The following is a 118347-nucleotide window of genomic DNA, read 5'->3' as shown; positions in this document are numbered from 1 at the left end:
TGGCTCCCAGCAGAGGAAGCTAACAACACATCGGAATCCAAAGCCAACCAATTAGAGAAACATTCGTGAAAATGTGCTTGCTTATTATTTATGAATTTTAATCAGCACACAGCACGTGTTGTGAGGTTTGGTGTGAAAATGACAAAAAACAGCATGTGTAAAAGGAAAACCCCAAGGATTTAAAGTTTAAGACAGGAGTTAATTTGATGGCAAATAAAGTTAATTTGACCAGCAAATTGGTGCTTACCCTCAGCACTTATGAGGCTGTTTACATGCCGTTTGTCACAGTAACTGCCTCCTCTTACACTCATTTGAAACTGTGCAACTATGAGTAGGTAGTCGTTGATGTTGATTTTATCTACCATTTGCAATCAAAGTCCCTCATCCGTTTTCTGTTGGGTTCCTTTGGACCCTCACACCCTCAGTGAGACTCGTAGGCTGTCTCCTCTCTTTTCCTGGTGCTGGAGGAGAAGAGATGAGAATGTTATCACTCAAACAGAAATGAAACAAGCAGTTGGTGCTTTTATGTGCTTACATACTGCTTTTTTCCCCATGAAGCTCAATGCAGGATGTTTGAATTGGTTTGGGAATATTTCTAGAGCCAGAACACTCACTCAGCAACTAAAGAGGCAAGAAGGGAGAAGCCAGATAAACAGATGCCTTGTGTAAATAAACAGCTTTCTTGAAGTCTTCCTAGGAATAAGCAATTTTTTAAGGAGTTGTCTCAAAGCAAAAAGATGGCGATCTTTACAAAAGAGATGTTACAATATTCATAGCCTTTCTGGCAGCTCTGTTGCATAGAAACTCTGCAGGTTCAGCCTCAGTTTCCCACACCTCAGAGGCTATAGCAGACAGAGAGGCAGGAGTGCTAGATGGACCCATGTCAACAATCTGCAGATCCAAAAGTCAGCCTTATTACAAGTTCATTAAAATACTCAAAGTACACTCAATGCTTAAAAGCCATGCCCCTGCTTGGCTGCTTCCGATGAGCTCACATTAGCTTCATTAAGTGATTTATCAGGTAAAAAATTGCTGTGAGCCAACTGTGATGTCTCATAAAAAGGAGCTGTGTGTCCCTTTTGTCCTCCCACCACTTGATTTCCCACCTTCTCATTTGGTAGTGGGAAGTGCGAGTGTTGTCTGGACTAAGAGGACAACGCTCTCCAACTTCCACTGACTGAATGTTGCGGACTGTGAAATGGCATTTAGCTTTGAATATTTTCCTGTTTGATCTTCAGGAAACAGAATGGTTACTAACATTCACATAGCTGCCACAAGATCTTATCAGAACAGCTGGGGAATAGTTAGTGGTTTGTCAAGATCCTGCCTGCCCTAAAAAAAGAAATCACTTGTTTGTGTAAAATATACCCATCTGCAACAATGAGCATGTGATTGTGTGACATATTTTTTATATGGCTTATTTACCTGACTACACAGTGTAAGCAATTTTGACATAAAATTTTATACAAGAAAGCTTGTAACATATTGCATTCAAACTGGACTTTTTGAACTTTGTGCGGGTGTTAGAGTTTTCTCAAACTACAAATCACCCAGAATGCTCTGTCCTGATGGTGAAAGATGGTGAGGGCAGCATCGTTATGTGGGAGAGCATTTCTACAGCAGTGACACTTAACTACCTACCTGAAAGGAAAGGTAGTTAAATGTTGGTGGGAGCATCAATTTTATGGAGATGTTCTGCATCTGAATGAGTTGAGTTCAGTAAGCAGTTTCTATTTACTGAAGCCACAATTTAGATAGGTTAATTAACCTAACAACCATGTTTTTGAACTCTGGGAGGAGGCCAGGCTACCCGGAGAGAACCCGCACAAGGACAGGGAGAACATGAAAACTCCATGTAGAAAGCCCCCAGGCCGGGATTCGAACCAACGACCAGGTTCGACCTTTCGAACCTGCGTGACTCATTAACTTTCCATTAAAAACACAATTAAAAGTCCTGTGTCATTTTCCAGCTATGTCTTTGCAGATCGGACAAGGTGACATCACTGTCCTCCAAAGCTCGTTTAGTATCCAGCCTCGCAGCATTGATCGTCTAGAATGTGAATCTTCACCCGGCCGGAAACATGCAATCATACTGTAGGTGTTAAAGCCTTAAGGTCGCAGGTGGATGATGCAGAGACTCCAATTCAATTGCCATGTAGAGGATGGGGGGTATAAAGGCTGTCAATGACATGAATATAATAATAATAAAAAAAAAAAACATGATGCACATCTATCCTTCTCTCCAGACACACTTGTTCATCCGCTTCCTGGACAGTAACTGAGCCCATGCTTCTTGCGCCTTTCGTTTCTTTCTTTCTTTTTTTTTTTTTTTTTTTTTTGGCGTGTGCCCTTATTAAGACGCATGACGCCCAATTCGGACCGTTAATAGTGCATATGCGCTGTGACACGCAGGGAAAAGCGCACCATGAGCCAAATACAGATGTTCTCTTCCTCTCACTCATATTTCTGCAGACAATCCCGGCTGCTGTTAATTAAGACGAATGTGCGCCGCGCCTCCGCAGATAACGAGCGGAGCGAAAGGATCTCTGCACACACAGGGAGAAGAAGACTGCGGGCCAAAGCTCTGACTGTACCCGCATTGCATCACGGACACGACACCCGGTACCCCGCTGTCTTTCTCCCACCTCAACAGGCGCAGATGAGGAGACTGTAGCATCTTATCGCATAGTTTTGAGGACTCATGCCGCCGCGCTCTCAGTCACAGCCAGCCAACAGATGTGCGCCGCTCCGGAGGCGCAAAGCCGGTGATTTTTACGCGCCTTTCTGATAACTTTGGCGCGGCAGTATTTATGGATTGCGCATCAGTGACAGGGCAGCCTCTGGGATCTGCTAATATTTCTCCCTCAGTGGAGTTTTGTGTCACCACCGGGGGCCACAAGCTGCCGGATCGCGTTATATTTTGTAAGTGAGCGCTGCAACCTGTAGCTGTGCGCCTCTTTTTATTCCAGTCAACATTCCGCTGAGGCGCAATGGAGGGACGCAGCTGACGCTTTTGAATCCCCAAACTCGAGGAGGAGACGGGAAAAAAAGAGCAAAAAGCAGCCCAGAGGAAACAGTGAGTACACAGCGTCCTGACAGGCTCTCGTATTTGGAAGTATAAAATCCATCCAAATGTCTCCTTAACTTTGTCCGCATCTGGCTCAAGGACAAATGATAATTAAAGGTCGGTTAATTCGTAATGTTCAGATTTTATTTAATGATTTCCCCCCCTCACAGTTTGTGCATCATGCAGACCACAGACTGACCTAAAATTGAGTAACTTGACATTAAAAATAGACAGACGGTGGTAGATGGGGTACATGGTGATGATGCGCAAAATGGATCAAAAGGTCTTTGTAACACAGCAAAACATAAGGATAAAATAACAAATTAATGCCATTTTCTTGTCTTAAATGACAAGACAAGAAAATGTCTTATCATTTTCACAAAGCATTCCCGTTTCCCAGCGTCATTTTATACACTGACTTTGTTTTCATAATATTTGATGATGTAAGTTCTCTTAAACATTTGTCTGGGGGCCCTGAAGATGGTTCTCTGTCTGCTTTAGTAGGAAGCTAGTAAAGTTTATTAACCTCAGCTTGGAGATGTGCCTGAGTTTTTGCCCAGTCTCATTCAGAAAGGGTGATGAATAATCCTTGTAGTGTATGTCCTTCCACTTGTTGCCCTGCCAAGAACCAGCTGCAGCTGAACAACTGTTTAATCTGTTAACCAACCAAATGTCTTCTTTCCTGGAGGAGTCCTTTATAAGATTATAGACTTTGAAGCTAAACAATACCCGTGTGAACAGATAGACTAATTAAGTACGTGAATCCATATTTCCCACTGACAGAACAGGGATAAAATGCCTTGTAAAAGTATTCATTCATTCAGATTTTCTTTACATTTGGTCAGCTATGAACATGTTAGCTCAAAAAATCTACATGAACCTATTTCTTGGTGTTTGTGCAGTCAAAACAAGAAGCTTAAATACACTGGCTAAAAAGACACATGGAACTTTTTTCTCACTGTCTGAAGTTAAATCAGACCAAACTTCTCTTGTTTTAGGTCAGTTAGAATTAGATTTATTTCTCTCTGCTAAATGCCACAATACTGAGAGCAATGACAGGTCACAGATTTACTTATAAATGTCTTCAAAATCAGAAGTTTTCAACCACATGTAGTTAATCAACACAAAATGCATTGGAGCAAAAACAACACATGGCTTTTGAACATTTTTACAAATAAAAGTATCGCAGGTGGACCTTGCTTTTGTATTCTGCCTTCTTTAGTGTGAAACTACTAAAATAAATCTGGTGCTACCAATTACTCTAGAGTCCACCTGTTAGTAAAGTCTCGGTGTAAATCCAGCTGTCTTGTGAAGGCCCCGGAGGTTTGTGAGGGAAAATTACGGAATCAACATCAGAATCAGGAAGGCAAAGGAGCACACCAGACAGGCGAGATATCAAGTTGTGGTGAAATTTAAAGTGGGATTAGTTCATAAACAATGTCCCCAAGAAGAACTGCTGACATCCACAGCTCAGAGGAAAGAGCCTGCCTGGAGGAAATCTATTAAACACGACTAAATGAGTGGCAAGAATAAGACTTTCCTTGTTGAAAGAAAGCCATAAAAAGTCAATTTTGCTGTTTACTATTATCTATGTGGGTGTAACATCAAATCTGTTTTGAAGTGAATTTAATAAAATAACTTCTAAACTGTACACAAAATTATTAATGTAAAAGAAATACAGCTTTAATGTACATTAATTACCCTAAGCATAACATGCATTTGTAGTTAAAGTTTGCATTGACTTGAGTTTTTAGGTATTTTGTAAGAAAATGTAAAAGGTGATGGATAATGTTTCTTCTCTTTTACAAATAAACACAATGTTGTGTTGATTGACCACATAAACTCCATATAAATACATTGAAGTTTTGTCTAACATGACAAAATGTAAAAAAAAAAATTTTTTAAATCAAGTGTTAGAAATACTTTGCTCCGTACTTTAACTCTGTCTGCCTTACTACAACATAAATGAAGCTGGTAAAACTCATTATTGTCACAGAACGTGGGCCCAAAATAATCACACAAAATAGGAATGAAATGGAGTTTCTGATAGCATACTCAGGTCTAAGAGGTTTCTCAGCTCCAGCTGTCCTCTGGTCCCTGGTCTGGCTCTCCCTACTTGTTGCTTTTCCAAAAGCTAATCAACTGCAGCCCATCCTGACAAACTGTTTAATCTCTTCACCACTAATATGCCTTTGGTCTTCAAGGAATATGATCTTTCATCCATTAAGATTCAACAGTGTAGTAAGGCTTCATTTGTGAGCTTCGAGGTTTCTGGAAGGGGCTTCTGCGGGAATGCATGCACCCGTTCATTCAAAAATAGCTTTTTTGGCAAGTAAGCTAAGTGGTTTTAAGATTACTTTTTTGAAGTGCCTGCAAGCAGAAAGTCTCTCAATATGAGGACTGAATGTCACTTTACTAAAGTATTGAATGCAAAGATTTATATATATATATATATATATATATATATATATATATATATATATATATATATATATATATATATATATATATATATATATATATATATATATATATATATATATATATATATATATCTTCATTTAAATTGTGTTTAATTGTTGTTAATGCTGCACAGTCTGCATATGATTCAGGAGAGCTCTGTTCAACAAATATACAATATATGCATGAATTAAGATCCTGAACACCAATATATACCACATTTTATCTGGGCTCTGTGCCTTTATTTATAGATAGTTTTATATGTTTTCATTGTTTATCTCTCTTCAGCTGATTTATGACACTTTTTAATCTGGAAACAACTCTACTTTGCAGTAATCATAACGTCACTTTTTCATAACATATTCATTGCGTTCCTCTGTCGGTAATATCTCAAATGAGCTCAAGAGTATTCAGCCTCTCTAAAGCTGCTTTTAAACAGACAGAACGAGTGTGGAGAGCCTTTCTGAGAATGAAGAGAACCCCTTTCTTCCATTTTTATTAATGGAAGAAAATATTCCGATTTTTACATCTCTTAAATTCAGCCAGTTTAATTTACTCCAACTTGATTGTACAAAATACTGAAACAACTTCTCCCAGTGATGATGGTGAAGTGCAGCAGAGACATTCAGACTTTTCTAGTGTCCTAAATTTAAGCAGTGTTATATGAGTCAACCACACCAAAACAATTTTTGTTAATAATGATAAATTTTCAATTGGTTTTGTTAATAAAAATCTGAAAACTGTGGTGTACATCTGAAGTCAGGCGCTTTAAATCTGGTATGCCTAAATAACATCTAAAGAAATCAATTTCTTTCAGTAGTCGCCAAACTAATGAATTGAGTCATCTTCAATCTCAGTATATTTAAAGCTCTTTGAAGACCTCAGAAATTGTATTAGTTATGTAAAATATTTTCAAGAAAAAGCAGTTTGAGAAATAGAAATACCGAGGTGTAATGCTAGTTGACACATTATTAGCTGTTGACACTCTATTGCAGCTCCTTGATTAGCAAAGCAGCTAATCATCCAGGGGCTGCACTCGTTTTCCTTGGCACTTAATGGCTGTACTACCAAAAGATGACAATAGCTTGTGGTTTTGACTGTGAGTATTAACGCATATTAAGGTGTATTTAGTATTTACACTACTGTAATAGGTAGGTATAAGTGGATATAGATTTGTATAGGGGATCCCATGTTGGTGGATTTTAGCTACTACAGCGATTAGTCATGCACTGCATTAATCTGGCTGTTAAGGTGGAGCAGCAAGAACAAAGGTGTTGTTAAAAGAAAGTTTAGGTCTAGTTAGCAATTTCCCACAAGCCATTTAGAGGACTCAGCAACCATGTGGAAAAAATAGGTACTCTGGTAAGACGGGGCCGAATAATCTCTTTGGCTGACAATTACAGAGGGAAATAATCTGTACTTGTACATCACTTTATCAAGTCCGAGGACTCCAAAGTGCTTTACGCTACAATCAGTCATTCACTCATCCATGCACACATTCACACACTGATAGGGGTACGCAATCGGTGTCACCGGGCCTTCAGAACGCTATCAGCAACCAAAGCGGGTGAAGTGTCTTGCCCACAATCAACATGGCAAAGATGGACAGAGCAGAGGTTCAAACCAGCAACCCACCAACCCTCCTGAGCCGCCGCTGCTCTTGCATTCACTTCACCAAACACGGCAGACAATAAACACCTTCTACCTCCATTACCTCACCATCACCAGTGGCGATGCCTGGAGACACACACGGCAAATGACATGCTGAAAGGCCACAAGATGGGATTCAAACCTCGGGCTTTCTTGTTTCAAGACAACAGAGCAACTAACTGTGCTACTGTTAAATCAAATTTAGTCATCTCATTCTCTGTAAAAATAAAAAACTAAAATATTAGTCTGTGTTAAGATTCAGGCATTTATGGGAGGCCCCCTGGTTTGACTACAAATGAAGATTTTCCAATAGATTTTGTAGAAGGGTATAAATAACTTTCATTCATCTTGATTCACATTTTTAATAAAATATAAATTATTTATATTAATTTATTTATATATATTTTTCAGAACTGGTTAAATTTTTATATTGTTTAACTATATTGCAAAATGTCTGTCTCATCTATACCAGAAACATACTTGGATGACAATAATTTTAGATATAAATCTGTGTATGAGTCATTTTCATCTTAAACACAGGCGTTGATATATGACTCCCAATTACAGGCTAGCCACAACCCTTATGAATTAATCATTCTCTTTGTTATCATTCATGGAGTGACTGAAGTAGGGAGCAAAATACAGCCGTGCTGCTCAGAAATGCCACTCTGGGGTGTACTGTAAAGTGTTTTAGCAGTGATGTATGTCACCTGGATGCTACCTCTGCATGCCCAGGTCCAGGAAGCATTAGTGTAAAAGTCCTCTAACAGCTGTTCCAGAGAGAGAGAGAGCAGGGGAGAAAAGTGGAGGAGGGAGGCGGTGTTTCGCAGTTAAACTGCAACGCAGCTGCGAGCCAGCAGCCGGCTGTGCCTCTCATCTGGCTCACACACTCACACGTCAAGGCAGCGGTCCTCTGCACCATGCAGGCGGGCCGGTGGTAGCAAACCTGTTACACACCGCTCACGCGATGGCAGCGAGTCACACTGAGTCCTCCCTCCTCTCCTCCGCTGAAGATTAATTAGAGGAAAACGGATTTTTTTTTTTTTTTTTTGCCTCTCAATGAGGATTTTGCAGCGATGGTGAAGGGCAAAGCAGAGGAGCGGACGCTCCAGTACCAGCAAACTTTGGTGAGTTTGGGATGATGTCATGGATGATGCAGTTGCGGATCGGACATGCTTGGCTTACATGGAGGATGGAGGCGCAGCTGCTGCCTGCTCTGCTCTGCCCTGCAGGAGGACGGGGACTGTGCTGCTGTGTGTAATCTCACCTCTAGGACATAAAATGTGGAATGCTTCTGGTGGGCTCGTAAAGCAGATGCAGGAGTCCTGTCTGCTCGCCCTCCGTTCATTCACCTTGATCCACAGGTGTTGCATCAGTCTGCGTCTGCCTGCACCAACATGATTAACTCTTATCAGTTTTCACCAAACCATGTCAGACACATTATTCAGCCTGCAGGAATGCATGTATTGCTCTCCACAATCACCTTATCTAAGCCCTAATGAGGAATTAATAAGATGTTAATATGCCTCCTCCTGTATCTTCCTCATGCGTCTCCTGTAGATCTCCTACTCCCCCCCTTCATCTTATCCTGCTGTCATCATCCTCAGTCCTTCCTGTTTGCTGGTTTGGCCCGATCCATGAACTAAAAGTGGAATGTTTCTGTCTATTAATTGCTTCATGCACTAGTTTCCCCATCCATGTCACTACAGGACTGACAGTGATACCCTGGAGCTCTTTATCTATATTCAGATAAAGGGACAGTCTGACAGACAGGCAGTGAGGCATAAAAACCTGTGGATTTGTGTCATCCCTCATTGATTTATGTGTCTGTGACAATCTATCAGTGCCATCTTCTGTGTATCTTTGTTATTTGTTTCTGCATGCACACATTTACACAGATGAATGCACAATTTTAAGACATTAGATCTATTCGTCGCTTTCTCACAGCCATGCCGGGCCGCTGATGAATGCGAAGATGTTATTCCCTTTTTGGCGGTGTGAAGATCGATGTCACGCTGTGTTTCTCAGTAGAAAGATCAATAGCAATGTAAAAAGACAGTCTGTGAAGATTGGAACGTGCTATCTGTACACCCCACCTCTGACTCTGACCATCTTACTCTGATCAGTTGATTTATCGTTAACTCTTTACGGTCCTGTTGCCAAAAATAGCCTGCCATGTGTGTGTGTGTATACATGTGTTTCTGTAGCTGAATGCTGGTGCAGTAACAGTGCTATTTATCACATTTCTTTCCTCAGGTGAAGCAAAGCATCTGGGCTTTTTTTCCCTCTGCAAACCCAATGAGATTTAGAGGCTGATAATCACCCACTGCAAAAGCCACTGAAAAAAAAGGAAAACATTTATAATCTGATGAGTGATGATTTTCTTGGAGGCTTAGCTGCAGCCCAAAAATTGGATTCTGATGTTGACAAAAGGATCTTTTTGTGTTTTATTGTATGCCCCCTGAAAGACTCAGCCGATTTTCAGTCTTTGTTGTTTGCTTGGAGTTCAGAAGAATGGTGCTGCAGGCCTGATGAGCAGGTGTCACAAAACCCCTTAGTGGAAAAAAAAGGAAAAAGAGAGAGAGATTTATCTGCTAAACCTTTCAACAAGGGAGTTACAGAAACACAATTTGTCTTTTTATAGCTTGTATGCTTTCTAATTATTTACTACATATGCAGCAATAATTCTTTTAGAGGCCGAGAACCAGCAATGGTGTAAACTTTGAAAACATTTGAAACAAAAATTTATTTTATCAGCGTTTTTATGTTGCCGGAGTTTGACAACTACTGCTGTGATCAGCGCAGACTCAAGGTTTGAGGGAAGCAGAGAATACAATACTGCTGTGGCGGCTTGCACTGCATGGTGTCCTCAAAATTAAGGTGTTAAAGTAACTGTGTCACTCTATGTTGTTTTTTTTTGTCCCCATAATAGTCTGAATTACTTAAACAAATATCTGTAAATACATTGTTTAGACATTGTTGTTCCTCTGACTTACTTATCGGTCTGGAAGTAATTTAGAGTGTACAACTCTTTAATAAGGTCTTTAAGGATTGGTCAAGTTTAACTAGTCAATGATATTTGACACAAATGACTCTAATTAGTTGTGCTTGCTAGAGAACCACAGACAGTTGTACATAAGTAGAAGACTTATCTGTTTGTATCTGTTATGGAGAGATACAAATCACAAAGATGATATTTGTAATGGCATAAAGTTATGATTGTAACATAACCATCAAATTAAAAGAACAACCTTTTGAAAATTCATATCTCAATTGAGCAGAAATCGAAAACTAAGTTTGCTTTAACTCTCTCTGATCGGTGATCGTTTGTGAGGAAAAACTGAAAGATCTGCTTTATTTTTATCCTTCTCATTAAATGCATTGAAACTAAGAACTCCCACTGTTTTCAGTATGTAAATATATCAGACAACAGCGTGACCTTAGATGCATATTTTGAGTTTGTTTTGGAAAAGAAATAAGACATAGTGTATTGGCAAGTGGTTTATGAGATCAGTCTCTTTCACGAGTCTTGTAATTCTTTTGTTTTCTGTTGGATTTAAAGCAAATTCTGCTAACAAAAAATAACAACTTTATTTCTCTTAGTTCTTAGAAAAAAAGTCTGAATTTGTCAAAATCAAAATTGTAAATTTGTGCAATCCAGAAGATGCCTCATTGGTAAATTTGTGTTATCAACTGTATGATTGCAATTCCTGCATAGCTGACCTTTGCAGATATCTTAATACATCTCAAGTTATAATTTACAAGAATTCAAAATCTTTCAGTTTTGATATTATTAAGAAACATTCAGATTAGGTTGATTTTTTTAAAACTATAAATCTGAATCTGATATTTTGACACCCATAGTGTGTGAGAGAAGTTAATTCCTCTTGGGAGGATCCTGTTGGCCTTTTGAGTCTCAAGCAGCTTTAGCTTAGCTTGCTTACATCTTGGACTGGCTCTGACTTTGAAAATAAATGACATATCATTTGCATAAATATCTTCTCTAAATGCAACACGTCTATGAGTTCTGGATAACTGACTGGAAAGCTATTCGTTGTCTCTCTTGATGTCTTTTATATAATATATATATATATATATATATTTTTTTTTTTTTTTTTTTTTTTTATTTATTTATTTTTTTTAAAGAAGGCTGAACCAGAAAAAAGTAACGAAAAGACTTCTTTGAGTTAAATAAGACTTTCTCTTTAGGCTGCATCTGCTGTGTTTAGTCAGGTCAAGGGCAGAGCATGCTGGGACATCAGTCAGTGGTTGTCTGCTTCATGTCTCCTGGGATGAAGGACTGGAAGTGGAAAATTAAAGAAGCAGCAGGTCAGATGCTGACAAGAAAGGAGACAAACGGATTGTGTTATGGCAGTTTTGTTTCCAACTGTTTGATTTTTTTATTTTATTTATTTTTTATCGTTTAGTTTTTCGTAGAAGCTTCTCTCAAAGATGTGGGTGGTCGGGATGTGTCATAGGATTCGCCCGAGTAGCTACATGTGTTTTCTCTTTTCAGGAGCGTGGGCAAGGTTGTCCACGGGCATTTGTGTGAGTAAACGTGCGTGCGTGTGTGTGCGTGTGTTGGAGTAGGAGTGTACGTTTTGCACCCCTACATATCCACCTGCCTACACACGCAACCTCGTACAGGATATCAGTGACATCAGGTCCATCCAGCAGCGGGAGGCGGGAGGATTTAGCTGCTGCGAGCATCAAAGTCATCATCCACCTGAGAGGGAGAAGCCACTCCCTCCTCAGCACAGGGCACTGCAGCACTGCAGAAATGTACAGCACATTCAGCACACGCTGCTGTCTTTGTAGACTCACATGTGAGAATGTTTTTCTCCGAGCAATCTGCTTCAGTTAAAAGTCATACAGGGCTTCTAAGATCAAGTTCCTCTTTTAAATCTATTTCAGTCTTATTTTGCGCATGTAGGGATGAAATTAAAAAAGATATACAACGTGAATGGACCTAAAGATTTGTATTGCTTTACGCTCAACACTTGCAGATGTATATCAGCATGCAGTGACTGTGTATACAGATATTAACACACTGCTTAAAGTGCATTATACTGAAACTAGACACAGATTGTCTCCGGAGTAGAGAGCCAGCCCTGTGTCCACAGAAAACTAGACTCAGCAGTGTGAGATCTGTTCCTTCTCTTTGGATTGTTTGAAATGTGTCACAGACCAGTTGGGTTGGTAAATATCAGCAGGCTGTTTGCAGTTTACTTTGGTCTCTTTTAAAGAATTTGGTCTCCTAAATTAACCAGCGTTGCTTTACTTGTCAGCTCCATAATTCAGGCAGGAAACGACTATTTTCCCCGGAAGGAAAGTTAAACATTGGAATAGGGTTTAAGTTGCACATCGTGTGTATGCATTTTTAGCGTCTCTGTTGCTGTCGCACAAAAATTGCTGTCTCTTCAGGGAGGTCTAGTTTCTCCCTGTCAGCACTCTGCACACTTCTTCCACACACACACACACACACACACCCGCACGTAAACACACACAAAGAGTTTGGCTCGAGCCCAGTCCAGACCTTGTCACTTCCCAATTGTGCTGTTACCTGCACACGCTGCTGAATGAGCTACTGCAGAGACTGCAGAACAAAAAAATCCTGAATTGACCTAAATTGGATCATTTCCATTCAATTCAGAACCTAAATGTTTTAATGTAGTGTTTCTTAGTCCTACAGGTCTACAGGGTCCACTGTTCTGCATGTTTGAGATGTGGCTCTGCTTCAGAATACCTAATTGGAGTGATCACACTCCTCAGCACGCCATCAAGTGCTGCAGAAGTCTGCTACATCAGATGTTTGGTAACAAGAAAAACCTTGAAACATGTAGGGTATTGGGTCTGAGAAACACTGTTTCCATCCATCTACACACCTATTTATTTTCTTTGTTTAGTTCCTGTGGAGACGCTGGGCGGGCTCTGGTGCTTATCTCTTGCAGTCAATAGGTGAAAGGTAGAGAGCACTTTGGACAGTTCACTAATACCTCATTTCCACTGAGCTGTACGGCATAGTTTGGTCCGGTTTGGTATGTTAGTTTGTGCACCATTTCTCTTCTTTTCAGTTGTAGGACAGTGGCACAGGTGAAGCTACTAGTGTCACAAAACGTAATCCATTGATTGGGAGACAGAAAAACCAATGTGTCACGGTTGTCATCATTTCATTGATGTTTGATACTTTGTCCAATTCCTTTCACATAATATACAAACTAATTTGGGTTGCATTTTCTTTGTACATGTGAATTAATTGGCTAGTTACTGATATCTGGTGTAAATTTCATGTCAAGTGCCCCATTAACAATATATTTACAAAGAAGAACACTGACTTTTAGAATACTTATTTTCTCTGCTTCATCACATTTTAACTCACATTGTTGCAAGAGAGGTGAAAAATCCAATCAGAAAAGGTGGACAAATATTTAAAATTGCTTAGAGGAACAGGTTAAGGTTGACAACATTTTGTAACCGGATGTGTCCAAGCAACATTTTATGTTATTTACTTATATTTACCTGACTTTAATTTATTTTTCTCCTCATATTTTAGAATTTTTTAAGCTGTCTGCACAAATCTGAGTTTCATTGTTTCTCTGAAAATAAGTTCTTAAGTCACTGTTGCAAGTCAAATAGCAAGTGAAGTATCTCAAGGTGAACGTGGCTCAGATTGTGCAGTTATAAGGATTGGCAGTTCAATGTCAGTGTGTCCTAGAGAAATGGACTGCTGACCTGATGTGCTTTTGATGGGCGGTGATAACATCCTGTGTGTGCAGAGCATAAATGAAATGCAGCGATGTGTGAAAATATTGAACAGTGTAACAGTGCAGCACTTGCACCTCAGATTTCAGTTGTTAAAACTGCACCACTTTTAGACTGATTGCATTTTAGATCTCTGAGTCCCAAACTGGCATGTCAATTTGTTTTACCAACCTGCTACTGCTTTGGCACTTTAAGCCTGATGCAAGCATAATCCCCGGGTTGATGTGGGTTAAAAATCTAGTTCTGTACTTAAGTATTTTTCGACACGGTGTCACTATCTCTGCTTGATGGTTCTCTCTTCCTCGCATTGGATCCCTCTCTCCTCTTCAGCCTCTGTGCCTCTCTAATGTTATTACCGTGTGCTGCTGACGCTTTTCTCTTGTCTTGGTTCCACACTCATGCACGTCTCTGCCTGAATACGTCGAGACTGTGCACGTTTATTTCACTGCATGTGTGAGAGAGACAGCTCTGACTCATGGGGACCCATTCTGAAAGTGGCCTCCATTACCTATATTAATTCAAATGTGGAAGGCAGGATGACTCACATTGTCACTTCCTCCTCTTAATTCAGTTTTCTGTCTTGTCCCTGGAGGCTATATGGTTCAGATTAAACAGTGTTTTTAGTAGTTTCTGTAACTCTACTAGCCTCATCAATGCATTCTCAGCATGAGTTTAAGTAATCAGACAACCATAATCATATCGGATCTGGAACATCCATCAGTCTACCTGCAGAGATGAGGCAGAAAAAAGAAGATTAAAATCATCTGATGAATATTTATTACTAAAATCAACAGGGATGAAAGCGTTGGATGTTTTCATATAGTAGATGTTTGTGTCAGTAATTGCCCTTTTTGAATACATTACTTTGTAGTGACTTGGAAATGGCTGAAAAACTGAAAACGTTCTGCTCAACCTGTACGAAGAGTCTTGCAAAATGATTTATTTTGAACTTTTTCAGAATTGTATTAAGTATTTGAAATGTGTCTTGCCTGGAGTTATGTAATATGGCAACACAAAGTAGGAATCATTGATACATGCAGTTCAGATCTTTAACAAATACAAATTTTAAATAAATATCTAGTTTATATATACCCTCCTGGATGGTATTTATATATTAAATTTCCATTCTGCAGCTCAAAAATTTCAATATTGGTCTCACCTGACAAGAGGCAGCCTCTTCCACATGTTCTACAGGATTTCTTTCTGTTCAAGTGGTTGCAAAAATCATTTGATTTTCTCATCTGAGCTGCAGATCTTTGTATTGCCTCCATAGATTGACTTATTTTGTGGCTCTCTGATTGATGCTCAATTTGTTGGATCCTGTCAATTTAAGTGGCAACGGTGAATCATACTCTTTCTATTCTTATATGAGATATTTATATATGCTTTAAATGTCTGTGCAACTTTACATCTGATCTATTCGCTGGTTTTTGTGATGCTTTGTGTTCACTAATGTTTTCTAACAAACCTCTGAGTCCTTCATAGAGCAGCTGGATTCATACTGAGAATAAACTGCTGAGCCTCTGTTTGCTAACCAGTTACTTCTAAAGGCAATTAATTGTACAGGATTTTATTTGGGGGTATCAGAGGAAAAGGGCTAAGTAGATATGTGTAAATTACACTTCAGATATTTATTTGTGAAATATTTTTTAAAAAACTAAAGCTCTCCTTTTCCTAATCAACTCTATATTTGTGTAGGTTTAGCAGAAACTATTCCCAATAAAACATACTGAACTATGTCATTGTAATGCGACAAAAGGAGTGTATTAGTTTTTTAAAATGTCAACTCGGGCAGAGTTCAAACAGTGTTTTCTTCACTTTATTTGTTTGGAATGGAAATAGATTTTTTGAAACAAAGAGAGCAATATATGACACTGAATACTGGAAACCTCAAAATAAAAGATAACATTGTAAAAAGCCAACAGAGCAAATAGCAAGGAGATTAAAGCAACCAGTTGAACACACTAATTAGTCCAAAAATATTACAAATCCATAGTCTCAGAAAGCAGATTGTCTGACTTAGCAAATGTGACACATTGTGAGATGTGGCAGTGGAGTGTGGGGCGGGTATTGCTTTCTTGGAGCTTGGTGGGCATGCAGTACAGTCTTCCTGTTAAAACCCAGCAGGCCATCCAGAACAGTGCTGCTGCACTGAGAGGCTTTCTGGAAATTTGTCCAGGAAAGATAAATCAAATAATAATGTGAAGATATTTCCTGCTCATGGAGAGATTTTTCCAGATATTACAGACAGGCCCGTTAAAAGTAATAAAAACTTAACAGTTAAAGGTTTAAATCCATTTAGGCCCTCTGTGGCCCATTTGATTTGTCTGAAATGTGGAATTGTATTCTTTGTTGGACAAGACGAGACTCTGAAACACCTTTTCTCCGAGCAAAGTCCATCTAAATCCTCCTTTGTTTATACAAATGAAAGTGCATTTAAAACTGACACTACTCTGTTTGAATGTACAGACTTTACATTTGAGAAATAAAGCAAGTAAAGCAATAAACACTAATTGAACAAAATGAAATCTAGTTGCATTCCTACTGACATGCCTTTTTACTCTTATGATCACAAAGGGTTACAGAAACAAATAAAATGGATTAAATATAAGTGAACCAAAACATTTAGCTAAACATGCCATAAGACCTTTAAAAGCCAGTGTTAATATTTGAAACATTATTGCTATCATGGAGAAAATACAGTAAAAATGACAAATTTACAATTGAAATTTCTATATGGTTTCTCGCAGAAAACTGTCAAGAGAATGTTTCTTTTTATGGATATTGGTTTAAATATGATCATTTCTGTTTTTCACATAACTTAAGTAGTTGACTTTGTTAAATTAAATTAAGTGTGCAGCACCAATGACCAAAAGGCAGCCAAATACAATCCATAAATAACCACAGTAGAGGGGCCATTTTCACGTCATGAAAACCACTCCGCAAAACTGTCAGACTATCTCCTAAATGAAACGACCCACATCTATCAGTGTCTGCAGATCACAAGCTGAAGGTTATCCTGCAATAGTCAGCCCCGCCCACTCCTCACTACTACCCAGGGCTGCCTACTGACCAGTTCTCTGTCTAACAGGTCCGGAAAATCTCTGAGACCTGGGTATTACCCTAAAAGTACTCTATAAGAGATAATCTATTTAAACTGGTGGCGAAAGTGATTCGTCTAGCTCTAACTACCTCCAATCCAGAAGTTATGACCCTTTACAGTTAAGAAACAATCAGCTGAGTAGCCCTCACAGCTGCATAATTCCAATAACCACTTCTGTTAACGGTAGCCCACTTTCTAAATCATAACTTGCACTTGGAACCGGCTAGATTATGTTTAGTGACTTAGATGTAAGTCCCAGGGTCATTATTTATTCTCACCAAAGGAAATTATGAAGTCTCCTATTTACTGGAATCATGTACATTAGTTTTACCTTAATTAAAAGAACTGAACGAAGATTAAATGACTCTATTAATTCCAATGTCCACCAACCTCTTTAGAATTTTATAGTACAAATTTATTAAGCAAGCTTAAGCAGGGATATGCGACATACAAATCAATAATCAATCGTAAATAATTCAAAAACAGTGTAATAAAATTTACATGTACAATCATACTACCCTGTCCTCTTTTCCCTGACTAAAGTCGCAAGTTCTGAAATGGTATTTCAATGAGCAGATTCAACTCATACCCAGACGATGGTGGATCTTTGGCAACAGGAATTTCATCCTTGGTTGAGGTCTTTGCCTTGTGTGGAAAAAACCCTCTTTAGAAAAGAAACAAAGCAGAACGGGTCCGAATCCTTTTGCAAAACCCCGTTCCTCATCCCTGAGGGAGCTTTGTCCTTCCTCCAAGTCTTGTTGCAGAGTTTGTAATTGCTGGGCTGAGACGAGACCGACGATCGAATGAAGAACCAGGGATGGGGCGATGGAACCCAGTCCTTTCTTGGCGGTGTGAAGTCCGAGCTCTCCCGTGGTTCTGAAGTGCGGTCCGTGGCTCAATCTGCTTCAGCAAGTTGTCTCTCCTTCTGCGCCGTCGGACTGGGAACAGCTGGTTCCTCTTCTCAGCCCCTTTTTATGCATCTCTCCACCATGTGTGTGTATGGGGAGGTTTGGCCTACGTGACTTTCTCCACATCTGCTGTATCTCATGAAAAAGTCCTCACATTGCCCAATCTATTTCTGCTAACCATGGTGGAAAGTCCCGTACTTCCCCTTTCTCCGTTGCTTCAGCCAAACTCAACACTCCAACCATCCTGTGCGCTCTGACCATCTGTTCAGAACTGCTTGCGACATTTCCTGTTTCAGGACTGTGCTGTATTCCTCTCTTTTTCTATAACCCACTATTATGTATTATAGCTCATTAAACACATTAAATCTGTTGTTAAACCTGTTTGAATTAATTTCAAATGATTACAACTTCACATCATCACAAGTTTGATCCTTAGTTAACAATCAATCACATCTCTTACTTATTATAATTCATCAACCATAATCTTTCCACAGTTAATTCATTACAGAAATCATTACAGATCACATTTCAGATAATACATTTCAGAAGGTTATTATGTGATTACTTGTATTCATTTTACTATTCCTTCATATTCAATTTAATTAGCTTTTAATCAAACTACAAGATTACTTATTTTCTCTCAGGCCTCTATGCACCTTTTCTGCATGCACCCGGAAAGATCTCACACCCTATGCCAGTTTTCTTGACACCCCCTCCATGAGATCGGACGGTGCTTCGCAGAAAACACAGAGTCCAAAGTCAAAAGAGATCAAGTCCATCATCACAAGTGATAGTGAGGATGTCCCGCTCATAGCAGGTAACCGGAGACAATGAAGGTGTCCAGGAATCCACAACCGCATACTCCGACAGATTGGATGGCGGAGAAAGCCAGCGTTCTGCGCCCAAGTCGTTGTCAAGTGTAGAGTCACCTGAGACGGAAAGGGTGGAACGTTCCAGCGGAGGCGGCAGAGGCGAAGGCAAGTCCATGCCGAAGTCTGGCAGCGTTGATGGATTGTTGCAGTAGCCGTCCAACTCTGCCAGCAGATCCTGGAAATCCATATCACTTGGTGGTGGAGATGAAGGGGAAAGGATGTCCTCAGTCTGGCATGCTTGGGGAGATGAACTGAGGTTCTCAGTTTGGGTACCTCTCTCGTTAGTCGCACTGCTGGCTTGGCATCCGACGTCGATAAACAAATCCGGAGACACGGGACGTGTAGGCGGAAGATAGTCGCCCACCGCCACAATTCGGCCATCCAACAGATGTAAAGTTGGGAGGCATTGCCGAGTAAGTTGGTGTTCCCACAACTTATGAATCACGGGCAGCCGTAGTCCCGTATACAAAGGAGATGTTGTGAAGTCGTCGTCGTCTAGGCCAAATGCAGAGGTCCACACGATTTTGTGCACCCGTTCCAGGGATCTAGATGTGGAATCCGCTATGTAGGGCAAATCCTCCAGCCCTGTGGCGCAGAGGATTGCCGTTACATCATTAAAATGGCTGCTCACGCATTTGTGACACCAGCGGGCGGACGATGCCACCCAAATGAATCCATAGGATTCTGCGGTGATCCCACATCCCACACAGCAGGTTGATGCCTGAGGAGAAACAGTAACCCAGGTAACTTCATGATCAGTGGTTATTGATTAACTACATGTACTTACAATGACGAAAATGCTAAAGCGAAAGCTGAGAGAGTAGGCTGGTTTTAAGCCCGTGTGCCGGCTTGTTTTGCGAGCCAAGGTGAATTAATCACAGGAGCCGAAATGTCATGATCTGGTGCTGGTTCACCTCGATCATAGACATGAGCTGAATCATGGAATATTGCCGCGTAGGTCATCAGCCAGACAACAATGGCGAGGTCCGAGGTCTCATGAAGCCAGTAGAGGACCACCAGGATCCCCCAAACCGTTGCCCAAAGAGCCAGAATTACCCACTTTTGCATCCAAATTCGCCGTCCTCGACCCTTGATAGCCAAGGCCTGGCGCGCTAAGTAGATGAGGATAGATACTGCGAAAAGCCCTTCTAGAATGGCTGTGAGAATCTTAAATGGGGCGGTTCGTGTAGCTTGTGCGCCCCCCAGGACCAATTCCAGTATCAGGGCTGCGGTATCGGTGATGAGCCACAAGCAGACCACAACGCCCCTGCGCCAATTGATGCGAGTACGGCCCATCAGGTAACAGGCGAAGAGGGACGAAGCCAACCCCCATCTGTGGAGAATGATTGGACGGAGGATAAGCTTGGCATATCCTTGTAGCGCGACGAAGATCCTCATAGGATGTGCCTTGGGCCAAGGACCGGTGTGGCAGAAGACTACCCAGGCCAGGGTAATCCCTAAGTGCTCAATGGTACTCACTTGAATCGGTGCAAAAAGTGAGTTGGGATTTGATGAGTTGGTCGAAGAGTTGTTTTCCATAATGTGAGATGATGGTCGCTCTGGATCAGGTCCTGTCGGCAGCTGCGATGAAGGTTGAATGGCTCACAGGCACACGGCAGCTCTCTCTTATGCAGAAGTAGGCTCCTCCTTAGGGGGGAGGGGCTGGTAGTTCCTCCTTTTGCAACGACAAAGTGCTTTCAGCCACGCCTCCAAGACGATTTTGCCGATGAGTATTGCTACGGCGACGCCCAGGAGTCCTAAGAGATATGGCCATAGCACGCTCAAAGCGTCTAGCAGCCACTGTTCAACAATGTTGAGGCCTTCTTCCACCACATGAGCAATTTCTTCCACCACCTCGGTAGCGACGGCCACCAAAGTTGCTCCCATAGTCTCATACCAGAAACAGTCATGTTTATTAGAGCCTTCTCCACATTGCTGCCAATGCTCCATAGTGGTGGAGCAGGTGAGATTGGAATACAACAGGTTGGGTCCTACCCAGTCAAACCCTGAGTCTATGTTCCCTTCACACAGACTTTTCCGAAAAGCATGTCCTTCGGCGATGGCTATAAGGGGATTTGGAATGAACGGAACGGGTAGTCCAAGAATGCTCTTGCGCTTCTGGAGATGATATCCTAGGATTGCATCGGTGCATGTCCGTCCACTTACTATGGCCCTCCGCCATGTGCCATTGATTTTCCGCCAAGTAACCTCAGAAGAGTGAGTGTCATACTCATCTGCATAATGTTCCTTGCAGTAGCTTTCCCAACCTCGGACGGTTTGGCAGGGTCTTCTGGCCAAACTGATTGTGCATTCGAGGACCCGTCTTGTTGTGTTTCTACAGGTCATGCGCCAAGGTCTCGGGTTGACATAACTGTCAGGTCTCCAAAAAACTCCAGGCCAAATCATGCGATCTTTTGAATAAGTCGTGGCGATGTACTGGTACTTGACCCAGTAGTTTGTTGATTCCGTGAGGCATGGTGTTACCCAAGCTTCAAACTCATCTTGTTGGAGTCCCCACCACTCGTAGTCCCAATTTCGAGTGTAATCCTCGTACCAGGCTCGCAAAGCCCATTTGGCAGTAGGTGCTTTTTCAGGGTCAGGGCAGTTGTACCTCCAGGTGGAGTGAATAGCGTTCCCAGTTTGCCAGAGGTCACAACGTGGCGATGAGTGGGTTTTCCTCCAACAGGTGTCATTAAGGCTCTCAAAAATTCTTTTGGCGACACATTTGTCAATTTTTGCAAAGTCGTTTTTAGGAGCTTTCAGAAGGTCATCAGGAGTTGGAAGGGGTTGTGTACGCAAATTGGCAATGTGTAGCTCCTCCAAACCAGTATGAGAGCGAACCGTTCCCTCCGGGAAGTCTCCCATAAAGAACGTCTGGTCTTTGGCTATGTATGTCCATGGGAATGAGTTGTTCAGCCAGGTTTCAACTTCTGTGCGGACTGTGCGTGTAGAGTGCCACAAATCGGCCCAGTATTCCTCTATGGCTGTAACTATGTAATTCTGTCCTGCACATTGCACAAACTTATTCCAGAGGCAAGGATTTAACCAACTGAAGTGGTGTCTATAACAGTGCTTTTGCTCATCTTCATACATAAACCGTCTAGGTCCTTGTCTGATCAGGAAAGCCGTCATGTTGGTCAAATTGGCTGATGTAGGCAGCATCGTTGTATTAACTGGAAGATTACCTCGGGAGGCATTTCGATAGGTCCAGTTGCCCGTTGGTGCTGTTGGGATGATGTCATCCTTTCTGCAGTTCAGGTGGATGTCTCCCCAAAACTCCCCTCGTGGAAGCCAGGCCCGACAGCCTGAGGACCTGTGTGGGGCTGGGTATACTACTTCGGTATCCCAGTACCCTTGACTTGGCATCAATAGCAGCGATCGACAAGCCATGTTGCAATGCCATTCTGGCATACCTCGGTCCGGGTGAATCCAGTTGCATCTGACGGTCCGTCGTTCTTTGTTGTGCAGAACCCGTATCCAGCAGAGCACTCCAGTCTCGAGGAAGTCATAGTTGTAGATCTCCCAGGTGCGATTCAGAAGGTAGTCCAGTGTGGAGTCGTTCAATTTGAAGGCTCGGCGTTCCACGTACTTTTTCCCGTTGTCTTTGGCGAACAGCCCGGTTCGGTTCTGGACAGATGTGTCGTTGTTCCATGGTACAAAAATAGCCGTAGTGCTTGTATTCCAACAATTGAAGTTAGCGTACTTAGAATGTCCATAGGTGACCCTTGTATGCGTAAGATACCACGGTCCAACTCCGATGAAGTAGAAGATAGTAGCAAGAACAGCAGCAGCAAACAGCAGGGCAAGAAGCGTTAGCAGCCCTTTCAGGCATAGGGTTTTTCTGGTTATCGTAGTCGTTTTCCGTAGCAAGGGTTCGTTAGAGATTTCCGAGTCGTCGTCGGTGTCAGTAGAGCTGTCTGATTCCGATGTAACATCCAGCAACTCCGGGTCTGTAGGTCGGCGCCTCATGCCGATAGCATCCATCCTGGCCAGATTAGTGCTTCTCTGGGATCCGCTGTATCAGGCGCTGTACAGATTTTTCTCAAAGAGTTGAGGTGGCCTTGGTTGGCAGGGTTCTTTCCAACCCGTCTGGTGGCCCTTCTCTGCTGCAGGGCTGTATATATGGGAGAGGGGTAGGGCAAGTCAGGCTCCAACCCCCTCCACACCCACTTCCAGTGGAACACCCTCCAGTAGTCCGGCCTAGGGAATGGGCCTGGGGCGGTTCCATTTTTCAGCGCCTGGTCTTGCCAGGATTCGTGTTTGTACCCTATTGGGGCAGGTACTGAGATATAGGTGTACAATGATTGTCCATGCAGAGTTAGTCGAGTGCGGTACCCCCAGGTTGACGGAGTAAAAATCCTCTGGTGTGGTGGATTGGGGTAGACCCTGTCTATTTCCAATTTTAATGGAAGCCTGGTGTTATTAAATATATAACATTCAGGATTTATTTCCCTCCTTACTATGGTTTTCGCCATACTTGGTGAAGTGGTCCAAATCATCATGTCATTAAGTGAAATTTCACAATACAGTCCTTGCAGTGGTTCAAGATAATGGGGACCCCACCTAATCCGTAGCTCGATCCCCTGTAACCTGAAATACACTGTATTAAAAGTCCATGGTAGAGATCTTGGGCACATAGGGGAGATTGATGCAACATTAACCGTGTTGTCGGATCCTCTTCCTTTCCAAGCGGGCGGTGCGGTAGGGATAAATAAATGTGGCTTCATGGCAGGGGGCGTCGTATATTCCTCACTTTCCCCCACCTCTTTTACGTTTTGGAAATTGGTGGGTCGGAGATATATGAGAAACTTGAGAAAATAGGCCTCGGTGAGCGGATTGGAAACAGTGAAATCTTCTCTTGGCATATCTAGTAGAATGGAGGTGGTAGGGAGTTTTAAAAACGGGCCTCTGTCTGATAGTCCCGATGAGACTCCAACCCCCACTTTGAACAATCTAGTCACAAAACACTGTCTCCCTTTTCGTTTTTTGGTTTTTTGCTGACCTGCAGACCCGACGACTCGTTTTCCTCCTTCCGGTGCGTCCATCAGTCTTGGTTTGTCTTTCTCCATGGAAATGCTGAGGCAAGCTTCTGCCAGGCGTGAGTTTTGGGTTTCTTCTTGGGAGGCTCCGGCTCCGTACTGGACACGGTGGCGTGAGTCTGCTCGTCTGGTACCACTTTGATGGCTGCTCCGACTGAGTAGATCCCTTTATAGGGGACGGTGATCATGCGTACTGACAGCTGGACATGACAGGAGGTGCTAGGATCAGAGGGCGTACTCGCCCTGTGAGCCACGCCTCCCGGGTGTTGCAAAACTCCATCCCGAAACTGGGATTCCGCTGTCACCCAGTACAGGCAAGACTTCTCCTTTGGTCTCACCGCATTGCTGCCCCATCCTTCCACCTCTGTGGTGTAGTAATACATATCCGAGCTGCGCACCCCATCTTCTCTTGGGACATCCGGCAGATCCACTATGGGTATCGTGCAGTCATTGATGACCTCCAAAATTAGATGTGCCCAGGTGGTTAGTTCCCAGGGGCCTGTCCACCCACCGTTAACGGCTTGCTCTCGGGCGTCATCTGGGAGTGCACTTAGCTCCTCAGCTGATGGTTGGTATGCATGAGGCCGATGTACCCGGAAGACCACAGGAGAGTGGTTGGCATTCAATGGTGGACATGACAGGGATGCTCTAGCAGCGTCATATGGCCAGGCGGCTTGAACAGAATCCCACAGGACATCATGGGGCCCTTCTTCCCTCTTCCACACCCATGGGTCCAATTCCTCCGGAGTGTTCGGAGGGGCGGAAGGTCCTGGTAATATTATCGGTATGGAGCTCCCATAGTTCGGCTGCACTTGCCCATAGGTTCTGTAATATCGCAGCGAGCTGTAAAACCTTGTCACTTGCCACCCTTCAGCTTCGCCTGTCAGTGTTACCTCTCCACTCTTCAGCTGTTCCTCGCACACAGGGCAGTGGTGTAGCTCATCTCCGTCCCACGTGCAATAACAAGTTCTTGGTTTTTCCTGGAGCCACCCCCATTGGGTTTCCAACTTAAGCCGGGGCAGGTAACCCACTCGGCAGTTCCCACAGACTGTGTTGTTCAATACCGTGACTGGGGAGACGCGAAGGTGTTGTAGCATCTCTGCGGTAGCCTCCTGGTGTCTTGGCTTCTCACGGCCCGGTCCTTCCCAGATAATGGGGAGATGGTGGTCAGCTAAACAGACCGGACAGCCGCTTTTAGCTTTCCTCCAAACCAGCATCTCTCTCTCCTCCGACAGGACTCCATTTTTGGCCCAATCCAATTTCTTCAGGGCTCGTCCTGCCCAAATCCCTGAAGGCGTTCTTCTAATTACAACCACCCCTTTCACGGTGGCCAGTCCGAGATAGGGTGGAATGGTACATGATTCACTGGCCATTTCACCGGCTTCTGTTTCACTTTAGTCAGGAACCGGCTTGAGCTGCTCAACTCCTTGGATCCCTTTTCTTTCCAGCAATACTGTGTTCCTATCCAGTACTTTTTTGACGATGTCAGTTGTCTCAAACTTGGGTTTTACTGCTGCATGTACAGGTTGCTCTCTTGCTTTGACCCACACGCGCTGTCCCTCTCGGAATGGCACTCTGGGCGTCAGCTTCTCCTTTTTGTCGCTGGAGCCCCGCCCCACTTCCTTCGTGGTGAACGGCCGTTGGTTGAGTTCCATCGCAGGGGCGGGTCTTTCGGCTCTGCTTCTGTCGTTCAGGGCCTGCCCTATTTCCACCGCTTGGGTGCTCCAACTGTTGGTGTTAGCATTTTTAGCTATCCAGCTTTTCACTAACCCTATGGCTCGTTCCACCACTCCGTTAGCTTGTGGGGTGTAGGGTGGCGAGTAAACTCGCATTACTCCATACTTCTGACACCACTGGTCAACCTGTGCATTACGGAAATGAGTCCCATTGTCCGTGCGCAGCTCTTTCGGGATTCCCAGGGCACTGCATACTTGTTCCAGCATGCCGACAACGCTATTGCCGTTTGCTTTCCTGGCTGCTTTTGTAGTTACAAACCCCGACATGGAATCCACCAGCACTAAGAGGTACTTCTCACCTCTCCTTCCTGTTATCCCCATGGGACCTGCAACATCCATGCAGACTGAGCCCCAGGGAACCGTGCTTTTGATGGACAACCCATCCATCCGCTGCCCTCGGCGACCTGCGTTGTATTGACCACACACTTCACAGTCCCTTAGCACGCGTTGGACTTGTTTCACTGGGATCCAAAGGTCTTGCTCCTCCAGTTCCTTACGGGTAGGTCGCACGCCTGCATGTCCAAGGGCCTCATGCACGCTCCGCACGACCTTGACCACGTATTCTTCTGGGACCTCCCGTCCTTTGGGAGTTCTGTCCCACTTCTCGGTACCGACAAAGACGATCTTCCTTTGTTGGACATAACAGTCCACTTCATCATTCCCACGCCAATGAGCTCCCTCATGCGTGTGTGCTCTTTGATGCTCGACATCTATTTCCAACTGCAGTTTTAGCTCAGCAATCTTTTTCCACAAGTCTTTGTGTGCCACTGGCTTGCCCTTTGCTGTCTCGAAACCATTTTCTTCCCAAATGGCCAAGTCCTCTCTAAGGGCCTGAGCACAGTAGTAACTGTCGGTTACTAACCTGGCACTTTTGATTTTCCTTTTCACCAGCTCCAGCAATCCTTCCAGTACTGCCGTCACTTCTCCGGCTTGAGCACTACCGGGGGCCTTTCCTTTCTGACGGCATTTCTCTTTGCCATCCTGCTTCAGAATAAATCCCCAGTATGCCGACTGGTCGGACCCCTTTCTGGATCCATCGGTGTAGATTGTCCATTCCGGTTGTCCTGGCTTCTCAGGTGTTTCTTGTGGTTTTTTCTTACTGGTAGGTTGTGCTGGCCCAATTTCAAGCTCCGGGTCCAGCAAGATGTCCTCCCATCTTCCCCACCGAGTATTGGTTGCTTTAGTACTTTCCACAGTTCCTTTCCTTAGGTACTTGTGAACTTGGCTTTGTGTGATGACTTTGACTGGTTGTCCTTGTGCTAAATCTTTCAGCACACCCCAATAGCGGGCTAACACCGCTAGCTCTTTCTCTTCCTGCGGGTATTTCTTTTCAACAGAAGTTAGGGTGTAACTCCACAGGGTAACCAAGCCTCCATTTTCGTTACTCACTTTGATCATGGCATCGTCATTCTCGCAGCTGATCTCTGCCACCAGTCTTTCTGACAAACTCCTTGGCTCCAATCTCACAGCTGCTTGAATGGCCCTTCTCAGTTCCTCTAGGTTTTGTTGATTTGCTGCTGTCCAAACCCAGGGTCTTTTTCCGTCTTTCTCGTCGTCCTCACTTTTCCTCAGGCAGTGGTACAAAGGTTTGGCATATTTCTGATAGTTGGGTACATGGTCTCTGACATAGTTGCACAGTCCCAATATTTTCTGCAAATCATTTTCTGACTGTGGTGGTTGAATGTTCGTCAGCTTTTCTCTGTACCCATCCGAGAGTCCCAAGTCCGACGTGACTTGGAAACCCAGATAATTCACTTGGAACTGTCCAAATTGACATTTCTTGAGGTTTAGCTTCAAACCTGCTTTGGTGAGATTTTCAACCACTTTTCGTAGCCTCTCTAGGTGTTCTTCTTCTGTGTCATCAGCAATAAAAACATCATCAATGTACACAGTAGCACCTACGTCCCCCAATACTTCCATCACTGCTGACTGGAACACATTTGGGGAGTTCTTGTACCCCTGGGGTAACCTTTGCCACACATAGCTCTTGCCTTTGTGGGTGAATGCAGTTTTACCTTGCGACTGTCTAGCGAGGCGTAGAGAGAAAAATCCATTGGCTAGGTCGATGCAGGACTTGAACTTTTTGACTCGAAGAGTTTTCAACGCTCCTTGTGGATTGATCAAACTGGCTCGGTTTGCTATTGTTCTCCGATTCAGGGCCTTGAAGTTGATGACTGGCCTCCAACCCCCTCCAGCCGATTCAGGTTTCTTCACCGCCTGGATGGGGCTGTTGGTGATCGGGTTGAGCTCCTCTCTGATGATCTCTAGGGCGCCTAGTTCCTTCACGATCTTGTCCATCTCCTCGACTGCTCCGGGGTTCAACGGATACTGCCGAACAGGTGGATGAACCCCACCTTCGATGTGATGAACAAACTTTGGGCCCAAATCTCCACAATCGTTCTTGAACCGTGCCACCTGTGCTGTAGCGATGATTTCACGTAGCTCCTCTTTCCCAGCCGGGGAGAAGTCACTCTCTTCAAGTTTCTGTTCTGTCACCGTTGGTATGTCGACCGGTTTGTACCAGTCTTGCTTCTCTGATCCTGTTTGTGTTGGGCCGACTTTCACCAATCTTGCTTTCAAGCTCGTCAGCCTTCGCTCCAGTCGGCGATGTGTGCCTTTCTTTTTACTGAGTTCGTCTAAGTCTTTTACTGTGAGGAGATTGTAGGGACCTTTCACCCACACTACTCCTTTCCAGGTCCCATATGGCATTTCTTCTATTTTTCCATTGGCAAACTGAACCTTCAGGTGTCCTGCTGTTTTTAGGTCTTTGCGGGTCATCGACACCTCCGCTCCGGTGTCCACTAGGTAGGGCACTCCTTCCACTTTAGCATAGATTTCGTCCCCTTCCCAGTAGGCATTTTCTAAAACAACCCGCGACCTGGACGTCATTACTTTGGTGACCCTCCGGCCCCGGCTTTACGGGACTCACGGAGGGCCGTCCTCTCTTCTGGGCTCAATTTCCTATACTCCTCATCTGTCAGGAACTGACCTTTCCCTGGCTGATTTGATGAAGCCGGAGGGTTGGTCGGTTTCCCTTGTGGTCCTGGTGGTTTCTGCTGGAACGGCCGGTTCCGGAAGTTGGATGGCGGTGCTCCTTGTTGAAACGGTCTGCTCTGGAAGTTGGATGGCGGTGCTCCTTGCTGGAACGGTCTACCCTGGAAGTTGGCTGGTTGTCTGATGTTAACCCTTCCAGGTGGCTTTGCCGGTTGGCTAGCCTCCTTCTTCCTTTTGTCCTCGTAGTACTGTTGTTCCAGGTCGAATCCCTGCACCGCTACATCCATCTGAGCGACCGTCGTGCTTCTCACTGGCAACTTCACGAACACGATCTCTCCTCTGCGTCCTTTTGTCACCTCACGCAGTACTTTCACATATCTCGCAGGGGAAACGGTCTGCTTAAGTGTGTGCCACAGCGGTTCCAACCGGCTTCCCTTGTCCAGTCGTCCTCTAGCTCTCTTCACCTGGGACTCTTCATCATCCATGTCCTCCAACACCAGCCTTTCATAGTTGCTCTGTGCTGAATCTGTTCCAACCATCGGGTCCGAGGTCACGCTGGTCAGCCACAACTTTTTGGCTCCCTCGTGGTTGGTGGTAGACAACACAGTTGGCCAAACATCTTTTAGATACTCCTCATTGTTTTCGTCTGCGTTTTTACTCCTAATTACCAGCCTTAGATTCTTCAACTCGGCGTAAGCATCCTGTCCCGTATTAGCGGCAGGTAGCTGAGCCAACGCCCCTGATGATCTCACCGGGATCTGTGGTCCTGGTTCCGAAGACGTCGCCTGAGGTTCCTCTTCATCAGCCGACACTTCGTCCAACTTCTGTCGAGCCTCCCTGGAGTATTTGAAGGCAGCTTTCTTCAGTCGTCGCAGCATCACATCATACATAATTCCAATGTATGCATTCCTGAAGTTGGTAGTCAGGGAATAGTGTGCTGTCAGAGTGGAGCAGGATGGTGTCATCAAGATGTTAGCCCATTCTCCGATTGTTGCTTCCACCTCGAGCTGCACCCGGTCTCCCAATCTGCTGGCCCATCCTGCCGGGATCTGGTACTCGGTTTGGCCGACCTCTGGTACATACGTACGCCGTCCGTCCTTAGCCTGCACGGGACCCCAGGTCACGTCTCTTGCCAGTCTCTCAGAAGATCCTTCGATGTCAAAGGTTTCTATTTCTTTCTTCTTACCCCGGTGCTGTCCTGTTCGGAGTGTCTTATGCTCGGTCGGTAGTTGCTTTGGGTCGGAGAAGACGCTGCCGTGATCGCTCTCCTCTTCTTCTTCTCCAGGATATTCGATCTCCGGTTGCTCCTCTTCGTCCTCCGAGTCGCTGATGTCCTCATACTGCTGTTGTCGAAGAGGTTCTCTCCTGGGGGAGTTCAGCGGTCGAATCTTGGCTGGTTTCATCGGTCCTTCTTCTTTCGGGACCGTCGGCTGCTCATTCTTGACTTTTCCCGCATTGGGTTTTTTCAGTTCACTGCGGCTCTCTTCAAACGAGAACTCCTTAACGTACTTTGCTGCAGAGAACCCTGGTTCAACAGGTGCCTCCTTTATCTTTATCCTGGGTGGCTGCACGGCCTTGGCTTTTCCTATCTGGGTGGTGTTTAAAACCTCACTTTGGGGAATTTTTAAGGGATATTTCTTGATTTCTTGCGATGGATGGCTAATGCGGCATTGCTCCTCCATCTCAGCTGCCAATTTCACCCCTTGCTCAGTGCGGAGTCGATGCAGACGGGGGTCAACCACCACCACCACTTCTTTGAATACAAAGAAATGACTGTTGGTCTTGGCTATATTCACCACTCCGTTCTCCGCTATTGATCTGGCGGTGTCCCTTGGCAGATCTGGCGATCTCAGTCCCTGTACACTCACTATCACTCTTCTCATGCATTCGTTGCTGGCCGCCGCTAAGCCCCGCTCGAGTCCATGCCACATCTTCTTCCGATATTCCTCCAAACTCTCTCCTTTTCGGTAGACGTTAATCGGGACTAGGATTACAGCACCATAAGGGAGACTATAGCCGTTCATCAAGACTACTTCTCCCCTTGTCTTTGGGCTACAGGTGGCTTCTAGCAATTTTGAATCCGCTTGGTAATATTGCCCTGCTTGGTCCTCAAGGCTGCGTCTGAACTTTCGATTGTGGATCTTGTATCTGTCATTGGTGAACACAATCAGTCCGTCACCCTCAAGATCCCATATTCTTCCAATAACCTGATAAATCCGGAGGCCGGTCTGCAGTCTAAAGTTGCTGGCCCCCGGTGGTATTTCGGCTAATTCTCGGGCCATCCTCCAGGTGTCCGATTTCTGAGTCTTCTTCTTAGGGCGACCGGGGTCCCGCTGCTCCTCGTCCGATTCCTCCCTGTCCTCGTCGGAACTGCTGGCCGCTGGGGTCTCCGTAGGTTGCAGTGGATGCTTCTTCTCCGTGCTGTGGACTCGGGGATGAAACCCGAGCTCCCGACCCCGTTCAGTGGACCAATCCCTGACCGCTTGCTCCCACTGCTCCTCGGTGAGACTGCCGACGAGCTGTCCCTCGGGGTCTTCCTCATTGGCCGGTGCAGGTGGGATGTCCTCGTTCCGCGATGGACCCGGTTGAGCAGGGATGCCTCCGTCGTCATCGTTGTTGCTGTCGTCGCCGCTGTCACCGCCATCGTTGTCGTTGCTGCCGGCCGTCAGGTCTATCAGATCCCTCGGAGGTTGCTTCTGCGGGCGAGTCGGTGTCGGGGCTCTGCTGGGCAGTCGGGACGGAGGCTCAGCCACCTCCGACCTTGCCTCTTCGAGGGCTTGTTCCTTTTCTTTGCCTTCTTTGTAGGTTGAAAGTCTCTGCATGGCCTCGGTGTAGTCTTTGTACTGGCTCACCCCCCTGGCGTTTGGGTCCACCAGGATTCCATCGATGCCCGCCGCCAAGGTAGCTGTTTTTACTACGCGGTCATACTTTTCGGAGGGGCTGTGGACAATTCGTAGCTCACCATCCACCCATCCTTCAAGGAGGTCAGCGAACCATTCCAGCCATCCTCTAACCTCCGGCTTCTTAGCCACTTTCACTGGGCATCTGACGACCCCCAGTCGGTGGCCGTGTCTAAGCTGGGTGCAGTAGTATATCCGTTTTTGCACTATGATTTCCATTGGGCTCCGAGCCACGTCCTTGCTCATGGTGAAGTGAGAATCAAAGAACATCTTTTTATTTATCTCAGTCCAGGATTCCAATCCATCACCAAGTAATATCAACATTACAGGAAATTGCGATAATGTAGATTTGGAAAGATGGGATTGATGATTCTTCCCATCCCGGCTGATGTTGCTTGCCTCTTGTTCCATTGCTGGCTTTTGTAGGGGCTCCAGTTCCCCTCTTTCTTCTTCTTCACTCATAGTTGTCTTTGTCTTTCGAGTCGCCTATCCCCCAAAGCCTCTCTTTGCGCTTTCGAGTAGGGATGGGTCCAGGCTGTGTTGGCTACTGGCTTCACTGTCTGGATCTGGTCATTCTATCCTCAGTAGAAGCTTCCCCTCACCTGTATGCTATACAGTTACTGCGAGGGTTGTGACTGATGGCCTTATCAGTCACCACTAACTCTTTTCCCCAAGAGCTAGTAACCCAAGTGAGCTATTCAGAGTCTCACATCTGTTTTCACTGACTTGGTTTCTTTGGGGCCCGCCTACTCAGTTGTGCGCCGCCCCACGTTGGGCGCCATGAAGGTTATCCTGCAATAGTCAGCCCCGCCCACTCCTCACTACTACCCAGGGCTGCCTACTGACCAGTTCTCTGTCTAACAGGTCCGGAAAATCTCTGAGACCTGGGTATTACCCTAAAAGTACTCTATAAGAGATAATCTATTTAAACTGGTGGCGAAAGTGATTCGTCTAGCTCTAACTACCTCCAATCCAGAAGTTATGACCCTTTACAGTTAAGAAACAATCAGCTGAGTAGCCCTCACAGCTGCATAATTCCAATAACCACTTCTGTTAACGGTAGCCCACTTTCTAAATCATAACTTGCACTTGGAACCGGCTAGATTATGTTTAGTGACTTAGATGTAAGTCCCAGGGTCATTATTTATTCTCACCAAAGGAAATTATGAAGTCTCCTATTTACTGGAATCATGTACATTAGTTTTACCTTAATTAAAAGAACTGAACGAAGATTAAATGACTCTATTAATTCCAATGTCCACCAACCTCTTTAGAATTTTATAGTACAAATTTATTAAGCAAGCTTAAGCAGGGATATGCGACATACAAATCAATAATCAATCGTAAATAATTCAAAAACAGTGTAATAAAATTTACATGTACAATCATACTACCCTGTCCTCTTTTCCCTGACTAAAGTCGCAAGTTCTGAAATGGTATTTCAATGAGCAGATTCAACTCATACCCAGACGATGGTGGATCTTTGGCAACAGGAATTTCATCCTTGGTTGAGGTCTTTGCCTTGTGTGGAAAAAACCCTCTTTAGAAAAGAAACAAAGCAGAACGGGTCCGAATCCTTTTGCAAAACCCCGTTCCTCATCCCTGAGGGAGCTTTGTCCTTCCTCCAAGTCTTGTTGCAGAGTTTGTAATTGCTGGGCTGAGACGAGACCGACGATCGAATGAAGAACCAGGGATGGGGCGATGGAACCCAGTCCTTTCTTGGCGGTGTGAAGTCCGAGCTCTCCCGTGGTTCTGAAGTGCGGTCCGTGGCTCAATCTGCTTCAGCAAGTTGTCTCTCCTTCTGCGCCGTCGGACTGGGAACAGCTGGTTCCTCTTCTCAGCCCCTTTTTATGCATCTCTCCACCATGTGTGTGTATGGGGAGGTTTGGCCTACGTGACTTTCTCCACATCTGCTGTATCTCATGAAAAAGTCCTCACATTGCCCAATCTATTTCTGCTAACCATGGTGGAAAGTCCCGTACTTCCCCTTTCTCCGTTGCTTCAGCCAAACTCAACACTCCAACCATCCTGTGCGCTCTGACCATCTGTTCAGAACTGCTTGCGACATTTCCTGTTTCAGGACTGTGCTGTATTCCTCTCTTTTTCTATAACCCACTATTATGTATTATAGCTCATTAAACACATTAAATCTGTTGTTAAACCTGTTTGAATTAATTTCAAATGATTACAACTTCACATCATCACAAGTTTGATCCTTAGTTAACAATCAATCACATCTCTTACTTATTATAATTCATCAACCATAATCTTTCCACAGTTAATTCATTACAGAAATCATTACAGATCACATTTCAGATAATACATTTCAGAAGGTTATTATGTGATTACTTGTATTCATTTTACTATTCCTTCATATTCAATTTAATTAGCTTTTAATCAAACTACAAGATTACTTATTTTCTCTCAGGCCTCTATGCACCTTTTCTGCATGCACCCGGAAAGATCTCACACCCTATGCCAGTTTTCTTGACAGTAGTGATTTGCAGATGTATCATGCATTGATTGGTGACTAAACCTTGGAAAAAGCAAAAGGATTTTATTTTCATGTGGATTTTCTTTTCTTTTGGCTCTTGAGCAAACTATATTTTCAGTGATCTACATGCTACAATACAGACACAGAAGCAAGCATCAGCAAACTGCCCCTAGAAGTACAGCCAGGGCTTGTGTCTTACATGGGCCTGTGTGAAAGCAGTCACAGGCCATCTGCAGCACGGCCCCAGCAGGTGGGACTCTGTCTGTGGGTTAAATGAGTTATCTGAAAACAACTCCTGCAGCTACAGCTGTCAGTTTGTCTGACAACACAACACGTACCATACATGCAACTCTAATTTATGGAAACATTTATTTATTGCCTTAAAGAGTGAGAACACAGGCACAAAGACACACTGTAAGGAACAAAGAAACTGTCAAAACAAACTGGTAAAGGGTTTGGTCTGGAAACAGGTAAATTGCTTTAGTTTAACCAGCAAAAAGCACCAGTTGTGGCAGACAAGGCACGGTAACCAAGGAGAGCCCAGACCTTTAGCCTTTTACTACAGTATCATGTTTTTTTCTAGTCAACTTCATTTTATTTCTTATCACTTTGCTTGGAAAAAGGATAATTTCTTTTACATTTTGTCAGCTCAAACTCTTTTGTGATAGACCAAAGCAAAAAAAAATTGCATTTGAAACAGAAGAAAAAATATTAATGTTTTTAAATACCGTAAAGTGTGAAATGTAATTGTATTCAGTCCCTTCGACTCTGATATGGCTAAATAAAGCTAATGGAGCTTAATGGACATTAATTAGTCAATGATCTGATCTGAAAACAGGTAGCACACCTGAAATTTAACCGATACATGGCCATCCATCAGACAGATAGATCAGGTGAGAAAAACATTAATTAGAGAAGAAGCCAAGAGTCACATGGTAACACCAGAAGAGCTACAGAGACCCACAGCTCAGATGGGAGAAAATGTTCAGATGTCAACTATTAGTTATGCAATTTATTAATCTGGCATATTAGCAAGAATAAAATCAATGTACTAAGAAAACTTCACTTAAAGGTCACCCAAAAGAAACTTAGCCTGAAAACAAGGTCCTTACAGGTCCCTCCCTCTTCCTCTCTGCTGCACTATAGCCCTCCGTCCAGGTCTCCTCCCCCACAGAGGAGCCTGCTGAGAACTCAAGAAATTATCAATTATCTTGTAACGGTTGTTTCCCCGCTATTAGAAGAGCTTCAGCACGCCGACAATCTTGAGGGTGAACAATGAACTGAACGGAGGACACGTGTGAGCTGATCTTTACAGTGAAATCTCAATAAAATGCATTGAGGCATGTGGTATGTGACAAAATGTGAAAATGTATAGACATAAGTTCTTAATTTTCCAAACACCCAAATATTAAATATTTTTGGAATGCTTATGTGAGAAAAATTTGAAGGTTTGAAAAATTCTCAAAAGAAGTTTAAAAAGTACAAAAGTATTTGTCTTGTTTCCAATTTACATTGTAAGGCATCATTAAACAATCTGAAATTCATTTTGGAGAATTTAGCCAAAGGTGCAAACTTGTACTGGTAACAATAGTTGATATATTAACATGAACAAGGAAATATCTTGAGAATACTAAATAACCCGAGTCTATTTTCTAGACTGGTTCATCACACAATTGAAATATTGACTTTTGTTCAGAGAAGTCAGTATCCAAAATGACTTTTGGCAAAGACATGATGCAACGTGCGACAGACCAAAGACGAAAAGAGACCTGACTGTTCAGCAACAGGTTTTTAGATCCACACTCTTTGATGAAAACCCGACCCTTTGGTTGATTTACACTGCTTTGACAGCAGACGAAGGGCGGAAAAGCTACAAAGAGATATTAAGTCGATAACTTTTTCAAGGTCGCCTATACATTATTCAGCAGGACATGGCAAACAACTTTCTGCTGTAGATGATGAAAGTATGACAGGAAAACAAGAGCTAGTCCAAAATATTGGAGATTGTGTCCTAAATTGATGGGTTTGATGTTTTGATGATTAATTCAATATTGCTGAAAACAATCAAGAAATATATTGGACTTGTACAGTATGCAGTGAGAACTGTAAAAGTAAACGCAGTACAAGAATCATCAAGTGAAACAGTAAAACGCGTTTGGTTTCTGTGTTTTGAGTCAGACCTGTGTGGTGTATCAGATGTTATTGTTGTTGCTTTGCAAAAAGAAGTTCCCAGGTTTGAATTGTTTTTCCACCTGGAGTTTGCATGTTCTCCCTGTACATCTCTGGGTTCTCTCTGCAGCTTCTACCACAGACTGACAACATGACTGTTAGGTTAAATGGTCTCTTTAGATTTCCCTTGGGAGCAATTGCGCATGTGCACGGTTGTTTGTTCTGTCTCTTAAGTGACTCTGATTGACTGGCAACCTGTCCGGTGTGAGCCCCAACTCTTTGATCCTGTGATATGAACTGTTTGTCTCCTATCTGACTGTTGTGTGATACGAGACCCATGAGAGTATGAAGATCTAAAAGTGGATTCTTCCTATAGCAATCTGTAAATCATTATATTTCTTCTGCTTCATTCACACAATTTGTGACTTTTGCACAGTGAGACTGAAAAATGTATCCTGTGTCAGCTTTTAAAGCATGCCGTTGTAAACATACCCATCACTGTAACCTGTGTTTAATTGGTACCTACGGCATCATTCCAGGGACCAATTACACACATTCAAGCAGAGCGTGTGGCCTATTATAATTCATTTAGATTGACGTTTCTGCCTTCTAAATGTGAATCCAATATCAACTCTCATTTAACCCTGCTTTTGTTGCCTCTCCTGCAGAGAGAGCTATGCAGCTCTGTAGCCGCTCAGTGTCTGAAGACACTTTGACATACAGTAAGTGAGGAGGCGAGAAGTGAGCAGCTAACCTTTCAGCTGGCAGAAGACTGGTGTTCCTCCCGAGCCAAAGGCAACTGTTGATTCTTTGATAAACCAAAAACAGTCACTCTCTCATCTGGTTATTTTAGATGTATGCTGTATGACTTTCAGAACGACTAAAGGGCACACAGGCTGACCTTTAGAGGCTGACTTGGCTCTCCATTATAAGAGAGCTAATAGAATATTGGCTCTGGATTCTGTGTTGGATGATTGATGACTGAGAAAGTAAAACTGGAAAGTTGTTGTTTTGGCTCCACGCTCAACAAAACACTCACGGTGAGCATGACTGTTTCTTTGTTAAGAAAACCTTTAGTGTATTTTATCAAGGCAAGTGCCTGGAAACTAGGATACTGTAACTCATTGCAGATATATTACTGGCTCTCCATAATGTGTCTTGATTCAGATTAAAACCCTGGGTAACAATTACCAGAGTCAAAATTTCAAAGAATACATTCTTTCCTTAAACAGCACAATTTTCAGGCAATCTTTTAAAGCTGTCTTGATCAACTGTTCTTAAAAGTCTTTCTTGGGCTTTAGCTGCTCTTTCACACACTTTCAGAAAATCATCAGGTTTTCTTTAAAGCAGTTCTGTTTACTTGTTCAACCATTTAACCAATGAAACATTCAGCCATACAGTGCACAAAAAAATGTCACAATATATTTTTGTGCACTGTCCATTAGTTCCAATGGGCAGAGGAACTAACAAGTTCATGTCATCGTCTGGGAGGAGGTTACTGGTTTCTCAGTCACAAGCTGGTTGCAAACCTGAGGCCAGCAGGTGTCAGTCAGTTATGGTGGATCTGAAATTTGGTTTGATGACGTCAATATGAGAAGCTACAGACTGATAGGAGGAACCAAAGAGCTCTGTAAAGGTAAAGGCAAATCTTCTGAAGTTGGGATATAATTAATTTAATTTCACATAATTACCTCGGTAGAAGCCATTTGTTTGTTAAAATCTTATGAAATATATTTGTTCTATTTGATGTTTGTTGTGAATGACGTAAACTCACAAACGAACGAGGTAATTAGTCCAACGTTTAGAAACTACAGCGGCTGTAATGCGCCACAGCAAAGGTAAACAAAGGTAAAATAAGCCACTCATACCTTTTTACTCTCTCTCTCTTTGTAGTTTAAGCACACCTGTTACTTAAACAGGTGTGCCTGCGCCCCGCAAGCCGAGCAAAGATTACGTTAAAAACATAACATTCAGTCCGTTACGATATTAAGTTTCCAGGTTTGATATTTATTTCTCGATTATTAATCAGCGCTTCCCTGAACACAGCGATGGTTGATTGACTAGCTGTACTTGGTGCTAACGTGGCTAACACGAGTAACAGTTTAGTCCAAAGCCTTTTCTGCTAAAATAAAATCTTTAGTGTATGTCAGATACAGACACATTGGATATTGGTCTGTTTAGCTAACTTAAGACTGTGTAGCAGACAGGCTTCAAGGTGCATAAGTTGTATCAGTTCTGCCATTATGCTGTACTTAGCTAACAGGAAGCTAAGCGTGTTTGTGAGACGGCCACGCACGTGACCACGTAGAATGGGCATCAGCCAATGACAATATCGTAAGGTCCACGAGTCGCTGTTTGCGCATTTTGGGCTTGGAAATAAGCAGACATAAACCCCCAGATGTCGTAAACGACATCCAGGTCGTTTACGACAGACTCGCCTTGTCCATTTCCCGGATGACCCGTCCCGCTACGTGCGCTGACACCAAACACAGGGCCGTAAGGCACAACCTGGACACTGGCGGGGTCTAAAATCCTAGAGTTTTCCAGACAATAGGGGAACACAAAAACACGCACAAATTACTAAAGTTTCTTTTGTACTGTTGTAACCAGTAAACAATCTCCCTTTCAGTTCAACCTTATAAGTGGAGACACATAATTTTCACAAGTGGTGGAGCGTTGTTGGCAGCTGGTGAACGTATTAAAAAACAGTTACTTTTAATGCAACTTATTTACATTCCGAATCAAGTAATTAGTAATCTAACTAAATTACTTTTTCAAGGAGTAATCAGTAATCCGATTAAAGTTACTTTTTCAAACACTGCCATCACTGATAATAGGTCACTGAATAAGAAAGCAACCAGATAGGCATTGTTTCTCATCTCTTATTTTTACATCTTGATTTTCAAGATCCTTTAGTCTACTTCAGGTCATCAGAAGTGTTTTGTTTACATGACTTCTTTATTCTAGACATCTGTCAATAAGTAATCCTGGTTGTAACATTGTCATATTGTCCATCCAATCACAAACACTTTCTTCCCATTTTAGCAGTTTATGTCCTCTTTAAAAAAAACAGTTTGAATTATTTTGGGGTTCCCAACAGTTTCCGGAAAGCTTGAAGCACCATAAATGTTTTACTTGACGTTTCTGCCTTCTAAATGTGAAGGCAGAAACATTAAAAAGAGTTTTAAAACATTAAAACTATCTTTTTGTGAATAACTGCTTTAGTGTATTTATTCCTGTCAAACTCTGTTTCTTTGGCATTTTTGCTAATAAAATGTGAACACATTCGATATTCTAGCCAAAGGCAACTTAGTGCGTGAACATAGCAGCTTAAAGCACTTCATGGCAATTATTCTCACTGTTCACATTACAAAAGGAAATTTTTATCCCCTTAAACTGTGTTCAGATTTTCATTTGAGCTTTATGTAAACTCAATAACCATAGGAATCATAACATTAGATTTTAAAGTTGAAACTAGTGGTTTAAATATTCTGGCCTTTACCTCTCTGACATTATATCTGTGTTTGAACAGATTAACATGGAACCTTGAGGCATCCAGAAACTGAAGATGAACCAAAGTTTGGTTCATTTATTAACACATAGGTTCTGCCTTAAATTACATTTAAGGCAATTTAGCTCAGATGTTACAAAGCCATGACATCATCTTGGCTTTCCAAAGTTCTTCAAAAATAGAGTAACCTCAAAAGCACCAACTTCTTTTGATGCGACTAAAATATATGGTATAATTTTGATCTGAGACATTAAATAGAAACACTTAATATCAGGCAGTGAGGCAAAAACTGTTTAGCGTACCATGTGTATAAAAGTCTGATTTCAACTGCAACATGTGAACACAAGCAAATGGAAATGTCTTAAAACCCTGTGACAGCACTACATCTCTGCCCTGGAGTGATTAATTTTAGCTTAGGTAAAGGGTTAATGATTTTCATACGAATAATAGAAAAATGCATAGATCTGACTTTAAGATAAAGCTCATCTATAACCGAAGTCTTGACTTGTCCACTCAATCTGTTATTCACATCTTGTGGCAGGCTTCAGAGATTGTGAACTTGAGACAAGGCGTCGTTACCTCAATACCTTCCAGCAGGACAGGAGTTGCAAGAGGAAGGCAATCAGTATCCTGATATCCTTTGCTGCTCTGCTTTCTCCTCCTGCACCTCTGTTCATGGAAGCAGGGAGAGTTAGGCTGGTGGAGTCGTGATGCCCATCTCAATGAGGCAGGGAAAACAAAGGGAGGTGGAGCACAGCAGTAAAAACAGAAGGTTACAAGAGTCAGAGGAGCCAGATCCCCCCCTTACTCCTGTGGGTACATGTTGAATTCAGTGGAGTCCCTAGATTAAGCTGCCTACGAGTTCCTTGGCAGGTTAGAAAGTTTCCTCACTTGGCATTTGAAGTTCTACCTTAGAAATCTTGTGTGACATTAACAGGTAGCAACTAATGCAACTTTGTATAATGAATTTTTGCTTTTGGCAGACTCGATGGTGGCTTTCTGGATTTATAGGGAGTCATCCCAGTGCTAGTGATTGGGAGCAAATGTGTACATGACCATAGCAGCCCACTTTGAGTCAAAGAACAATTCAGGAATTAAAAATGCAGAAGCAATCAATGACTTTCAGCCAGCTTTATTAAAACAGTTCATATGGATCATTGCTTCTGATAAGATGTGGGCTTTTCAAACAGGATCACTTTACCACTTGACACCAGGAGCCTCTGGCTGGAGGGGACCTTCTCCACTACGGCTCTTCCTGCAAGAGCAAATGTTGAGATTTCTGCAACATTTGACTTTTAGACTATGACTGTTGCAGCTGCCAGATCAGCAACTGTATTTATAAGACTGGAGTTCAAGCTGCAGTTTTATTTTATTTTTTTAAAGAGGCCACAAAGCCAATTTTCCCCATAAGAAATCACCAAGTCCTTCTTTAAAGCAAAGCAGCCTTTCCTCTGTCCTGCAATGTGCCCAATTCTGCTGACAAAATTTGTCAAGTTAGCATCCCCAACTCAAAGGGCATTTAAGTCATCCCAAAAATTTGTTACTTCTGGTTTGGAAATTACAAGGTTTTAGTTTTAAGACCTCCATTATGTGCAGAACCTGTAAATTGAACTAGGTTCCCATCACACTTCTACAACATCACCCAGCAGCTAAAATTCAGAGGATACTCACTTTGCCGGTGGCATTGCTGTTCGCAGGAGTTTTCGCTGCTTGGATAGCATACAGCTGTTGCACAGTGAATAAACACCTGGAAGTAGGGAGCACACAGTCAAAACTTTGATAAGCAGGTATGGTGATGCCATTTAGCCATGAAAGCAGACACAGGTACCGTAGCTTTCTGAGGAGTGTAGGCATCAGAATTCACAAAGGTGAACATCCGGCTGATGAAACGTTTGTAGTGAGTTGGATACTTGAGGCCAGAAGAGCCATCCAGAGGAATCACTGTGGTGTGATACCTGTCATCATGGTAGGGACAGCTGCATACAAGCAAAGCATACTTTGTAAGTACAATTAGCATGAGGCCAATTGCTGACGTGAACACTTTCATACCCATCCACTAGAAGGTCCCACTGTGGTACACTTTGAGGGTTTGGGGTTGAAGTGGCCCAGCAGTGTTCCAGGTTCAGGACAATGTTTGGGTCAGATCTCCCCACGAGACGGACCTCAACATAAACTGGTTCTCTCAGAACTTTAGAGATCGGGTAGTCAGAAGATCTGTAGAAGGAACTATATGCCGCCACATCTGCAATCATATCAGTTTGATTAGGTTTACCTTGCCGAACTTTGTGTGGTGAATTTAAAGTCACATACCATTAAGACATCCTTTGGAAATACACTGGCCATTGCCCAGTCTGAGCTCCACTCTCAGGGGTCCTGCAGCAGCAACAGACAGTGGCGGAGGAACAGGGTTCACTTCCATGACAAGAGCCTCCACAGTTGTGCCCGAGTACAGACACTGGAACAGCAATCTGCAGGAAGATGAGCCTTCATGTTCTGTTAAAGTGTTTGCATCTTACAAGACAATTCAAAAGGCCAACAAATTGACATGCTCTCAGAATATAGTTAGAGGCTTCACATGTCAATTTTATCCTAAAATTTACTGTAGACCACATTTAAATGTGCTAGTAAACATGTCATGCAACTAGTGCAAGTCTAAAACAATTTTCAGTTTAGGACAAGTCCTTGGCAAAGTTCATGCAAGCAGCAGTAACCAATAATTGACTTGCATACACATTACTACCAGCTGACCTCATGCTTTGGGGGTGTAATTGAAGAAAAGTGAACTTACTCAAAATGGCTGTCCCTGGTGATTGAGCCTTTGGGTCCAATGCCCACCTCATACGAAGACACCATATGGTTCTCATATACCACATAACCTTCATCATTCTGCTGTAAATTGTAATACATTAAAGCTTGAGTCATACCATCCAGTCTGTTTAAACCTCTCTGTAGTTGGCAACAGTACTCCACAACTAAACAGCAAATACCAGTCCATGCTTTGATATTCAGTTAGACTGTTTACAAGGGATTAATGGCAGTTTTTAAATTGGGGACCACAAAAACTACCTTAAGCGTTGTTCCACATGCAGTCACAGGAAACTGAAAGATGGCAAAGGCAGAGGTGCCATCAACTGGTCCACAGAAAGCTTCATTTGGCTCAAGCAAGCTGACCGAGTTGACATCCAGGGGTGGCCGAGTGGCTTCTCTGGCCACAACCACCACAAACTGGCCATCCCTGGTACACTGTACAGTTACTGGGCAAGAAAAAGTGCAATACATGGGGGTTTATATCACAAAAATTAAGATAGGAGAAAAAAAAAAGTGAAGTTGTTGACATATACATACCCGCTTTCCCATAGTAGCACAGGTGCCCATCAAAACAGCAGTTAATGTCTTGACACTGATCAACAGTGATCCCTGGAGTCCCACACTGGATCTTCTCAGCCTCTTCCAGGACACATTTATGAAATGGAGCAGCAGGTGGGGGCACATTTGACTGCTGCTGAGGCTTCTGGAAAGTAGGCAAGAGCAGGTGTTTCTGTGGCAGTGGTGACTGCATCCAGTACTGCTGGGCAGAAACGCCACAAACCAAAACAACACCAAGCAGACACTTGAACAGTTCCATCATGGTGTACCTTAAACAAAACTGGAGATGTAGGACACACTGTTCCGTCACAGCTTTTGTACACAGCTGATCCTGGTGCCGTCTTGCTCGGAGCTCCGCCTCTCATCGGGAGTTAATGTGTGACAGGCCTGTAGAGTTAATGAGCGAGAATGTGACAGGTAGAGCTTGTTGTCTGGGAACTCATTTCATGACTGAGGAGCGAAAACTCTGTGGATTTTCTTTTGAGATGAATGTGCCAATTAGACTTTGCGTTGAGGGAATTTGCTTCTGTGTTAAGATGGGCTAGAAATCCTGCAATGCAATACATTTTTAAAAAAAGTTTAAATAAAATGTATATATGTGAGCAAATAAAGAAAATGTGAATGAACGTATAAAACATTGATTTAAAAATTATTTAAATATGTCATTAAGTTATTGAATACAGAGATTATTTGTTGTAAAAGTTATCAAATAAAATTTAAATTCATCATGCATCAAGTCATATATAAGTATTAAACTTTTATTAATATATTTCATATTTCCTAAACTATAGTCCACTAAGAATTATGTAAAGACACTTTGCCTCAACATACAGCCCTGACATTAATCTGAACAGCAACTTAGCTGGTCGACATCACAATACTTTGTGTCTACAGGATTGTTGTGTATGACCACTGATTTTAAAGGATAAGTCTGACATATAAATTAATTCATATCATTTTATGTAATACAAAAATGCTAAATAATAAATGAAATATGAAACCTACGTATTTATATATTGTTTTGACTTGTATTGAATACAAATTCTATTGAATTTTTGTTGTTGTTGTTGTTGTAGGTGTTTTTATAATTATTAATATACATATATAAAATTATGTTTTTTTTCTACTTTAATTCAATGATCCAGTCGCTCTGGGGTGGAATACCTGCTCACAGTTTCCAGATGCTGTTCTACTTCATGCAACACAGATGTGATGCAGTTCCTTGAAACAGTGCTTCTTAAACTCAATGTTAATCTAGTAAAACACAGGAACACTGAATATTCAAAAAAGAAAAAAAATTCCTGGTTATAGAATGAATCTTTAAGTTTGTATAGAGAATTGCAGACTGCCATTTTTTAATCACCCATCACTGTTTTTTCTTCACTGTCTGCAGAAAGACAAGAAACCTGATATAGTTTTCACCATATTTTGATTCAGGATAGCTAGTGTTTCCAATGTACTTGCGTATATTGAAAGAAAATCCTGACTGTCACTTTTTTTAAGCTTGCTGTTGAACAATGCAGTCTAAATATGAATTCAACAACTTTTCAATTGTATAACTTTCCTCACCCTCTCTATTATTTAGCCTCAGTTTGGGCTTAAGTTTCTCAGTGTTTATGTAAGCCTGCTGTCCCGCTGTGAGATGTCAGTTTTTAAATACAAACCCTGCTGAGTCATATTTGGCTCCCACCTCTATTACCTGCACTAAGGTGTTCATTTTTCTCTGCATTACGTAAATACAGATGTATGGGCGCTACACCCAGGAGCTGGGGGTGTATGCCAAGGAGGAGGCGGCCCGGCTGCGAGATGGAGGTGTGCGGGACGGCAGTGGCCTGAGGAGGAACACCAGCGTTCGAAGCCGCACCGCAGACCTGCTGGAGTACGAGAAAGATCCCTGTGCAAAGTGCCAGGGTAAGTGATGGTCATTCAACAAGCCTCAGACCTGACATAGGGAAAACCCTCCTGAAGGTCAGTCCAGCGCAGCGCTGGCTGTGCAGTGTGTGTGAAACAGCCTTTTATGGCAGATTGCAGAGCTCCAGTAGACATGCAAGCAGCGTGAAAACACTGGCTCCTTGAAGTTACAGCGGCGCAGCTACCTGACACCTGGGAGCAGGGGTGGATGTGAGCAAGATTAAAAGTGACTGATCTGAGCAACAACCTGCAGCTAACAAGGGCTGCCTCAATGTGTGCACCCTCTGCTGGCTGCCAGTGGCCCACAGTGTATTTGTCAGGCCATGTTTGTGTGGGGAGATACTTGCTTTACTGTATGTGTTTTTGCTTTTGTGAGTTGAACTCTGATCTGAACTGTCAGATTATTTTTTTCTCTCGTGTTCCCAGCTGAAGGCAGATAAGGGAGTGGCACTGCCAGAGAGAGCTCCACTTCAGACTGATGGATTCAACAGTAACAGAGTGGCAGGAGACAACAGGAGGGCCTGTGACAAAGATATAGTTGTTTTTTCTCCCCAAAGAAACCCTTTATAGACTTTAGTTCATAGGTAGGAGTAGTAACTCTCCTTATTTGCATTATTTTAGGCTACATATGTTGACCACCTTAAGTTTCAGTATACCGTCTGAATAAATGCATTATTTTGCAGGTAGCTTACTTAGAAGGATTCACTGTGAATCTATTGATGTTTTATGAACATAAAATAAGACAGTTTAAAATTGACCGTTTGTGGATTCATTTTGCCTACAGTGTATCTTGCTAAACGTAGACATAATTGATTGTGAACTACAAAGGATGCTTCCTATTTTATGCAGTACAGCACCGCCACAGTTCCTTGACTATAGAAAAATATGCTATATGAGAGAGGAATCTCAAATATCAAAGTCCTTGGGGACTTACCGGGTTACAGCCACTGCATACTAAAATAAAAAGTGCACAGACTTTATCTGCAGTATTTTCGTCTGTTTGGAAAAATCTTTGGATCTAGTTTCACATACACACATAGAAAGCAACATGAAAAGATGCTTTCTGTAGCACTTTCCAATCTTTACAAATTACTATGTTGCTTTGACATTTCATTGATTTAAAAATAAATACAAGTTGCTTTTAAGATCAACCTACCAACCGGACTGGTGATATTGTTGTTAAAACTTATTGTTAATGTTTGTTTATCTAAAACTACACAACCTTTGCTTAACTCAGTTTTGACGTTTTTAACGTTTTTCCCTGTTAAACCAAAAAAAGGCAGAAATTTGACAGTTTATGGTAAAGCTTGAAGATGGCAATAGAGATATTGTTAACCTTGTGGTGTTTAAATAACACAAAGCTTTTAGTTTTAATGTATTAGAGATTCCCATGATGTACTCATGGGAAATGTGCATGTTTCATGTTTGACGTCGTAAGGGATGTAGGGAACTGCAGTTTTAGGAAATGCGTCCATGTCTTCCCCTTCTGTCCCTGAACTCAAGGGAAATTAGTTAGAGTTTAATTGTTTTCTGTTTGAACTTTGCGAGATTCAGTAAAACTTGTCTAAGTAGAAAAAAGGTGTTTATGACTAAACCAAGTCCACTAATCTCCAGGATCAATTTATGCTTCCATCCCCTGTGACTTTAGTGGTCTGATTAAAGTGTGATTGATTGCACCAGGAGTGCAAACTACACTATATCAGCCCAACCTCTCTTGTTCTCTGTGAAGCCGACCTCTTGAAACCTCCATTCCCGGATCAGCAGCCGCTGATTTGTGTGCGCTCTCTGTCTGCCGTGTGCGCCCATAGATCAAGTGGTGTTTGTATTTTTAGATCCATCTTCGGAGAGACTGCCCAGCCACTGTCTTCTTAGGTAATGCACACGGAGAGGCTTCCTTCTGGTTTAGAGGAAGTGGGCGTTTCAGTGTTCTCCTCTCATGCATCTGTGTGGGAGCGGCATCTCTGTGGGTGATGGACTTCAAGTGTAAGAGCCTCGTTTCAGATCAGTGGCTGCGGCTTCTGAACGAGGCGGCCTACACACACAGCTACAGGCCTGTCAGAGAGCTAAAACCACGCACCTCGTTGAATTTATTTTGACTCACAAAGGGAATTTTTTTAGTTATTTATGGCTGATGTGACTCAAAACTCAAGTTTTTGTACAGGTGTATTATGTTTCACAGTACATGCAGTGCCTCTTACGCTGTAAGAATCCAAAATAAGTTTAATTCTTTATTATTCCAATGTCGGTGTCTGTTCATGCAGTGCAGGGCAGGGGAAGATTAACGTTTTTTTCTGGCTATGCAGACTATCTTTATTAGGGGTAGAAGACATCTGCGAATGCCATGAGTCTGCGGATATGAGAGCGAGCCAACATGAACACGGAAGCATGAGGCTTTGCAGGTGCCAGACGCTGTGAACAACTATTTTTATGAGGACTGGAGGGAGGATTTTTATTTTATTTTTTTAATTAAGTGGGGAAATTCTTGCCAATTTCTATTTTTTTTTTTTTTTACAATTTCAATCCTCTTTTATACATTCGGTTGAGGACAGATCATGTATGTTTAAGGTGGTGTAAGGTGATTTATAGTTTTGCTTGATGGTTTCCATTTACAGCGTTGTGCCAAGAACCATATGAGAGAATAAAAACATTTTTGGAAATCTCTGCAGCTTTCCCAAAATGAAATTAATGTTTAACTCTGAAAACATGACAGCAGACTATGACGATAATCCTTTATCTTTTTACCCATTAGGTTAGTGTTTGGTTTGTCTATGTCTGCTGGTCTAGCTGATTAAGAGTGTTTGCATGTTTACTCTGCTTGCTTGTGCATTCTCTGTTGGCAGCTGTCCATTCAGCAGGTGGCCTGACTGCTGGGCAACTTGGCATGTCAAACACACAGTTGTGTTTTTTTTCCCTCAGAGATTTAACAACCTCCATTGTGTTCTGACTGCTGCATACACCAAAAGGGGGCTGAAATGTTTGCTTCTTTTTTTTTAATGTCCTTCAGACACTTTTTGTTTTCTGAACATTTTAAAGAGATTTGCTGGTGAGGTGAGCATTTGTTACAAATTCTCTTAGGTACATCTCCAAACATTGGGGGTATTTCATTCATTTGATCACAAACTGGTGCACAACTGTGGAGTGGAAGAAAAAGGACGCATGGTGTTCCACATTTTTTCTACAACTAGATATGTTTTTCATTGCTCTTTTTAAAATAGTTCCAGCCTTGTTAAGCGTGTCTGAGGACAAACTTTTTAAATTCTTGCAACAGATTCAAAATTAGATAGAAACTATTTTGAGACCGACTGTTTGCTCATAGTTGTTAGCAGGCTGTGAATGGGCCAAGGTCGGATGCAGAGCGTCATGAACATCAACATTAACTTTTGCAGAGACTCTCATTGGATGATTTAGATACACTTGAAACCAGAAGTTTACAAACACTATATAAAAAGACATGTATGCTTTTTTTTCTCACATTGTCTGATGTGAAATCAGAATAAACCTTTACTGTTTTAGGTCAGTTTGGATTACCAGCATTTTTTCTATTTGCTAAATTCTAGCGTAATGAGAGAATGATTTTGAAGGTAATTTTTGATGACTGTCTTCAAAGGCAAACATTTAAATACACACTAATTTAGTCCAATTAGCCTGTTTTAGACAGTAAAGTTCCTTGAGAAGACTCGTGGTGTGTACTGAGGTTATAAAATTAAGTTGAACTGAATCGTACTGAACTGAACTGAAAATTGCATGACATTGTGCAGCATAAACCTCTAAACATTCAGGGTGATACGATTTATTCAACCACCATTTTGACAAAGAACCATTTTAAAAGTGGATCTGTGAGGAGGACTTTGTTTCTATCAGATTGTCACAATTTCTTTCCCCTTCCTCTCCTAAAAAACACATTTTGACAATGAAATATTAATTTAGCAACATTAAATTGGCATATACTGGCGTATAATATTTATAGATTTTATGTGTAATAAAATTATTTCTGAGGAAGTTATAGAACTCACATTGACAACTTGATGCATATTTAATGCATCTGTTAGATAGCTACTTTATCTGTCTTATTCTGATCCACACATGTGTTGTTCATACTTTCTTCTGTGTTTTATGTCGTCAGCTCTCTACTTAGCAAAAGTAAAACAGGACATATTAGCTAAAGAGAAAAGTTCAAGGTATTTCGACTGAAGCGGTTTTAGGAAATATGGATCTTTCTGTGAGTTAGTGGCACATTTTTATCTTCTCTAGGGATGACCACATCGATGAATGCTCTGGATACTGAAGTGAATTCCAGGCTTTGGCTGTTTAACAGACCAGAGTGAGGAAATGAGTCCAGTGATGCTTCTTTTAGTTGACCTAGCTCAGATTTATAGATTGTATTGTAGTAAAGTTTATAACTATGACCTAGCTTTTATTGCCACATTTTGAAATAGATTAAATGATGCTCTATCGTTCATTAAGCGCTTTGTCTCGTGATCTTTATTTTTAGCTGAATGATAAGCTGATCTAAGAGAATTGGTCTTAAATTTTACTGGGTTATTTATTTTCACAGAATGTGAATTATAGTATAAAATATTTTACACAAATTTCAAATCTGAATTTAGTTTCTTCACTTTACTTGAGAACTGTAAACATATTTAAAGATCATGTTGGACAGTTTTGTTTCATGGAGGTTTTGGTCCTGTTGATGCCTTAATTTTAGCAAATAATTTTTGTTAATGTGTAGTTAATAAAAGAGACTAAATCCATATTCACACTTTCAGCCTCTAAGCACACCAGCTTATTCACAGAAAACCGGATAGTGAGTATCCAGGATTTCACAACATGAAACTGTAAGAAAGAGAAAAAAAGAAAAGAAAAGTGTTAGGTTTCACAGCCTTTTGGGAATTTATTAGCTTGGTTTGTTTTCCTCTGTTTTTTTTCTGGTTTTTTTACACCTATAAACAGCGGGTATAAAAAGGTACTAAATATGCCAACATTTTTCTGAGTTTAAGCACTTCTATTCACTTTAAATTCACACCAGTTGTCAAAAACAATTCACACCTACAATTAGTTTAAAAGTGACAAACTTTAAAAATGAGCAGATATTATTAAAACAGGTGACACTGATGAACAGACAGTGGCAGTAAAGATTTCTAAATACTGACAGATTTTAGCAGATTTTTTGGGTTTCTATGCCTTTTTGTACATCCTTTTTTCAATAGTTCACTACTTATTGACTATTTCTCTTTACTTATTTTAATGTGTAGATTAATTTGGTTGTTATCAACATTTGCTGCAAATGCCGTGTGAGTAGAATTATTAGAAATAATTAAAATGAGAAAAATGATGGCTTGTCCAGTACTTTTTTGCCTGTGTAAAAGAGCAGCTCTGTGTTCGCCCATTTCATTTACATACCAGGGACTCCCTGTTTTCTGAATCTTATCCCAATAGCAAACTCTGCTGAGGTAATTTGGGCAGTGATTTATTTTTACATTCCCTCTCTCTTTCTTGTTTGGTGTCATCAGTGTGTGCATCTCGCTGCCAGAAGTTCCTGATCTCACGGGTGGGAGAGGACTGGATCTTCCTCATTTTGCTGGGGCTGCTCATGGCTCTGGTCAGCTGGGTCATGGACTACGCCATCGCCTTTTGCCAAGAAGGTAGGAAAGATACATAGAGCCAGAAGAGGAGATGAGTTTGATGTCTGAATGATGCGCTGTTCTCCTGGGCCCTGCCATTATGTATTAAGCATTCAATCTGGAGATGTCAGTCCTCATAATAAATTCAGTCATGGTGACACTGGTCAGTTTCCTGTTCACAACTGTGTTCGTTCCAAAATCAGGTTTTGCTGCTTGTTGACTTGTTACTATTGAGATTGTTTGTGACATTTTTCAGACATTTTTAAAACGTATTTACTTCAGATTTGCTGTTTACTTTTTTACAAGCTTTTTAATTTTTGTTAAAACTCGTCTTAAATAGCCACATGTCTCACACCTTTGGGTCTCCAGTAATGTATGTGTCAAGACTGCTTTCAAAAAATAAATGGTAGTGCAGTGAAGAACAGTAAAATTATCATAAAACTGAACTTTTTAAGGCTCACTCCATAAAAAGGTAAACAATTTTATTCTTAACTTTAAACTCTTAATAACATGCACATTAGATTAACATAAACTTGTTCTAGACCTTTAATGACTTTCTGTTTTTATTTAGTTTCAGCCTAATCTGGCTTTTCCTTCCTTGTGTGTGTGGGGGTGTGTAGGCGTATGCGTGCAGGCGTGGGCGTGTGTGTGTTTTGTGAAGAAAACATCAAAGTCATGCAGTTAATAGAGATAGAGAAAAACGTGAAACTGAGAAACAGAGATGCTGTTGCCTAGTTTTCTGCTGTTTCATAAGATGAAGTGACTTTTGTGTGTGTCTGTGCAGCACAGAAATGGATGCATGGTGGTCTGGACAGCAACATGCTTCTGCAGTACATTGCCTGGGTCTCCTACCCAGTGGTGCTCATCACTTTCTCTGCAGGATTCACTCAGATACTAGCGCCTCAGGCTGTTGGTAAGACAGATACCATTTATGCCCAAACATGTATTCATCTCTCTAATTCACAGTTGTTTTTTTCTGTGTTTGACTAATGTGATTGGCTCTGAAGTGCACAGTGAGGGCTCCAAGGACATGTCCTGCGAGTCACTACAGGCAGGACAGTCATAAAATGTACCGCTGATGAGATGTGCATACACAAAACTGTATGAATATCAATCAGCTCCCCTCCCTCCCATTCCTGTGCTCTTCATTTCTTCATCTTATCCCTCCTCTCTGTAATTGCTTTCTTTCAACTCGTATTTTCTCTGCACTCCATCATCCCACCTGGCATTTCTTTCTCTCTTTCTCTTTCTCTCTTCCCACCTCAGGTTCAGGCATTCCTGAGATGAAAACAATACTAAGAGGAGTTGTTCTCAAGGAGTATCTGACTTTTAAGACCTTTGTGGCTAAAGTCATCGGTCTGACCTGCGCTCTGGGAAGCGGAATGCCTCTGGGGAAAGAGGTAGAGGACCCTTTTCTTCGTCACTCCACATAGCAGCATGTCATTCTGAGTAGGGTTTGTTTGTCTAAAGGGGTTTTAATGATTTTCCCGCAGGAGGTAAATGCATCATTCCGCTCTCACAGTTGTATTGCTTTCATTAGTATCTTGTTTGGTGACATTTGTCTTCACCCTCCCTCACAGGGACCCTTCGTTCACGTGGCCAGTCTATGTGCTGCTCTCCTGAGCAAATTCATGGCGGCGGTTTTCGGAGGGATTTACATGGTGAGCACTACAGACATTTTACACTGTAAATTAAAAAAAAAAAAAAACTAAAACTTTATTCACTTTCTCAGTGAGGAAAATAAAGATAGCACAGTTGGAGATGCTCTCTGGATTATGAATTCTGTGGGTAATGTTTAACAAGTTTTCTGTTATGCATCAAGAAATGTTATTTCACAACATTACAGGTGCCACACGTATTGTCACCCAATGTACTTAATCCCTTTAAAACAGATGTAATTTGGTCATTTTTTTTGCACTTTTTTTTAAGTGGAACCAGATGAACAGAAATTTTAGTCAAGTCAAGTTATTTATATAGCATAGTAGCATAGCTGACCAGGGTTTTACATAGTAAAAGTTCAACAACTAAACAATAAAAGCTATCAAATTAGCCAATAAATGCAGCAAAACAAACATCCAGATGTCCTGGTTAGGTAGAGTTAAAACTTATTGAAAAGAAATGTGTTTTAATTTGGATTGACACTTGCTTAAAAGCTATTTTTAAACGGAACACTTCACCTCAGAAACAAGCTTCATATAATTAATTGAATAAAAATGTATGTTGACAGAAGCATCATGCTGTGGGGTTACCTTTCTTCAGGTGGAAACTGATTTTTTTGTGAAGGTGGATGAAGTCGAACAAAATGTTATTCTTGACTTTGTAATTTTTGAAAATATTTTTTCTCCTTTCAGATGTGATTTACTTTTTTCAGTTGAACCATAGAGAGCTTGATTCAGTTTACAAAAGCATGCCATTTCAAGAGGTAACTGGAGACTATTTACATGTTTTTGCAGAAAATTACGTTAAATTAATGGTTATTAGATCAGGTAAAAAGCATCCCGAAGTCAAATTTTAATTGATGCGTGGTTGATATGGAAAGTCCCACAGCAGATGGCATTATTTTAGGTATGAAGCAATCCAAACTGAAAATTATAAAACAGCAAAGGAAGAGAAATGCCCAATATCCAGGAAACTCATTTATTTGATCAATAAAACTTCAAATTTGGGATTTCATGTCACAGACGCAGAGCCCTTCAGTTGGCATAGAAAAACAGGATAGTTCAGAATTTTCTCAGCAGATAAAGAAAAACAAACCTGCAGGTCATATTTCTTTTTTAAAAAAAAAAATAAATGTTTTGTTTATGACAGAAGAAAAGAAACAGAAACTATTATTCTGTGAAAAAGTATATGATGCTTCTTCGACCTTCTGCCATTCCCCAGGACACACTCTCACCTCCATGCACATGAAAGCTCAACCGGGGCCTCAGTCTTTTTTCTGCACTGGATCCTTGGCTGGGATTCTCCTCGCTGCACACAGCCTTGACAGTATGGAGGAAGATACACAGCTGAGATGCCCAAAGGGGAAAAAGAAAAAAAAAAACAGACAACGCAGTTATAAAAGATTCAGATTGTTTCAGCTACATGGACAGTATTCCACATCAGTCAGGGAAATGTTGAATGAACAATAAGCCTGCTGATGTACATTCACTCCTTGTTTGATTTAGTGAATAAGAAAGTCACATCTGCACCTTTGTTTTGTTCGTACTGCTGAAGGAAGAGCCCTTTGAGGGAAGCAAGGTATGAACACACAAGTCAAACAGTTTCTCCGTTTCCGATTCCGTCAACATCGATGGTCCATGTTGTCCGTTTCAGAAACTGGGGCAAATTGATGTCTTCCCATTCGTTTTTGCTGTGTGTGATTCTGTCCAGTGATCAGTCACAGAGAGGCGTCATCAATATGTGTCGCCTTTACTTTGGTCCAAACATTTCATAATGCCATTTTTAAAACTCAATTCTGTGTTTTCAATGGACCTCCTGTACACCTACACTTCTAGAAACAACTCAAAATGAGCAGATTTCAGAAGTTTGACACTTGATACTTTTGAGTGTTTTGTGTTTCTTGAGTTAAATTTCACTGTTTTGTGGCATTTGCATGCACGCATGCACTGACTTGGATCTGCAGGTTTGAATGTCTTGAATTCGTTGCTCTGTTTGTTTTTGTATATGTGCATATCTTTCTTTAATCAGAATGAGCTGAGGAACACGGAGATGCTGTCGGCTGCCTGTGCTGTGGGTGTTGGCTGCTGTTTTGCTGCACCTATTGGAGGTAAGACTCAGCCGCTGTGGCATCTGACTGAACTTGATCCAGAAATGGTAGTTAATTGCAAAAGCTAACTGGATGAAGAGACTGTTTTGCCCTTTTAGTTGTAGGAGTTGTAAGCTAGGCCAGCATATTGTTGTAATTCTTTCAGTCAGTGCAGAATCCTGTATCTCCACAACTATCAGCCTGACTGCCATGCAAGCTTACATGTACTGTATATTTATGTTTCCCATTGTTCCTTGTGGGACATCCCTTGTCAACTCAACCAGGAGTTCCATCTGTCCATCCATTCATCCGTCCATCCATTTTCCTCCACTCATCCGAGGTTTGGTCTTGGTGGCAACAGGCTAAGCAGGGTGTTCCCGACGTCCTTCCCTCCTGAGAGGCTTTCCAGCTCCTCCCGGCGTTCCAAGCTCCGGTGACACATGTAACCACTCCAGCGATGACTGACTCTGCCCTGCAAGCTATCAGTCTGCCCAGAAAAGCTGCAAAGAAAAGCTATTATTTATGTGCTGAGCCCCCTCAGAGCTCCTCCTGGATATCTGAGTGTAGAATGCCAGGTGTTTAGTCGCTCTACAAGGAAATTCAATTTAGCTATTGTGTTTTAATCTCATTTTATGGGTTGCATTGAAAAAAGCTCAATATGACAGACAGAATGGTTCTGTTTGGACCTCCAGCTCCCAGCTAACAGTGAATTACAATACCTACAAACTTTTTAGACTCAACAACAGCCCAGAGATCCCAGGGTACCTCAACCCACTGGCTTACTGATGCTCTCCTCTCCACACTGAAGAGTGCACTTAGATTTTCAGGTGCTTACTCTCCTCCAGGCCACAATGTAAAGCCCAGTTCAGAAGGAGACAAAAGAACTGCAAACAAACAAATGGGAGTCAGCAAGGAATGTATGCCTATAAAATACTAGTTAGTTAGTTAGTTAGTTAGTTAGTTAGTTAGTTAGTTAGTTAGTTAGTTAGTTAGTTAGTTAGTTAGTTAGTTAGTTAGTTAGTTAGTTAGTTTTTAAGGAAAAGACTGAAGTATTTTTTACATGATTTATTATATCATATTATATTATAGAGATACAAACAGATGTGCTTGAAGTTGAATTTGTAGATGTTACTGCAATGGTCTAGACCCAGCTGTTTCAAAATTTGTTCTTTTTTTATGTGTTTCTACTTGTGTGTGCAGGGGTGTGTGTGTGTGTTGAAAACAATATATATTGTAATGAGTTTATTTTACACTTGGCACAAAAATATACACAAATTACACTTGAAAAAAAACATTATTTTGAAAAAAATAGAAACAAGTCATTTTAACCAATTATGATGCCTTCATAAATAATTTTTAATACATTTACATAATTTTACATAAATATTAAAAGTAAAAATCGGAATGTGGTTTTTTTTTGTCATCATATTAGTCAGCAGATTAGCTTAAAAATATACTGTAAATACTGTATAGAAAGTTTTCAAAGGAAAAGTGAAAAACTAAAAAAGCTAACAATGTAACCTCTGAAGTTATTTTATTTCGGTATTACTTCAGAAAGTTTGAAATAAAATCAAACGCTATTTCCCGCTTTTTCCTAGTCATTGTAAAGGCTTCTTTGAAAGAAAAATATTCAACTTCTAATGAGTTTATCCAAAACAAAAATGGTCTGAAGTTGTATGGGTCCTTGCAGAAAGTTGTTTCACATTTCATCCATGCTCAGATTATAGGGTGTTCTGGTTTAAATAAAGAATCAAAAGAAATATATTTGAAGCTAAATGTCCATTATAGTTTGAGCTGCAATGTGCGTGTGTGTGTGTGTGTGTGTGTGTGCACAATCATCTTACCAGTGTGTCCCTGTGTTTTCTGTCCTGTGTGGACACATCCACACAATAACTGCAGGGATAAACTTCAACATCCCTGCAAAGTGTGAACTGGACTGACTGGGTGCAGACAATTCACAGATGGGTTGCATATCTGGTTTTCCGTCTGTAGAATTTTGAAAGGATCACATTTTACACAGAAGGTCCTGATTTCCTATTTCTGACTGGTTGAAAATGTTTGATTCTTAGTCGACTAAATCCACATTAAAGCCTAAATGGCTCTAAAGTGGATTTTGTTTCAAAGTGTCATGAGCTTGTTTACTTTGTTAGACATGTTGATGAAAGCTATAAAAAGGTAAATGGTGAAAGACAAAGTGGTAAGATCAACATTTCAACCAGAAAAGGACATGATGAGTAAAAACATCACAGCAACATAAAAGTCAGTTTAGAGATTTATCATCTGGGTCATTTGTTGTGTTTTTATTTGTTGATGGACCTTGAACTTTCTTCTTACTTCTAGGTCAAAATGCACACTTCGCCCACTCTTTGATTAATGTCAAGACTTTCTAAACTTGAAAAATCTGGTGGATAAAATGTTAAAGTGATGAATCATGTTTGGTTTCAGCAGCTGCTCTTCTTTCGACGGAGTGTTTTCAGAAACAGATGGACTCGCCCACTCAGGGAAATGTTTGAACTTTGATTTTTTTCTAAGCCACGACAGAAGTTCAGGAGCCGTCCTCTGACATCATTTCTAAAACTGATTTTAAATATTGGAAATTACTTTATCTGGCTAAGGTCTCTTTTGATTTATTTAAATTAATATGATGTTTATTTATCTTGAAATACGTAAAACTGCACGATCAATTGAAATAACACTTTTTTTGTCAGCATGTTCCATTACCACAAAGCTGAATTATTTTAATCAAAACCTCTTGATAGCTGTTTTGTTAGAGCTGATGGTTCCAGACAGAGAAAGACAGACGGAGCTTGTTGGGTTTTTTTGGGACATGATTGACGCGTTGTCTCATTCATTTACAGATCTGAAATGAACTCATAGTGACATCAGAACAGTTTGTACCGTATAACTACTGGGAGATTTACAGCATTTATCTAATAACCAGTTAGAATTTAAACAACCTGAAATTGGTTGTTTATTGTTTGGTAATTGATTAGATAGACAAATGTTTTGTTGTATTAGCTGAATGAACAGCTAAGGAATAAGGAAATGTAAATACTTGCACCACATGATTGAAACATTTTGGATTCATGAGGGTGATTTATCAAGCTGTAGTGCCTTGCGAAAGTATTTGTAACACTTGTACCTTCTCACTTTTAATTGCTTTCTTTAATCTACTGACTTCAATTTTATTGGTGTTTTATGTATGAACAAAAATGTTTTATCAGTTACTGGAGTAATGCCCTTTTTCTGAATTTGTTGGTGTCTGCAACACCCCTCTACAACCCCTGGCAAAAAGTATGGACTCACCAGTCTTGGATGAGCACTCATTCAGACATTTCATGCTGTAAAACAAACTCAGATCAAAAACATGATACAATATTAAGGTCGTTCCAAAGTGCAACTTGTTGGCTTTCAGGAACACTCAAAGAAATGAAGAGAAACTATTGTGGGAGTCAGTGAATGATACTTTTATTGACCAAGCACAGGGAAATAAATATGGAATCACTCAATTCTGAGGAAAAAAGTGTGGAATCACTCAAATTGGAGGTAGAAAAAAAAGGACACACCCAGTCTATTTCCTTTCCCTAAATGGACACCTGCCCCAGATTAGATGTGCCCGTTAGTGTGCAGTTCAAAACACCTGCAGTCATGACACCTTGGAGGGCTGCTGGACGAAGTGGAGTGGTGAGAACCATGGCTCCAACAAGAGAAATGTCCCTTGAAACAAAAGAGAGGATTGTGAAACTTCTTGAGGAAGGTAACCCTTCACGCATGGTTGCTAAAGATGTGGGCTGTTCACAGTCAGCTGTATCCAAGATATGGACCAAATACAAACAGCATGGAATGGTTGTTAAAGCCAAGCGTACTGGTAGACCAAGAAAGACATCAAAGCGTCAAGACAAACAACTTAAGGCCATTTGTCTTGAAAACCGAAAAAGTACAACTAAACAGATGAAGCATAAATGGGAGGAAGTTGGAGTCAATGTATGTGACCGAACCGTAAGAAATCGCCTAAAGGAGATGGGATTTCAATACAGGAAAGCTAAACGAAAACCAGCATTGACACCTAAACATAAAAGAACGAGACTCCAATGGGCTAAGGAGAGGCAATCATGGACTGTGGATGACTGGATGAAAGTTGTCTTCAGTGATGAGTCAAGAATCTGCATTGGACAAGGTGATGATGCTGGAACTTTTGTTTGGTGCCGTTCCAGTGAGATTTATGAAGAGGCCTGCCTGAAGAAAACAACCAAATTTCCACAGTCCTTGATGATATGGGGCTGCATGTCAGGCAAAGGCACTGGGGAGATGACTGTGGTTAATTCTTCTATCAATGCACAAGTTTACATTGACATTTTGGACAGTTTTCTCATCCCTTCAATTGAACAGATGTTTGGTGATGATGAAATAATTTTCCAAGATGACAATGCATCGTGCCATCGGGCAAAAACAGTGAAGGCATTCCTTGAAGAAAGACACATTCAGTCGATGTCATGGCCTGCAAATAGTCCAGATCTCAACCCAATTGAAAACCTGTGGTGGAGATTGAAAAAAATGGTCCACAAGAAGGGTCCAACCAGCAAAGCTGATCTGGCAACTGCTATCAAAGAGAGTTGGCACCAAATTGATGCAGAATACTGTTTGTCACTCATCAAGTCCATGCCTCACAGACTGAAAGCTGTTATAAAAGCCAAAGGTGGTGCAACTAAATACTAGTGATGTATTTTGAATGGTCTTTTGTTTATGCGTTTTTCATGATTCCATACTTTTTTCCTCAGAATTGAGTGATTCCATATTTATTTCCCTGTGTTTGGTCAATTAAAGTATCATTCACTGACTTCCACAATGTTTTCTCTTCATTTCTTTGAGTGTTCCTGAAGGCCAACAAGTTGCACTTTGGAACGACCTTAATATTGTATCATGTTTTTGATCTGAGTTTGGTTTACAGCATGAAATGTCTGAATGAGTGCTCATCCAAGACTGGTGATTCCATACTTTTTGCCAGGGGTTGTAGTATCATTGTCATTGTTATTTTGCACAAAAATATTAATAATTTGAGTAAAAAGTAAAATGATCAGGATGATGATTTGAGAAGTGATAGGAAAAGGACAGTTTTAAAAATTGTACACAATTATACTCAGCCTCCCCATGTCAACACTTTGTAGAACCAAATTATGCAGCAGTTCAGTTCAAATGCACTTCATACTTTTCCTAATTTTATTTATTTATTTTTAAAAAAAAGAAGTCTTATTTTACTCTGACTTCCAAACTACGTATTTACTACCTTGTGTTTTTTATCACATAAAACCCCAATAGAAAAAAAATAAAGGTTTGTAGTTTTAACATGGCAAAATTTAATATCTGTAGGAGTTTGAATACTTTTGCAAGGCCCTGTAGTCATTTCTCTGTGCTAAAATGTGCGATTTTCTCAGTGTATATTTGTGCGTTGCAGGTGTGCTGTTCAGTATCGAAGTCACGTCAACGTTTTTTGCAGTCAGGAACTACTGGAGGGGCTTCTTTGCTGCCACCTTCAGTGCTTTCGTATTCAGATTGCTGACTGTCTCGAACCAGGAAGAAGGTACAAGAGACTTAAGTATTACTTTGCTTACAAATGTCTGAATATTTGTGTGACTTCACCTGTGCCGTAGAGCAGATATGTTGCACAAACAATGGCTTTTATATGCATTTTGTCATTCAGTCATCTTAATACAAAAGTCAAGCTGACAGATTGTCATTCATGGCTGCATGCTGTCTGCAGTAGAGTGAGAACAATCTTCTTTTCCCCAGAGACCATCACTGCTCTCTTTAAGACACGCTTCCGTCTGGATTTCCCTTTCGACCTTCAGGAGCTGCCGGCGTTCGCCATCCTCGGGTGGGTGTGTTTCTCGGGAGTGACTCTGCATTAAACAGTATTCAATTTCAGAGAATATTTTGAATTTTATCGAGCTTTGCTTTCCTACAGAGGCCATTTTGCGGCTTAGAATTTGAAGGTTGATTTTTATTCAAGGAATGTGGCATAAAAGAAACTGAGAATAATGGATCTGGATCAACCTGTACCACATTAGTTGGAAAGCTAAAATGTTCCTAAAATCAGGAAATTGGAATAATGTCCTCCCGTGAGAGAGTGTCCAACAATAATTGACTTAACTGAAGTCTGTGGTTATTTCTGCTTTAGGAAACCAGTCATGTCTTTCTGTTTGCAGCATTGCTTGTGGGTTTGGGGGAGCTCTGTTTGTGTACCTGAATCGACACATTGTGGAGTGCATGAGGAAGCAAAAGACCATTAACAAGTTCCTGCTGAGGAAGTGAGTATCGGATGTATCTGGTCCTGGTTTCTTTACTTTATGAGCACCAATTAGGCACAATATGCTGCTGCTGAAGCGGCTATTAGTACTTCTCTGTCACAAATCCTTGAAGGAGAACATCAGGAGGTGGATCAAGTACAAAGACAAAGCAAACAGCAGTTACATCCTGAAACCAATGACCACACACACATTGTCTTTGAAAAGCAGACAGACTAAAAAGATTACCTTTAGTCAAAATGGCAAAAATTCACAAAAGATATGTTTATATGTTTCAATGCTCATAGGTCAAACTTAAGGCCTGGAGGCCAAATATGACTCATCATAGTTTTTTATATGTCCCTTTAGAGGGACACACAGGAACCTTCAAAACAACAGTAATGTCCCTAAATATTATTTTATCTATCAAATAAAATTAGTTTTTGTCTGTACACTGCCAAATTACATCAGTATGAAAAGATGTTCAACATTATTTGATTTTAAGAAGTACTCATTGAATGCAGACAGCTGTTTATCAATATTTTAATGTTTTGCTAATGAGTTTTATCAATACATTTTGCCACAACTGGCCCTTCGAGGACATTCATGACCTTGATATGGCCCAAAATGGCAATGAGTTTGACAACTTTGCTTTAATGTAAGTAATGTAATTGGATTGCTTTAATGTAATAGGATTATATGACTCAATATATAGTATATGAGCATGTAAACCAGTAGAGTGTTGCTCAGGAGTCTTCCTCTCCCATGTTTTATAAAAGTAACTCAAACCAGGCTTAGACATACTTCAAAGAAATCAAACACCTAAAGAAAGAACAACAAGATATAAATAAGCAGAACTAAAATAGAGTTAGGAAACAATAAGCTGAAATATAAAAGAATAAATCACCCTAAGCACAATGTGTTGTATTAATTGTTGTTTTCTGAAATGCCACATTACTGTTGTTTTTTCGTACCTTTCCACCCTCTGACCGTAAGCCCCCAGGCTCTTTTTCACTTATGTTTACCATCCTCCTCCTCCTCACACTGTGTGTCACAGTGATGGCGTTGTTCTGGAGAAAAGTAGGTGTGTGAATTAGGCTAGTTCGACAAGTGTCATCGTCAAAAGTTATACACAGAGCGATGAATCCACTGCTTACACACGGCGTGAAGAGCGCCCCCATTAATGACCCCACAGTCCGTCTCTTCCTGTCAGGCGGCTGGTGTACCCCGCCCTCGTCACCCTGCTGGTGTCCACGCTCACGTTTCCTCCTGGCTTCGGGCAGTTCATGGCTGGGCAGGTGAGAAAATGCGTTGACACCATTCTGACAGGAGGAAAGCGCGTCTTGTTTGTTGTGAGATAATTGATGGACATTTTAAATGAAGTGAGAGTTGGTGTCAAGCTGAGTTCCCTCGCTTAATAAGCTGTTTAGCAGCTGATATGTTTGCCCAGATGGTAGATGTTTCAAAAATATTTTTGTTGACACGTACACTTTTCCTGAGCTCTCGATGTGCCATTGGGTCTAAAAGATATTTTTGTTCAATAAAGCCAACATGTAAAACTCTAGTTTTCTTACACTTGTAATCATATACACTGCATAAAAAGACAAGTAACTCTTTTTTTGTCCCTCACTAATGTTAACTTTTTCTGTCTTAGGTCAGTTAGGATGAATAAAATGTTTATATTTAAGAATTAGATATTTTTCAGAGGTTTACACACATTTTCTCAGTGTTTGGTAACATCTGGAATTTGTACCCTAGGAATAGCTTGTTGGCATCTTAACTTATTTATTGTGTTCATCTCAGGATGTCACACAAAGAAGCGGTGTGTTCAATTTTTAAGTAATAAAACAAAACAATTTTTTTAAAATTCCTTTTTATTATTTGTCCTTTAAGCAAATAGAAATTATTTAGTTAAACTTATCAGAAAGGGACAAAGAAGGACAGAGAAAAAGGAAAAAGAAAGGAAGCAAACAAAGAATAAAAGAAAGGATGAAAGGAAGAAAGTTAAGTTTTGTGTTCAGAAAGTTGTCCTTGCTTATTGAAACGTTGTTCTTGTTTAACACAAAATTGCACACAAAAAAAAAACAGCAATTGAAAAAAAGTTTTCAGAAATGTTCGCAGGCGCCACATGTATGCTGCAGTGAGGGTTTGTTTCTGTCACACTCTGACCTGACAGACAGTTTTCCTGTTTGTCAGTTGACGCAGCACGAGTCTCTGGTTGCTCTGTTCGACAACCGCACCTGGTGTCGCCAGGGTGTAGCTGAGGAGTTTGACTACATCAGCCACCATCATGCCTGGAAACACCCCCAGGTCAACATCTTCATCACGCTCATCCTCTTCATCGTCATGAAGGTGAACACTGACTACTTTTGCCTGCTTCCATCATATAATGATTCAACATGAATCCCTCTGTAGATTCATGTAATTGAATGGGCATATTTTCATGAAGTCACGAAGTTTGCATAGCACGATATTTGTCTTCCTCTGTAACTACTGACCATATCTGGTCACAAGGAATTCACAGCAAACTATAGCCTAAAACTCTGCTCTGAATAATTTTATTTTTTCACCCAAGCGTTTCCCTGTATTTCAGTTCTGGATGTCTGCTGTTGCCACCACCATGCCAGTCCCGTGTGGAGCCTTCATGCCCGTCTTTCTTATTGGTGAATGAACAGTCAGCATCCTTCCTTTTTTCCAGGGAGCTCTTTGGGATGAAAGGCATTATGTGTGTGTGTTGTTGACTGACAGGTGCAGCATTTGGCAGATTAGTTGGTGAAGTCATGGCAACCATGTTCCCTGATGGCATCCACGGAGATGTGTATCCTATAGTTCCCGGTGGTTATGCTGTTGTTGGTGAGTTGCTATGAATCAGCTTTTATACTCCTGCTAGGTCCTTCTACTTTGGATTTTATACTCATTCTATGTAGCTTAGGTGAATTTATTTGCTGTAGCCTTAGCCTTCAGCACATTTTAATCACTTTGCAGGGAGCAAATGCTACATAGCAAAACATCAAAACAAGATTAGTGCAATGATTACTGTTAGAATCCCCCCCCAAAAATAGTAAAATTTTGAATGACAAAAATAACACATAAAAATAGCTTTAAAAGAGAATTGTTCAAAGAGTAATAAAAGCCTGTTTTTCATGTAACTGAAGATTTAAGAAGGCAAATATTTATCTGCTTTTCCTTTTCTCTGTGCAGGGGCTGCAGCGCTCTCTGGTGCGGTCACTCACACTGTTTCCACAGCGGTCATTGTGTTTGAGCTGACCGGTCAGATCTCCCATATCTTGCCTGTGATGATCGCAGTCATTCTGGCCAACGCCGTGGCACAAGCGCTCCAACCGTCCCTCTACGACTCCATCATTCGCATCAAGAAGCTCCCATATCTACCAGAGCTGGGGATGGGACATCACGAGTGAGTTTGGTCTTTTTTTTTTGCTCTCATCTAAAGTGATTATTTGTTTCGACTTCATTTATATTTTTGACCTCTCTCTTTCCATCACCAAACTAGTAATGTCTCTTCCTTCCATTGTTTAGGAAGTATAACATCCGCGTAGAGGATATCATGGTCCGAGATGTTCGCTTCATCACCTTGAATTCTTCATACAGAGACCTGCAGGAAATGCTGCTGACTGGGCATCTAAAAACCCTCGCCCTGGTTGAATGTAGAGGTTTGTTTTCATTGTTTATTTTTTTTTGTTGTTGTTTTTTCTTGTTTGGAACAGTGGGAGGCTCAGCCAGAGACGGGGTCTTTAGATTTTGTTAGAACATTTGTATCGTTCTCAGGTTAAGAGGGAAATTTCTATTATAAATTTGGACAGCATCAGAGGTATTTTCCTTTCTGATTATCTTTTTTATTATTAGTTGTTATAAATACACCCTAAGCATTTTGAACTCAGACTTTCTAATTTGTTTCTTTTGAACTTCTTCACTTATCCATGTCATTTCTTCTTTCCTTACCTCCTCCAGATCTATTTTTTTCTCTTTCCCGTTCTGTTCACAAATAGATTGACTATGAAATTACAATATACAGTATAACCCATTGTATGTTTTGTTTATTCTCCAAATGCTGCTGCTGAAAATAAATTTAGACTGTGTTTTTTTCTCCTTTTCCACAGCTTTTTCTAGTTCTTATCAATGCACATTGTGTTTTTCCGTTATCCTTTTTACATTAGAGCATATTAAAAATGGTCTGATCTCTGTCAGATTTTAAATTGCTTTAAATGACGGTAGACATAATTTTAAATCGCTTAATTTATTTGTAAACGTATGCTTTGTAAAAGCTTGTTGCAGAACTGTGTCAAGTCCAGCGAGGATGACAGTTCCTCCTGTTTGCCGAAGCTGAGCTTGTAGATAAAGCAACATGACCTTCCTGCTGCTGCAGCAGCCACAGACAGCTTTCTGTCCTCCAGCCTGACCTGAACCTGAACCCCGAACCCTTTTAACATTTGCTGCACCGTTGAGCGACTGCTTGGTGCCGACAATTATTAGCTCGGTGTGTGGTCTCCGTCTCACTCACTCCTTCTGTCCCTGCAAAAGAAATATCTGTAATGCCAGGTAATAGGAAGTAGATGCACAAAAACGGAGAAAGAATTGCATTTTATGAGCCAGTACGGAAGGATTTCACTTTTTCCTGGTGATTTAATGCATGACGGATTGAGCTGGTCTTCATCTCCCTCAGACTCCATGATCCTGCTGGGCTCCATAGAGCGACTGCAGCTCCAGTCCCTCCTGTCTCTTCAGCTGAGCCGCCAGCGGAGGCTCGAGTACCTTCGTCAGCTGGCCCAGGACAACGGTGCTCACGATCCCCTGCCCAGTCTGACCTCTGACAGCACCCCCAGCTCCCCTTGCGCCCACGTTCACCTCAACTCTCCCACCAACACCAGTGCTCGCCAAGTTGTCCGCTTCCTGGTGAGCACCCAGCAGGTGTGAGGCGTCGGGGGGCGCCGGGGCAGGGTTGGGATGAACTCAGGCTTGGGGTGGGATGCAGCAGTAGACTAGAAGTAGATCAGAAACAGCATGAGTGAAGCACAGAGCAGTAGGTAAAGGCACAGCTGCAGCTTTTGGATGTTTTATTTTTATATTTCTTTTGTGGTGGTAAGTGTTTGCAAAATATACAAATGTGAAAAATTAAAACCTTTCTATTAACATCTCTCCTTTGTGTCTCTGTTGTCTGTGCCTTTACCCGTGCTGTCCTGTTTGTTTCTGTGCATGTGCTTGGCCGATCTGTGTGCGTTTGTGTATTTGTGTGCATGTATCTGTGTCCGGTCTCTCCTGTTAATGTGTTGTCCATGCAGATCTCCACAGAGGAGTCTTCTTCCTTCAGCCCGGTGGCTTCCAATGCTCAACTTCCTCTGAAATCTGCCTTGAAAACCGTGTCGGCCATCAGTGACGCAGAGACGCCAAACAGTAAGTGACTTAAACAGACAAGAAACAAGAACTGGAACATGTAATTTTATGCCTGGCAAAAGTATTGACACTTTTTAGACGTTTAACAGTTTATCAAATTATATGTACAAATGTTTGCTATGTTTATTGCATTTATGTGTTGACCTAACCTTAGCTGTAAATGGAGCAAAAAGTAGTTGTTAAAAGTTTTGACTTGGGTAAATGCATTCATGCTTTTCAGAATTTTACTCATAAGAAAAACTTGAAATCCTTGAATCCTCTTCAAAGTTATGTGCCACTTTGTGTTATTCTGTCTCATATCTCAAACATACGTTTCAGTTTGGGGTTGTAATGTGACAAAATGTGAAGACGTTTAAGGGCTATGAACACTTTTCAAGGCACTGTTTAACATTTTTAAGTCTCAAAAGCAGATTTAATAAAATCTGTTCTAATTTTTTATTTATTTTTTCCCCGTCAGGCTCACAGACCCTCTCCTGTGCGGATCCAGACAACGAGCTGCTGGAGGTGAGAAAAACCGAGTTTACTTAGGTGTGAGCTTTCTGTGGAAGGACGAGTGTGACATGTGCTGTGTGGGAGGATGCGCTCTCTCTGAGTCCATGGCTTGTTGCTGTCCTGTTGCTGTCGGATAGGACTCACCCAAAGGCACCAGAGCTTTGCAGTGTGATGTCATTCAGTTCTCGTTGTGCACAGCTCCGTCCCCAGTTGGTGACTGCACAGCGCTCTCACTGCCAGTCTTCCGATATCCCACATTTCACTTCACTTTAGTTAGAGTTCAGCCAGAGGTGGAGCCACGCGTCGAGGCAACTATCAGTCTGTCTTTGACTTCTTCAGCTTCCCACATAAACACAACATAATTTGACAATGAACAGCTTGGAAAAACCCAGAAGTTAATCTGACGACATTTACTCAGCAGGGTAAAAATAAATGCTCTCTACATTGTTCTAAGAGAAACAGACCCAAAGCATCACAAGGACATGAGATGCTTTTCAATATGGGCATCCTTTGTTTGACACCACACCTTGTGAGCTTGTTGCAGAAAAATTCAATCTTAGATCATTCTGACCAAAGCATACATGTCCAGTTGAATTCCTTGTAGCACTAAAAGCATTATTATCTCCACATGGTTTTGTGATGGTAGATATTTTTTTCTTGGGCTGCCTCAGCAAACAACTGATTACGATGGAGATAAAATCTAAAACCTTTTCCGACACCAACTTCTCTTTGCTATGACTTTCTAACAGTAAGGTTTTTTTTTTAACCTCACTCACCAGCCTCCTCGTTCCATGGAGACAAGATCACCTTGGGTCCTTATCCACCTGAGTGGACAATAGCTAAGAAAAATGGGCTTGTGCTTCATGTTCATAAATTTATTTCAGGGACACCGAAAGTCACGAAGTAATTACTAGAAGTTTATACAAACTCTGATCAACCTATAAAACTAAAGTAAAAATGGCAAAATTACTCCTATGACATTAATTTTAGATGAACTGTTGGAGTTGACAATAATTGTGCCACCAATAATGCTTTAAAAAAACTCATTTCTTAAAGTGGGATTTCTTTCCCCCATCTTATTAAGATCTACTGAAATAAAGGTTGGAAACTGAAATTGAGAGGAAGCCACTGCAACAGTAGTGAGGTGTTTATTTTTGTGAAGGTAGTGCATCAGTAAAAGCATCTTTAATAATTTTAAACTTTTACTACAAAAGAATATTTTTATTCAATTTTTACCATCAGAAACATTTAGATTATCCTTTCATTTATCGTTAATATCATTATTAGTTTGTTATAATAATATATAGCAGCAAGATCATGCATAATAATACTAATAATAAAACAAATCAAGATGATTATTTTCTGATTACTATTTGGTTCAAAATAAAAACACGCCATCATGTAAATGTAGAACAGCCACTACTGCTGTACTATAATATGTTGAGTTTCCTAAATTAAACACTGAAACAAAGAGACAAAATGAGACATATTTTTAAATTTTATGAGCTTAATAATAAATTGAACTGAGTTTTTCCAAAGAATAGAAAAAAGGTTTGCTTCTAGTTTGATGACTCAAACGTGTGGATTTAGTCTTATTCTCCCCTTTGGCCTTCATTTGTAATGGGAGTTCATTCTTCTGAAATAGGTAAATATAGTTAACACAGTTTCTTCTACAACAGATGTTCAAATAGGATTAAAAACAAAATGTAGAATGAACAGTACATTCATCCTGGCTGTACATAAAACATTAAGAGCTGCAATAAAATCGGGTGTCTCGTAAAGACCACGTTCCCTCGTCTTCATCTGTGGTGCAGTAATTACAGCCTTTCAGTAAAACTGTGCTTACATCACAGAGACTTCTTCCCTGCAGAAGTCTGGCTGCCATGTTCACAGGGTTAGAGACTGTCCGCTTCATGTGAACCTTGTGTTAATCTTGTGCTGTGATGCCTTCTCTCCCCGGGCTGGAAGAGTCCGGCCGGGCCGGCGTCTCCTGACAAAACAAAGCCCAAGCCCAAAGGAGTGAGGATCTCCATGGCGGTAAGACTGTCTGCCGCCTAGAGACTGTTGCTAAGTAACTGTTGCCTTGCGACGTGCGCATAGTAAGTGCTGGAGCAAAAATATTTGTGGTGCTCAAACCGAAAGCATCAGAGTGGCTTTTTGCAGAGAGAGAGTGTGTGTGAGATTGGTCAAGATGCTCTTGCTTTCAGATGTTTTCACTCTAAACTTGTTCAGTGTGACTGTGCATTTTTTAACATATTTCTTCTCTTGCATTAATAAAACTGTAGAGTGGTTTTCACACCCCTGGATGTTTTCCATATCTTGTCATTTTAAAACCACAAACACAGCGTGTTTTATTTGGGATTTAAACTTATACAATGTAGTGTACAGTATGCAAATAAATGTCTGAAAGGAACATAAAGCCTCTCTTACAAAGATAAAATGCAATGCAACAGAGTGCATTTAGAAGTTGATTGAATGGTAAAAAGTCTTCCTTTGTTCACCTTGCCTTGTCGCCGCTAATGGTAGTGGCAGCTTTGTGTCGTGTGGATTTTTTTTTCTTTTGTAGAGGCAGGGAACTTTACCAAAGTTGATGAGATAATGCATGGGAGTAAACCTTAAAGAACACTTGTTACAGGCTGAAAAAGCCTTGACACTGGGGCGGTAGCTCTCTTCCAGCAGGATAACAATCCTGAATCTACAGCCAGAGCTACAATTAAATAGTTTGTAAATAGAGTATTAAAGTGTTTGAGAGACCCAGTCACAGAGACTCTCCATCCAAGCAGCCTGATCTGGAGATATCGTGCAAAAAAAAAAGAATGGCCAAACAATCTAGTCTCTTGACCTGGAATAATGATAGACAAACCATAAAAGCCATAAAATCAATTACAAATTTATTGATGGAACTTGACTTAATGCTTTGTTTTGATTATTGATTCTATGTTGCTTTGTGTTTCTGTGTTTGTAATGATGTAAAGCACTTTGAAATGTCTTGCTGCTGAAATGTGCTATACAAATAAAATTTGATTGATTGATTGAAAAGATTTGGGATGCAGCTGCAGTGAAAGGTGTCTCTACAAAGTACTTACTCAGCAGGGTTGACTATTTTGAAATGATTTGATTCTTTGAGTTTGTTACATAAAATCCCAACAAAATACTTTGAAGTTTGCTGTTGTTTTATGGCAAAATATGAAAACATTATTATGGTGTGACTATATCTGGAAAGGCACAGTAAAACACATTACATATTTTTTTCATCTGGAACTCTGAAACTTATTCAAAATTGAAACTAAAACCAGCTGCTGCCTTGTAATGTGTTTTGATGTGTTTTTCCAAGTTATGCAGTTTTAAAGACATAAAAATAAAACACTGACTGTCTCACTTTTTTGTATTTTTAGGAGTCTTCTGAGGTGGAAGATTGCATGACTCCCTCAGAGGTGAGACAAGTCAGGAGGACTTCTGTAATTCAGATATTTAAAACCCTTTTTCTTTTTTTTTTTAACTCTGGTTTCTATCCCTCTGCAGATAGCCGAGTGGGAGGATCAGCAGCTTGATCAGCTGGTGGATTTCAAGAACTGCAAGATTGATCCCGCCCCCTTCCAGCTGGTGGAGCAAACGTCTCTGCACAAGGTACAGAAATAGCCAACAACCTTTAATACCATTTGATTTAAATTTAACTGGCAGAACTGTAATTTAAATAAACAGACGAGGGTTTGCGTTTGATACGAAGCCTGTAGAAACGGGTGCCCTTATTTCACCAAATGTTCATAACTTGAGCATGTCTAGTTTAAATTTAGATATAAACAGTTAATCATCCTAAAAAAGGTATTCTGTGATAAATTATTCTAAACTATCCTCTCTCTGTAAATGAAATCTGTGAAAAATCTCTTAATCAGTGGAAGTCTACGCCGCCTGATCTGACTCTGTGACCATCTTGAAAGCCAAGAATACAATGCTGTCCCGTCCCTGCATGACAGTTCACACAGACCAGATGCAAAATGCAAATGAGCCCCTTTCAAGTCTGTATTCAGGCCATGACCCACCTCTCCTCCTCGCCCACAGACTCACACTATCTTCTCTCTGCTGGGCCTGGGTCACGCCTACGTGACCAGCATGGGACGGCTAGTTGGAGTGGTTTCTCTCAAAGAGGTGAGCATAGGATTTCTTAAATTTTTTCACCTTTATGTGTCTTTTTTGAAAGATATTTAATTGACAATTTTCTCTTTTTTTCTGTGCTCCCACTGGCTGTGCTTGCTTCCTACTTTCCTGCTGCCTGCTTCTCGGTATTTGCAGCTGCGTAAGGCCATAGAGGGCTCGGTCACAGTGACTGGAGTGAAAGTACGCCCTCCTCTGGCCAGTTTCCGTGACAGTGGGAACACCACAAGCGTATCTGAGGTAACAGAACTACACAAGCTGTGCATGCGTCACAGAGGGCTGTCCTTGCCACGGGAACCTAAGCCTCCGAACGCGGCGAAAAAGCTGGACCTTTCGTTCAAAGACGTCCCCGTCAGCTTTTCAGACAAGACTGATTTGCAATTTGAAAACAGTGATAACCAGTTGTCAGACCTCGTCCTTCAAGAAAGCCCCTCATTCACCGAGGACCAATCAGAGTTTACTTTTGACTGTAGCCCCTCTCACACTGAGGAGTCAGAGCTGGGCTGTGACCATGACCCTGCCGACCCCGCGCCAGCGCCGGACGAGGTGGAACAAGAGCACAGGAGTCCGACTCTAAACATGGACCAATCAGAACCTGGGGGAGAGGGTAGCACTGACCACATCAAGGACCAATCAGAATGCTAATCTAAAGCTTATCTATCCTGTCGCCTCATCAATGTATCTGTTTCTTAAATTTGCATCAGTCCAGCCTAGACACTTGTGTTTATAACCCAGTGATGTGAGCGAATGTCTGTTGATAGGGGAAGGCCGGTTTTATTTTTTATTTTTTTTTAGCCATCAACAGATTATTTATGACAGACCAAATATTTCTGTATTTTCAAAAATGTCCACATCAAGGTTTGTTTATCGTTGGAAAACCAGGATGGTCCCAGACATATGTTGCAGAAAGCCTCCTTTCCCCTCGTGTGCTGCTGATAAAGTTTGTTAATGAGAAAGTGTGAAGTCAGAAAGCTTAAAGCACAAGGCTCACAAATCACAGCTGAACAGCTAAACTGAATTTGCTGACCATGTCACATTGTAGAGGAAAAAAAACAGCAAGTTGGCCTCAACAGGGAAGAAAACGGCTCTGACTAAAAATAGGTGTGAAGTGTCTATTTAGGAGTATTTGCATTGTTGCAGGGGAGCAATGTTGAGTTGGTAGGGAAACTCAACAACGACTAGTTAGTGCCTAGATTGGCTCTAGATATTAATCAGAGTTCTTTCTGAAGTAGCTGGTTACTCGTGAGATTAACAAACCCCTGATCACAAAAAGATCCTCTATATCACAGTTGTGGATTAAACGAATGGCTTTTTTATGATTGTACTAAAGATTTCAGGTGAAATATTTTGCCGAAATAATTGGCTCGAGTCATGTGATTGGTTAAAATAAGTACTATTGATTGAGAGTAAGCAAAGGGATGTCTGCTAATGCAGTTGAGTGCCTCGTTTTCAAGTGGCAATATGTAATCAATGCACAGTTCCTGGCACAAACATTACCCTCTAAACTTATTCTTACAATTCTATTTGTCACATCACATCTACACACTTCAATGTATTTTATTGGGATTTTAAGAGGAATGAGAAAAAATACTTTAAGAAATTAATTTATGAATGAAATGTTTAAATGTGACATCTGCCCATTATGGTGCTATATGCAAAACACTAGTTTTGCATATAAACCAGAAAGATAAGTTTTGCTCTAATCTGACCAGAGGCCCTTATTGCCTCCTATGGTGGCAATTCAAAACTGCAAACAGAACATTTGTTGGATTTTTTTTTTTTCTACTAATAATTGCTTTTTCCCTGAGGCGTTTGCAGCATGGCTGTATCCTCAGTGTTTAAAATAAATGAAACACACCTGGACTCTATTGTCTAACCAGGAGTCAATTGGTCACACATGATTTTATTTAGAGAAATTGGTTGATTAGACCACACACATTTTCATATTTTTGTGTCTTTTCCCTTTCAGTTCACAATTATGTGTTACTCTATACTGGTGTCTTAAAATCCCTTTAAAATCTATTAATGTTTGTGATTGTAACAAACAAAAAGTGTTAATAGTGACTGATCAGAGTGCATGCGTCATATTTTATGAAGACATAAATAAAAAATGTGTTTGCTTCTTTTCTGGTCTAAAAATCCGGTAAATACAACATCAGGTGAGAAACGGCTCATGGCACATTGCATATTGTCAGAACTCAGAACCACTGTGTGAATAATATACCCACCATTATTCAGTGAGCACTAAATTTAACAGCAGTACCTTACAGTAATTGTCTTTTCTGTGACCCTCATTATAATTTGCAGGCAGTAGTTCATGCTCAGAGCATTTTGTTCAGGTTGAGGTCTGAAATTACTGAGTACTATTTTACATTTTACACAGTGTGCTAAGATTTTGGTGCAGCTTTCTGATGTAGATTTTCAAGAATCAGTGTTCTATTAGGTGAAATATTAACTCTGTGACAGATAGTATCATATATTTTAACTTAGTGTATGGTTGCATTATGGTTCTCCGCCCAGGGTGGTATTCTCTGGGGCGTGTCATATGCCTACTGTTCTGAGCTAAACAAGCCCACTAATCCCTCCTCTAACACCGTGCCTCATAGTTGCAGTGAGATGTTTGCTGAGCTTGATTGATTTTACTAAAAATGGTTTTTGCATTATAACAAAACATTGGTGGCCTTATTAATGCATTTTTCCATAAGTCTTGTGGTTTGTTTAAATGTAGGAATCACAAGAGGTTGTCTCATTCTATATTGTTTAAGCAACATTTATTTATTTATTTCACAAAATGTATTTGTCAATTTGTTTATGTTGATATTCAACACAAGAATACTCACAACCTGCAACTTCCCCAAACAACTGCTTTAATCGGACGGTCGACTTTACTATTTTTCAGGTAATCTGGCACGTTTGATAAGAAGCAACATGCTGTTACTCATCATTTGCATTTATATAAAGCAGCAATATTTCCCCTGGTTTCTCACACAGTGTTTCTGCATTTAAGCTTTGTAGATATTAATTTATGATGCTATAAGATGTTATGAGCCGTTACATTTGAGCCGAGGCTATTCACCAAATTTTAAGACCTGTTAAAGACTAATGCTTTATTATGTCCTCCTAACACAAAAAAATTAGATAATGTCCACACCATTTTTAGGAAATGTCACTTAATTGATAATATGTGGTGAATGTTCAGACAGAGTTGTGCATATTTAGATCTAAGCAACCATGGCGACTATAGTTGCGACTGTTCCAGGAGCACATGAAGCCCCATTGTCTAATTTTAGAGTACCGGTACTTTGTTGTTTAAGTCTTTCAAAGGGGATTTGTTGACAATAAGATATATCAACACCAGCTTTACAGTTTTATATTTGTGTGGGCGTGTGCGTGTGTGTGTTTTAGACGTCTTCATGTGTGAGCAACCAAAAACTTTCCATAATTAAATCTGGTCCAGTCTCCTACGTTTAATTAGCCAAAATAAGGTCCTGTTGAGTTGAAGCCAAGAAAAAGTACATGAATTTATTGGCTCCTGTGCGAGTAATGTTGGCTAAAAACTGAAAAGAGCAAATAATACTGAAAGCACAGAATGACAAGGGAATTACTGACATAAGCACATGATGGTATTGATCCAAACTACCTATGTAAGAGCAATGCACAAATCTGAGAGCCTCTGTCGGTGACTAATAATAAGATGTGTTGTTGGTTTATGTGTCAAATGAAATGCAATACATTCATGTTATTAATAAAGCAAAGGGAAATTGCAGACTGTATTATTTAAGGTATATTGTCATCAGTATTGGTCTTTCTTTTGATATCAGATACTGGTCTATGGATCAGCCCCCAAAAATGTATTTCTGGGATCTGATCAAACGATGACAAAGGCAGCTTCCAGAGATCCCTGCAGCTGGACACAGGGCTCCAACTTAGCAGTAAAGCACATTGTAATTATCATCTTACACCAGTCACTGTTAGAGCCTTGTTCGGCTTTACAGCGGCTGACTCCGTAAGGACGACATAGAGAGTCCGTTTCATCATCTGAACATCTTCTGCTGCTGTATGTGAGTTTAAAGTGCATGACTAATGAGGGGGCCTAGTTGCAAAATTTACAGGCTGTTGTACACACACACACACACACACACACACACAAACACACCCCAACGCTCCTCTGTGTGTGGTCTGTGGGTATTTACCGTCTCTTTATAACAGAGTACATTCAATCCAGCCTGAGCTCTAAAGGAGCAGTTTAACCACTGTACAAAGCCTGAAAAGCTGTGTGAATACTGCTGATGGATTTATTTTAGCTTCAACTCATTTTTTTTTTTAAATCATTTGTGAATTGGCTGCAGGAGGCATGGGCCAGTATGAGATTTTCCTTTTTTTTGCCCTGAGTAAAAAATACATTGGTTTTAACAATGTGAACAGAAACATTTTCACACAGTAACATTGTCTAAATGTGATTACGACCATTAACCCTGCTGCTGCTACCCATACAGACAGCTCACTGAGGATATAAAAGTCAGTGTTGTTTAGATGTTTATGCATAAGCTGAAGAATAAACCCCTGCTGAATTGAATAGTTTTCATGAATTATTATAGAAACTAAGTCTTGACATCTTTTTTTTTTAACGTCAGACCAACACTGAAAAACTAACAAACTGATTAATTATTCAGGCTGTTGTGCCCAGGTAGCCATTCTGCTTTGCTGCTGGCTAACAAAAATACGGCTCTTTGTTTGTCAGCTGTTGATTCAAAAGAGCATTACCTTAATGGAAGTGACAGATATTAATTAAATTACCGCCTAAAGACTTTTTACGTTTATCACAACTGAAAAAAAATTCAGCTGAATTTGTCTTTTATTAATAATTCGACAAATTAGAATGTGCAAATAATATTTTCTTATTAAATGATTTTTGACTTACTGCTAATGAAAACTTTCAATTCATTCTCAGAAAACAAGAGTATTATATAGGACAAAAAAAGAGTAACATTTTCAATTGTAGAAATGTCACCCTAATAAAAAGTAAGTCCATACAGTACATGCACTCAATATTTCTGTGTTTTCTCCTTTTGCATGGAAAACTGCAGTCAATGGAGGCAATTAGCCTGTACTACTGCTGTGGTGTTAAGACACCCAGGTTGCTTTAATAGCAGACTTCAGGTCATCTATGTCGAGTCTGGTGTCTCTCATCTTCCTTCTGACAATTCCTTAAGGGGTTTTGTTTGCTGGCCAATCAAGCACAATAACACAATGATCAGTAAGGCAGCTATTGGTACTTTTGGCATTGTGGGCAGGTGCCAAGTCCTGTTGGAAAGTAAACATCAGCATCTTTATAAAGCTCATCAGCAGTGTGAAGCATGAAGTGCTTTAGGATTCCCTGATATCTGAACTGCACACAGGCAAATATTTTCCTTACACTCTTGTTTCCATTAACATGTTTGGATACTGTAAGCAAGCAGAAATTGCATTTGGTGACTTACCTTTCTTCTTGTTACAGAGGCTGTCAGTGCCTGTCTATTCACTGGATACTGTTCAGCAATCTCCCCTGTAGTTGTGGAGGCCAAAACAACATTTCTGTATAAGTCTTAACTGTAACATTTAAATCATTTCATTAGCTGTAAGTGATATCTGTTAAAATTCACACCAAGTTGTATTTCCTGGATCTAAAGGAGATATTAAGTTATACTTTTTGAATGGAATTGGGGAAATTGACTTTTTAATACCATTTTATCTTATTGCGATAAATGTTTAGTAGCCTTCTACTGAGCAGCTGAACATAAGTGTGCAGAAACAGGTGGGGTTGAGGGTGCATTACTCTATAAGCCATAGAGCTGGAGAAAAACAAGCAATCCTTCATTTTATCTGACGTCTTATTAAAAATTATTGAAATCTTGAGAATGATCAGATGTGAAATTATCACAGTTTTGTAACATTTTAAAGTCTTGATTTACCTTGATAGTAGTTACTGGCCCATGCCTAACCTGCAGCAAATCAGATTTGTTTTTTTTCTCTGTTTGTGCAATAAATGTCTATCACTTTTTGGGTGCGTATGGAACATTCAGTAATGCTTGCATTATAAGGTAATGTATAAGGAATTAATAGTAGAGAGCATCTGAGCTAATTTGCAGCGTATCTAGTTAAGCAATAAGTCTGTAGTATCTCCCTTTATATGACACTGGCCTGTATATGCTTTGTACATACAGAAATACACAGATGAGGAAAATCTACATGCTGATGTACATAGGAGGATTGTGCATTTTGAACTCAACTACCATTGTTATTTTTCAGAGAACATGAAATTGTTTTTGTACATGAATGAATAAATTTAAAGAAAAAAAATGTGCAAATCAAAACTGAGAATTTGATTCCTTTTTTTATTCCCCAATATTTTGCTTTCGCTATGACTGAAAAAGAAAGAACCACCAGTGAATCTTGTTTCAAAAATCATATTTATATACTGTATGCAGGACACTCGTGCTTTCCATATCAAACCCATGTGACACAGGATGAGCTGGAAAATACGCCACACTACAAAACATCCATAGAAAAAAAACAACAAATGAACAGCACATGACTCCTCACAAAAATATACAAAACTCAGTTTGAACAACAGCTTTACATCCTGATTAAACTCTCCAACACGTGCACTGTTTACAGCAGCAATAACCTGTGGGAGGAGATCAGTAAAAGGCCTGGAAGGCTGACGGATGAAAAGCTTCCAGAGGAGGAGAGATGGCAGGAAGAGGGGAAGAGGAGATGAGAGGAGGTTCACAATGTCATCGGACTAGATCTATGTCGTATCGGAATCAACATCGACTCAGAAAGACATAAACATGGACGATACATCACATCAAATACTCCTTCTCCTCCTTCTTCTCCTCCTCCTCCTCCTCTACCTCTTCCACCTCCTCCTCTTCGTCGAAAGACGCCACTCCAGAAGACCCCCGGTCGGAGAAGAAGCCTCTGGGGCTGCAGTGCCACACCCGCACCTCGTGAAACACGCTGCCTTCCTCCTCCTCGTCTTCCTCGTCCTCCTCGCCGGGGGACTCGGAGTGAGAGGTGGAGTAGCAGGAGTCGAACCTGCTGCTCCGGTTCCGGGGCCGCCACTCCGGCTTGCTGTGGACGCAGTCCTCGCCACGCTGCTCCTGCAAGGGAGTCAGCTTCTCCACCAGCCCGTGCAGCCGCTCTTCCTCTTCCTCTTCTTCTTCCTCCAGGAATGGACACATGCAGTCGCTGCGCGAAGACGGCGAGCCGCTCTGTAGGTCATGATCAGTCGGAGGCCTGTCTTGAAAAGGGCCGCCGCTGCTGACGGAGCCTACGGGATGAACAGACTGTGGCAGCTCGACGTCTTGGCTCTCAGGCTGGCATGGCACTCCGCCGATTGGTTTGGACATGGCGGCGCCTGAGAGAGGAGCAGACAGTCAGAACCTCTGGACATGGGTGAAATGAATTATGGGGGAAGAAAACCAGAAGGTGAGCGCCTTGTCAGAGGTGATGAATGAAAACAGCGAGGGTTATGGAAGAAGAGGATGAAGATGGATACCTGGATTCTCTGTGGATAAGTTGCAACTCTGTCCGTTGGTGTGGGATTCTTCATCATTGAAGTCTTCCTCGTCCTCCTCATCATCATCTAGCGACGCCCAGGCACGCAGCTTGGCCTCGGCAATTGCAAACTGCTCAGCCACTCCTAGCAGGAAAACAGGTTTAGCTTAGTTAGACATTGTGAGCACTACACCACCGAGGAGCATCAGGTCACGGCTCCTCTGGGTTCAAATCTAATTAAAGCTTCCTGCATTTCCAGGAGGATTATGAAATCTGTTGATGTCTGACAAAGAGTCTTTTACATCAGCTTGGAGGAATGTTAACCCACTTCTCTTTGTGAAATTGGTTGAATAGTTTAAAGTTGTGCGATTGAGTAAAGTTTAAGTTATAAGATTCATTCATTCGCAAACCAAGTGACGTTACTTTTAACTTTATAACAATCCAGATTGCTCCATAAAACAAGTAGTCTAACGTGTAAGATTGTGGTTGAACGAGAAAACAGAATAACCTGAACCATAATTTCTGCTTTTTTTTTTCTGGTAATGTTTTGCTTCTACATGTAGGTCTTAGATCTAATAAAGAGGGTAGAAAATGTATTTTAAAAAAATGCTTAAAGTCTGATATCAATAAGGAATAGCAAAGGTACCCTTTTATTTATCTTTACACATTTTTTGTTTGAATCAAAGGCAAGATCAACATTTATCACTCTTATACATTTAATCAGAGGAGTTCATGGTTATGGCTTCAAAAATATCAATACATTCTGTTTGAAATTCCCCTCAGATACCTCGGAAGTGGCTCAGACGCAATCAGCTGCCTGTAAGAGGGAAAACAATAGCTCTCCTGGCTTTCTGTTTGAAACGCTCATGGTGAGGCAACCTTTTGGCATTTTGCTGCATTAATTAGGCTATCAAGACGAAGAGACTTCATAATGCGCGTGATGTACGCCGGGCTTCGTCTGCTCCCTGCTTTCCTCCCCCTCACATTATCTCCTCATCAAGCTGCAGCGATGTCACCAGCGCCAGGAAGGATGAGTCACGGCAAAAACAACAAACGCTGCTGTACCGTCGGTGAGCATCGAAGTGTTCTGAGAGTGCGTCTAATAGGGCCACCATCTGCTGTCAAGACAAACCCGTGGCCGGGGTAGCCGGCGGCTGGGCGGGGCCTTTCGCGTGGAGACAGAGGAGTTTTGAAGGGATTAGTCTCATGACAGCAGGTGGACGCCGGTCACGAGATGATGCTGCAGTTAAACCATGCTAAGTAAAGTATGCACATGTTTACCCAAACAGACATGTGACTGTAACTAGCAGTAATCCTAACTCTGAAAACTGGATTTAAATTGTAAAAGTTCCTGCGGGGGCGAGAAAGGAGAAAAGGGGTGAATACCTGCAGCAAACCGAGCCTCCTTCTCCCCTTCGGTCAGACGGCAGTAAGAGTTGAACTGGGAGTGAGTGCCTGGTGGAGGACCTGTAGGCTTCGGCCAGCCTTTCCACTCTATGAGGTGGGCGACCCGGCCCTGGGCCAGGGAGGTGGGCTTCGTCACATGGTCCCTTACCGCCTGAGAGATGCCTGGATCCAACGGAGGTGTAAAGGTCGGCGGCTGATCTTTAAATGTACCATTTCAGAAAAAGCTTTTGCAAGATTTAGCTTACCATTCAATGAAGATCTGGCGAGCGCTGCAAATTCATGGATGCCGACTGTTTTCCTGGAGTCTCCCGGAGATTTTCCCGACTTTGGAATCATTTCACTCTCTTCAAATTTCACCTGCAAAAAAAGAAACATGACGTTTCATCAAAGTGTGCCTCGAGTTCTTCGCATTTGTGCATGAAATTCAGCAGCTGTTTCATCTTCCTACAAACAGCTTACATTCCCCAGCATACCCACTACTGCAGATTTTATGATCCAGCGGATGAATAATATAAACACCTGGAAAAAAAAACTAACTTCAGTGTGAAGTTCTCCTACCTCTTCCACTCTTTGCCTCTCCATTCTTTCGCTACTCCTGATGCTTGGCGTCATTGCGGACACGCAGAGATGGTTTCAGGGCGTCATAAACCCACACAACTAAACATCACCGCTCCGCTTTGCTGGTTTAAACCACCAGTCAGACAAGCAGACAGCAATGCCCTAAATTTGCTGCACAGATGCTGCTAAAGCCACAGTAAGCCGGTGAAACCCGGTCCGAGTGGTCAGAGGGCTGGGGCAGCAGTCTCCATTTGACTGAGGAGACATATGGTGTGTGGGTAAAGCAGTTCCAGCCGAACGCGCTTAGCGCAGAGCTGCTGATTGAAACCGATACTGCTACCTAATGAACTCTGTGCCCTCAAAAGGTAAACTCACATGACCAACTGGATCAGTTGGACAAGGCGGATTCAAAACATGTCCCGTTTCTGTTTCTGGGACTTTTAACAAGCAAGAGACGCGTAGCCCGAGCAAACATGCATGACTTAACAGATATTGTTAAGCAGATTGGCTCCTAAAGCAGCTAAGAAGGAAAATCTTCCCGGCGGTGGTAAAAGGCTTACACTGAAGTCAAGCATGACAGGAAATGCGCGCAAACAGGCAGGCGGGGAACTCGGGGAGGAAGTGATATGAAGGTGGAAACTGTTTCTGCAGCTCAGGTGACAGTCAACGCTCCCCAGAGGAGAGCTTCAGCCTGGAAAACACACCCGTGAGATGACACTCATGCTGAACGCTGACAAACACAGGTCCCTCCTGAGATTCAGACACACAGATTTCAGCACAGTGGACAGCGCCACACTTCAGTGGGGATTGTTATAGGTCACATGAAATTAAGCTGCATTTGCATCGCATTTGTATGGTTCCTACATATTTCGTTACATTTACTTATTTCAGTTATTTCCCAATAAAAAAACAAGAAGCAACCCTGTCAACCAAATCAGAAACATAGACTGTGGAAGTGTTAATTTCAACTTTACCCTTTTTTCTAAGCAGATACTGTCTCCTACGTCTTGACAGAACAAAGAAAATGTACTTTTCCCAGCTTAACATGTATATAGTTTCCTTTTAACACATTCAAATAATGATAAATAAACAACAGAACTAAACATTAAAAACTATGGATCAGGCTTTTCTTGGTTTTATCAAAGCATGGTTTTGTTTTCAAGAAAGTTGAATTTTTTTGGTTTGGCATAAATGGAATAGACACATAAATAAGAAAAAAACATCCAAATTTCTTAAGATTTGTTCTATGACCACAATAAGAGTCGATGGTCAATCTCAGATTGACATCTGTATACAAAAACATATTTATAGAACATAGTTTTATTTTTATACCTAAATTTAAATTTGTCAAATGAATCACATAAAAAATGAACCCCTTTAGGTAGTAAATATTTCTTTTATACATAATTGAGATGTGTGTGCTTTTATGAACGTACATTTGCCTTTCAGCTCATTTTTATTGTGCCTGACTTGGACTCTGTTTTAGTCCTTTTCGTCAACAAAATAAAAAAAGTATTCATTTTTTTTACCCCAGGGTAATTTGGGCCAATAAGGAAAGTTTTTGTAAAAAAAAAAAAAAAAAAAAAAACTATTTAAAGAAATTAAAGCAATTTCAGCAGGGCAATCTGAAATGTTCAGAAAATTATGTCATATTTTCTAGCAGTTAAGTGTTTTTATTAGTTTTATTTATATATTTTTGCCATGCTTGATTGACGATTGTGTTTTATTTTATTTAAAGTCTTATCAATTTAATTTGCTACATTTTCACTTGTTGAGGAAATCTTTCCAACTAGAACATTAAAGTGAGTGTTTCATTATTAAAAATGTGAAATAAAAGAACCATTAGGGTCTGCTTTATCTATCTCCTAATTCTAAAAACCTAGAACTCCCTGCTTTCTAATCATTACCTTTAAATCACAAAGAACAAACAGAAGAAAGATTGGTAAACAGCTACTTGTGTACTTGAGATTTGAATACACGGTCCTTTTGCTGCTTGGTTTTAGAGCAACCTGTATGAGTGACTTGCTTTAATCCTTTAATCCCACCGGGCCAGCAGACCAATCAGGTCTTCTGAGAAACGTTTCTGTTGGTACCGAAAGTTAAAACTAATCATGTTATTATTGTCACCTGAGAGCTGTCCAGACTGGCAACAATGCCCCTTCATGTTTTAGGATTTAACGCCAAAAAACATTCAAGAATTTTGCCTACAAAACAGAACATTCAGTCTGTTGCAGTAGTATGTTTTAGGCTGAATGTTTTATTAATAAATGATTGCTGTGGTAGATCAGCTAACGCTTCTACTTTACTGAATTCTTTAGACATGCAAACTGTAGCCCACAAAAGGCACATTTCATAAAAAAAAACCATGTTATTGCCGTCTCACCTTTACTTATAAATTAAAACCATGCACCAAAAATTCTGCACAGAAATATCCGTTCATCCAAAGCCAAGTCTATGCTCGGCATGTCTTTTCTTGTATACTATTCCGTTTGAGAATCATCAAACTGTCTCGAAGGAAACCTTTCAGCTCCGGTGTTGGTCTTCCTTTAGTTATTATCTCCTGCTTCAACTGAAAGTCCACTTTAGAAAACTGTTTAAATGTAGAAACGTAGTCTTCCATGTTGACGTCGGGAGAGAGGAGAAAACAAATATATCGCTGTACTTTACATATTTTTTTATTTTTATTTTTTAACTTGACTTATTTACTGTATTTCTAGCTTGCTGGCACTCTGCAGGTATGGAGTCACAAAACCGATGTCTGGGATCATGAGCGCCCCCTGCCATGAGGCAAGAGAACTAATCTGTTCTCTGCCGTTTCTGATCGCTCCTCAGGACACGAAACGCGTTATACAAACAGTTGGTGACAAATAGCACAGTACTTTGTATATATATATATATATATATATATATATATATATATATATATATATATATATATATATATATATATATATATATATATATATATAAGCTAAATTATGGAAAATCAGTTCACATGTTAAATGTTTTTTTACTATTTTATTAGCGACGTACAGACAGGAGGAACATTCTCCCATAGGGTGGCAGCCAGTGCAGTTAGCGAGAGGTTGCGCAATCCCAGGTGAGGCTCAGCTCGCTGCTGCCTCACCTGCTGCGCTTCCAAGCATTTGAATGGGAAATTGCGAAAATTCAGCGATTTTGAGGGACAAAATAAGCAAAATTGGTTAAGCTAAATGAAAAATAAATACTTTATAGTACAAACCACGGGTGAAAATAGCAATATAACTTATTTCATCCTTACATATTATTTTTCCATGATGACAGGTGAGGCTCTGCCTCACTTGCCTCCCCTGACCGCACGTCACTGTGTCTGGGCATCACTCTGTTCTGTTCTGTCCTCCAGAAAGGCAGACAGGAAGTTAGCTGATCGACTATTGCAACCATCAAATTGTACTGTGTCTGTTTGGGTCCAAGGAACCATAAATGAGGGGCCCGTCATCTTCTTAAATCCGGCCCTGCACTTGATGTTAATTAAACGTTATTGAATGATGACAAAAAGTATGTGAAAATCAATGTTATTTTTTTGGTGGGGAGAAATAAAATAAAACATTTCACACCTGCATAATATATTCATGCTGTGGAGTCTCTTTTGAATCCTCCCACTGCAGGTAGCCAGCTCTGTGCGTCTGATAAATGGAGCTAATTAAAGCCAAACAAACCAGATTTGTGGCAGTGACTGCAGCTAGGAGGCTTAGGTGTTCTGGATTATTTCTCCCTACCAATCTTAAACACGCGTACAGGATCTCTAAGACAACAGCTGTCTCGCCTGGCACCTCTGGACGCTGTGATCTTGACTTATATGACCAACAAGTGGAAGGGTGAAGTCGCTCTGCCCGCAGCTCTGTGTGAATGAAGCGAGGCTGCAGTGCAGAAGCCACACTTGTTGGGGTGGTTTTTTTTTTTTTTTGTTTGTTTGTTGGGTTTTTTTCCTCTGGAAATGGTGCATTCAAGCAGCAGAAACGATACACTCATGGCTGAATTACGCACCAATCCGCCATTGATGAGCGCAAGTCTGCAGCCTTCAATTATGACCGAGTGGGAATTTAAAAAGAGAGAGAGAGAAAGAGAGAGAGAGAGAATGGCGCCAATGGAAATAGCAGCCGATGTGTTGAAGCCTCTGAAGTCTCAATGTGCATACCAATGGCTTTGTACCTGCACCAGATAAACAACCCCTGCTTCTTAACGACGCTGCTTCTCATTCCCATCGCAGTCGCTCTCCTTATGTCCTTCTCGGCCACCTACCTGGAAGTCGGACCGCGGCTCATGGCTTTTGCGCTTAATTGTCTCCCAATCCGATCAACAGATGATACCGCGGGGTTTTGTCCTCCAAGCTGCGGGGCTCTGCGGCTGAGCGGCGACGCTACAGTGACGGCCGAAACATCCCCGTAACTCCAGGTTCACGAGCTGCACTACATCTCCTACTCACGCGCACCATTTGTCGGCGTGTATATGGGTTACATATAGGCTGAAGGCTGTCCAAATGTCTCCCGACGGCGAGCGTCATCAAAGCAAGGCGGCGTCGTCTCTTCACCGCCCCCCCATCGTCTCCTCTCCTCTCTGTGCTGCCAAGAAGATCCAGCAACCTGCAGATCCAGTCCAAGAATCACTGCAACACACTGCTGGTTAGTTGTTTCATCAGAGGGCTTCAGGCATTTGCAGTCGCACAGTAAACAACTATAAAAAAAATAAAAATAAAAGGCACGCAGGGTGTAGCATTTCTATGGAAAATTACTGACACCAGAAAGGTCAATAAGTTATCAACATTGGCTCTTTTTGAATGAGCATTTGTGCAAAGACTTCCAAAAAGGGAAACAAAAAGAAATGTAACAGCTGTCACTGACAGTTTCCACAGAGCATATGGAAACATTTGATCTTTCTTGCTCACCAGAGCTTATCTAGTAATGCCTGATAAACTTAAAATAAACGATGATTCATGCTTGGAGGTGGGATCCTTGAAAGGGTCATTTGAGACACATGGGTCAATATACAAAAAATAATAATACAAGAGGTGGAAACCCGTGAACTTTTCTTTTCCAAGCTTACAAATTTCACGTGATGGTGTTATTCTACATGTTGGGTATAATGACACAGAAGTCTTTTTCTTATTGCAATAACTTAAAAGATGTGCTGCACTCTTAATTTCTCCAATTGTTCAAAAATAAACTTCACATCAGTCCCTTTATCGCTTTATTCATAGTAGAAATGACTATTTTATATATTTATATACATTTTGTCATTTCAGTTTATCTTTATAATTATATGGAATAAACCAAAGAAAGTCCAAAAAAAATTTTAACTATGATGAACCAACTCTGGAGCCATTCAGCTTTTCCCTCCCCTGACTTCAAATGGCCTGTTAGATTTAATTAGATATTTTCAAAGCGCTGAGCTGGTCTCTCAACATTCATAGATGCTGTCCTGCTGTTTGGTTGGATTGTTCCAAGGTTGCAGATGCACTGATCACATTTTCAGTCATGGAGAAGCAGAGTATATGACACAGATGAATGGTTTTGGTATGCTTGTAATGTGCTTCACAAATGTGAGGATGTACATAGAGTTTGGTGATATTAATAACATCTTATAGCTTAATTGAGGTTGTTTCTAAGTATGGAATAGGTTGTGGGGATTGCAGTTTTGCTGAAGATGCAGATTACATATTATGGTTGATTAAAACAACCATAAGCAGGGGTGCTGTGGCGGCGCAGGGGTAACGCACAGCCCATGTATGGAGGCCTTAGTCCTCGATGCCGTCACAGGTTCATATCCCGGCCTGTTGACCTTTGACTCAAGTCTTCTCATTACCCACTTTCCTGTCTACCAGTCCATAGCAGGGCTCACAGTAGACGGTGTTCAGAAAATCAGCATATATCGATTTAAAAAATAAATTGGCAAGAGGAAAACCAAAAAAAATTAGAAAGAAAATAATTTAAATGGACCAGAGAATAGTTAAAATGGCAAAGACTTGGTAAGTGATCACCTCCCCCAGTGACAGGTCCAGTGATACTTCAATAAATGCCTTTGTGAAGCCAAGTTATCAGCAAGGTCTGATTTAAAAAAGAAAATGTACTGAAGAGGTTACAATTTGCCACCCAACTTATTAACTAGTTAAAATAAAAACTATAAAATATTTAATAGGCTGATGAGAGCAAGATTTTTTTTCTTTTGGGGTTTGTTGGGGTTGAGTGTGACATCACCCCAAACGTTGAATTTATACACAAACAATGAAAATGTCCCTAATATTTTTTCCCCTTTTCCCATCAAGACGCCTTCGATCCTAAACACACATATGACATGGAGGCACTTGTGTTTAAGACCAACAAGATTAACGTCCAGATTACTGGACATTATTCGGAAAACTAGTTCTAGTGAGATCACCCCACTAGAAACCCTCCCCCCAAAAAACAGGAAGTGTAGAACAATTGTGGATTCGACCTATGGGTGGACAACTAGTTCTGTTGGCAATAGCTGGTCAGGCCGATGCTAAACAAACGTGAAGCAGCTTTCATAAGTACTTCCAATAATGGGATAAGCTGTACAGTAATTCAAAATATGACTGCATTATGAATATTTAGTTAAAAATATAAACTTTTAAAGATGTTATTGGAGGAGATGAAAGAAGCAGTTAACCAGACCCTGGAGAAGTGGTCAAGGTTTCACAGCCACATCAGATTTATGTGATGTGGCTGATCACCGCTTCCTACTTCTGTAGAGTTTAATGTCGCCTGGTAAAGAAAAATACAAAAAAAAACACAACCCTCCCAGTCAAACGGTAAACATTCAGACACATTCAACACATTTCAAGACAAACTCTGCACAGCAACTTAATAAGTCATTTATTGTAATGTTTGTCACCTCCTCTTTCCAGTTTCCGATGCAAAAAGAAGCAATCATTTCTTAAATAAAGAAAGCAAAACAAAAATATTTACAAAATTCAAATAAAACTAATAATCATTGAATTATCTAAAGCACCTCTCTGCATCTGGACAACTGTGGTTTCTGCTGGAAAAGGAGACACTGCAATTACATCAGAAAGTCATAGGTTCTGAAAAATAAAACAGGAAAAAAAAGTTCATCATCATCATCATTATATATTTACAGAAAGGTCCTGAAATGAGTTTCCACTTAAAGTAGAAAAGGCTTTCGGATCACTTCTGTGTTTTTTATTTATTTATTTTTCTTATTTCCCCTCCGTCTTTGTATACATTTAATTTCATCACGTCGTTTTTTTTTTTCTCTTCTTTTTTTCTGCAGATTTCAAGTTTCTAACGGTGATTGGGTCAAAAGGTGTCAGGTTAAAGTACAGAAGAGGTAAAGATGAAGAGTCAGTCAGTGTGGTTCACTACCGAGGATGGGAAAGGATGGCTTAGAGGAAGCATTAAGACCAACCCCCTGTAGTCAAAGTCGACATCGGTTCTCTGAAAGCTCATGATAGGAAACAGGAAGAGAGAAAATAGACAACCTTTGCATTAAAAACTCCCCATCTGCCTAGTTCAGTTTCAAGTCCTCAATGTCAAACATTTTGTCCACTGAATTCTTAATTGAAGCACACTTCAGTCATGCTGCACACTCCGGTAAAGGACAGAGAGAGGACCTGTGAGTTAGGTCCGTCCATGAGTCAGGGAACCCACCGCACCACACACCCTGCGGTTGCTTCCTGCAGGTCAGAGGATATTTAGGCATAATCGTCTAGGAGAATGAAAAAGCAGCCAGTTGGTTTGTGTTACTGTGACAAAAAAAGAAAAGAGAAAAAAAAACAAAACAGTTTTGTAGTGATGTGTGGATTCTCACACGTCATTAACAAGCAGTCCTGCTGAGTGTGTTTTCAAGTTTATTTCATGAGGACACTTGCTGTGTAAAGCAGGAGAGGAGGGAAGGGAGAAATGATTGTTTTCTGAGTTCATCTCTCAAACAAAAAAAAAGAAAAATAAAGATTTATCCTCATTGAGGATTGATTCGAGTCTGCCACTCTGGGCTAAATATATTGTCTACTACTCGCCGCAGTTTCCTGCTGAACCCTCCCTGCCGCCCCACGTCTTGATGAAAGCAGGATTTCGATTCCTCAGTCCTTGTCGGACTCCTCTTCGGCGTTGCGGAGGAAGGTGAAGAAGCCGGTGACGGATTTCAAGGCTACGCCTTTGCCCGTTTGCTCTGCCGGATCTTTGCAGGACTCCCACTTGTAGAAGACCTCCTCGTCGATCACATCCTCGTCGTAAAGACTGTTGAAGAACATCAGCAGGAGGCCTGAAGAAACGGAGCACAGAGGTCAGTGTCAACACTCGCACGCAAAACAGTTAGCGCTTTCTCACCAGACTGCTGCAGGTGGATTGGAAAGCAAACATTACAAGTAACAGCCATTGACTTTCATTGTTAGAGACAAAAATGGAGAAAATATGCTTGTCTTTCTGCGGAATGTCGAGTTAAAACGGTCAAAATAACCTAAATGACCGTTTTTAATCGTCTGTACTCTTAAAGATGCTTCACTGCAAATTCAAAGAAATGAAATAAAAACGTACTTGCAGGCTGCTCCATGTGCACCATGAGAGCCTGGAGGGCATAAAGGGCCTGGAGGGCTTTCTCCTCGTCACAGAGGTATCTCTGCAGCAGACTGGCTCTCTCTTTGATCTGCTCCTCATCCACCTTGTACGGGTTGTCGCCTAAATTGTGATGTTTGAAAAAAAAAAAAAAAAAAAAAACAACACAAACATGTATCTTCTCACAAGTGCTGCCACTCTAGAGTGTCTTCGCTAAGAAGGCCAATATTGGACTGACAGAAATGTGCTCAAATGCCACCTTTAGGTATATGTGCGAATCAGCCAATCGCAAGGCAGCGACCCAGTGCATTTAGACGTCTAGATGTGATGAAAACTATTTTTGCATCAGATCCACTTACATATGATGGCAGACTGGCACACCGATGTCATCAATGATCGTAGAAACTGGCTGGAAGCACACTGCTGCTCATCGAGATTGGCCTAAAGAAGAATCAAAATATATTGTTAAAAAACATAATCACAGCTAGTACAGAGATGAAGCAGTGGTCGCGATTTTTACATGATGAACAACATTGTTTGCCTTTATCTTCCTTTAGTATTATTCTAACACCTATTAATGAAAAATTAAAAAGATATTACTTTTTTTTTCCCTCCATAGTTCCTGAACTATCACTATATTCTAAACCACACACCTCAATCCAGTCTCTGATTCGCTGGTTGTTGGCTTTCTCTTGAAGGAGTCGGTCCAGCTCTTTGCTGATTTCATCTCCACTGAGGATCTGCTTCCTTCCAGCTTCCTCCGACTCCGTCTCTTCTCCTGTGGTGAACTCCACTTTCTGAAATGCACAACATGTGTAAACAAGCCTGAAAAACAATGTTCAGCAACTTGGTGCTGGTTGTTTTCATCTTAGTTTGTTTACATTTTCTCCAAATGCAAATAGATCAACAGCTAAGTTGGTAATTGAACAAACAGAAAATATTAGCACCATCGAAGATGTAGCAGACACTTGGCTACACAGAAACTACACATATTGGAGAATCAGACAAGATATGGCTTGTCATATCATAATAAGATGTCTAAAATCTCATGCATACCTGATCTGTGACAAACTTGTTGACATCTTCATCCTTGGACAAGAACTCATTCCAATTTAGTCCGGCTTCTCTCCACAAAGACCCAACCTTTTCATGAGTCTGGCAAGAAAACCAAATTGAAAAATGTTTTAGTCGAGTTTGGAAATATTTCAAAAATACAAAGCCAGACTGCTTAACTGCAAGTCTCCCCTTTTAAGACTTGTGTACGTACCATTCCTTTGCAGAGCAACTTGATAATCTGTGCCAGCAGCAAGCCGGCCTTCTCCAGAGGCACAAGAGGCTTCGAGATCTCCCTATAGACAGTTGCAATGTATCAATATTTCAGCTTTCATAAGCTTATAGACTGCAACAATATTTAATTACTCTGTGGGTTTGCTAATAATGCAACAGAAGGAAACTCAAGTGGGGGAAAAAAACAAAACTTAAGTTTAATATGTTATGTTTTGATTTTAGATGTGTGATGAGGCCTCGGGCTGGAAAGATGTGACCTAGATTTCCATCTGATTAATCCTCCTTTATTCCAGGTGGAAAATTATTCTTAAAACCTAATTGTCTTTTGGTTATAATTAGAAATCTATAATTTATGTTAAAATATGCTAAGCAACAACCAGACAATAGCTAGTATTTATAAATATAGTTCTACTGCACTTACATCTCAAGCCCATTAAAGCCTTTGGAAAGAAAGACTTCAATACATTCTGTATTTATGATAGCTTGGACATTTAATGTTTTAATTTTGATTAATTACAGAAAAATGTAGGTGCATATGATGCATATGACATCCCATGGCAAGTGAATGCTACCATTATTCGTACCTAAAGAGCTGTCCCATAGGGATGCCCCGGTCATGGAGCATGGGAGTAATGAGTTCTGCCAGGTAGAGCCAGATGTGAGGTATATCTATGGCCATGTCCTCTGCCACTTCCAGGATCTCTAGTAGCCTAAAAGAGAAGAGAAACTCTTTACTTCCGCATCCCCAATTCTACTTCAACTCTAAAAGTTCCTGTTGAGACACAGGACCTCAGTGACCTCTTCTTACCCTTGGTAGTACTGCTGTACGGGCAAAGTCCCTGCCTCTACAAGTCGGTGTAACAACAAACCCATGCGCTCCCTAGCAAGGGTGCTGCGTTCAAGTGTCGACTCGAGGCCACAGCTCACGAACACGTAGAGCAGAGAGGCACTATTTAACTCTGCAACACACTGCAGCGCCTCCTACAGGGCAAGAAGAAGATGAAAATCAGAGATGGAAGTACTACCAACAAGAAGTGCGCCTGACGGAACATTTTAGTACCTTTATGTCGTTGATGTGGAGGTATTCTTCAATAATGGCATTGGTCTTTTTCCTCACCTCCTCTTCTGTCATGGCAGGTTTGGGAAGAGAAGCAGGAACACTTTCCCGCTTAACTAGACAAAAAACAAGAGGTGAGAATAAGCTGACGTTCACTTTGTTTTGTCAAACGGACTACTAATGTTCATTTTAAATCTTGTTCTAGTTCCTTAACCCAGATACCTGGAAGGTCTTTGCTCGGACCAGTGTCCCGACCACTTTGGCTCCTGCTTCCTCTGTCATGGCTTCCCCTGTCTCGACTGCCTTGGTCCCTGCTTCCTCGGTCCCGACCACCTTGATCTCGGCTTCCTCTGTCCCGACTGCCTCGGTCTCTGCTTCCTCTGTCCCGATTGTCGGTCATGCTGGCAACGCGGCGCACAGATTCTGCTGTTGTCCGGCTGTCTCCGCCCCTTCCACCACGCTCCTGTGATTCCCTGCTGAAACTTCTCTTGGAGAACTGGTTCCCGTCCTGTCGCTCGCTGCGAGCAAATCTGTCGTAGCGATCCCTGTCATGGTCATTCCGGTCTCTGTCACCACCACGTTCCCGGCTGCCGCTCGACCTAGAAGGAACGGATTAATATACTTTAAACATTTCCAACATGTTAAAAGGATTAAATAATACTACTGTACATCTATCCTGAGGGCTAATTGCTTGAAGCAGAAAACTAGCCGAGAAGAAAACCGCAGCGAGGCAATGAGGGAAATTTATGGAGGAATGTGCTGCTTCTATTACCTCTGAGGAACTCTGCGATCGGTGTCTGTTGATGAGGACATCGCCCCGGATTGCTGCAGTGCTGAGAATCGGTTCAGAGTGCTGGTGGCTGGACGTCCAGAGTCTATAAGAAAAGGAAAAACATACATCAAAAGGCCAAAATCTGAAGAAAAAAAGAATGACCTCAAATCCAAGGTTCTTATAGCATGGTTCATATATTTTTCCCCACAGTAAAATTTAAGCTCTTTTTAAGCATTTTCAAGGTTAGTTTTTCAACTTTTCCAGCACAACCATTTGGACATAAAAACAATACAAATTAACTAAAGACCATTTAAATTCACCATTATATGATATAATTTATTACCATTATTAATAATGTCTTGTGTTTGTACTTTACAATGCAGGGACAAAATAAACTAAAATAAACCAACATTTTATGTTTTGAATTTTCTCTCACACCCTATGGACTAGATTGGTCTGAGAATAAAATACAAATTTGACAAAAGTCCCCCAATTTCAGTAACATAACATAAGACCACCTTTATTTCAATTACACAAATCAATATAATCAACATTCCTTCCATATATATATGGAAGGAATGTTTTTTAATTCATTTATTTTTACTTTGAACAAATCTGTGTAAAGGTATATCACATTCCTTCTCAAATTAAATGCTTAAGCAAAATTTAAATAATCATTTGACTTTCTGTACCGAGTCTATTCACCTGAATGATTATTGCAACTCTATTAGACACTGTGTAGATAGAACATCATAGGCTTTATACAGGAATCAAGCACTTTCCGAACCTTGAAAACATCTTATTGAAATTCAACTCTTCTCCAGGATTTCAAGCCCCCTTATCAACCCTGTTACAGAGACAAGCAGCTTACCTTGATCTCCACTTGCTGGTTTAGCTCCACTTCCTCCACTGCTGCCTTTTCCCCAGCTTCCCCACATGCCTTTCCCATCCGGAGCCAGCCGCTGATTGTTGAAGTCCAGGGCCCCAGGCTGCAGGAACACAACCGAACCACAGTCATGAAAAGAAGCTTCTCAACACTTATCTATACAAAATTGCAACATTCCAATGTGTAACGCAGCAGAGAGTGACGCTATGGGCTCTAGAGGTTTTACCTTTGTGATCTTGCTAAGGCGGGTGATGTCGATGGGTCGATTCTTGGAGATGGGCACTGTGTTCCAGCCCTCGTCTTGAGACTGGGCCACCCGGCCCCTCGCTGGCGTGTGCGGACCCCGGCTGTCCTTCTTTGACAGCAGCTGCTGCTGGACTTTGATCTGTTCCCGGTGCTCCTCCAGCTCTGCCTCTTTGTGGATTTGGTCAATTGTTTTGGGACCCTGGTCTCCTCTACGAGGAACCCAGTTATTCTAAGAATCACAAAAGGAAAATAAATAAATAAATAATCAGCACCAACACTTACTTATGAGCCGCTTTACTGCAACTTCAATTATCATTTACCTTTCGTAGGTCCAAAACATCTTGCAGCATGAAGCGGATTCTGGACGAGGTTTTCCTCTCTTTGATGATCTTGTCCATCTGGTTGAAATACTGATCCATACGAGGCTGAGAAAGACAACATTTATGGCTTTTATGTACCTTTGTTATGATACAGGAAGTAAAATAATATTTTCACATACAGTGCTTTAAAGTATTCATACCCCTTGAGCTTTTTCACATTCATCATCACAATCATAATGCTAACTAATTTAGTAATCAATTTATCCTTACCTGGAGCACACAGACTCAAAAAAGGTCAATTGCTCAAAGAACAAGAAACTCAGAGCACACATTTTGCATTTAAGATAAACGGGGGGGAAAAAAATAAAAATGCTCTATCCAGAACTCCTCTAATGGTCTGGTTTTCTTCTTCATCTGGTTCAAATGTTGTAAAAACAAACAAACATCTCCTTTAAGCTACCTTTTGCTATCCAATAATAATTAATTGGATAGCAATTATTAATTATTAATAATTGGATAGCAAAGTAATTATATGCATTTCTAATATAGTATAACAAAGGCTTAAATGAAAAATCAGCAGAATGTGCCTATTTTTCTTTATCTGATTAATCATTGGAATAATTGATGGATTAATTGATAACTAAAATTGTTGTCCTTTTATAGCCACAAACTTCAATGTACTTTATCAAGCTTTTATGTGATGGAACGACTAAGTAGCGCACTTCAACTCGGACTTCTGTTCAACAATTATTACATTACCACTTTTCCATAAAAGGCCAAGGTTGGTAAGGGAACAACTAATAGTTTTCCTGCTGAAACATTCTCCCATCCAAGTTATTCTGAAGGCCATTAGTTTGTATTTAGTGCTCTGAGGGTAAAGAGGGTGTCTACAAATGCACATCAATATCAAGGGGTAAAGATACTTTTGAAAGTCTTCTCAGTTCCTCAACCCATCATAAATAATCAGTGGCCCAGACACGTGGCACAAAGAAACAGTCATCACAGAAGACTATTTGACGTCACCCACTTCCTTCTGTACATGTTGATAACCAACTAACCTTGGCCTTCTCAAAGTCCAGGTCTTTGCCAATGGTGGACAGCAGTCTGCAGAGACACTCCAGAGATTCTTCATCGTGGTTCTTCAGTAGTTTGACCACACAGTCGTGCATGATGGCCTCTGTCAGCATTTTCAGCTTGAAGAGTTCGCCGATGAATTTTATGTTACCCAGCGAGCGCCTTCGAGCTTTGTCTCGGGACTCTTCCAGTTCCACCCTTAAACGCTCACGCTCCTCGTCCTGCAGAGAAATAAGCAGGAGGTTCGTTTGTGCTTTAATAGCCACAAGATCAATTTTGTGCAAACAAATTAAGAAAACAAAAACAAACAAACAAAAAAAAACATACATTCTTGGAGGCTTCCATCTCTTTCTGCTTTTTCTCAAAAATCTCATCATCGTCCTGGTCCTTTTCAAACTCTTTCTGGCAGCGGTTGAGTAGAAGTTTGCGGAAGTTCACAAAGTTTCCAGGTTTATCCGGGGCGGGCACTTTCAGCTGGGGAGGGACAACAACGAACCAGAGGTTGACTCAATTTTAAATCAGCAGCAATTTGGGGATAAACACAGACAGAAAATATATAATTTCTGCTCTTTCAGTTCCTCAATACCATCATGAGCATTCAGTGGCCCAGACACGTGGCACAAAACTTGAGTCATCATTAGAGCAGTGACGGTGTGTACAGCATACTACTCACCCCTATAAGGCAGCGGCACATGTTGGCGTAGGCTACGGAGAAGTTGGGCTCTGAGATGGCCTTCTCGAAGATGAGGTCGATGGTTCCCTTCAGCCTTTCTTCTGTGTCTATTTTCAGCTCCATCACCTGCTTCATCAGCTCCTGGAACTTCTGCGGGGTGAGCTTGTTCAGAATGCTGCGCAGACGCTTGAACACCTCATGAGTCTTCCCCTGCTCAGCGTCAGCCTCTTCGGGGTTGTTGTCTTCGGGCTTTATGGTCGAGGGCTTCCAGGCGTTCGCAGCTTTGTTGAGCTGTACGTTGTCCGTAAGAGACCTGCTGTTGAAGATGATGATCTTCTTGGGCTCTTTTCGCAAGCTCTGCTGGGAGCGATGTGACCCAGAGGGCTGAAAGTACAAACCAGATATTTATAAAGTAAGTTAGTTTTTTGAAATACAACGTGAAGTTGTAATAAATCTGAACAGAGAAAGCTCTGATTTTAAATAACCTGGGGTCGTCCTGCAGATTTGCCTCCAAGACCCCCCAAAAATGTAGGAGTGAAATCCGAACCCGCACTCATCAGCCGACTTGGATCAACAGGCCGCAGCGGAGTCTTGTTTACCTGGTAAAGTAAAGTAGGCTGTAACATACTGGTTGTAAACCTGCAAAGATGAGTCACCTCTCACTATTCTGAAATGAAAAGGGGAGAAGCAGAGGGATCAACACATTCTATGCACTGTAGTTCTAGGCTCACAGGATTTAATAATTACCATGGTTGTAGTGTAGTTGCTTCACAATAAAATTACACTTGCTAAAATTTCTTCTGACTTTATTGTCCGCCGATTAGGGTTGAATGAATAATCAAATTAATTGTGATTGCTACAAGAACGCTGTGATTGCATTTTAGGCAATAAAAATGTATTTTCTTATTTAAAAAGGAATTCATTATTTATATATTTAATTTATTTCTAACATTGCATTAAAAAAAGCCTTAAATTAAAAATCTACAGAATGTGCCAAATTTTTATCTGATTAATAATTAGGATAATCAATAGACTAATTGATGACTAAAATAATTCCTAGTTGCAGCCCTATAACTGATTGTTTATCAAACTCAACAGAGCAGTCAAAACAACAACACAATGATCTAGGCCTCCGTTTATAGAGGCGTAGAAACCTTTGCAGTAAAAGCCTTTTCCTGGAATAAAGCCATGACATGACTCCAGAGAAGCTGCCACATACCTCGTCTAGGACCACGTCACTGATGACAGGCAGACCCTCTGGTTTGTGCATACTGGCGCTGCTAAACTGGAAGCCCAGAAGAAACTCTCTGTCATACCGCTTCTTTGCTTCTGGGTTTATTGGCTCCCCCAGGTCTGAGTAGCACATATTCAAGATGCGTCAGTAAACTTGACTCACATGCATGCTTAAAGTTTTAAACTGGATACAACGGTAAGTAATATGAGGAAGAAAAGTGCTGCTTGGAAGAAGGGAAAGAAAATCACTACCAATTTTAATTTCTTCTAGACTTGAGTGGTTTATGTTTTATTGCCACTAAAATGTACTGAACTTGTAATTTCAGTAATTTATAATTATATTTAATAGATGTCTATTTTCAGCTATATTCATAACATGTCTGTTGGAAATGACGGAACCCCCCCAGAAATGCCTATTTTTGAAACACTCTGAATGTGCTGTAAGCCTGCTGTTAGCTTTGTAAATTTAGCTAGCAACAGAGTTTTCAATATTTTACAGTGTAATAACTTGTTTCTGACTAATTTCTTCGTCAAAAGGCTTTTGTGCAGTGTCATACCACAAACATGAGTAGTACATATGTACTCTGGCGTAAACATTACGAGCAACTCATCTAGGTTATTTAAATTAAAATGTTCACACTGTACTACAATAAACCCAAGCGACTGAGCACCAAAAAATGCTGCAAACACAAAAAATTGAAGCAAAAACCTACAAAAAACAAAACAAATGCAAATTAAAATGCTGCAGCAGGAAGGAAGTAGATATAGAAGCCGTCTGGTCCAATCTGATTTGCTTGTCAGCTCCCTCTAGTGGTCTGGAGCACTTTTGTTTTGTGGAGTGTGTTTGTAACATTTCATACTTGCAATTGCTTTTGCTTTTCTAAGCATTTTTCCTTTGCTCCTATTTCCTGTGCTAGCGATATTTATGGCTTACAGCGACTTTCTGTTGATTTTTTTTAATGTGTTTTGGATTTTGCATTATTCATGTGTTTGGAGCTTGCTTCACTGTTTGCTGCGTTTGTACAACAATGAGCAACTGTAGTTTTACCCATTTAAAGAGCTATTTCACCATAGATCTTTTAACAATTTCTTTTTATAAAACGTTTGAATCTTTTCGGAAACATAATCCAAGTCCCCATGATTATTTTAACATTATATGAATTACTGAACCAAATAACTTTGACAAAATGTTTCCTTTAGTGATCATAACTAACCTTCTTTGTACTGGTATTTCTGCTCAGTTGGATCAAGTGTGGATTCGAGTTTGTCCGGCTCAGCATTCTGCTTGTCCTCTTTTTCCTCCGAGGTCTCATCTACTGTTTCAGTGGGAGGCTTAGCTGGCGCTGGAGGGCTGACCTGGACTGCTGAGGGTTCAGGAACAGGCGTGGCATCTGGCTCCTGCTAAAACATATTGATGTTTAAGTTATCTTACAATAGTGATTGCCATAAAGACTGACTTGTTCTTAAAGTTGTGTTACTGTCTGTAACATAGCTGCTGAAGAGAGTCTCACCTCTTCGAAGGCATCCAGAAGGCCCCCAATGGCTTTTTTGTTGAGCTCTTTCATGCTCTTCTTCTTCTTTGGCACAGACGTAGCAGCTACAGACAGAGGACAAGTTATAGAACATAACAGAAGAAAAGAAGAACATAACAGAATAACCCGTTTGATTTATTCTGTATGTAATAAGCTTTTTCTCGCAATTTCCTCGACATTTATTGGACGTCAGCATGTATAATGGAGAGCAGTAAAAATTAGTATTTTATTATAACTCATGTCTTCATTGCCAATAGCTTGCCAATAATTATTTTACTACCAACAAGATGAAACAAGTGAGAATCACGTCAATCTCACCTTGCATAGTAGTTTCCTCTGGGCAGCTGGCAGAGGCAAGAGGAGCATCTTCAGTTTTCTTCTGCGGCCGCTCTTCCTCCCTCGTCTCCTCCTCTTCGTCTTCTTCTTTCTGTGCTGGTGTCGCTGATTCCTGAGATTGAGAAGGGTCAGGTTTGTCCTGGGGCGTAGTGTCAGACACCGGGACATCTTCAGAGAGTTCTTCAGTCTCCTGAGGAAGGCCGTTGGAAAGAGGAGACTCTGCTGGATGAACCTCTACCGGTTCTGGTTCTGAGCTCTGGTCCGCATCCTCTGCCTGTGAAGCAGCAGGTTCTGGTACAGCGAGGGGCTGAGAGACGTTGCTTGATGGTTTTGCAAAAGCATCCTCTTTCACAGTCTCCACAGGGGTATCTGCAACTTCAACGGGGGGTTCTGACTTAGCGCTAGCTGTCGGTTCCTCTTTTTCCAGTTGAACTCCTTCTGGCTTCACCTCTTTCTCCACAGACGGAGCAGCCTGTGGCTCCTCTGTTGTCAACGGCGTCTCTTGTGCTACCGGTGATGCAGAAGGTCTGACCGGAGCATCCACTGTGTCACCGGCTTTTGAGCTGACCATAGTTACTGCTTCAGCAACACTACTGATACCTGCTGCTGCTGATGGGAGGGAAGGCGGAGACTGCCGCTCCTTTAGCGACGGGGAAAGTCTCTCAGCTGAGGCTGTAGTGGCCACAGATTGAGTTGCTAATTCAACAGGCGGAGTAAATGGTCTGTTTATTTCCTGTTTGGCCTCCACCACAAGATCCGTGTTTGCCGGAGCAGCAGGTGGAGGACTTTCAGGGGAGGCAGAAGGTTCCACAGGCTCATCTGTCGAGTGTAAAAATAGAAAATTTAAAAAATAAAGCATGCCAACAGGCTGACAGATTAGCATTTGTTTGCTAATCAAACTCAAATGTTTCCTCACCTCTTCTTGCCACTACAGCAACAGTCTGTACGACTTCACCATTGGTCTGGGCAACACTTACTTCTGCTACAGATGCCTACGATCAGAGACAAACAGGTTTTTAAAGCAATGTGTAAAATAATGCAGTTAATTTACAGTGACAATTTTTATTCTTTTATTAATCTATGAATAAAAAAAAATCTTTCAACTTGTGTGAATGTAAACTCTTCAGACCTGCTAATGTAGTTTAAATCACTTTCTATTCCACACTTTCAGTATCATAATTCTCAAGAGCTTAATCAAAAAATAATCCCAAAACTCATTATCTGATCAAAAGGAGCATTGCCAAGAGACACTCTTTGCATTAAGCAACATAGTTTCTCAATATGTCACAATGAAGAATGGAGACAAACTAATTAATGATGAGAATTGACCATTTATAAATTTAACTGGGTCTGATTGGTTCTTTAGGAACTGCCATGACCCACTTATCTTTAAAGCTGTAGTTTTACAAACCAGTCATAGCTACAGCAAACAAGATTTATGACTGCTGAGCTGGAAACTGGAAAAATTTGAAAACGTGACAATTTAAAAGATGAGCTAAGCACATATTTTATGTATTTTACCAACAACTTTCATTCTTTTAATTAGGGTGCAGGTCCCCGGTAAACACTAATGGAAGTTAAACATGGTGCACCAAAATAAAACTGGAAATTATTATGAAAGTGAATATGAAATGTAAAAATAACTTTAAAAAATATGTGTTGTAAAAGAGAGACAGCACATGTGACCAAAGTCTGTTGGTCTCTTATGAAGGAGATATGCTATAATTGATTTAGGTGAGTGTCATTAATAGTGATGTTATCACTGCCTAATAACTAAATTCTCTGTGGGGTGTTAAGAGCTTTATAATGCACCTGTAATACAGAGTTGACTTTCTAAGCGAATAACTGACCAGTGGGGGGGTTGCTGTTGTGGTAGATCTTCCACCTGACATGATCTCCTTTGTAATGTCACGCCCACCTTGGTTGGGGTCTCGTATTGTTATCTGGCAGGAAGAAAATCAGCAATGTTACTTCCTAATATATGCTGGCAGTGTGTAATGATCCAGTCTCTTTAGCACAATTGTTGCCACACAACACAACACCACTGTCATTTTCAGGTAAAGAGAGAAAGTTCCACGCAGATAGTACAATACAATTTCTCTCCATTCACTTTTTTCACAGAATGTGTTGGCCTTTTGTTGGGAGACGCTACCTGTTTGCGTTCCCTCTTTGGCGGGGCTTGCGGCTGTGTGGGTGCTTGCTGGGGAGGTGGAGCTTGTTGTTGTGGGTTAATCATCACCTGCGCTGGCTGGACTGACGCAGAGTACTGCGGCTGAGCAGGATAGTACGCTCCTGCTGCTTGGAGAAACAGATACACAGTTGGTTGGCAAGGAGATTTCAAAGTGGAGCTTCTCAGTAGTTTTGCGCACAGAACTCATTTAATAAATTTTGTACGACTAAGAAATAATACACATGCATTACACCTCAATGGTCCTTCTTAACACCTGGTATTTTTAAAACAGTAGCGAGTCTAAAAGAAAACATGTAGGACGTAATTAGAGACAGGAAGTGCCACAGATTATTGCCACTGAAGCTCGCTGACCACAAGCGCGCGCACACTACTCACCGGGGTAACGCTGGGAGGTGAGAGGAGCACCGTGGAGAGAGAGACGGCCATTCTCTCGCCCGCCCCCTCTCCCCCCACCACCCCGCCTCTCCCTCGCAGCAAGAGAGGGCTCTGAACCAACGCAGCAAGGAAAAGGGAAAGGGGAGTGAGGGGTCAGGAGGAGGAGAAGAGAGGGCAGGAAGAGACAGATGCAGTATGAGTTAATGAGAGGATCCAGAGGAAGCAGGGTGTTAAGAAGGTCCCAGGAAATGACCAACAGTTTGATCCTTCCCGCTCATAGGAAATTTCCTACTTACTTTTGGAAAGGATTGACAACGTGGCAGTAGAATTTTGACACAGCGGAAAATAAAATCTATTATTTGAATAAGTAGAAAGAATACTTTAAGAACAGTTTCTGATATATTTGGATGATGGTTTGAAAATTTAGCACCTAAGAAAAGTTTAGTTAATTGTCCAACCAAATCTGAGTATTATTCAGATTTGGTCCCTTACAACATTAGATGCCAATTAACCATCTAAGTATATGCAGACTCATCTGAAACATGAGCTTTAAAGTCATTTCATGGGACCTACAAGGAAGTGTCAGGTGACTGCAGATAGAGAAAACGGACCAAAGCAGAATCAAGCTAGACCACGTGCAACTGGCACTATAACACTTACAGCAGTATTGTAAAACAGAGAAGCACCAGGAATATACATATATAAAAAATAAACATTTATTTTAAAAAAACAACCAAGCAAAACCATAACAAAAGCAGTGACAATTTCCAGACAAAGGGTAGAGATTAGAATATATATATTGCAGATAATTTGGGGGAGATTTAGTAACTGTGATTACATCTCCTTCAATGGTAAAACTGAAGGCTGTGCTTGGTTGTTGTTGTTGGTGTCAGGGTAAAATCCATACCGTAAGCAGAGTATTCTGCAGGACTAGTCCCAGGATAGAAACCTGTGCCACTGGTCACAGGATACTGTTGGGTAGGAGGCATGTATGGAGTACGGTACTGCAGAAACAACATTAAGAACAGGTAAAAAGCCGTATCCTCAGAAACAAACTGAACACTGTATAATAACAACAAATGAAATGTTATAAATCTTTTTCAGACACTTTGTGTGTTAATAAATGACAATGTTCTATTTTAAGAGTTTATTTGATTGAAGAGTTATATAATCAAATTATTAAATCTCGTGAAAAATCAGTGATTTGATACAGTTACTGAATGTAACAAAAATAAAGAACATGCACTAAAAGCTTGCTATTATTAAATTTGACATGTTTAGTACTGAGTTATTGACACCATGCAACTCATCCAAATGACACTAACAACTAATTAATGAATTTTGCTTCAAGGACTTACTCTTCATTCAAAAACTTAGAGAGCCTGATATGTTGAATTTAAATTAAAAAATGGGAAATTATCAATTTGAGTATTTGGCCACTAGGTTTTATAGAGTTCATGTCTGTGGTTTTGTGGTTAACAGGAATTAAAAAAACAAAGCAATAGTGAAAGAGTGTACATCTTAAGAGCCTCTACCGTCTTTGATAACAGTGTACTTGTGTGTTAACCAAAGAGAACCCACCAGAAGGTCCCATGGAGGAAATTATATTTAAATATGATTCTCATAGCATAAAGATTTGACAATCAAAACCATGTTTGCAAAACTTTAATTCAACAAAATCGTGTTCAAAATTGAGATACCCTTTTAAAATTTTAACTCCTATGATATTATCACATATTGATTCGCTACTCGAATCTATATTATTAGTTTATTTTACAGCATGTTTAATTGTTTTCTTTAGTTTTAGATGCTAGATTATAAAAACCTTAATTTTTTAGCATTGTTAAAAGATTAGTTTTAATATTAATTGAAGGGTGTTTTGTTAAATCTGCAGATAGAATATCTAATTTTCATACACCAGAGTGGGAGTAAATGATTAAAGATGACTTTAAAAAGACAGTCAAAGCCGGTCCCAAAACAAAACCCAGCTGATGGCTGATAATTAACTCGATTAACCAACCTGTCCAGGTGGGATAAAATAGCTCTGAGGAGAGCCACCGAAAGAAATCTGCTGCTGGGGGATCATCATCATCTGGGAGCTGGTAGGGTACACATGCGCAGGTGCAACAGGTCGAGGGCCACTGGTTGTCTGGACCCTAGGACCACTGGCGGCCATAGTGGCTCGACTCGGATAGTAACTCTGGAGTAAAGATGGAAATTAGAAAACATTAGAAACAAAGCAAAAGAATTGAGAAAAATGTCAAAAATCTGCTCAGTGTGCATTTAATTTCCCCAACTATGCTACGCCTCGCCCATTTATTCACATATGGTGAGGATGTTTTGGTTGGTGCATTGGTCCTATTGCAGATATAGGGAAGCAACGCACTCACAGCATCTGCTAATTTCTGCATCAATCTGAGAGTTTCAATATGGAATCTGCACTGCTTATTCAGTCTTGTTTCCCTGTGAGGTTATCGAAGTTAGGAGAGGAGGGGGGGAAGAGAAAAGCGATTACCTGCAATGCTCTGTATCCACCCTTCAGCCGCACAACACATGAGCAGAGAGCAAGAGAGGGAGTGAGATTAAGGAGAAAATGAGGACTAGAGACAATGAGGAAGGTTGATATTGCAAAAACATTTTAAAAAGCGAAGGCTGTGACAGGAAACAGTGTGTCCCAAAATCATGGTGACAATGAACATGCAACTCTGTGGGAAGGTCCCATATCAAGGTGGATAAATAATTTTTAAGGTGTTTGCAGAAACTGGTGTGAAATTACAGCAAGTAATTAACAATGTTTCAAAATGTGTTTTTTTTACCCACCGTTAAATCAGCTTTTGTATCTTTGTGGTTTCATTTGCAACAGTGTTCTCAATGTCAATTCCAAACGTATCTGTTTTTGTTAAATACTTCCTTGACAGCAAAACAGCTACACTCGAGCTCCTAGTAGGTATTCTACACTGTAAATGTAGAACTGAAATTTCTTTTAAGCGCATCTCAGCATCATTACAATGTAACGTATTTACCTTTCTAAGGTTGTTAAAAATCTTTACAGATGTTCAGAGCCAGGTTAATCCAACTGTGAAGTGCATTGTTACAGCTCATTACATCTGGTCTCCGGTTTGTTTATGATTGTGAATGATCCATCTGCCTGTGACTCCAACTTCAGATTATGAATGCGAGGCAAGCCGTTTAGGGGCTTCTACGCCGACTGAGTCACCAGCTCTGTTGCACCCTAAAACCTATTTGTTTGTTCTGCATTTCTCACGCAGAGCAAACCACAGGCAGCGTGCAGCTCCACATTTACCTCTGAATCATGGAGTCTCATTATTTTCTTTAAATGTTTGCTCCCCCCTCTGGAGTCTGTCTGCACCCACGACATATTCCCTTTTGGACGATAAAGTTCATCTTATCCTTATGTGAAGTTGTAATCGATATTGCGCCGTTATGCCAAGTTAACTTTTAAAATGGACCAAAGTTCCTAACAGTCTGGGGTCGTTTTTCCTGGTTTTCTGCTCATCATCTACCAACTTTCTCAATCACGCGTAACCTACACAAAAGCATTCTGTGCAAAAACAAAACCCATCACCTATTACACAGACTGTATGCGGAGAAATATGTGGTTGAACAATGTGAAGCTATGTAAAATAAACAAAAAATCAAGGTAGAAGATTTTTCATCAGGCACCCCCCGCCCCCTTCTGATCATTCCAGTTATATTTGCAGCTCTAATTCTAACGAATAATCCAACAAGTATTAAACTTGTCTACCACAGCAGCTTTAATATGTTGGAAAGACAAGCACCTCTGTGTCATGATAGAGAGAGCATGAACTGGGATAGCAAAGCAGTAATTTTACTTAATAAAAGATGAATGTTTGACATTACCAGACAGTCAGCCAATAGGGCTGGATAAAACTTCCTGGATCAAAAGCTTCCGTCGCAGTGGAGTGAATAACCAAAAACCTGACACTGTTTAATTGCATGCACTGAAAGTAGGTTATTATATACATATCAAAATGTTCACAGTGTGACCCCCAAGTTGTTTTTCTTTAAAGTGATTTGTATACATTTATCTGTAAAAATGAACAGAAAGCTAATAAAATCCTCCCGCTGAGCTATTTTTCCATTATGAATGAATGATAAATATTACATTAAAAAAAATTTAAAACAAATCCACTCAGATCATGCATAAGCTACAGAAACGCCAGCAGTCGCTTTGAGTGATGATCTATGCTCCATGAGCCATAAATATGGCTTATTTTAGTATTCCTGGCAGACACTTTAAATATTAAACACTCACAGTGAGATGACATTATGACTAATCATCCAGGCAAAGATGCACTGATCTTGTGGTTTGCTTGCAGCATTTTAAAGAGAGATATAATAACTCCCCTTGAGAAGACACCAGGATGACAAGTCAATAAATTAAATTGCAAGGTAAAGAAGGAAATCACAATTACTAAGATTAGGTGAACTGGATTTGAGATAATGGACAAAAATATAAGCTATTACACCATAAGGGATTTTTCCCTCAATCTATAAGCAGTTAAAGTGGAATCCAAAACAATTTTTTATCTTGCATATTTTGGTAATGTAACAAAAACTCACATAAATATCAAACTATGTGATGAAGACAATACAAAATCCATGGATTCATAAATCTTATTTTATTCTTTGCTAGTTCTAGCAAAGAAAACATCATAAAAACGTAATAAAAACTGCCTTAAAAAAATCTCTCATTTTGGCATTTAGCAAATCGAAAAAAATGTTGGTAATCTAATTTACCTAAAAGTTAAGCTAGCTTTAGGAGAATTTAATGGATAGAGGAAGTTGACCAAAAAAAAGAGTTTTTTTATGGATGGTGAATAAAATAAACATTGTGTTACCCTACTGAAAAACTATCAACTGAGGTGTGAAGAAATGCATCTCAAGAATGAAATGACAGCCTAAGCAAAAAAGAAACTAAAGAAGTTTTTGGTGTAATTTCTGAAAATGTAGTCGTGAGAACATGCATTACACTAAAGGCAAAGAAGGGATATAAGGACAAAGTGAGGAGAGTTAGTACCTGTTGGTGTAAAGTACGAGGACCTGTAGCAAACTGGGAGGACAGCAGAAAAGAGTAAAGAGGTCACAACAGACATTGAAGGCTTTTACACAAACACTAAGCCAAAGCAATGCAGCAAAAGAAGCCATGTCAGAAGTCCAGGTGAAAGAGCGGGAAAGACTTCTGGCGCAGAACATCAAATCCAAAAACCTAAACAACATGAAGAAATACCTGTCTCGGCTGCTGTGCGGAGTTCATTTGCGGAGGGGTGGCAAAAACAAGAGAAGGTGGTTGTCCGGGGCCGTATGCAGCCTGGAGAGAAAGAAAAAAAAAAAAAAATAACTTTATTACAGAACTTCAATTTACTCAATCAATATATTCCACCCAGAAGGTAGGTCTCACCTGGTTTAATACAGGGGATGGGGAAGGATTTGGGACAGAGGTGGGTCCCGTTATAGGTTGTGGTGGTTTGTTCATTTCACGTTCTTTTATTCGTCTGCATTAGGGTGGCTGTGTGTTGCCAGCCTTTGAGAGAAAAAAAAAACCAAACAGACAAGTATTTCGACATCTAAATAATGTGTTTAAAAAGGTTTCAATTAAATCACAGTTATTACAAAAATAAACTGTCTATAACTGAATAATTCAAGGCATGGGTGCAACATGTTGCCCAATTATATTTGCAGCAATGATGGATAAGAACACCACTGTATGGACACATCTCTAGTGTGGCACCACCACTAAGCAAAGAGGGTGTGGTCTGTGGGTTTTGCCCAAGATAAAACCACCACTACCACCTCCCTACACTTGCATATTGCGTATCCAAAGCATTAAGCATAAACACCAGTTAAAGTCAAAGAAACATTAATAATGTTTAGGTTTTGCCCTCCAAATCTTTACAAAAGACAAGAAGGGGCAAACGGGGCAAGCTACTAATTGCTGGTGCTACCGGTTTAAAAGCATATTTAGCTGACAGAGTAGCCGTCAGCCAAATATGTCTTTAGCTGACAGCTAAAGACATATTCTAATTCCCAGTAAGTTTAAGAAAATGGATACCTCAGGTCAAAGGGCATTTACTGTGTTAACAGTGTTGTGTTAGGTCCATGTGAGCAAATAAGCTGTACAAGTACCATAAGTTTATGTTAAGGTCAATGAATTTTCAATTTAACACAAAAGAAAAGCGTATTAACATTTTAAAGATTGTACATAACAACAACATGAAGGAACTGCAGTGGAAAAACTGATGTTTCGAACAGACATAGCATTCTCACACAGGAGCCATCGTTAGCTGCTAGCTAGTGCCATGCTTTAAGGCTTTAAGCCACAACGCTGCCATATGGTTGTGAAGCGTGCAGTGTTGGATAGCCGGCGTGCGAACCCTCATTAAAGATGACAAAGTGTTCAACGAAAAGATTATTATGTCTTAGCGAAGATGTGGGTTAACATGAATTTTACCGACCCTCTAGCGTGGCAGGCGCTCGTAAATCGTAGCTACCAGCCCTGCGTGCTAACGTTACGTGTCCCGCTACCACAGACATTTTCTGTAGTTACGCTACGTGGCTCAGTCCGCATTTAACCCCGGAGTACATGGTGTTCAATTTGGTACGTACTAATAATGGGCGACACGTTTTGTCGGAAAACGCGAGAACGAGGAAACAAAGTGTTCCCGAGTAAAGGGGGCTGACACGTTCTGGTTACTGTGGAGCTATTGTTGGTGAACGTCAGCTAGCCGTTTAGCGCTGCCAGTGATGTGAGCAAATTAAACAGGCCCCAAAAAGGCTCCACGATCAAATGAACCCATCCAATCTGTCATTCAATCATGTCCTTAGCAGATAATAATTTCACTGGTAACTTGGTATGAAACAAAGCTTTGCAACAAAGGCGCTGTCTGCACACATGATATAACAGGGTTAACACCAAAACGAGGTAAGCAGTAACTGGTGAAAATAACCGGTGAAGATTAGCCACCAACTGTCATTTCAGCGAACCTCAAGATAACTTCAGTCAAACGCCGCAAACAGCAGCTCAAAGTATAAGCACTCAATTAATAAATGTTAAAACTGAACTGACTGCAAAAGTTTTTCTCTGGAAAAAAAAAAAGCAGAATTCATCTGCTTGCTATCCAAGCGTGTGGACTGACAGCCGGCAGGGCCTGTTCAACCTGCATGCCTTTGACAAAACTAATACCTAGCTCGAGTGAACGTAAAGCTAGCATCAACAAGGCTAACCGGCCTAATTCTTACCAGGTACCAACAGTGTCAGGGTTGTAAACTGGGAACTTGGGGTATCAGCCTCTGGTCAGTCTTCTGTTGGTGAAAAGTTTGTTTGCTTGTCCTTGCTGCAAACAGACGAGTGAAGCCCTTCTTGGCTATTGACTTTAGCGAACTAGTTGGCTAACCGGCAGATGGGGTGAGTGCTACTGATGTCACTTCGGTTTAAATCCCAGGATGTTCAAAAGTGACAGTGGTTTAAAAAATATATAATAATATCGCTCTTCGGGAGTGCTATTGATAATTGCGATAACTCCCAAATAAGCCTCTGGACTGGAGGTCCATGATCAAGGCGTCGATGGTGACGGATTGCCGGTTAGATTTGTACTCTCTCGTACGCAAGGCTTAGAGAGAGGCCATAGTGCGATGTTTCTGCTGTACGGAGCCGGTGCGCCTCCAAGTCGCATGGGTGAGTTCCGGGGAAATTACAATTTGATGCCGGTTCCTTGGTCATGTGACACTGGAGAATGAATCATTTGAGGAAGCGTACAAGAAATATTTTTACTGAATAAAATGAAATAGAAGAGATACAAGATGTTTGAAAAATAAATAAATAATAGCATACAGTAAAAATGTTTTAGTCTCAGTAATGGAGGGTTCAAAGGATATTGGGTTTGGTTCTCTTTTCTGCTATTATTTCTTCTTTTTTCCTCTTCTTTTTGTAAACCTAATTTGTTTTCAGGCAACAAATAACCACTGGAATATACAAAATGCTGCACCATTATAGATGCTAAATTATATTTAAAAACAGAATCAAAACAAAATTTACATGAGACACAAACAAATCCACAAAATATTACTACTACTACTAATAATAATAATAAATGTTATGAATAACTATCATTAAAAATGTTGATAGTGAGTAAACTTGAAATTATGCTTAAGAAGTAATCAAAACAAAATTTATTCAGTTATCATCCCACAACGTAGATCAACAATAATCATTTTATTACATGGCATACATAGAGAAAATCAAAAAAATCCGACAAGGCGTTATTAAATTACTTGTTTAACTTGTCCAACCAATTAACTGAACTGCAGAGAACTGTAACTCCAAAAGTAAGTGAACACATAAATAACAAAAAGCCCAATATGCTTCAGAATTGAACTAAACTATTTGATTTACTTTTAATATTGTGCCTATTTCTGGATTCAGCTATTTGCATTTTCCCTCTGTAAATTATCCAATTACAGATTTGTTTCTCAAATTATTCCAAAAAATTTTGTTTTGTATTTCATAATAATTTGCAGTTGAATAAAGCAATAATAACAGTAAAAAAATTAAATATATATTAATTTATGTCTTATTTCAGTGTGCATCACTGTTTTATTATACATAAATAATATGTATAATTTATGTATACATATATATTGCCTTGTAACTTTTGGAGGACTGCCATGTTTTCTTCAACTTCACATAAACTCAGTAGCAAAATGGTTGAAACTTGGACAAAATGCCTGTGATCAAAGTGACACTTGCTATAGTAAATGTAACCAAATATTAAAAATAGAAGCTTCTCTGAGTGAATAATGATATATAACTTAGAAGTGTTAAACAGAAATCACACTGTCCACAAAGGAAAGGTTTGAGAAATTTTATTTGGGAAAAGTCATGCACTGAACAAAGCAAAGTTGATCCGTTAAAGTTGGAAGTTACAACGGCTAAAACGACTTGGTAACATGAAGATTGATCTGAAGTTTGTAATATTTCTGTGCTGATTGTACATAGAAAAACAGGCAGCAAGATCAGTTTGAACAAGGTGATGTGATTTGGGAGGTTGAGTGTAGGAAGTGTAGTTGAATCACTGATGCCCAACTTCGGTGGAAAACTGCCTGTGACACTTTTAAGGTTGCTGGCAGGTATGGAAAGTGCAAGATTTCTCCAGATCTGTTGAGAGGAAAGAAATCAGTATATATTCAAATGCTGAACAGAGAAGGATTCAACAAGCATTACATTTTTGTTAATAAATTGTAGTCTACTTAGTGCATCTGAGATTAGCACAAACCTGACGCAGTATCACTGCATTGTCTGAGTGAGGACATGGCGTTTATGTACTCTGGTCCCAAAAACTGCTCATAACTTTTTCCTTGAGAAACTTCCTGGAGACATTTGGTGGAGTCCTTGAAGAGGAGGTTCTTTCCATTGGCGGACTGGAACATTCTGAACGTAGGATCACTGCCACTGGCTCCAAACTTGGTCTGTAAACACAATGCAGAATTAGGTTTTCATAATTGCTGTGTTTTACTGTACTGCTTCATTAAGTTTGTGTTGCTACTGACTTTGAGAGCTGTAAGGTTTTCTAATTTAAACTGTGCTTTAAACAAAGTCAAACAGCCTTCCACTACACAGAAGTGGAAGGCTGTTTGACTTCAAAACTAATATACTGTAAGATATAAACATATCCAAACATCACATTAAACGTGAAGGAAAACTGGTTAACATACCCATATGACCTCATAGTATCTAAATACATCAGAATAAAATGTTTAGTTTTTGCAAACTGACCGAAAATTCACAGTTAAGTATTTTAAAAACTAATAAAATTTTCATTGAGTTTTGAATTAATTAGTCAGTACGATTCCTGCACAAGCAAAATGCAGGATGCATTTTATTGTAAAAAATAAGAACAAAAACTACAACAAAAAGTAAGTGCTATTTTAATTTTTTGAAACAAGTGTCAACTACCCTGTGAATATTCAACTCTTTTTTGCTTATTGTGTGTGGAAAAAACTTCCAACAAAATTCAGTCCTATATATTTGAAACCTACATTTGAAAGCCTTTAATGTTAATCACTGACCTGTTGGTCTTGTAGGATGCGGACAACTTTGTCACGAACATCAGGCCGAGTTACCACAGCGTGTGCTGGGACAACAGCCAAGTGACAAGAAGCAAAGCCCCCGACTGGCACTGGATCCTTTCCAGGGCAGATCAGCTGGTAGTCGTCAGAATTCACACCACGAGCCCAATCAGGACCATTACCTATGATGAGAGAAAAGATGAAACATAAACGGATGCAGAGGGATGCTGAAATTTTCCAGTTAGCAATTCAGCAAAGAGATGCATAATCAGGTCAGTTAATGTTTCTTACCGTCACTGTTTTCTGAAACGATTGAGTGTTTAATGAAGGCAACATCACCAGCACCCTCTACCAGACATCTGCAACAATGAGCCATAAATGATTTTATACTAAATGAATTGTTTTTGAAATAGATCTCAAAACATTAGCATGATCAAAAAAATCCCAAAGGCATACAAAGCTTTACAGGATCACTGCTGAGTCTTTGGTACCTGAAAGCTCCAGCATAGCCGTAGTACTGCTCTTCAGCACTGGCTTTGCACTTGGCTTCATCTCCCACGGCTTTGCCGCTGCCTTTACACTCACGGCAGAATGGAGAGTTGGCTTCGGCTCCGGGGGCACAACCGCTGGAGAAGAAATTAGCTGTGGAGAATCAGAGGATCATACATCAATTGGACTAAAAACCTCCTTTTCAACAAGGATTCTTATTAAGTCCACAAAGAATCCTTCCACTGAGTTTTCTTTTTATTAGAACAAATTGTGTACCTTGTATTTAAATGTTGTATAATCGCTTTATATTGTACTTTTTCCCAGTTGACTTTTTCACTTACCAAAATTACAGTCCTTAGTCTGGGCATAGATATGACCCATCGGGATGTTCCAGCCAGCTGTCCTGCCAACGCCTGTGTGGCAGGATTTCTTTCCCGCCAGATTTGCCCAGGTTACCCCTGAAGACTTCTTTACCACAGCAACAGCATAATAAGAGGAGGCTGTGTCTGTGGAATCAAAGGAGATTGGTTCAAGCAACAAAAAAAAAATCGGAAAATATTGCTTCAAGAGAAGACAATGACTTAGTTTGTGGGAGACCAGTATGAGTAGAGAGGATTTAGATAAGTTTAGTGACCTCCTGAAATAAAATCAGCCAGTAAAAAAACTTTTAATGCTCACAGTTTTTCTAGTCTTACACAAGTTTTTAAATGTTTAACATTTGCTATGTAGCAACAAAGTTTATTTTGTTTGGACATTATGTGATAAATCAGTACAAATTTGAATGGTAAGAAAGTAGAAGAAAATTATTATTTAGATATTTTTTTTTACAAATGAAAATGTACAAACTGTGGTAACCATATTCAGCCTAATTCACATTAATAACCCTGAATGCCTTTTTTGTTTTTTTTTTACAACTAATTAGTAACTATAGTCCACAGTTGTATATTTGAATCTCAGTATAAATACATCTAAACACATAAATTAAGAAAGAAAGACTATTAAAGACACAAGACCGGTCTACCTATCGGGGGTTTTCCTACATCAGGACAACCAAAGGTGTTCACTGATCTCTTTATTCACTTGAAAGAGCTTGAACTACTTTGCTAGTAAAGACATATTTGAAAGATTTAACTGCTGTGAAAAGTGGTTCTACAAAATTCAGACTCCAAGATCCTGAATACATACTGTAAGAATGCGGTGCTTTTCGGATTTTCATGTAGGAAATAAATTCGAATAAATATGAATCCTTTACCTTCTACTTTGCAATTGTGTTGGCTTAACACATAATATTGAAATTAAAGACATTGAAATTTAGGATTATATCTTGACAAAGTACGAAAAACTTTCATTATTTTTTTAAAACACACTAAACTACCAGCCAGGCTTAACTACATACTGAAACAGATGTAAAAGTAAAAAAAAAAAAAAAAAAAGATAGTTTTAGTACCTGGAGAAGAGCCACACAGTTCTGTGGAGAGACAGATAAAGGTGAAAACATTACCAGTTTACCATACACAACACAAAAGTTTTTACAATCTGTCAGTCTTCATGTATATCCGTAGGCATCATACCTTGCTGGTACTGCTCCACCATGGCAGGAACCAGACCACACTTTCCAGCGGTGTACACCTGTCCACCGTCCACTGCCACTGCATCTGCCTCTTTGCGCTGCGGGACATTTCAAACAAAACGCACTTAAAAACAAAACGAAAACATTCTCCTTTAAAATAACGTGGAACATGTTTCTTTCTGGTTGTACCATAATCTTCTTGAAGCAGTCCTCAACGGTTGGGGCGTTCTGACATTCAACAGAGGCGGTGTCATCAGTCACGCTGTTGATACTCCACGTGTCGCACTTTGCAGTCTCAGCATGGCCCACAGCGCACCATCTGATGCTAGAGGATTCAGATCCTGTGCTCTGCTCTGGAGAAGGAAGTAAGCAAAGACCGTGTGTCAGACATGGCTGACAGAGCTGAAAGAAGTGTGGATCTTATTATTTCTATCACTATGTTTTTCCCCCTTTTACCTTTCCTGAGGGAGTGGATGATGCTCACGTAGTCAGCACCCAGATACAGGAAGGAGTCTGTGTTTGGAGGAACTGGCACCAATCTCTGTGCTGAATCCTTGAACATCAGATCCTTGGCGGGGGCGTACGCCTCAGAGGAAAATAGGTTGAAGTTCTGAAAAGCAAGCAAGTCGAATCACAATGAAAATACGGAGCAGCTTGAGTCAGCTGATTCACATACAGCAATTCCTTTGTTCCTACCTCCTACAGGAGGGATTCTCTACTCTTTCCTTAAGCTGTGTTAACTTTACCTGTACTCCACTGAGGCTGTTCCGGATTAATTCAGCCAGTGCTGGATCCTTGCGAGTGATGACAGCGTGAGCAGGCACTCTAGCCAGATGGCAGGTTTTATAGCTATCAATGGGGGCTCTTGAGTTATCCAGGCAAAGCAGCTCATATTTGGACTTCTCAGAATCTAAACAAGGAAAATTAAAAAAGTCTTACTTGCGTTTATCTAAATACATTTTGGATTACAATTGTGATACCACATTTGCATTTTAAACGTTAGAAAACTTGTGTTGATTATTTCTTCTTGTAAAAAATGTCTTTTGGTGATAAAAAGTATCCCCTTTGAAAGCTTTGTATTGTATTATTTCTCTTCAAATGTTAATACATTTGTAAGGAAACTTCATTTGCGTGTTGTGTAGAAGAGTAAAGTTTGTATCCATGACAAGCTTGCTAAATCCTCTCTGCCAATGGCAAAATGTTTGTTTTGCTATTGACTTTTGTTTTGTGTCTTTAATCGGATTGGATGTTTGAACTTTGGATAGACAAGCTACATTGGCAATTTAACAATTTGTTCTTTCAAATCAACAAGGGCCTCGCAAGCACGTAGAAGAAACTACAGAATAGCCTAGCACCTCCTCATGTCGGTCAACAGTGTGATCACACACTGGTGTGGGATGAAATACCAGAACAGCACGCACAAGCTGATCCAACTAGTGTTCAATGGGGTTGAGTTATGGACTCCAGGCATTTTTGTCCAAAACATATTATGCATGTGGCGCAGATATGCTTGGCAATTTCTGCTTTGTATTTTACAGGCAAAATATGTAAAAAAAAAAACAACAACAAAAAAACAATATATAAAACTGAAACAAAATTGGATCATCAGTTGATATTGAACTTATTAGAGCTAAACAATATATAGACACTGACCAGGTACAGTGAGGTGCTTCACGAAAGCTACTTCGCCTGCATCATCTGCCAGACACCTAAAACGATAAACAAGTGAAAAACAGAAAAGCAAGTGGGAACGACAATGTAACCACCTGATGTGAGACGAGAATTCATAGTGCATGTCAGCGATTGATAATGGGGCATTAGGAATATGTGAAGATACTATCAAATACTAACTGGAAGGCTCCGGAGTAATCGTAGTAAGGCTCCCTTTGGGACCTGGAGCAGTCTCCCTTGCACAATTCGCACAGCTTGGAGCCCCTTGTAGCCCCTGGGGCACAGCTTGCTTGGAAGAAGGTGCTCACCGCTGAAGAAAAAAAACAACACATAAATTACTTAACTACTACAAAGAAAAACCATCATCTTTTCAATTCTTTCTAAAAAAAATTTGAAAACTGAAAAGTCACATGTAAAGCCATTACAAGGTCCAGCTTTTTCAGCGGCATTCATCCTTATATAACCGTTCATGCTTTAAAGTCCAAAGAAACTAAACTTTACATAAATGTAACTTTTCATTAAATTTTCACATATTAACTTTCACTTAGTCATGCCCTCTCAGCCTTAAAAATTATAAGTCAATGTGTCTGTATCAACTGTCTTGGTGCTGTATTAATTCAGATTAGTTGGTCCCTTTTCGGCTATTCTCATACAACTCTTTTTTTTTCTTTTTCTAGCTAACACCTAAATCTTCTCAAAAATTGGTCTCAAAGTTTGTTACATTTCCTCAAATTGTAACCTAAAGCACACAAATATATTCAGAAGGTGTTTGCTAACTTTTACTTCAGGGCTAAATTTACAGAAAAAAAAATGAAGCCCTCACCCTCCTCAACGGGTTTGTCCTCAATGCCATTCCACTGAATGACATTCATTGAAATCAGAGTTCCAATGGGAATGTTCCAGCCGGCAGATTTCCCCAAACCGGTGTGGCAGGATTTCTTCCCTCCAAGGTCCCTAATGCCAAAGTTGGTTCCCTTCTTCACCACAGCCACAGCGTAGTAGCAGGTGTCGGAAGCTGAATGTGTTAGATTAAAAACAAGGATTGATTAAAGCGGTCACTCATTAAAACTGCCCAATAATGGCTAGCAAAGACAGACGGTAAATATACGTACTCTCGCCGTAGTCTTCGGCAAGGATAGGGTGGAGATCATAGTTGTTCAGTCCTGCTGTGTAAACATCTCCTCCATCTACTGTGATTGCATCTGCTTCACTTGCCTGTCAGAAAAGAGCAACTCAGTATCAATGTTCTAACTGGATATATATGTTTGTGTATTTTATCCGAATAGCAATGAAATTCTGAATTTGACCACAAAATAGAGAATTATTATTTTAACAGTAAAAAGAATGTATTTGCAACCGTTTTGCCCTCGAAAGTTAGTGTTTCCCCACAGTGAAACGATTTTAGGAAAACAATTTCCGATTTGTTTCGTGACCGTCATTAACTTTCTTTTTATGTTTTGCTAAACTCGGATTGTATAAGTTGGAAATACCTTCTTTGTAATAAGCTTCACTTTTAACATGGTGCCACAATAGTTAGTCAACATTGGTGTTTCTTTTTTTTTTTTTTATTGAAATAATAGAACTGGTAGAAATTGAGAAAATGGGACAAGGTGATGTGTTATTTTAAAAAAAAATCTAAATCTGTTTCAGTATTTTTTTAACCCTGTCATTAGTCTTTGCAGGTCTCTTCATGAAAGAATGTATGCAGCCATTTGTTTATTGTCATTCTTGTCATTCATTTCATTCAGCAATAACAGTGTACTGTTGTTATTTGTAGGGGATGGATGCCCAACTGGACCTTAGTTTAACACAGATTTGGGAGTAAAATTGAAATAGGCTACAGAGCAAACTAGATAATTGTTTCCATAAAGTATCTGTTATTGTAATAATAACTACCTTGTAATAATTGTAATAATAACAGCATGGGGCGTGCTGTGGTGGCGCAGGGGGTTAGCACGCCCCACGTTTGGAGGCCTTAGTCCTCGATGCGGACGTCGCGGGTTCGACTCCCGGTCCTGATGACCTTTACCGCATGTCTTCCCCCCTCTCCTCACCCTCCTTCCTGTCTGCCTACTGTAGAAAAAATACGAGCCACTAGCGCCGCAAAAACTCTTTGGAGAAAAAAAAAAAAAATAATAATAACAGCATGTCACTGTTTACTCAGTGACGTGCTGTGATTTTAATGAGTTACCTTTACTCTTCATGTTTTTATTTTTTGTAAATTATTTTATGTATTTAGCAAACTGGATATTTTACATTTTATTTGTAATGATTGTCATGTTGTATTTCGATGTTTATTCTGTGATTTGGATTTTAAGACTTTAGTTTTAATTTCAAGTGATTCCTCACAACATATTTTAATTTTCTTAGGTGCTAAATTCCTATAATTGTTTATGTATGCTTTAAAAAAGAAAGATATTTTCCACTTATTTTTAATCATCTTATTCCTGATTTTAGCTCTTGGATAGTTTTGTTTGTATTATAACATTTATAGTAGGTTTTAAATGTACACATCCAAGCCTTGCATGACTGTTTGGTTACTTGTCTTCCCTTTTCTATGTCAACACTCCTCAGGAGCCTGTGGATGATGCACAGCTATTGCCATTTTAATAAATATTTCTCAGTATCAAAACCACAGCAATAACTGTTCAACAAGAGTCAGATTCTTATCTAGAAGCAAGCAAAAACAATCAGGCGTTGTACACGGGAGCATAGAAGTGATGTTTGGGTTCTAAAGAGAGTATTTCTCACTTTAATGAGCAGTCTGGATCATTTTGAACTGCTGATGGTAATTATGAGTTAACATGACATAAAATGAGTGTTATATCCTCACCTTGATTGCTATAATGCACTCAAGGGTGCTTTCCTTTTTCACACAGGAGAACTCAGGAGCAGCTGCTGCAAGATCCGTGCACTTCCTTAATTCTTGGTCCGACTTTACACACCATCGCACCTTCGCAGCGGGGGCCGCGAATACGGCAGCTGTAAGTAAAGAAATACTTCTGTAAGGATTAGTCAACCTCAACATAAAACAAAATTTTTTAATTGTAAAGGTCTTTTACCAAGGCATCCAAGCAGCACCACAAGGAGGAGAGTCTTCATGCTGGTGGACTGTGGGGTCTCCTGACCTATCGGACAGAGCAGACTTTCTGTAACGGGGTTGTGGCTTTTATAGCAGAGCCGACCGGAGCTGGCCAAGAGATAAAATACCACAGTTTGCTCAGGTTTCCTAATGTGAGGGCGCCTGTGTACTTTGGTGTGCTGATACACGAGAAAACAGAGGTCTGACCTAAGTTTCCACATAATGGAATTTCACATCGCTACAAACCAGTTGAGATAACAAAAGTAGCCATGTTTTCCACACATCTGGAGAAGTGGCTGTCTTTCTTTTTTTTTTTTTTTTTCAAAGTTCAGTTCACAAGATTTTGATTGTTATGTTATGTTGATGCTTTAATTCTAATCCACCCTGCAGATGGCCTTTGTGGTCAAAACGGTGAATAAGCTGATTAATTGACTTGGTCATCACCTTTGCTCATCGGGCAAAAGTTTATTTGTTAGAGACAAAACAAGCAGCAAACTGTCATCAGGCAAAAAAACAAACAAACAAACAAACAAACAAAAAAACAACTGGACACTTTCATCACAGATTTAATATATAGAGATGTTTTTTTTTCTGTTTTGTTATCTTGCTATTTAACAATTTTGTGATAAGTTCCAGGTTTATTTAGTCACTTTTACATTTTCCTGAAACAGTTTTACAAATACGTCAAATGTTTTTTGCAACATCAAACAAAGCTTTAGAGCACTGT

General features: G+C 40.7%; 5 protein-coding genes and 2 non-coding genes across 19 annotated transcripts; 1 reads left to right on the top strand and 6 right to left on the bottom strand.

The window, feature by feature from the left end:
- The first annotated feature begins 2367 nt into the window (after positions 1-2367).
- Positions 2368-76972, top strand: LOC102220493 (chloride channel protein 2-like). 7 transcript variants are annotated; one of them, XM_023335123.1, is made up of 25 exons: positions 2368-3076; positions 44774-44942; positions 50453-50584; positions 51348-51476; positions 51830-51963; positions 52144-52224; positions 53771-53800; positions 54251-54329; positions 59761-59886; positions 60096-60180; positions 60512-60613; positions 61785-61887; positions 62786-62941; positions 63183-63252; positions 63338-63442; positions 63791-64004; positions 64127-64260; positions 65271-65515; positions 65887-65998; positions 66456-66502; positions 68459-68527; positions 69886-69924; positions 70013-70117; positions 70550-70636; positions 70781-76972. In XM_023335123.1, exons 2-25 carry the CDS (start codon positions 44774-44776, stop codon positions 71285-71287), a joined length of 3060 nt encoding a protein of 1019 aa, XP_023190891.1. In that variant the 5' UTR covers positions 2368-3076; the 3' UTR covers positions 71288-76972. The 7 variants fall into 7 exon arrangements, with proteins under 7 accessions (XP_023190891.1, XP_023190890.1, XP_023190887.1 ...); XM_023335122.1 differs by lacking the exon at positions 2368-3076 and adding an exon at positions 8062-8304 and having other exon boundaries at positions 53777-53800; positions 61803-61887; XM_023335119.1 differs by lacking the exon at positions 2368-3076 and adding an exon at positions 8062-8304 and having other exon boundaries at positions 53777-53800.
- On the bottom strand, positions 40782-43311 carry LOC102220755 (zona pellucida sperm-binding protein 4-like). Its single transcript, XM_014472435.2, has 8 exons — positions 43011-43311; positions 42732-42919; positions 42454-42554; positions 41976-42133; positions 41715-41907; positions 41494-41641; positions 41337-41412; positions 40782-40920 (listed from the first exon to the last, which is right to left on the bottom strand). Exons 1-8 carry the CDS (start codon positions 43291-43293, stop codon positions 40820-40822), a joined length of 1248 nt encoding a protein of 415 aa, XP_014327921.1. The 5' UTR covers positions 43294-43311; the 3' UTR covers positions 40782-40819.
- A 100-nt stretch (positions 76973-77072) lies between the features above and the next one.
- On the bottom strand, positions 77073-84829 carry LOC102220224 (protein FAM131A-like). Of its 2 annotated transcripts, none has more exons than XM_005796006.2 (5): positions 84431-84829; positions 79837-79948; positions 79571-79753; positions 78186-78329; positions 77073-78044 (listed from the first exon to the last, which is right to left on the bottom strand). In XM_005796006.2, exons 2-5 carry the CDS (start codon positions 79925-79927, stop codon positions 77488-77490), a joined length of 975 nt encoding a protein of 324 aa, XP_005796063.1. In that variant the 5' UTR covers positions 79928-79948; positions 84431-84829; the 3' UTR covers positions 77073-77487. The 2 variants fall into 2 exon arrangements, with proteins under 2 accessions (XP_005796063.1, XP_023190599.1); XM_023334831.1 differs by lacking the exon at positions 84431-84829 and adding an exon at positions 80129-81187.
- A 2173-nt stretch (positions 84830-87002) lies between these two features.
- On the bottom strand, positions 87003-108414 carry LOC102220226 (eukaryotic translation initiation factor 4 gamma 1-like). Of its 6 annotated transcripts, XM_023335175.1 has the most exons (33): positions 107983-108414; positions 106145-106267; positions 105974-106054; positions 105764-105796; positions 103217-103237; positions 102722-102901; positions 101609-101705; positions 100702-100812; positions 100288-100430; positions 99986-100078; positions 99052-99127; positions 98118-98954; positions 97779-97864; positions 97482-97668; positions 96254-96387; positions 95520-95633; positions 95035-95418; positions 94689-94835; positions 94346-94582; positions 93288-93392; positions 92948-93196; positions 92707-92824; positions 91836-91938; positions 91286-91662; positions 91067-91179; positions 90815-90987; positions 90591-90716; positions 89987-90068; positions 89776-89874; positions 89373-89516; positions 89079-89160; positions 88702-88842; positions 87003-88429 (listed from the first exon to the last, which is right to left on the bottom strand). In XM_023335175.1, the coding sequence occupies exons 2-33, from the start codon at positions 106217-106219 to the stop codon at positions 88248-88250; spliced, it is 5130 nt and encodes a 1709-aa protein (XP_023190943.1). In that variant the 5' UTR covers positions 106220-106267; positions 107983-108414; the 3' UTR covers positions 87003-88247. The 6 variants fall into 6 exon arrangements, with proteins under 6 accessions (XP_023190943.1, XP_014328361.1, XP_023190944.1 ...); XM_014472875.2 differs by lacking the exon at positions 100702-100812 and having other exon boundaries at positions 107983-108413; XM_023335176.1 differs by lacking the exon at positions 100702-100812 and having other exon boundaries at positions 97482-97665; positions 107983-108413.
- On the bottom strand, positions 94221-94295 carry LOC111609003. Its single transcript, XR_002752966.1, has one exon. It is a non-coding gene; the product is annotated as a small nucleolar RNA SNORD66 (small nucleolar RNA).
- On the bottom strand, positions 94928-95004 carry LOC111609002. Its single transcript, XR_002752965.1, has one exon. It is a non-coding gene; the product is annotated as a small nucleolar RNA SNORD66 (small nucleolar RNA).
- A 1175-nt stretch (positions 108415-109589) lies between the features above and the next one.
- On the bottom strand, positions 109590-117710 carry LOC102219966 (serotransferrin-like). Its single transcript, XM_005796005.3, has 17 exons — positions 117601-117710; positions 117372-117520; positions 115651-115753; positions 115362-115553; positions 114719-114848; positions 114521-114576; positions 113614-113777; positions 113324-113477; positions 113057-113220; positions 112869-112965; positions 112745-112765; positions 111639-111803; positions 111300-111450; positions 111100-111167; positions 110809-110990; positions 110016-110208; positions 109590-109897 (listed from the first exon to the last, which is right to left on the bottom strand). The coding sequence occupies exons 1-17, from the start codon at positions 117638-117640 to the stop codon at positions 109854-109856; spliced, it is 2073 nt and encodes a 690-aa protein (XP_005796062.3). The 5' UTR covers positions 117641-117710; the 3' UTR covers positions 109590-109853.
- Positions 117711-118347: the final 637 nt, after the last annotated feature.

Source organism: Xiphophorus maculatus, chromosome 6 (genome assembly GCF_002775205.1).
Source record: "Xiphophorus maculatus strain JP 163 A chromosome 6, X_maculatus-5.0-male, whole genome shotgun sequence".
NCBI lineage: Eukaryota > Metazoa > Chordata > Actinopteri > Cyprinodontiformes > Poeciliidae > Xiphophorus > Xiphophorus maculatus.
Note: the sequence above shows the minus strand (reverse complement) of the source record. Positions and strands in the feature narration are given on the sequence as shown.

Excerpts from the sequence above, each read along its gene's own strand:
- LOC102220493 (XM_023335118.1), top strand. The coding sequence starts at position 8,254 with ATGGTGAAGGGCAAAGCAGAGGAGCGGACGCTCCAGTACCAGCAAACT. Across the intron at positions 44,943-50,452 it reads TCCCTGTGCAAAGTGCCAGG|TGTGTGCATCTCGCTGCCAG; the intron begins GTAAGTGATGGT and ends TGGTGTCATCAG. Across the intron at positions 69,925-70,012 it reads ATTGCATGACTCCCTCAGAG|ATAGCCGAGTGGGAGGATCA; the intron begins GTGAGACAAGTC and ends ATCCCTCTGCAG.
- LOC102220755 (XM_014472435.2), bottom strand. The coding sequence starts at position 43,293 with ATGATGGAACTGTTCAAGTGTCTGCTTGGTGTTGTTTTGGTTTGTGGC. Across the intron at positions 42,555-42,731 it reads CATGTGGAACAACGCTTAAG|CAGAATGATGAAGGTTATGT; the intron begins GTAGTTTTTGTG and ends TACAATTTACAG. Across the intron at positions 41,642-41,714 it reads TGGGACCTTCTAGTGGATGG|CTGTCCCTACCATGATGACA; the intron begins GTATGAAAGTGT and ends GCTTGTATGCAG.
- LOC102220224 (XM_023334831.1), bottom strand. The coding sequence starts at position 80,203 with ATGACGCCAAGCATCAGGAGTAGCGAAAGAATGGAGAGGCAAAGAGTG. Across the intron at positions 79,754-79,836 it reads CGCCAGATCTTCATTGAATG|GCATCTCTCAGGCGGTAAGG; the intron begins GTAAGCTAAATC and ends CGTTGGATCCAG. Across the intron at positions 78,045-78,185 it reads CTTATCCACAGAGAATCCAG|GCGCCGCCATGTCCAAACCA; the intron begins GTATCCATCTTC and ends CTCCTCTCTCAG.
- LOC102220226 (XM_023335175.1), bottom strand. The coding sequence starts at position 106,219 with ATGAACAAACCACCACAACCTATAACGGGACCCACCTCTGTCCCAAAT. Across the intron at positions 102,902-103,216 it reads GTGGATACAGAGCATTGCAG|AGTTACTATCCGAGTCGAGC; the intron begins GTAATCGCTTTT and ends TCTTTACTCCAG. Across the intron at positions 91,180-91,285 it reads TCCGAGCAAAGACCTTCCAG|TTAAGCGGGAAAGTGTTCCT; the intron begins GTATCTGGGTTA and ends TTTTTTGTCTAG.
- LOC102219966 (XM_005796005.3), bottom strand. The coding sequence starts at position 117,640 with ATGAAGACTCTCCTCCTTGTGGTGCTGCTTGGATGCCTTG. Across the intron at positions 113,778-114,520 it reads GAAGCACCTCACTGTACCTG|ATTCTGAGAAGTCCAAATAT; the intron begins GTCAGTGTCTAT and ends TTCCTTGTTTAG. Across the intron at positions 109,898-110,015 it reads ATGCAGTGATACTGCGTCAG|ATCTGGAGAAATCTTGCACT; the intron begins GTTTGTGCTAAT and ends TCCTCTCAACAG.